Source organism: Lynx rufus, unplaced genomic scaffold (genome assembly GCF_022079265.1).
Source record: "Lynx rufus isolate CCGP_SWC_20201006 ecotype Redwood Valley unplaced genomic scaffold, mLynRuf1.p SCAF_2, whole genome shotgun sequence".
Taxonomy (NCBI): Eukaryota; Metazoa; Chordata; class Mammalia; order Carnivora; family Felidae; genus Lynx; species Lynx rufus.
In genome coordinates this window covers 205,929,909-206,072,745 of record NW_025814834.1, presented here as the reverse complement: position 1 = coordinate 206,072,745, position 142,837 = coordinate 205,929,909, and the positions used below count along the sequence as shown (strand labels likewise).

At 48.0% G+C, this 142,837-nt stretch overlaps 1 protein-coding gene across 2 annotated transcripts; it reads left to right on the top strand.

Annotated features, from left to right (window-relative positions):
- Positions 1-35,134: 35,134 nt before the first annotated feature.
- Positions 35,135-113,119, top strand: ZBTB40 (zinc finger and BTB domain containing 40). Of its 2 annotated transcripts, none has more exons than XM_047083568.1 (18): positions 35,135-35,256; positions 77,146-77,910; positions 78,846-78,979; positions 86,862-87,054; positions 87,663-87,805; positions 92,390-92,582; positions 95,499-95,635; positions 96,050-96,251; positions 96,606-96,739; positions 98,364-98,532; positions 98,851-99,318; positions 100,079-100,285; positions 104,100-104,264; positions 106,819-107,033; positions 108,201-108,363; positions 109,064-109,150; positions 110,570-110,751; positions 112,565-113,119. In XM_047083568.1, the coding sequence occupies exons 2-18, from the start codon at positions 77,214-77,216 to the stop codon at positions 112,757-112,759; spliced, it is 3,684 nt and encodes a 1,227-aa protein (XP_046939524.1). In that variant the 5' UTR covers positions 35,135-35,256; positions 77,146-77,213; the 3' UTR covers positions 112,760-113,119. The 2 variants fall into 2 exon arrangements, with proteins under 2 accessions (XP_046939524.1, XP_046939523.1); XM_047083567.1 differs by having other exon boundaries at positions 110,570-110,787.
- The last annotated feature ends 29,718 nt before the right edge of the window (positions 113,120-142,837 follow it).

The following is a 142,837-nucleotide window of genomic DNA, read 5'->3' as shown; positions in this document are numbered from 1 at the left end:
CGCAGAGCTCTCAGGAGGAAATGAAACGGTGAAGCACCGTGCTCTGCACGGGCCCCGCCACGTAGCCGCAGCTCCACGAGAGCGGGCCGTGATAAGCATGAACATTCTAGACTAGCAGAATTATCATGAGACTGACTGACACAATGGAAGCAAAGTTCTCAGCCCATCGTAAGAGAGCATGATGGTGAAGGATCTGAGTTCTGAAGCCAGAACTTTCCTGGATCCCCCACCTACGAGGGGGGCGAGTTACCTCCCCTCTCCAAGCCTCACTTTCCTGGTCTGTTAAATAGGGGCATTAACCCCCTAGGGATGTGAGGGTGGAGAAAGCAGGTCAAAGTCCTAAAATGTCTCTGGCTTGGGGCGCCTGGCTGGCTCCGTCGGTTGAGCGTCCGACTTCGGCTCAGGTCATGATCTCCCGGTTTGTGGGTTCGAGCCCCGCGTCGGGCTCTGTGCTGACAGCTTGGAGCCTGGAGCCCGCTTCCGATGCTGTGTCTCCTTCTCTCTCTGCCCCTCCCCCACTTGTGCTCTGTCTCTCTCTATCAAAAATAAATAAACGTAAAAAAAAATTTTTTTTTAATGTCTCTGGCAGATGGTAAGTCCTCAACGAAATAAAAAAGCTGGCAATCATGAGCACTTGCTCACTACAATCAGTATCTTTGCAATTTCCTCCAATCACACACAACCTCTTCGACTTCCAATTACACATAAGACGGTCTGAATGAACAGTTTATTAGCCGCCAGGTTGTTTTTCTTTTTTCCAAGATGGTAGGAATAAATCCAAGTCAAATATCACTGTTTTTCAAATTTGGTGAGGATCACAAACCCCTTAAAGTCACTGCAGAGTTCACAGTAACTAACTCTACTATTAGCTGGTAGGTAACCACAGGTTCCCTGCTAAAGGCTGAGTCCTTGACATTCAATATGAATGGTCCGTGTTATTAACAAAGAGCACCTGCCCCTCGCCATACATGTAACAAAAGGCTTTCACATCCATCACACTTTGAGGTGAGGCAGCACCCCCACTTTGCCTTAAGGGGATGCAGAGTCGGAGACATCCCTTGGCAACCAGCATTTGGACCCAATGCCTGTGCACTGGTCTCTCCTTAGATAGCAGTGGGGATAGAGCCTTGTTCTCCTTCACCAGCCTTCCTATCACACTGTGCATTATGAAGCTTATTGAAGGCCCAGAAGGGAGGAGACCTGCCTAAGTCACACAGGGAGAAAATGACTGTGCAGAAGGGTAGCCAGAGCTTCCTGGCTCTGGAGGAGAAGAGCGGAGACCAGATGGGGGTGGAGGCCAAGGAGAGGTCTCGATGCTGGGAGGCTAGGGGAAAGGGGAGGCTGGGAGAGGAGGGAGGCTGGGACTGGAATGATGGAGGCTAGAGGGAAAGAGGGGAGGCTGGGGAGAGGGTGGGGAGAGAAGGGGGAGGGGCCTCTGCCCTCTGCCCAAGGCAATGCTCCTGTTCACAGATGTGTTCCCAGCACCTAGGAGAAGGCCTGGCACATGGAAGGTATTTAATAAATATTTGTTTCAGACCCCGAGGCAAAGGAAAGCCATCTGTTGACCTTTCTGCCCTGGAGCAGAGAACACCACTAGCTGGCCTTGGGGCTCAGGTGAGCTGGGGCTGAGGTGAGCGCTGGGAGCAGGATTCAGGCCTGGCTCAGGGTTGAGTTTTTGGACTGGACCGTGGTTGCAGTGGGTCTGAGGCTAGACCTGGAGTTGGCTGAACCTGAGCTGAGCCTGAGACAGAGCTGACGTCGGGTTGAACTGTGAACAGGGCTGGGTCGAGGGTGCTTACAGAGGCTTAGAGCACCCCGACACGGACAGAGCAGGGTTGTGAGGTGGGTGCTGATGTCCAGCCTGAATTCAAGATGGTTTGGGAGTGGTCCTGGGATTTGGGCTAAGGCTGGTTCTGGGGCTGATCGAGGAAGAGGGCTAGGGCCCCCTTCCTTCCACTGCTCCAGCCCCGTGCCCATCTCCACCAAGCCTGCCCCACACGGGTCCTTCCTGGAGTCCTGCCTGCGGCCCACTAGGGCCCAAGCAAACACCACACCTTGACCTGTGGCCTGTGACGCAGACGCGTAGAAGTGCCCCAGAGGCACCAGGCTGGGCCCCAGCTCCGCTAAGACAGAACATCCTCACAGCTCCGCTGGGCTGGCCAGAAGCAATGGGGCCCTGCCATTTACTGCCTTTTCACAAATAAAATACACCGAGTGAAACTTTTTTAAGGCAACAGTAAATATTTACCAGTGTGTGGCTTCCTCAGCCCCTGATTTATGGGAGACCTGGGCTGTGGGGCAGGATTCCTACCAGGGGCTGCCCCAACCCTGGATCTCATGTGTTAATGGCCTGAGTCAAGTTTCTGCCCTTCAGGGCTTGGCAGGGAGGCACTGATGGGGCCAAGAGCAGTTCGGGACTCTGCCAACTGGGAAGAGGGAGACCCACTCTCCGTGCCTCCCTCCCCACCTCTGCGCATCAGCACAGGCTTTGCAGTCAGGCAAACCTCAGTTGTTGTTTTTTTTTTTTAATTTTTTTTCAACGTTTTTTATTTATTTTGGGGACAGAGAGAGACAGAGCATGAACGGGGGAGGGGCAGAGAGAGAGGGAGACACGGAATCGGAAACAGGCTCCAGGCTCTGAGCCATCAGCCCAGAGCCTGACGCGGGGCTCGAACTCACGGACCGCGAGATCGTGACCTGAGCTGAAGTCGGACGCTTAACCGACTGCGCCACCCAGGCGCCCCCAAACCTCAGTTTTAATGTCAGCTCCGGGACCTACAAATCAGCTACCTCATCCCCCTGAGCCTCAGTTTTCACATCTCTAAAATAGGGATGATCCCTCCCTCATTGAGCTATTGAGTGGATATGCCCAGCTCAGTGTCTGGCCTACAAGAAAGGTTTGCTGTCCCTTCTTTCTTATAGAGGTTGAGGGATTAGGCTCTAGACTCAGACAGACCTGGGGTTAAATCTTGGCTTTCCACTCATTATCTGGGGAGGGGGGCCCTGAGCAGGTCACTTTATCTTTCTGAGCCTCAGTGTCCTCATCTGTAAAATGGGCAAAATGAGAGTATCTACCTCACAGGAACACATTGGTCAGAGCAAATAGCTGCAAAGCAACAGAACCTGACTGTCTCTCGTGAGTGCACAAGGGAATTTATCGGGACCATATTGGGAGCCCACGGATCTATAGCTGACAAACCCCATGCATAGAAAGTAGATGAAAAGCAGGGGATGGTGAAGGGCAGGACAAGAGAGACGGGAACAAGTGGGAGCAGCTCAGATGCAGGCCATTGTATCAGGATGACCGGGACTCCAGTGGTCCCTGGGCCTTCACATCACTTGCTCAGTGCTCATGGCCTAACCTATGTTACACGTCGAGGTTTCCAGAGAGGACAGCATGGCCCCCCACCAATTCCCCAGGAATTATCAGGTGCTCATGAAAGGGAGGTTTGGAGGTAACCACAAAGGTTGAAAACAGGGGTCTTTGAGAACGAAATAAATACACACGGTTCCCCCGTGCCTGACATCAAGTAATGCTCCTTGAGTGACAGCCATCAGCTGTCATGGCAGCCTCTTCCAGCAAGGTCCCTGCCTGCAGAGACTCCTTTGTTAAAGAGGCAATGTGTTTTGCTTTACTTTTTAAAAATTTTTGAGAGACAGAGTGTGAACAGGGGAGGGGCAGAGAGAGAGGGAGACACAGAATCCGAAGCAGGCTCCGAGCTGTCAGCACAGAGCCCGATGCGGGGCTCGAACCCACAAATGCGAGATCATGACCTGAGCCAAAGTTGGACTCTCAACCAACTGAGTCACCCAGGCGTCCCCTTAAAGTGGCAAATATGGACAGAGCTGGGAGTTTGGCTCACGAAGCAATTGTCTACTCCTCAGGCAGCATGACGTGAAGGAAAGAGCACTTGACCAGGAGTCCAACTCTGCTTCTCATCATCCCTCTACCACTAATCAGCAATGCAGTCTTGACAGGCCCTTTACCCTCCCTGAGCCCTCAGTTTCTCAGCTGAAAAACAGCATCAATGCAGCCTGTCCTGGTGGCTCTGTCACCAGAAGTTACGAGGAGCAGATGTGATAACACGTGGGAATATTATTTTAAAATATGTCATGTTCTCAGGGCCGCCTGGGTGGCTCAGTTGGTGGAGCATCCAACTTCAGCTCAGGTCAGGATCTCATGGTTCGTGAGTTCAAGCCCCACGTCAGGCTCACTGCTGTCAGCCTGTCAGTGCCGAGGCTGCTTCAGATCCTCTGTCCCCCTTTCTCTACCCCTCCCCCAGTTGTGCTTTCCAAAAAATAAATACGCAGTAAAAAAATAATAATAATAAAATGTTTAACGTTCTCCAACGACTTTTAAATATTTTGAGCTAATAAATTAACTCACATACCATAAAATTCACCCTGTTAAATCATACACTCCTGGCTGTGCACCCATCGCTGCTAATTCCATGAAATCTCAGCACCCCCAAAAGAAAACTTGTACTCTAGCAGTGCCCGGCAACCACTAATCCACTATGGATTGGCCGATTCTGGACATTTCCCATAAATGGAATCATGCAGCATGTGGCCTTTTGCGTCTGGCTTCTTTCATTTGGCACGTTTTCAAGGTTCATCTGCATTGTGCCATGTGTCGGTCCTTCGTCCCTTTTCATGGCTGAAGACTATTCCATTGAATGGATATACCGCATTTTGTGTACCGATTCATGTAGGGTTATTTTTATTCATGCCCAGTGCAAAGGACTTAGATGTTCTCAGAGGGAGGGAGATCAGCACAGAACCAGCAGGAGGGGCCGCAGCCACATGGGGAGGTGTGTGCAGTCTGAGGACATCAATCTCTGGCCCTGTCTATTCTCAAAGTGCCTGGAGACATTCCAGAAATTCCTCGGATTCCAAGCATGGAGAATTATTGCTACCTAGAATCTGGGCTTTCTATCATCTCTGCCTCAAACCCCAGGTTTCTGTGGGCAGCAGCAAGGATTTCCTGGAGGTGGGGAGACAGCTGACACAGCACTAAACCAGGCACATGGTAAGTCCTCAACAAATACTTGGATGGATAAATGGATTGATAGAGATAAATGGATGGGTGGATGGGTGGATGGATGATGGATGGGTGGATGGATGGATGGATGGATGGATGATGGATGGATGATGGATGGATAGATGAGTGGATAGATGGATGGGTGGATGGATGGATGGATGGATGATGGATGGATGGATGATGGATGGGTGGATGGATGGATGGATGGATGATGGATGGATGGGTGGATGGATAGATGAGTGGATAGATGGATGGGTGGATGGATTGATGACTAGACTGGTGGGTAGAAGTGGCTCTACATCTTGCTAACACCTACTTTACACAGAAGAGAGAGATAAACTTTCTACCTAGAGGGAAATTCTGGCCCAAGGCATTCTTGAACCAAAGGACCTCTCATTTCCCCACCAACTCCCATTCAGGGGTAGGAAGGATTGATTTTCAAACCTTTGGCATTCCAAATTAAAATGATCTAACTGTGCTTGGTACATAGTAGGTGTTTAATACCTTGTTACAGTTAGAGTGAATGAATGAATGACTTACACAAGGGAACAAACCTATTTCCCACCCATTTTATGAATTAGGAAAGTGACGCTCATTTATAAATGGGGCAAGCGGCCTCTAAGGTCACCCAGCAGAACAGGGGCAGAGTGTGGTGTGGAATCTAGGCCAACTGGAAGCCCACCACCACCACTCTTTTCCCCACACCAGGCAGTTTTCTGATGCCTGATCTCAGTGGGGACATGTAAAACAGAGGAGTCGTTTCCAGACCTTGGATTTTGTGCTCTCCTGCCTACAAGAAGGAGATCACCGAACTGACCACATGTCTGTTTGGTGTGTGTTTGAGTGTCTGTGTGTGTGTGCACGTGCATGTGCACATGTACACTCAGGGATGGAAGGGCAAATATGTCTTGCCAGAAGCTTCCACCTTTCCATTGCCCAGCTGTGGCATGTCAGGTGTATGGGACACTTGAGATAAGCTGGCTTTGACACGCTGCAGATGCCTCCCTACCTCCCAGGGAGATTGTGACGGCCACACGTGACAGGTATAATGACATTCAACATCTGGGTAGCAGCTTCTATGAGCTCACGTTGGCTCGGCACGTGGTAAGTCCTCAATGAGCAGTGGCTGCTTTCATTACATAATAACAATCCCTCTGGCCCACGCCTTCTTATCAGCCTTCATACTTTTCAGTGCCACTGGCCTGGGAATCAGGAGGTCTGGTTCTAATTCCAGCTCCCTGTGGGACCATGGATGTCTAACCTCCCTGGGCCTCAGTCTTCTCAGCCTTAGAATGGAATAACCATATCCTTTTCACAGAGACAAGGAGAGAGATGGGCTATGAGGGTACTTTGCATGCTGCAGGTTAAGCAAGGGACTACCATGGGCCGAACCTGGCCCACCACTTGTTTTTGTAAATAAAGTTTTATTGGAACACAGTCACAATAATTCATCTACATATAGAGATATATATAGATATAGATATAGATATAGATATAGATATAGATATATAGTCATATGTATGTGAATTCATTTATATGTATATGAATAGTTGTGACGGAGACTATAAGACCTGCAAAGTCTTAAATATTTACTAGCTGTTCATTTACAGAAAAAGTTGGTTTACTCCTGCTATTGAGCAATTATTCTCAGGTCTTAGCAACATAAACCTCCCCTCTTCCCTGGGAGCTTGTTAAAAGTGCCACTCCCAGGCTCACCCCAAGGTGCCAGTTCAGTAGGTCTGGGGTGAGGCTTGGCTAGCTTCTTTTTAACCAGTGTTCCTGGTGATTCTGATAAAGAAAGGTCCCCAACCCAGATTTTGAAACACACTAGAGTAGACAGGCCTGGGATCAAATCCCTGCTCCTTCACTTCACATCTGTGTGACTGTGGGCAAGTTACCTAACCTCTCTGAGTCTCGGCATCCTCATCTACAAAATGGGGACAACGATGCCTGTCCCTTAGGGGTGCTGGGAAGATTGAGAATCTCTGCGAAGTGCTCAGTTGGGCCTGGGGACTCAGTAATCAACCGTTCTCTCTCTTGCATCCTGGGACATTGTCCCGTGAGCCCTGGGCAAGCCGCATCCCCCGGTTCTTCCAGAACCCTCCTGCAGCCCCACTGCAGCTTCTCATCCTTGCTGGCAGGCCCCGCTTCCCCAGCATCTGGTTAGAGGCAGTGTCAGGTGGCTGTCCTGTTAGAACCTGGAGTCCCCGGGCTGTTTCTGACACTGAAACTGCCTGGGTGTCCAGGCTCCGTGTTTACACATTTGCTCTCATAATATTTGCTTTCTGTGGCCACTATTTGCTCAGGGGCTGACGTCAGATGAAGACAATCGACTCCCCACCAGAGCTTTCAAAGGGCAAGGTCAGCATCTCCCTGTCCCTGTCCACTGTCCCATCCCCTCTCTCCTTATCTGAGTTTTCTAAACTGACCACATTTTGGACCACAAGTGACTTAGCAAAATGTGTTGGTGTAAGACCAGGAGGATAGGCAGATTCTGGTTCTGGTCTGTCACTGGCCTTGGGGCTACCTTGGGGGGCTCTGAGCCCCGCCCTGGGCCTCAGGGGCCTCATCTCTGCCCTGAGAGGTCTGGCTTGTCAGCACCTCGATTGCATGTCTCTGGAGCTTCAAGAACTCCCCCACTTGGAAGATTCCAGAGTTCACCTTGCTGTCGCTCCCCATCTTCACCCCTCCGCTCTTCTTCTTCTACTTTTTTTTTAATGTTTATTCATTTTTGAGAGGGAGAGACAGAGACAGAGCTCGAGCAGGGGAGGGGCAGAGAGAGAGGGAGACACAGAATCCAAAGCAGGTTCCAGGCTCTGAGCCGTCAGCACAGAGCCCGACGTGGGGCTCGAACCCACGAACAGCGAGATCATGACCCGAGCCAAAGTCAGATGCTTAACCAATTGAGCGACCCAGGTACCCCCACCCCTCCACCCTTCTCAAGCAAGGGAAAAGTAGGGAGACAGAACAGAAATTATGGCAAACTAAGCCATACTTTCATTATTCTACAACCGTGCAAATAGCATCATCTTCCTCTCATCAGGACAGACTATTAAAACTGAGAAAAACCACAACCCTGCAATTGGTCCTCCACCACAAGTACCCTGCACCCCAAACATCTTAGGAAGACTGACCGTGGAGCCTAAGTGGGCTTCTCCCACCCACCTGCTCATACCTACTCACACTGGGAGCTAGTCTGTTTCCCAAGGAGGAGGAAGAATCATGTCATCGGAAACCTTGGCCTGAGAGACTTTAGTAAGTTGTACCAAATTCCCCCTCTCCTTGGCATGAGGCGGTGTGGGATCATGTCGTGATGGAAGGGAAGTCTGGGGAGCTAGACCCACTAAGGCTACCCAGTGGCTGGGGGACCCCAGGCAAGCCACATTACCTCTCTGAGCCCGGGCTTTGCCAACTGTGAAATGGACATGATAGTAATTTATACCTCGTGGGGCCTTTGTGAGAATTTAAAGGGCTCCAGGGAAAGTGCCTAAGCCAGTTATTTTTTTTTCTTTTTCGAGAGAGAGAGAGAGAAGCAGGGTTCATCCGAAGCGGGGCTCATGTTCACCCAGTGTGGGACTCGAACTCACAAACCGTGAGATCGTGACCTGCGCCGAAGTCAGATGCTTTGACAACTGAGCCGCGCAGGCACCCAGCCGGTTCTAGGTTCATACTGGGCCCTTTCCAAATGCTCTTCTCCTCCCCAGCAATGAATGGTGAGGGAATGATTCTTTGAGGGTAATACTGTAACAAGAAATACTTACTTTGGCCCTGACGACATCCAAGTCCTTGGAGGAACTCACACATGATCTGTCCTTTATGGCATTTCTTGCAACAAACCCATAGATTTCACTGTCCCCAGTTTACAGCTGCTAAAACTGAGGCTCAAATAGTGAAATAAGTTGCCCCAAACTCACCACGAGTCAGCGGCAGACTGAGGCCCAGGGCTTCGTCCCCTGGTCAGCACTCTCTGCACATCCTTCCACAGAGTCACATCCCACTGGCCCCATATGGCCCGAGTGCACCTTGCTGTGTCCAGAGGCTTCCCAGGTGCTGGCCCCAGGCCTCCCAAATTCTCTCCAGCCTCGAGTGGATGGGTTTGGCCGGTGGAGGGAAGCTCAGCCAGAACTGTGAGGACACAGCGCCCTCCAGTGGCTACTGTGCCGCAATGACAGACACTGAAGTCCGGGGAAGCCTCAATTTCCCAGCAGCTGCAAACCAAGAAGAGGCACAGATCAGAAGCACATTCCAGCTCCTACCCTCGCCAGTCCACCACGTGCCAGGGTCACTGGCTCCTTTACACCCCAAATAATCCCTCCGTCCCAGGCTCTTGGAACCACATCATTTTAATCTGGAAAGAAGCTGAAACACCTCTTAAGCAAACACTCTCTTTGCACAGAGGAGATTGTTGAATCCAGGGTGGAGACATCATGTTCAAGGTCACACAGGGAGTTGGGCAGAGTAGAGACCAGAACCTGGATCTCCTGCCTCCTCCTTCAGCTCCAGCAGGAAGCTCAGGGAGGCTGGACCCAATAATGCTATTGCGTCTGTCCCTGCCCCTGTCCCTCCCCCATCTTTCCCTCTGCCCCCTCCCCCTCACTGGCTCCCAGACACACCAGGTAGAGTGGGACAAGCTAAGGAGTAAGAGTGACATTCGAACATTTGATGGCTGTGTGACCTCGGGCAGGTTACATAACCTTTCTGTGCCCCAGTTTCCTCCTCTTTGAAATGAGAAAAGTAGTAGTACCTATGTCACCGGAATGCTGTGAGGACCAAACAAGGTGTAAAGTAAGACAGGTCGGCAGCACAATACCGGGTACATAGTAACCAGCCCCCAAACATTGTAACCCTTGCTACCAGGATCATTATCTGTTGGGTGCCTTTAATTCACTGGCCCGCAAGCTCTCCCAAGCACAGCTCCCCTCCTCTTCTCACTCCAGGTCCTGTCACCAAACCCCAAAGTGGCAAATGAATCCCCAGCGCCTGAATGTCATGTCTATCCCACGAGAGGAGGTGGCCTGGTCAGGGACTGGAAGGCAGGCACCATGGACACAGCCCTCTAATGGTTCCGTAGGCCCTTCCGGCCCAGGGCGAGCTCGGCCAAGGTGGAGTCTTGGAGAAGGGCTAAAACCCTGGAGGGTTTCTCTGCGGCCAAGAGAACAGGTTGAAAGACAGTGTCAATACCTTCCTGAGTTTCTAGAATTATTCTGAGGGTCCAGTTCTAACCATTGGACACCACCACCCCTTGAAAAATCCCTCCTCGATTTTTCCTCCCCCCCCCCCAGGTTAGGAGCCAGGCAGATGTGGGTTCAAACCCTGGCCCTGCCGCTCACAAGCTGTGTGATCCCGGGAAGAGATCGGACGACTCTGAAGTTTAGTCTCCCCGTCTGTAAAGTGGGGACGACGACGGGATTGTCCAGAGCTGGTTCTTGGGTCTGGAATAGAGTGCACAGCGCCGTCTGGAACGTGGCCCTTTGAGCTGCTTCTTCATCAGCAACTCAACATAAATTCATCATCCGTTTCCCCAACTTCTGCTCTTCCTCCCGGATTCCCTGTTCCGGTAAATGGCAGCATTCCTCCATCCACGGAGGAGCCGTCCCTGTTGTCCCCCCGCCGGGGTCAGCGCCGGAAGTGAGGCGGTCAACCCTGTCGCACCTTGCCCTTGCCCGCCTGCTTCCTCTCCACCCTCTTCCACCCCTGCTCTTGTTCCAGGACTGGGTTATGGCAAATTACTCCCGGCTGCTTTCCTCCTTCCACCGTCCACACTGCTGCGGTGGTGGTTACATCCCCCTCTCGGCACTCACACCCCGGGCTCGGAAACCACAACACCCCCCACCCCTGCAGCGCGGACTCCAAATCGCTGGGCAGAATCAGGACAGCTGAGGCCCCTCCATGCGCTGAGCCCCTTCTCCACCCACCTCCCCAGCATCATCTACTCCCACCCCTGCACTCTTGCTCTGACCGGCACAAAGTGCTCAGGTCCCCCGACGACACCTGTTCCTTTGTGCCTCCAGGCCTCTGCCTGTGGCCGTGGGAGAGCCTCTGCCCCTAAGACCACCCACTGACTGCTTGGCCTCCCCAGCCCCCCCTCATGGAGCTAAGCACCCCGCTTCTGGGCCCCCCCCCGGCCTCTCTCAGACCCCCGTGGTGGCCCTCACACCAAAGTGTGCGTTTGGCCTACTTACCTGACCAGTCGATCCTGGAGGACACGAGGGAGCTTTGGTTGAAACCAAGGCCTCTAGAGTCATGTCCTCTGCTTAGACTTAAGTCCTGGGTCTTTGTGACATTTTACTGAGAGGATGCCTGCTGAATCGTAGGTGTGCAATAAATGGAAGTGATTCTTTTTATTCATATTCCCCCACGAGACTATAAAATCCTGGAGGGCGAGACGCGGGTCTTATTTATTTCTGTATCCCCAGGAACTAGCATGGGATCCGGCCCACAGGAGAAGTTTAATAGCTGGACGACTGGATGTGGCTGAAAGAAGAGGAAGGAAACTCGTAATTAGGCAGAAACACGCAGAGCACTTTACAAAGTGATGCCATTTAATCTTCATGTCACCGTGGAGATAGAATCTATTTCTGTCCCCATTTCAAGGGGGAGGAATCTGGCTCAGGGAGGTGAAGACACCTGCCAGAGTCCCGGAGGGATGATGTTGGGGACAAAGCTGATACTCTAAGTCACTTCTCTCTGGCCACAAACCCCATGCAATTTCCGTCTCTCCTCCACCCTACCTCCTTCAAAGGGGGCAGTTGGGATAACAGCCAGCATCTGGAGGAAGTAATAACTAGCATTTATTTGGAGTTTGCTAAAGATGTCAGGTGTTTCACACTTACAGTTAATTCTCGCAAGAAGGGCGGCTGCTATCACTCACCCCCATTATACAGATGAGGAAACAGGCATAGGGAACAGTAGCTGCTGACAGATACGGGGCTTTTGACTGCCGCATGAGCCATTCTGCCTCCTGGATGCTGGTGGGACCTGATTCAGCACAGACAGAGGAACCTGGTGGGGAGAACCAGGACCTGAAAGCCAGAGGCAAACAGAGGCAAGGAGGTAGAGATGTCTCCAGACGTTCAGGGCTCGGTATTAGGGTGCCCAGGAAATGTCGCTGTTATTACTGCTACTAATAACAAACTCTATTATTACGGATGCTACCTAAGAAGATACCATAAAATCACTTACGTCGTCAGGGCACTTTACAATTTTCAGAGCACTTTTGCATGCACGATTCATTTCTCCTCACCACAGTCCCTCGAGATACGCAAGGCAGAGATCTTTCTCACAACCCCACAAAGCAAATAGCTTCAGAGGAGTTACGTGAATCCTCCCAAGGTCCTATAGCTACTAAGTGGTTTCCCCGGGTTCTGATCTAGGCTCTTCTGACTCCTGATCTGTGCTGTTTCTCGGGCACCTGCAGCTTCCCCAAGAACCTCGAGGTGTAGGTAGTACAGTGTCGCTCAGTAGCCTGATGTGAGTGTTGGAGAGAGAGAGATGGATGGGAAAAGAGGAAGCGGGATCATTAGGGAACTAGGAAGGGAGGTTCTGTCGGGACAGGGAACAAGACGAGGCAAGACAGGCCTCTCTGGGGTTCTCCCCAGGACCCAGCTTCTGCTTGGAACCGCGCGCCAGGCCGGCAACCTAGATGCTGGCACAAGATGGCGCCCTTGGCTAGAGAACCAGCTGCAGTGAGCCCATCAGGGCGGCTGAGGAGGCGGGCCTGTGGTTCCCACCCTGCCTCTGATGAGAAGGGGCATCTCGGTCCATCCGCTGGTGTTTCAGAAGGGCCCTGTCAAGCGTCCTCTTCTGAAATCCTAGGTCTGTCCACTCAAATCCACAGACAACCAAGCCACATAGTTAATCAAAGGTTCACAGTACCACTCAGGGCAACCGAACATGGGCGAATGCAGATTTTAACCACAGTCCAGGCCTCCCAAGGATGTCCCAGGGAAAGGCAAAGTGGGGGGGTTAGGCAGAGATCTTTCTAAAGTTTACCGAGCCCTTCCAATGGGACAGGCACTATGCTAAGTGATTCCTCCGCATGTGAGCTTGTCAGATAGAACACAGGACACCCAGTTAACTTGGAATTCCAGATGAACAAGGAATAATTTATTAGAATGAGTATGTCCCAAATATCGTATGAGACATACCTATACTAAAAAAGTATTTCTTGCTTATCTGGAAATCAAATTGAACTGAACATCCTGTATTTCTACTTGCTAAATCCGGCAAACTTTCTTGTATTACATCATCGTTACAGCCACCAAAGAAGATTTGGAAACTCACTTCTGCTTCAACAGGTCTTATAACTGGGGTTCCAAGAGGTGCAGGAGCCAGCCGATGTTCACAGCAGGTGAGCGGACGGGGCCGCAAGTCGGGTCCGGGTCTGCCCTACTCCTGAATCCACACCCTCGCCAGCCTCCTCTCTAACCATCACGAGGGGCTAAGAGGCTGAAGGCCTCTGTTCTCTCAGCAAATGGCCAGTTCAGACTGGACTCTGGGGGCCCCTGAGTGGCTCAGTCGGTTAAGCGACTGACTCTTGATTTCGACCCAGGTGGTGATCTCACGGTTCGTGAGGTTGAGCCCTGCTTCTGGCTACACATGGACAGCATAGAGCCTGCTTAGCATTCTCTCTCTCCGTCTCTCTCTGCCCCTTCCCTGCTCTGTCTCTCAAAATAAATAAATAAATAAACAAACAAACAAACAAACTTAAAAAAAAAAAAAAAACCTGGACTTTGAAGGCATCAAATGTAAATATCCTCATCATGAGAATAATAGAGTTTCCGGGGCCCCTGGATGGCTCAGTCGGTTGGGCGTCTGACTTCGGCTCAGGTCACGATCTCGAGGTCCGTGAGTTCAAGCCCCGCATCAGGCTCTGGGCTGACAGCTCGGAGCCTGGAGCCTGTTTTGGATTCTGCGTCTCCCTCTCTCTCTGACCCTCCCCTGCTCATGCTCTGTCTCTCTCTGTCTCAAAAATAAATAAATGTTAAAAAAATTTTTTTGAAAAAAGGAATAATAGAGTTTCCACTGTAAAGCAGGAATGGGTCTTATAAATACATCATGCAGCTGAGAAGGAGCTCGGCTTTGGGGTTTTAAGAGGTGGTCTCTGGAAGCCGGTCGTTGGATAAAAGCCCCAGCTCCATTTGTTACTAGCTGTGAGAATTTGGGCACGTTATTTGACCTTTCTGTGCCTTGGTTTCCCCATTAAGAATGTGAAGGAAATACTACCCATGTTGCAGGGTTATTGTAAAGGTTAAATGGGGTGATACAGGGGCACCTGTGTGGCTCAGTCGATTGAGTGTCCCACTTTGACTCAGGTCATGATCTCACAGTTCGGGGGTTTGAGCTCCTCATCGGGCTCTGTGCTGACAGCTCAGAGCCTGGAGCCTGCTTCAGATTCTGTGTCTCCCTCTTTCTCTGTCCCTCCCCTCCTCACGCTCTGTTTCTCTCCCTCTCTCTGTCTCTCAAAAATAAATAAACATTTTAAAACATTTTTTTTTAATGGAGTAATACATGCACAGCACTCAGAACAGTGCCTGGTGCTTGTAAGAGACCAGATTTTTTTTAAGTAGGCTCCATGCCCGATGTGGGGCTTGAACTCACAACCCAGAGGTCAAGGGTCCTTGCGCTCTACTGACTGAGCCAGCCAGGTGCCCCAGGTAAGAGCCCAAAATTATGTATATTAGCTCTGTGTATGCGGTCCAACCACTTAGCTTCTCAAAGGGCAACACGGAAGCCCAGAGAGGGAACTGCCTTGCTCGAGGCCACACAGCAAATGAGTGTCTGAGCAGAGTCTGGATCCCAGGTCTCTGAAGGGAAGTTTGTGGTACCAGCCTCAAAAGAAAAAGAGAGAGGAATCAGCCTCTGTGGCAGACAGAGGCTCAGTTCCTCACCCTCCCGTCCTGGCTTCTCCCATGCCGGGTGGTACAAAGGACTCCTACTTCAAACCGGAACTAAGATCTCCCAGTTCTTTTGCACCAATGCAATATTGTAAATTTATTTCTCCTTTCCCTCCACACTTACTGGGGGCCTGCCTCGTGTCAGGTGCTGTGGTAGGCACACGGGATAAAGCAATTTGGCCTTTGTGCCGCTGTGAATATGAATTCATCCACCACTAGGTAACTGAGGCTGGAAAGGAGGCCAGGTGTCACTGCATCCCCAGAGTCCCCAGAATAAAGGCTGGGGGGGGGGGCTGGCTCAAGGCGGATCTTCAGCAAATCTCCATGTTTCATCTTGGTGTCCTCAATGCAGAAGATGAGTTCTAGTCACTACCAGGCCAGAGAGGTGGGCGGCTATGCACTCTGAAGTCAGGGCAACTCCAGCCCTCGATTGGAGAGCTTCCCCCACTGGCTTTGTGCTCCCTTGGATCTTCCTCTGAAGGTCATTACTACCAAGGTCATTGGCAGCACTGCATCTCTGGGAGGCCAGGGGTATTTGCTGGTTATTGGATGACATTTCTTCCGGCAACCTAAGGGAGCCTCAGTTGTGCGAATGGCAGGAAGTCTGAAATGCCCGCATGGCCGAAATTGTCGATGTCATCCCTGCCCAGCTACTCCCTCCACTGCAGGTGCTCTGCCCTCTTCTCCTGGGAGTTATTCCCCACCCCCCACCTCTACTCCCTAGAAGAAGATGGAGGTGGATTTAAGGGGGGCATAAGTGTTTAGCCACCAGAGCCACCCCAACACCATTCTCATGGACTTGAGGCTGTAAATGGCACCATAACCAGCCAGTTGGTCAAGTCAAAGCTACGGAGACCATCTCTGCCTTCCGTCTGTCCTTCAGCCCCCCTGGGCTTCAGGTCCTAGAGCTATTCCCCTACCAAGCCTCTCTGTCCACTTTCTCCACCACCCCTCACTACCACCCTGGTCAAAGCCACATCACCTCAAGTCTGGGCACTGAGTTAGCCAACCTAGCAGCCTGTCCAACAGCCTCCAATTGTACCCTGTGTGATCTCTTTGCAATTCTACAACTAGAGGGATTGTTCTAAAATTAGAATGTGGTCGGGGCGCCTGGGTGGCTCAGTCGGTTGAGCGCCCGACTTCAGCTCAGGTCATGATCTCGCAGTCTGGGTTCGAGCCCCGCGCCGGGCTCTGCGCTGACTGCCCGGAGCCTGGAGCCTGCTTCAGATTCTGTGTCTCCCTCACTCTCTGCCGCTCCCCCACTCATGCTCTGTCTCTCTATCAAAAAATGAATAAAAAAAGTTAAAAAAAATTTTTAATTAGAATGTGGTCTCCCTGTTTAAGACCCTCCCAGTCATTCATTAATTCAGTCAGTCAGTCAGTCAGTCAGTCAGTCAGTCACTTCTTCAATAACTAGTGTTTGGCCTACCGTGTGCCAAACATTACTGATTATGCCATTAGGAGTACATCAAAACAAAGCCCCTGCCTTCACAGCCCTCATAGCATTTGCCTTCTAGTGCACGAGTGTCAGGAAATACACAACTCAACATGTGATAGGAAGAACAATAAAACGGAGGAGATAGGGAATGATGGAGAGGACGGCCATTTTCTAAGGGCGGTGGGGGAAGGGCCCTCTGAGGACCATTTGAGTAGATACCTGAATGAAGTATCTGGCCAGGCAGAGACATGGAATCTTGGAGAACATGTGAAATACTTGCCCTACTGTACATCAAAACGTGTTACAAAGTGCTAAAAACTGAGAGAGTGGAGTGTGGGTACAAAGACAAAGAGAAACGTAGAATAGAATAGAGAACCCAGAAACACACCCTCACCTGCCTAGAGATTGAATTTATAACAAAAGGGTGGATGATGGTCTTTTTTGATGAATGGCTTGGGGAAAAGTGAATACCTATACAGAAAAAAAATTTATCTCCTTTCATTCCCTCTTCCCCCCCCCACCTAAATCCAAGTGGGTTATAGATCTTAATGTGAAAGACAAAAGAATAAAAATTACAGAAGATAATATAGGAATATTTATTCTCATGACTTAATGGTAGGAAAAAATCAAGCTGTACCCCCTCTGCTGACCAATTGTGTGAACCTGGGGACAGTCCATCACCTCCCTGAGCCTCGGTTTCCTCCTCTGTAAGATGGGGGCAATATCACCCACCTCTGGTTATTGTGAAGCTTTAAAAATGGCAAACACTGTGCTTAAGACAAAGCTTGAGGGGCGCCTGGGTGGTTCCGTCAGTTGAGCGTCTGACTTCGGCTCAGGTCATGATCTCGCGGTCCATGAGTTCAAGCCCCGCATCGGGCTCTGTGCTGACAGCTAGGAGCCTGGAGCCTGCTTCGGATTCTGTGTCTCCCTCTCTCTCTGACCCTCCCCCGTTCATGCTCTGTCTCTCTCTGTCTCAAAAATAAATAAATGGTTAAAAAAAAAAAAAGACAAAGCTTGATGTGGAACTGGATAATATGACCTCCCTCCCATCCTGTAGCTCTTACTCCTCTGTTCATAGGCACACGCTCTCCACAAAGGCATCCCTGAGGCAGGGAAGTCAGGTGGTGGGATTTCATTACCAGAATCTTCCAACCTCCATACACCCTTTTTCGTTTAAAAAAAAAAAATGCACACACACACACACACACACACACACACACACAAAACACACACCAAAGACCCTGGTTCAGATCAGAGCTGATCTATATCTTTCCAGGTGATTCCAGGCCGAAGGTTCCAGACTAAATTTGGAAAAGCACCGTCCTGGAGCACTCAGGCAGAGAGCAAGCCAAAGAGCCCAGGAAAAATAAGAGCTGTCCAAGATGGGTTCTAGGCAAAGTCTAGGTAAAAAGTGCAACAATTTGAGTGCAAAATATCATAGTTGATGAAAAACGATATCCCAAAGGAAACAGTATAAAGTTTTGTGAGTATATAAAACTTCGCAAAAGAGAGATTGGTCATCTTTACAAAACCTAGCTGTTTAGAAAAATGCTTATTAGCTGTACAGCCTGGAGCCAATGACTTAGCCACTCTGTTCCTCTGTTTTCTCATCTGTAAAATGGAAATTCTATCATCAGTATCTATTCATCGCGTTGTCGTAAGGACAAAATTGGCTAATGCATATAAAGTGCTTCAGCATGGCTGCTGGTACATGTCAGCCGTGATTGGGATCATCGACCACACCTTTCAATGAGGATCACGGACCCCTCTGAGACCGACGAAAAATGTGCACATGTACACGCACAACTCAGCACACAATTTCAGAGGTTCATAGAGTCCCTGAAACCAGTCCTCAGTAGTGGGGGAGGGCCACATGGACAGAGCTTGGAAACTTCCAGCTCCAGGTTCAATGAGAGAAGCTGCATGTTCACCTGTCTGACATATCTGGACATTGTATTTCTATATGTGATTTCATTTAAAGAAAGTCTTTTTTTAAAAATATGAAAAATGCCCATCTTTCCCTTCTCATCGTTTAAAATTCTTCGAATGTTTATTTATTTCTGAGAGACAGAAAGAGACAGAGAACGAGTGGGGGAGGGGCAGAGAAAGAGGGAGACACAGAATCTGAGGCGGGTTCCAAGCTCTGAGCTGTCAGCACAGCCCTGACCTGGGGCTCAAACCCATGTAACTTGAGATCATGACCTGAGCCAAAGTCGATGGATCGCTTAACTGACTGAGCCACCCAGGCGCGCCCCCCTCTTATTTTGCAGATGAGGCAACTGAAGGTCAGAGGGGGGAAGATACACAGCCCAGGGTCACAGTAAATTACAGACAGAGTCAGGACTAGAGTCCAAAATCTCTGGTCTCCCGGGTTAGCAGCCCTGCCCTCAGAGAGAAATATAAAAAGGGACCTGGCAGAGGCCTCAATGGGCACAAATGGTCCCACTGGAGTGGGCACAGCTTGGTGGATGAGAACAGAGGTCTGGGAGACAGGCCCGGGTATAATCTTGAATCAGCCACTTATTCACCTTGAGTAAGTTTCTTAACCTCTCTGGCCATCAATTTCCTTGTCTCTAAAATGATGTCGAAATTACTAAGGTGTATCAAAAGTCCTTTCTCGTGAAGGGGCAGTGTCGAGCATAGAATGGAAAAGGCGACTGCGTGTAAACAGTTTGGCATCACTTTCAAATATGTCTTAAAGCCCTTGTGACCCTGCATGTCTGTGTTCCTTCTGTACAAAAGCCTTGAGGGATAAGACGGTTGCTAAATAAACCTGTGAAGTTGAAGGCCAAGGTGTGCTTGATGGGAAAAGAGCATCAGGAGCCCCTGGGGAAGAGGTGGGGGGAGAGCGGGGAGGCCCTGCAGGGGCTCTGCACCTGTTCCACGTAGTTGTGCCCTGGATGCCGCTCTCTGGAAGCCTCCATCTGGCTTTGACAAGATAATTCTGTTGTTTTATTTATTGCTCACGAACTGCATGCTTCCAGGAAAGAAATTTTGGAACACTCTCGTAATATCAACTTCATAGTATTGTTGGGAGGTTTGAAAAAGATGATGGATGTTAACGAGATTCAGTCTGTGCTTAGCACGGAGGAAACTTTTAATACCCGTATACCAATTTTAGAAAGGTGAGGTCGGTGTCATTTGTGAAAGCAGAAACAAAAATTATGAGGCAGGGTCCGCAGAACCCCCAGCACTGAGCACAGGACCTGGCACATGGTAGGAGCTCAATCAATCTTAGGTGAATCATAAAGACAGAGCGGAAAGATTAACAGCAAAGGGAAGAAATGTGGGGGTGCCTGAGTGGCTCAGTCGGTTAAGCATCCGACTTAGGCTCAGGTCACGATCTCCCAGTTTGTGAGTTCAAGCCCCGCGTCGGGCTCTGTGCTGACAGCTGAGAGCCTGGAACCTGCTTCGGATTCTGTGTCTCCCTCTCTCTCCCCTGCTTACACTCAGTCTCCCAATAATAAATAAACATTAAATTTTTTTTTTAAAAAGGGAGAAATGCTTTTTGGGTTAATTATAAAAAAAATATACTGAACTGGAGTATAAGGGAGACATTTTTACAAAACCCTTCAGAAAATTCCTCATTCATGCCGTCCCTGCACATTTAGTGAGCGCTTTCTCTGTTCCAGGCACTTTTCCCAATGGGGGGACAGAGCAGTGAACAAAGGAGATAAGGTCTCTGTTCTCATGGAGCTCACATTCTTGGGAGGGGACATCTAATAAATGAATGAACATATAGTACAATATAATAATAAGTGCCCTGAAGAAACATAAAACAAGAGTAAAAAACCAGGGAGTAACGGAGATGCTGTGATAAACAGGGAAAGCCTCCCCTAAAAAAAAATGACATTTGAGCAGATATGTGAGCGAAGCCATGTGAATATCTGAGGGAAGAGATTGCCACACTTGGAAACAGTTGAAAAGAGAGCAAATGCATTTCATCCAGGACATAGGCCTCATTTTCAATCGACTGAAACAAAATAAAGACTCTTTGTAGTGTCTCGCCTGAAAGTTGAACAGAAACACACTCAACATGAAAGGCAAACCTTTAGTTAATCTGTTTTTGTTGTTATTGAAATCTTAAGTACCTTCTTTATCGCAGATGGCTCGAAACCTGCAGGGAAAGAGATACTTTCGAAACACAATTCCAAATGAAAAACAAAAAACCCCAGCAATGATAATGGCCTCACAAGAAATAACTCGAAATTGTGGGCGCGCTGCTTGATGAGATTAAACAGTTGGAGGCAAATGATGCAAGCCCCAAAGAGGAAAATATTCCTATGAATCATTGCACAAATCCCATGTTGTAGCACATCAGACACAGCGATTTTATGCTTGGGGAATAGTCATCCATTCATTCAAGAAACATTGTGGAGCACTCGGTTATTTGTAAAACTGGGTGTTTTGTGGCTTGAAAGATGAATTGAGCCCAGATCTACACTTAAAGAGCTTTAATCCTGCTCCACGTTGGCACATATTTATTATTTATTTTTATCTATTATTATTTTCTTCTTCAATTTAACTTTTTTCTGTTCATCTTCCATTCCCCCTTCCCCATAGGCACTGTTCTCAGGTTCTCTGTCCATTTTATTTACACTTTTAAATGCATTCACATTTTAGATACATATATATCTATTTACGTAATACAACATACGGTATTATTATGTGTGCATATTTCATGTACACAAGGGCTGTGTTGCTATTTATCTCATTCTGCTTCTTTGAGATCTGTTCATGCCGATTAATGTTGCTATTTATCTCATTCTGCTTCTTTGAGATCTGTTCATGCCGATTAACGTAGACCTAGTCCTTTTCTTTTGACTGTTGCGTCATATTCCATCATTTACACTTATTATATTTCGTGAGTATTTCCTTATTGAAGAACATTGAAGCTAGTTCCAACTCTGTTATTATAAATTAATGCTATATAAACTAATAAACATCCTTGAACATATCCCTTTGTGGGCTTAGGCAAGAATTTCTCTGGGGTTTATACACGAGCCAGGATCTCCAGGGTAAAGTGATGTGCATTTTGTCCATATCACTAAATACCTCCAAATTGCCCTTCAAAATGATTGCACCAATTTTCCTTCTGGTAGTGCCTACAAGTTGAATTTTCCCCACATCTCTGACAGTTTGATAGTATCACATATTTTATCTTTGAATGCAAAGCAGTATCTATTTCTCACTTTATTTTGCATTTCTATGATTATTAAGGTTAAACATCTCTTTATCTGTTTATTAGCCACTTAGATTTCTGAGTTCCTCTTCAGTGAATTGCTTGCTTTTATTTCCACATTTTTATATAGAATTTTTTTTTTTTCTGATTTGGTGGTCTCAGGCACTGACAGTTATATGTATTGAATATATATTCACCCAGGGTTTTTTAAAAAAAATTTTTTAATGTTTATTTATTTTTGAGAGAGAGAGAGAGAGACAGAACATGAGCAGGGAGGGGCAGAGAGAGAGAGATACAGAATCTGAAGCAGGATCCAGGCTCTGAGCTGTCAGCACAGAGCCCTATGCAGGGCTCGGACCCACAAACCGTGAGATTATGACCTGAGCCAAAGTTGTATGCTTAACCGACTGAGCCACCCAGGCACCCAAGTTTTTCAATTGCTGGTTAACTCTGTGGTGTTTTTTTCATTTTCGTTTTATTTTGTTTTGTTTTGTATAGGTATTAGCTATCGTCAATAACTCCTTTTCTTTGTTTATTAAAATAGACAAACTGGGGGTGCCTGGGTGGCTCAGTCAGTTAAGCATCTGACTTGAGCTCAGGTCATGATCTCACAGTTCATGAGTTCAAGCCCCGCGTGGGACTCTGTGCTGATAGCTAGGAGCCTGGAGCCTGATTTGGACTCTGTGTCTCCCTCTCTCTCTCTCTGCCCCTCCCCTGCTCACTCTCTCTCTCTCTCTCTCTCTCTCAAAAATAAACATTAAAAAAAAATTTTTTTTTTAAAGACAAACTGTTTTTTAACTGGATACAAGGCTTTCTGGCATAAACACTATATTTCCCAGCATACCTTGCAAGGTGTGACCATGTGACTAATTTCTGGCCAATAGGATGTAAGAAAAGGTATTATGGGAAATTTGCAGGAGATAGTCTTATGGAGAAACCACTCCCTTCTTTCCTCTTTTTTCCTCACTGGTTGGCATGTTGGGTCATGAGTAGGGAGCCCTGTGCTAAGGATAGGGAAACTACAATAGAAGGACTGGGTCCCTGATGCCTGGCATGGACCACTTATTTCTGGACTGCTTACTTCTCTCAGAGCTGAGCCTTAAATCTAAACGATAGGAGCAAAAGTCTTTCATTTTGAAATAGTCTAATCCTTTGGTTTTCCTCTTTAAAAAAATTCTTACCAATTCCAAAGTCACAATGACATTTGCCTACCTTTTTCTTCTATAGCTTTGCTTTCTCACATTCGGTCTTTAATCCATCTGGAAGTATTTTGACTTTTTTTTTTTTTAAATAGTGTATGATAGGAGTCCAAGTTCACTTTCTTTACATTTTGAATCAATTCTCCCACTACCATATATTAAAATAATTCGTTCTTTCCTTGCTGGGTTGTGATGCCATGTCTCTCATATATCAGCTCCCAATACTACATTAGACAGTAGTGTTAGTGGGACGTATGCTTCTCTGGTTTCCATGTTAGCTAGAAATCGACATTGCTTTCATCAAATATGTTGTGTGTTGTAAGTTTCTAATAGAGAATTTTTAGGAGGTTAAGAAAGCTACTTTAATCACAAATAGATCTCTTTCTTGTATCTATTGAAATACTGTATTTTCTTCTTTAACCTGAAACACCTTGTTAAGAAAGCTACTTTAATCACAAATAGATCTCTTTCTTGTATCTATTGAAATACTGTATTTTCTTCTTTAACCTGAAACACCTTGATAGATTTATCTGTTGTTAAGTCATCCTTACATTTCTAAACTAAATCCCACTTGGGTTTTTTTTGAGTTAGGAATTTTGCATCTGTAACTATAAGTAAAAACAGCTTAAAATTACTGTTCCTATCTTCTATAATATCAAGGTTTAACTAGATTCATAAATTGGTTGCGTGACACCCCCTCTCCCGCCTCCCCCTGCTTCTCTGCGAAAACTTGAATGATGTAGGAACTAGCTGTCCTCTAAAAGTTTGGTAGAATTTACCTGCAAAATGATTCTGGTCTGGTGATTTTTTTTTTTTTTCCTTGGAGGGGTGAGGGGGGTAGGGAGGGGAGGTGTGGGAGAGTCAGGAGGCGTGGCGGAGGGGGAGTGGTAGTGCTTACTAATCACATTTATCAAGAGTGCCTAGCACTTAACAAATAATAAGTATTTGTTGAATGAATGGGTGAATGGATATTTTATACAAATATACACTGTATTTTTCTTGTTGTGCTATTTTGGGCATCTCATATTTTTCCAAGCCCTTACGCATTGTGCTTAAGCTTTCCAAATTTTTTGGCATCAAGTTTTTCATAGCAAGAGCAGACATGTTGACAGCCTCGCCAGCCGTCATCTCCCTTATACCCCCATTTTTCTCCACTTGGTCACATATTTCAAGAGAGCGTAGCCTCCTGCAGCCTTAGAGAGCCATTTGGACAGTGACCCAGATCTGGCCGATGCCAAACACAGTGGTTCGCTGTTCCTTGTCAGCGATTAGCTCAGATGTGAGTATATGATGCAGTGAGGCAGAAAAGTACAGTTCACCCTTGACCAACACGGGTCTGAACCGCACGGGTCCACTTATACAAGGAGTCTTTGCAATACAGTACTGTAAATGTACTCTTCCTTAGGATTTTCCTAATGATACTTTCTTTTCTACGGCTTACTTTTTTGTATAATTCATAAATATACAAAATATGTGCTAATTGACTGTTTATGTTATCAGCAAGGCTTCCCATCAACAGTGGGCTATTAGTAGTTACAATCTGGGGGGTTCAAAGTTATACACAGATTTCTAACTGCACAGGGCTGGCATCCCTAACACCCGCCTTGTCCAAGGGTTAACCGGATATGTAAAGGATGAGGGGCTTTGGGGAAAGATATCTTTCTCTGAGAAATGGGAAGCCTGGAGCTGATGAGCTCTCTTGTGTCTAGGAGGGGAGCTGGTCTGTGGATGAGTCTGCTACACTGAGGATGGAAAAGTAGGATGAAAAGAAGCTTGGCTTTGATGTCTTGATGAAGGTACTGTTCTTCCAGTTCTGGTGCTTTCCTTTCTGGCTTCTATCGTGTGGCGGCGTCCTTATTAGCAGGCACTTCTCTGTCAAAGGTATGCCGGAAACCCAGTGGCAAGTACATACCAGTATCCCGTGGGCTACAGCTATACCCTCTCCAATGAGGTGCAAATCTCAGTTTTGGGGGGGGAGGTGAGGGGCTCTTCCAAGTTTGTTTCTCCCTGAGTACATTCCTCAGCTGAGAGCTGGCAGCAACTCCCCACACCTCTGCTCATGTGGTAGCCACTAGTCCAGTGTGGCTACTTAGATTTAAACATAAATTAATTAGGGGCTCCTGGGTGGCTCAGTCGGTTAAGCGTCCAACTTTGGCTCAGGTCATGATCTCGCAGTTCGTGGGTCTGAGCCCCGTGTCAGGCTCTGTCCTGACAGCTCAGAGCCCGGAGCCTGCCTCAGATTCTGCGTCTCCCTCTCTCTCTGCCCCTCCCCTGCTCATACGCTCTCTCTTTCTCAAAAATAAAGAAACATGAAAAAACAAATTTTTAACATTAATTAAAATGAAATCAAATTAAAAACCCCGTTCCTCAATCACAGTAGCTACATTTCAAGTGTTTAATAGCCACATGTGGCTAATGACTACCATGCTGGGCAGTACAGACAGAACCCACCCAGTATTTCAGACCATTCTGTTGGACTCACGGCTTCAGAGGTCTCTCTATCCCTTTGAGGACTTAATCTCCTTTATCAGTTAATAATTCTTGACATCATATTAGTTAATATTATATGAGTTACATGACTAGCTAATAATTCTTTTTTTTTTAATTTTTTAAATGTTTTATTTGTTTTTGAGACAGAGAGAGACAGAGCATGAACAGGGGAGGGGCAGAGAGAGAGGGAAACACAGAATTCAAAGCAGGTTCCAGGCTCTGAGCTCTCAGCACAGAGCCCGATGCGGGGCTCGAACTCACGAACCGTAAGATCATGACCTGAGCCGAAGTCGGACGCTTTAACCGACTGAGCCACCCAGGCGCCCCTAACAATTCTTTATATTAAAGTTTCTCTGTTCAGATTTCCTTGGTTTCTGTCTCCCTATTGGCCCCTAACTGATACACACTCCATTTTTCATATGTATCTTTTCAATGTTTCTATGCAAATATAAACAAATACAAATATAGATTCTCATCTACACACACACTCATTTACACAAAAATAACAAGCCATACATCCAGGGCAGAGGTCTGACAATACATCCACTGCAGCAGGCCAAATCCAGCCAAATCTGGCCACACCTGTTTAGTTATATATGTCTGAACGCTTTCCTGCTACAATGACAGGTTAGCAAGTTAAGTAGATGCAACACAGATTACATGGCCCGAAAAGCTGAAACCACTTAGCGTCTGACCCTTTACAAAAAAACGCTTGTTGATTGCTGTTCTGTATCTTGCTTTTTCATTTTAGCAATATATTTGGAGTTCTTTCCTTACAAGAATTCTAGAGCTTCCTCACTTTTTTTTTTAAGCTGCATAGTATTCCATTGAATAAATGCATCACAATATACTTAAGCCATTTTGTTTTTGGTTTAAATTCCATTTTCTTCCTATTTCATGAACTATTTCAGTAAGTAACCTTGTATATGTGCCATTTTGTACACAAGCAGGTGCATATATAAAATGAATACCCAGAAGTGAAATTATTGGGTCAAAGGGAAAATGCATTTTAAAATTGCGATTAAGTATTGTTAATCTACATAGGAACTGTACTAATTTATATTCCAACCTACAGTGTATGAGAGTGTCTGTTTACTATCACATGGTCACATTTCCAGAATTTTTTCCAATTTTATGTGTTAAAAAAAGATACTCCAAGGGAGTTTTAATTTGTACTGCTCATATTATGAATGGGTTGAGCATCTTTTCGTGTATTTATAGGCTGTCTGTGTGTCTTCTTGTGTGTGTGTGATATGTCTTTTCACATCTTTGCCCGTTTTTCTAAGATTTTGGAGAGAGTTTTGTTCTTGTTCTTATGAAGAAGCTCTTCATGTATTAGGGAAATTAATCCTTTGTAATATGAGTTGCAAATATATTTTCCCAGGATGTCATTTTTTTTTAAGTTCATGTATTTGTTTTGAAAGAAAAAGAGACGGTGGGGGGGTGGGGAACATGAACAAGGGAGGGGCAGAGAAGATCTGCACTGGGCTCCATGCTGACAGCAGTATGCCCAAAGTGGGGCTCAAACTTACAAACCACGAGATCATGACCTAAGCCAAAGTCGGACACTTAACCAACTGAGCCACCCAGATGCCCTTCCCAGGATGTCATTTATATTTAGACTTTGTTCGTGATCCTTAAATGTGGTTAATCGATCAGTCTTTGTTCGTGATTTTTAAATGTGGTTAAGTTGATCAGTCTTTTCTTATTTGGTTTTTGGATTTTGAGTCAATTAAAAAGAATTTTACCACCTCACAGTTTGAAAGAAATTTGTCCACTTTTTTCTAGTACTTTAATGTGTACAATTTTTTAGCTTCAAATCTTTGATCTATTTTTAGTTACCCTAGCATAAGATGTGAGATATAGATAAAACATCTTTTTCAAATGATTACCCAATTATCCCCACACCATTAATTATAAAATTTACCTTTTCTCTTACACTTTTAGCATATGCTAAATTCCTCTATGTGATTTTGGTCTGTTCCTGGACTTGTTAATTTGTTCTATTGGTTTTGTTTGTCTATTTGTGTGCCCACTATTTTAATTACTGACAGTTTTTTTTTAATTTTTTCAAAATGTTTATTTATTTTTGAGACAATGCAAGAGACAGAGTGCAAACAGCGGAGGGGCAGACAGAGGGAGACGCAGAATCCGAAGCGGGCTCCAGGCTCCGAGCTGTCAGCCCAGAGCCCGACGCAGGGCTCGAACTCACGAACCACGAGATCATGACCTGAGCTGAAGTCGGCCACTTAACTAAATGAGCCACTCAGGCGCCCCAATTGCTGAAACTTTAGAATGTAGTTTAATATCTGGTAGGGCTGGTTCTCCATATTCTTTGTTGTCTATTTTTCCACTTAATTGTTATAATCAGCTTCTTGGCAGGAAAAAAACAAACAACCAAAAAACAACCCAAAGCCCTGTTGGTGTGTTTTGCTGGGAATCAACATTTTTACCATGTTTAGTCTTCTTGCTATTTAGGAAATGGTCTGTCTTTCTGCTCAAGTTTTCTGTTGTGTCCTTCACTAATATTTTAAGTTTATACATTGGTATTTTTATCTTTTGTTGCTATTGTAAATACACTCTTTTCTTCCATTACCTCTTATAACTGGGTTCTGTGTAAAGTTTACACATTAATGTATCAGTCATGGTTCTCCAGAGAAAAAGAACCAATAGCATAGAGATCAAGATAGGGATAGGAATATATAAGAGGAGATTTATTTTGGGAATTGGCCCTCACAATTACAGAGGCTGAGATATGCCATGATATACCATCTGCAAACTGAGGAACCAGGAAGTCTAGTGGTATAATTCAGTCCACGGCCAAAGGCCTGAGAACTGAAGCCGATGGTAGAATTCCCAGTCCAAGGCAGAGGGCCTTTGTCTTCTAGTTGGTTTCTGCATGTTTGTTTCACACATCATCAGCTTACTTACTTTACCACCTTCTCCTCCCTCTCCCTTCCCCCATCCTCTCTAGCTTTCCCTCCCTTCTCTCATTCTTTTTCTTAGAATAGGTTATTCAGGTGATTCTTTGGGGGTTTCCAGATCTATAATCCTATTATCTCTCTTTTCTCTTATCCAATTGTGTTGAGTCATACATCCAAAGTAATCTTAAAAAAAAAAATAATAATAATGGTGATGGTAGCCATCCTTGTTGTTCCTAACTTTTAGCAGAATGCCCCAGGGTTCCCCCCTTTAAGTAGTTGCACTGTGTTAATGGTTTTCCTTTTAAAAAGAAAAATTGATATATTGGATTTCATCAAAATCCAAAGCTTTTGCTCCTTGAATGACACCATCAAAAAAAAAAAAAAAAAAAAAAAAAAAAAAAAAAAAGAAAAGGGAAGCCAGGACTGAAATATTCCCAATACCTATATCTGATAAAGAACTTATATCCTTGTATCCAAAATATGTAGAGAATTTCTATAACTCAATAATAATTTAAAAAAAACAATATGCAAAAGGAAATGAAAATGAAAACCAAAAGCAGATACCCACTTCACAGGCATTACAATGACTACATTTAAAATAACTGACAATAGATGACGAGGAGGTGGATTAATTGGAACTCTCAGCATTGATGTTGGGAACACAGATGTTATAGCCACTTTGGGGAACTCTTTGGTCCCTTCTTATAAAGATAAATAGTTACTATATAATCTGGCCATTCCATTCCTAGGTGTTTGCCTAGGACAAACAAAAACACACACCTACAGAGACTTGTAGACAAATATTCACAGCAGCATTATTCATAATACCCTAAAGCTGGAAACACCCAAGTTAATAGGTGAATGACTATACAAATGGTGGTCTATCAAAACCAAAGGGCCCAGCAATTAAAAGGAATAAAGTATTGATAAACTTAGCAACATGGATGAAGCTCACCTAAGTTATGCTGAGTGAAAGAAGTGAGGCACAAGATACTACATACTATGTAATCTGATTATTTGACATTCTAGAACAGACAAGAGTCACCTATACTGACAGCGAGTTAGATCGGTGGTTGCTGGGGGGCTGCGGCAGGGCAGCTGAACAGGGAAGGGACACAAGGGAACAGTGCACTTTTTCAGGTGATGGAAATGTCTTAAGACTCTGGTTTCTAGTCTGGCATGAAAGAAACTTGGAAATAGCTACTCTGTCCTAACAAATAAAAAGCTGAATAAGTTGAAAAATCAACAATTCTTTTTAGATTCATCAGAGAAGTGAGGTCACAGGGAAAACTGCTGCCCCCCAAGTTGAGAGACAGACAGGTGGACACAGAGAATCCCAACCTACCCGAGCAGAAACCCAGGAACAGAAACCTTGGCGGGAACCAGTGTAGGGGCAGGGAAACCTGAACTATAGTTGACAAAAAGCCAGAGGCTCAGTGTGGACAAGTCTAATTAAGAGTTAAAAACTCCAGAGGGACCAGTCATGGGGGGAGGTTAGTCATATTCGTTTTTGTTACTTTACCTCCTGGAGCTCTACTAGTGAATATGAGAGAAAAATCCCTTGGTGCTTTTGTCAGGGGGAAAGGAAATACCCCATTCCAACCCACTCTAGATGTCCCATACCACTGATATCAAACTGATTCCAGAGTTTATATGGAAAGGCAAAAGACCCAGATTAGACAACCCAATTGTGAAGGAGGAGGACTGACACTACTCAGCTAACGATGGAATATTATTCAGTGATAAAAAGAAATGAGCTATCCAGCCATGAAAAGACATGGTGAAAACTTCAATGCATATTACCAAGTGAAAGAAGCCAATCTGAAAAGGCCACATACTGTCTGATTCCCATTATATGACATCCTGGAAAAGACAAAACTATGGAGATAGTCCAAAAGTGAATGGTCAGTGGTCAGACGGGGGAGGATGAATATGTGGAGCACAGAGGATCTTTAGAGCAGTGAAATTCTCCTGTATGATATGATAATGGTGGATACATGCCCTTCTACATTTGGCCAAACCCACAGAATCCACAACACCACGAGTGAACGGTCATGTAAACTGTGGACTTCAGGTGATAATGATGTGTCAATGTCGGTCCATCAACCGTAACAAATGTATCACTCTGGTGGGGATGCTGGTGGTAGAGAGGAGGCTATGCACTGTGTATAGGCCGGGGAATATTGGACATCTGTGTACTTACCTCTCATTTTTGCTATGAATCTAAAACTGCCCTAAAAAAATAAAAAATGTCCTATATCTTGATACAGTGGTGGTTACACAGGTGTATATATTTGCCCAAACTCCGCTTTAACGGAGTACATTTTCTTTTATGTAAAATGTTCTTGATAAAGTTGACATGAAAAACTAGGCTGGCTTGCACGTGCAGAGTGAAGTAAAGGCTGGAGGATGAGGACGTCACAATAGGTGAGAGGTAAAGGTTGACTGGATTTTGTCCGTGGAAATGGAGAGTATATATTTAGAGGTAAAATCAATAAGACTGGGGGACTGATTGAGCGTGAGCAACAGAAGTGTCAGGGACAACCTCCATGTGTCTGACCCGCAATTGGGCAGAGAATGGTGGGTGGGTTGTCTTCTCTGAGCTAAGGAGCTGAAGAGGAGAAGCAGATTTGGCTGGAAAATCATAGCTTCTGTGGATGGCCCATCTCCATGGAGATGTCAATTTCATTTCGTCATCCTGAATGCAAGAGTGCCTTTTGTTTGGGGGGAAACCAAGGCAAGGGATTCATTCACAGTGTCAGATGTTGGTAGGGCCAGACCCACAGAAGGGCCCCAGATTCCATTGGCCGGGGCAGCCCCTTTGCAGCGAGAAAGTCTCCCTCCTCCACGTCTTCTGTCATGTCGGATGGACGAGCAGGCGGCTGACCTTTCTGAGTCATTCGGCAAATTCCAACAGCTTTCTCATCTGAGACTAGCTGGTCTCCACTGGGCAAGATCTGAAGACCAAGCTTCATTTGGATTTGAGAAAAGGGGAGTGAATTTGAACACTTGAAAAGCCAGGGAAAAAGAAAGCCAAAGCCCAGATACCTACCCTAACAAATAAAAAGCGTATGCCGAGCATCTAGCAAATTTCACTTCTACAAATACCGCCACCGCCTTAGGGAACAGCAGAGACATTTGACCGGGCAGCAGCTGTGCAGAGGGTGCTATTTAAAGACTCAGCTTTTGCAGCCCAAGGACTCTGGGTTTAGGATTTGATTAGGAGGCGGAGAGAAGAGAGCAAAGACTGAGGAAAAGAACCAGATTTGGGGAAAAACATCACCGGGTGGTTGGCTGCTGCTGTGAACCCTGAGTATGTTAAATGAGTTCCTTTTAATAAAATTATGTCTCTCCACCTCTCTCTGAGTAAATTAAATGTGTTAATTCATGGAAAGTGTTTGGAACAGCGTCCAGTGCATAGTGCATACTGGAGGGAAGCTCATCATTATCATTATTACCCCTCCATCTACCCACCTACATATATATGCCAGAGATGGAGAAATGCTCAGCTATAATGATACGTTATTGTTAAGTGCTAGGATTTAGAGTGATTCTGTTTTTAAATCTCTTCTCCATTTCCCCCCCCCCCCCCCGTAATCCTTGAACTCTTTATAACAGACACATATATTTCATAAAACCCTCAAGTCATTCTGAGGGGAAAAAGTGAAGATTCTAGAGTCAGACTTCCTAGGTTTAAACCCCAACTCCATTGCCTAGGAGCTGCGTCACCATCACTGAATCGGTTTTTATTTTATTTTAATTAATTAATTAATTAATTAATTAATTTAAGAGAGAAAGAGAGCATGAGGGGGGAGAGATGAAGAGGGGCAGAGGGAGAGAGACAATCTTAAGCAGGCTCCACTCTCAGTGCAGAGCCCAACACAAGGCTCCTTCCCACGACCCTGAGATCATGACCTGAGCCGAAGTTAAGAGTCGGACGCTCAACCAGCCCAGCCACCCAGGCACACCTGAATCTATTTTCTCTTGAATAATAATAATAATAATAATAATAATAATAATAATAAAGGTAATAATATCACTTACCTCTGCCAGGGGTTAGGAGAATTAAATGAAATATCTAGGTAGAGCTTGGCATTGTACCTGGCAGAGAATGAGAGTGAGGCTATTAGCAGTAGAAGTGGTGAAGGCTGTACTATTTCTTATGGCAGTGACCGTGTTCCACTGACCTCCATGTCCTTGGCATGTGGTAGCCGTTCCAGAAACAGCCGGTAGTTTAGCTGGAGCCACCTCAGGCAGAGCCTGGGAACATTCTCTGTCAAGGTAGAAGAAAGGAGGGAAAAGTTTTCAAGTACCTTCCTCCTTTAGGTTCAAGGATTAGTCCTTCTGGCAACTGGGAAGCACAAGTTATTTCTTCCAAATCCTTCAGGCTCTCTGGAGAGATGAGGTCCTTAGAGGTTCCCGTCATTGTTTTCTTCTTCTCCCATGTGCTGGGCCAGCTATAGGCAAGAAATTCCCCTGAAAATTTCCAATAATGCAAAACCTCAAGTGAACAATTACGGAGAAAACTGTAGCCATGACTGTGTGTGAGGGTGCTGGGGGAGGGTATTCTTTGACATCCTAAAACAATCCTTCAGAGGCAAAAGAGTCCTTCCCATATTTTATAAACACTCTACAATAAACATGCATTCCTTTCATTTTTTAAAAATGTCCATTTATTTTGAGAGAGAGAGGGTGGGGGAAGGGCAGAGAGACAGGGAGAGAGAGAGAGAATCTCAAGCAGTCTCTACACTCAGTGCAGAGCCCGACACAGGGCTTGATCTCATGAACCGTGAGACCACAAACTGCGATGAGATCAAGAGTTGGACACTTAACCAACTTAGCCACCCTGGCACCCCAACATGCATTCCTTTTAAAATAAGAAATCCAAAGTTAAGGAATCCTATTCTTTGTAACCATGGTCCCAGGATTCATGTACCTGGTAGGCACATTTCTCATGTTTTCTCCTAGTGCCTGAAGGATGCAGAGTGTTGTTAAGTGGAACAGTGAGGACAGCCTACTGTTTGAGATGTTTGAACCTCAAGCCATTCACATTTACAAACAGCACATTGCCAATAATGTTGTTTTTGGTTTTTTTTTATTAAAAGAAATCCATTTTGGGGTGCCTGAGTGGCTCAGTTGGTTGAGCGTCCAACTTCGGGTCAGGTCATGATATTGCGGTTTGTGGGTTCAAGGCCCCCACTGAGCTCTGTGCTGACAGCTCAGAGCCTGGAGCCTGCTTCGAATTCTGGGTCTCTCTCTCTATCCCTCCTCTGCTCGCTCGCTCTCTCTGTCTCTCAAAATAAATAAATAAACATTTTTAAAAAATCCATTAATTTGGGGCACCTGGGTGGCTCAGTCGGTTAAGCGTCCGTCTTCAGCTCAGGTCATGATCTCGCGGTCCGTGAGTTCGAGCCCCGCGTAGGGCTCTGTGCTGACAGCTCAGAGCCTGGAGCCTGCTTCGGATTCTGTGTCTCCCTCTCTCTCTGACCCTTCTCCGTTCATGCTCTGTCTCTCTCTGTCTCAAAAATAAGTAAACGTTAAAAAAAATAAAAAATCCATTAATTTGGGAAATATATTTTGAGCACCTACTACGTGCCAAGTACCATTCTAGGTAGTTGTGGTTTGTTTGCTAAATGTGGCAACCCTGTGTATTGGGGGCTCCCATTAAGGGACAATGCAGAGGTGGTGGAAATGAGTGATTAGGGGGCACAACAGCTGTGGTGCGGCTCTAGTGACTACAAGAGTGACTGGATGTCAGCTATAGTAAATCTGACCCTGAACGTGACAGTGACATGAGAGTATAATAGTGAAAGTGACTAATCGGGCAATAACAAGGACAGCTGTGTACCCAGTAGGGGCCTGCTGAATATTGGCTTGACTACGGGGCAGTGAAAGTAGCTGAGTGACAATGACAGTGAAAACAACCGAAAGGGTGACAGCTGGGCACAGAGTCCAATTGCTATACTGTACAGAACTGTTTGAAGTTTGTAGTCCTTGACAGTGGTCGCCTGTGGTCGGACAGTGACAGTAAACAATAATGAACCCAACGACAGCAACAATGCAAGTGACAGTTCTGCCCAGCAGATTGAATTTGTGATTAAAAACGGTGATGGAGTGGGAGTCAGCCTGACAGTGTCAGCTCTCAGAACGACCGAATATTGACACTGTGGATGTAACAGCTGTAACCACAGAGGGAACTCGGCATTGTACTGAGACTGCTGGGTTTGGGTGGCATGACTGGCAGTGACAGAAAAATTGGCTGCGCGTCAGTGACGGAGTGACAGTGTGAGGTTCAGTGGGCCAGCACTGATGTGACTTAATTTGTCTGATACTGTCTGGATCTGACTTAATCTCTTTGGCTGTATGCGGGTGGCAACAGGAGCTCCAACGTGGAACGCTCACTGTGCAACAAAGCGTGTGAAAGAAACTGAGCAGAAGAAAAGCTATGACCACCCCCCCCCCAACACGCACCCTAAATTCCTGAGCGGGAGGAGGGAAAGGCGGGATCAAAACGCCTTCCGGGCACCTCGATTGGCTGATACGACTCTGGTAGCCTATCCCGTCCGAGCGGTGCCAAGACTCTCCACCTATGAGGATGCGTCTGGGGACGCGGCTCAGGTCACGTCTCCGCCTTGCACGTGAACATGTTTTGGAAAAATGTAGAGAAACCTTTTTGTGTCTACTTCTGTGCCATTCTTGAAACAAGATCCCCGCTCTAGTATTGCCCAAGCGAGAGTCCGTGGAACCCCATCAAAACTTTCATAAGAGAGTGTGGGGAGGGGAGGGAGTGGCTAAGGTCATAGGTCAGAGAACAGGCTAACAACCAGTTAGCCCCCGCGCCCTAGCATTGGTGGAGGGCGCGCTCGACGCAGGCCCCGCCCCCCGACACGTGACCACGGCGCGCGGGGCAGGCCGGGCCGCCCCCTCGCCGCTCTACTCCTTACGCGCCGGCCTCAAAATGGCCGCCTTCTGGCGTCTCTGCCGCTGTTGAATGGAGAAAGCTTTATTGTTCCCTTCGGGCAGGAGTGTTCGTGTCCTCTATGGCGCTGTCAATAAAGAACGGCAGTTTGAATCGGTGCTGAACAGGTAACCATAGAAACGGGGCTGGGACTCAGCGTGGAGACCCCTTTAGCTGTTGAGGCCCGAGAGGCGCCCCAAATGAGGGGCGCGCTGAGACCCTTCGGCGTGGCGAACTCCGTGGGGCTCTGCCAAGTCGCAGCCGCCTCCTCTTGCCCCGGACGCGGACCCCCTGGGGAGGCTCCCACCCCGAGCGCAGGCTCGGCTGTAAGTCTCCGGTGGGGAGAGGCCGCGGGGCCCTGTCGGGGTGCACCCGGCTTGGCCCCCGCCTGGGGCCTGCCCTCGCTCGTCACCGCCTGCTCCTCGGCGCGATCCGAGGCCTCCTCGCTGCTGCTTCTCGAGTCTCTCCCCCCTCCTGCCAAGTCTGCGCCAGGCTTCGGCAAACTCCGGCCTGGGGCCAAATCCCCGGTCCCCCACCCCACCCCGTTTTGGTCTGTGGGGGACTAACAGTGGTTTTTACATTTTTAAATGCTTGGGAGGGAAAAAAGAAGACTTGTAATTTACGAAATGTATATGAAATCAGATTTCAGTGTCCCCAAGTGAAATTTTGTTGGAACATAGCCACGTTCATTGTTTCATATCATCTGTGGCTCGTTTCTTGCTACGAGGGCTACGTTGAGTTGTTGCGACAGACATGGCATGGCTTTGAGGGCATGGCCCACAAGGCCAAAAATACCTAAGGTCCGGCCCTTCCCAGAAGTGTGCCAGCCCCTGCCCTAGACACAAGTAGACTGGTCAGCGTTGTCCGGCGATTCTTCTGATCATTTCTCACGGAAAGGGAAACTCGAGTTAAAACTACCCCATGCACCTAAAGCTCTGGGCGTATTGATCTGATCTGTTAATCAATGTGGGAATTGTTTCCCACTGTTTTTAGTAACAGTACCATCCACCCAGCGCCTACAATAAGGTGCTTCGTTTCTATTCATACCCAGCGGTTTTTTGCTAACAACATTTCCTAAGTAAGTATCCATGTTTCCGCTTAAGACAGGAATACCAGATTCTGAGGTTAAGCTTCCTAAGGGTGTGCTAGATTATAGGTCTGGCAGATGGAGCTCATTCCAGGGAGCCCTCTGCTTTGTGACCCGCCTCATACTGCTGGAACTTCTTTGAAGTCTCAACCTGGGGCTCTTTGGTTCTTCCCTGAAATCGTATTCCAAATCTTTGTATGGCTTATGGAGATCTAATTACAACCTCGAAGTGAAGTTTTTCTTAGCTAAATCATCAAATTTCTACCACACCCTACTTTCTAATTTAGATGCATTTCTTTCATGGCAGTAGTTCCCAAACTTAGCTGTTCATCCCTAGTTGAACTAACAAACGATTTCAGAACACCTCTTGCCTGCACGAATGCATTCATGAATCTTTCAGTGTTTTTTTAGCACCTATTATGTACTAAGGATGATTCAAATCCCTGGAAGAAAAGTGGTGGACAAGATCAACAAGCTCTTTGCCCTTTCACAGGATTTAAATTCAGCAGGGTCTTGGACAGATGGTATACCTGTAAACAAAGCTAATTTCAAATACAGCTCTCATAGCATAATAAAGTCACTAGTTTGTATTTATTAAATGATTTCTGCAAAGCACTGTGTGCTCTATTTACATGGAATATCATTCGGCTCTCTCACCAACACTGTGACGAAGGTAGTATTAATAATCCTGTTGTAAAGATGAGAAAATTGAGATTCAGAGCAATGTCCAAGGTTACATAGTTAATGTACGGGGGAGCTGGGTTCTGAACCTCAATTGATCACACCAGTCTGTATTATTCCGTCTGTTAATTACCTTTTCTTGGGAGGCTCTCCAGGGCAGGACCACACCTTACCTATTTTTGTATCAGCTGCTAGCCAGTGCCCACAGCCTGTAGTCTGGTAAGTATTAAATAAACAATTCAGGCCATTTGTTGATCAAATATTTGAGTGCCTGCTATGTACCAGACCCCACTGTGCTGGGCCTTATGATTACCGTGAGCAAGATAGACCTAATGCCTCGTGTCTAAGGCAAATAGTGGCAACTGTGATAAAGGTGATAAAACAGTGCTGACCCAGAGGACCCCTCTTACCGGCCTGGCCCAGCAAGGCGCTTGAGAAAGGTAGTTTAAACCGAACCTGTTTGAGTGACGAGAATCCAGTCCAGGCAAGAAGGGAGAAGGGAGAGAACTGGGAAGGAAGAACTTTTTAGTAGGATCAGAGATTGTGAGGTGGCAAGAATGTGGGGTGTTGGAAGGATTGAAAGAAGTGAGTAGTGGTGTCGTGATTCAGTCCCGTGCTCTGAGTCGCTGGCCCTCAAGCCAGCTTTACTGCTGGGAGAGCTGCGTGCCGTGGGCCGGTTACAGATGGTCTAGTATGTGAAATGCGGATAGTGGTACCTCCTGAAAAGGGTTGTTGTGTGGATTAAACAAGAAAAAGTGTAATAACAGGTTTGCTGTTTCCTTTTTGTTGTTGTTACACATGTTGCTGAATTCCAATCAGAGAAAACCAAATTGGGCCCCAAATGGAAATGTATTTAAAGTGCTAAATAATAACAAAAGTCTAGGATTATGTTACCAACAAAGCTGAGGGTGTGTGTGTATGCTTCTATCTTTGGGGGCGACAGGAACAGCTCTTATTTTTTCTCATTGTGCTTGTTGAGAGAGGAACTCCTCCAAACGAGTTTTAAATTTTTTTCAACCAAATTATACAACTATCTATTCAGAGTACTTTTCATTATTTTAGTGTGTTCCTCCATTGAAGGCATGTGCATTTTCTTAAGGCAGTGTAAGAAAATTACAGGTTTCTTCTAGTTGGTGGTCATTTCAAAGTTTGCAAATGATTTTTGGTTTCCTCTGAAAGTTTTCAAAATAATGTTGCATACTTTAAGCAGGGCATTGGACGCTTTAAAGCAAGTAACAGACTTTTCGAATTGGTAAAAATAGGAAGGTATTTGGGGTCATGAACGTGAAAAATTGCAGAGGCAGTGAGAAATCAAGCAGACGGTGTAAGAGGATCGGCAGTGTCAGGTTTTGCTTTAAACTGCGTCTAGTAACCCGACTGCACGTGTCCTTAGAAGGTGTAATCCAGCCCGGCAAATGGAGCAAGGAACGGGAGGGAGAGTGGCATGTTAATGCAATGTTAAACAATAAGCCCAGCATTAAGTTGCTATTTTAGGTTTGGGTGGGACCTGCACATTTAAAGTGTTGCAGTTTTACTCTGTTATTTGGGTCTGTTGGGTTCCAGTAAAGAGAAGGTGGTAACACTAGTTTTGAAGGATAATATAAAACTGCAGGGAGAGCGAGGGCATACCAATTTGTTTTTCAGTCTATTTTATTTCAGTTCAAAGCCTCATTGCAGACGGGCAGCGCAGGGAAACGAGCCACGCTTTGGCAATACTCAACTGCTTTTGGAGATTGAAGAAGACTGAGTACAACCAAAGTGTGGTTGTTTTTGTGGACTATCTGTCTGCAAAGAAGCTCTGAACTGAAATAAAATAGATTGGAAAACAAATTGGTATGCCCTGTTGCCTCATACTGAGTGTTTACATTACCCTTCTGGAACACTGCCTGTACCAGCACCCTGGAGGAAGGCAGTGACCCCTCAGACGCTTTCAACTCTTCAAGCGAGTGAGCTCTTTGATTTTCACAAGGAAATTGAATTGGAATTTATGGTTTTCTGGATCTCCAATAGGCTGCCTCCGAAAGCCATCATCCCGATAATGTGAAAAAAGCAAGCTGTAACCATGTAGAGGAAAGAATTAAATATTAAGGGCATTTAAATTCGGAGATGAGATTGTCACTGTCTTGAAGTCCTGCAGAGGGTGTGGTGTGTCGTTTGCAGAGACCTTTGCAGTTTTGAGACGTCTGCAGCCCTCAAGGGAGAGAAGGGTAAGGAAAGAACGTCGGCTTTCCTTGTATTTCCCTGATGTTGTTATTTAACTCCAAATCCTCAAATTCATGACACCCAAGTTTTTCCTGTCCTTAGATGAAGTACATACATTCTAGCTGATCCCAGATTGTTAAACTGGGGTCAGTGGTTGAGCTGCGGGGGATTCACGAATCCTTTGAATTTGCCTGCAGATTTGTCTGTCGTTTTGGTGGGGAGTGAGCCCGTTCTTTATTCAGGTCTCGGAGGGATCCTTGACCCTCTAAAGGTGCAGAGCCAACAATGAAACGTCACATGTAATAAAAACCAGTGAACCAAAGTGGTGATGAATCCCGCCTGAAACCAGTTACTTCTTACTGCCGTGTGGTCTTGACTTCAGTTTTGAAAGTATCTTTCCAGGCCTTGTTTCTTCTCTAAAGTGGCCAAGCAGAGTTGGGTGTTCCTGTCTCATAGGGATATTTACCCAGTGAGGTACTTGGAAATGCCTCAGAGATCATCGTCCTTATTTTATAGGAGACTGTTGAAATGGCAGTGCGTTGTCTTGGCAACCTTGGTAGCCATTGCCCTGCTGGTTTCCTCTGACCCGTGAAAGGAACAGTGGTAGGAGCCTAATACTCTGGCTCTAGGAATCCACTTCTTGCTAATGGACGCGGTTCCTCAGGACCACAGGAAAGTAAGGTTAGGAGAGAGAGGAAGAGGAGAGGGATTCACGGAGGCAGAGACCGAGGAGCAAAGGAGGAGGGAGGCTGCCCCTGTATCTGTCCTGGCAGCCCTGTGTATCTATGGAGGGAAAGAAAGAGCTCTTTTTGAGGCCAAACTTCTCTTTCTTATCTAAACTAAGACCTCTGAAAAAGTAATTCGTTGGTGTGGTTTCTGGTTTTATTAGTACTCAAATGGAAAGAAAAGGAAGGAACTGTTTTAAGTCATTTTCTTAGGACATTTTGTAAACGTGGGACCTCAGTAGAAAACTGCCGTGGGCCAGTTTGTTTGGCCCATATAGTGTTTAACAGCGAGTTGCTTACATTTAAAGAGACTTTATGTCTTTCCGGTCCCTGGAGGTATTTGTGTGAGTGACCTCTGTTATCCGCCTGAGAGTCTGATTCTGGGACTCTAGATGTTTTACGAAGTCAGTTTTTATGAAGGAAAGGGCCCGAGAAGGAAGAGGAGATTAGAAACAAAGGATTACTAGCGTTTAAGCCTCCAGATGTTGGTTACGTGACATTTTTTTAAAATATAAAAACAAAGCGAGGGGCACCTGGGTGGCTCAGTCGGTTAAGCATCTGACTTCAGCTCAGGTCATGGTCTCATGGTTCCTGAGTTCTAGCCCTGCGTCAGGCTCTGTGCTGACACCTCAGAGCCTGGAGCCTGGTTCAGATTCTGTGTCTCCCTATTCCCTGCCCCCCCGCCACCCCCCCCCCCCATGCAGTCTGTCTCTCTCCCTCAAAAGTAAACATTAAAAGAAAAAACAAAGTGAACAGTATGTGGTTCTATTTCTGATTTTGAGAAAATACTGCAAGAGGTTATCTGACCTGCTTGTTAGATCTGTTTCTCAGCTTTCTAACACTGCAGCCTGGTTATTGGATCTTCCTTCTTAACTCCTTGTCCCCACCAGCTCTGAAGGATGATGTCAGGGGCTCTGGCAGCAGTGAACTTGCCATTTTTCTTCCACCTGGTACTTACCTTCAGTTCCAAGTCTCTTCGGATGGCACCACAAAGTTGCAAAAGGCAGAAACCTGGGAGTCCCGCATATTCTTCCCCTTCTGTCAGCCTCCCACCCTCCTTCCACTCCCTACCTGCAGTAAGCACGTATTTATTTAGGCTGCAAGTCTACTGATGTCCCCTTTCTCTTTTGGTTTAAAGCTACTGTAATCTCTTGTCCTGGATGACTACAGCAGCCTCCTAGCTGTCCAGCTGGCTTCTTCCTTTGTTCCTCTCTAATCCATTTTGTATACTGACGCCAGTGATCTTTACGAAGCACAGATCACATGTTACTCTGTTACCCCCTTCCTTAAAAGTCCAAGTGGCTTGCTTGCCCTCAGGGTAAATGCAGTTAGTGGCTTGGCCTGTGCTGCCCTCAAGCTCTGGTTGGGTGTGTTCAAATCTCACTTTACTCTCTTCCCTTCCCTCTCACTCTTCTACTTGGGCACTAGCCAGTAACACTCAAATGGGCCACAGAACTTTATCGTTCCCTGGACAAGTGGGTCACACTCTGGGGCTCTGAAGGCTGCTGGATTTTCCTGGCCATGTTACTAACCAGCCCAGTAGTAATGCCACTAACTGCACTGATCATTAGATCACTGAATGTTGTGTGAGTTTTCTGTTGGTTCCCTTGTCCTTAGACTATCTGCTACTTCAAATGTGTTGTCAGATTCTGCCCTGAGGCCAGTTGATGTATTTATTTCTCTGTGTGCTTATGCCACCAATTTGATAAGCTTTATCAACAGGCTCATTTGGTTTAAACTTTAAGAATTGCTTTTAAAGATCTAATTTTGTTTTTTAACTGTGTAAACCATTTATGTGGTTTCAAAATCAAAACTATGTTCATTCACAGTTTTTTTTTTTAATTTTTTTTTTTAACGTTTATTTATTTTTGAGACAGAGAGAGACAGAGCATGAACGGGGGGAGGGGCAGAGAGAGAGGGAGACACAGAATCAGAAACAGGCTCCAGGCTCCGAGCCATCAGCCCAGAGCCTGACGCGGGGCTCGAACTCACGGACCGCGAGATCGTGACCTGGCTGAAGTCGGACGCTTAACCGACTGCGCCACCCAGGCACCCCTCACAGTTTGTTTTTTTTTTTAATAAAAATTTTTTGTATATATTTATTTATTTTTGAGAGACAGAGTGAGACAAAGTGAGAGTGGGGGAGGGGCAGAGAGAGAGGGAGATGCAGGATTGGAAACAGGCTCCAGGCTCCGAGCTGTCAGCACAGAGTCCATCTCGGGACTTGAACCCACGGACCGCGAGATCATGACCTGAGCCGAAGTCGGACACCCAACCGACTGAGCCACCCAGGCGCCCCTCACAGAAGTTTTTATTTGATGCCTGATCCCTCTTCTCTGTTTCTCTGGAGTCTTGCTACCAAAGTTCTGGGGGAGTTTTGCCCATCTGTTAGGTAAGAAATGTTTCACTATAGTTTAAATTTGTTTTCTCCTTTAATGAGATACAGGGTATCTGCCCAAAGTCTGTGCCATAAGTTGCAAAAATATTTTTTTCAATTTGTCATATGCCTCACTTTGCATATGTTGTTTTATTGCTGTACAAAGGTTTTTCATCTTTATATAGTTATATTTATGGGTCTTACAGTGTATTGCTTTAGAATTTGAGTCCCAGGAAGTTTGCCCTGCTTTTAATTCATGGGGAATTTGTTAATGTTTTCTTCCAGTGTATGTATGGTTTCACCCCCTCCCCCCCCCCCTTTTTTTAAACACATCTAAGGCTCCTATCCATTTGGAATTTATCTTGACATTTAGTTTGGTTTGAGGAAGGATCCAATTTTATCTTTTCCCCATTAGCCAGCCAGGTATTCCAACACTACTTATGGAAAGTTCTTATCTTTTCTCCATTGGTTTGAGATCTTGCTTTTACTGGATACTAAGTTCTTGTATACGTTTGGGTTTCTTACTGGATTTTCTGTTACGTTCCATTGGTCTCATCGCCAAGTCATATGCCGTTACAAAACCATCTTAATTTTAGAGGCTTTATAATTTGTTTTAACATCTAGAAGGGCCAGTTTTTTCATATCGCTCTTTTTTAATGTTTTCCTGGCTGCTTTTGCTTGCTTATTCTGCCATATAAACTTTATAATCAGTTTGTCTAGTTTCAGGCAGCAACAACTGGATGGTGTTTCTGTTGAGATTATGTTAAATTTAGCTGAGAGAGAGCTGATATCTTTATGATATTGAGTCTTCTTATCCAAGATCGTGGCCTGTGTTTCCATTTGCTCAAGGCTACTTTTGTGATTTTTCACGAGTGTTATGTTTTTCCCTGTGTACGTTTTGTATGTTTTCCGTTAAGTTTATTAGATTTTCTTAACTTAAAACAAAAAAATTCCTTTTAGAATCTCTCCAGAACTTCTCAGAGGAGTGTACACACCGACATACTCAAAACGTTTTATCATTTCAAACGGTTCATAGGTGTCCCCGTCATCCTGTCCTGTTACTGTCTCCTCCTTTCTTCCTCCGGTTCCCATTCTCAGTATGCAGCTCTGTGTCCTACATACAGCAGGCAGTCAATGCATACTTGTTGAATGAATGAATAAAGCAGGAAGGGGAAGACGAAAGTGGGTGACAGAGTGAGCCTGTAAGACCGATATATGGGAAGATTGTCCTTGTATAGACATCCAGACATTCCTAGTCTACACTCTGCAGCAGTGAATTCACTGGTTCATAGTGTTTTGTTCTCTGTACCCTCATCACAGAACTTTAAAAAATACCATGTTGATAATGATAGTTACCATTGAATACTACAAAGTCCCCGGCACTGGCTACGTATTTTCTGTAATTACTTCTTGTAATCCTCATAGCAACTAGGCAATAGGTATTAGTATCTCCATTGAAATATGGAAGTTTCAAACATACAAAAGTGTGAATAGCTTTATGAACTCCTGTATAGGTGTTACCTCCCTTTTACAGTTGAGGAAACAGGTTTTGAAAGAAAGATTAAGGTGACTCAAGGTTACAAAGTTTAAAATCCGGTTTAGAACCCAGTTCTTTTTAGCTCCCTATTAAGGTTGTTTTTCAAATTTTAAACTCCCAGCTGGCCAGGGAAAAGCAGAAGCAGGGGAGACAGTCAAGAGCCACTCCATTCTAAACTCCAGCTGGTACTTTTACATGAGTCTTCCCTTCTAATTCGTGTCACAAAGATTTCTCTCACTTCTGTTTGCAAACATTAAGTCCTCTTATCTCCCTCTCCCTCCTACTTCTCTTCATGCTCTGCTCTTCGTTGCCTTCTCTTGGTCTAGTTTTATTAGTGCAATTCGCCTTTACTTGATTTTAATTCTAATTTAAATTTTCTTTTATTTTGAGAGAGCGCACGTGCATATGCACACAAGTGGGGGAGCGGCAGAGACACGGAGAGACAGAATCCCAAGCAGGCTCCACGCCATCCGTGCAGAGCCTGATGCGGGGCTCAGACTCATGAACTTTGAGATCATGACCTGAACCGAGAACCAGAGTCGGACGCTTAACTGACTACGCCCCCCAGGCGCCCCCAGTGTTACTTGATTTTTAAAAGCCTGCCTGTGTTTTGAGTCCCCAGCTCCCGGCATGATATTGGGAACGGAGTAGGAACTTACGAATTTAAATCACAGTGAGACTTGCCACTCTTCATTTATCCCATGGGTTTGGTGTGGTAGCTCGTGAATGGTGCTCTGAAGCTGGCTGTCATTGGCTCTGACTGCCCTCCTACGGGCTGCGCACATAGCTGCCATTCTGCTGTCAGCTGCCCTCAGTTCCAGTCAGGTTCAGACCAGAAGGAGACTTCCTAAGGTCAGAGTCCAAGGCAGCAGAATAATTGGCCCCTAGGGTTCTGGATTTTTTTTCTCAGGCAGCGAAGTGTTGAGGATAGAATCTTCCATGTCTTCCTTGGACATTTTTGAGCACATACTGTGGAATCCCATAGGCCCTTTCCCAAAGGTAGAGGCAGTAGAGGAGTTACCCTCTTTTGCATTTTTGTTGTTGTTAGCTCCTCAAGTTAACCCTTTTGTCATACTACCTGGTGGTAAACGAGAGAAAGCTAGAGATGAACATAATTCCCACTTTGAAGACAAAAAGCTTCCAGCATTAGGAGAGGAGAATGGAGTTCATCTGTGAAGTGTGCACAGAGGTGCAGCGAAGGCTGGCCGATGTGTGTGGTCTCCTAGGACAGTGATGGGGGAGGCGGGGGCTCCAGAGTCCTTGCTGCTTCTGCCACTCGACTGCTGAGGTACAAGGAAAGTAGGGTTCCAAGCTGAAAGCGGTCCGTTCTCTTACTGCTGCTGTGCATTCTGTGAGAGCAGGGTTTTGCTGAATTTCTTCTCTATGTAAGGACAAGCCTTAGTTAAGGGCATTTGGCTGAGCTCAGTAAAGAGCTGCTGGATGGACAGGCGCACGCTGTCCACTGAATAGGCTGGGAAATGGGGCCTGGGAGCCCCGCTAGGGCTGCGTGGGCTCCACCTCCCCCAGCAGCACTATCACCAGCTTTGTGGCCTTGGACAGGTTGGGGCCCTTGAGTCTGTGTGTGGTGCCTCGCATAGCACAGAACAAGTAGGCTCTAAATTATTATCTCCTCTTAGTTTAAAAGCACCTTATTTATGTACACTTATGAGCACTGAGTAATATATAGAATTGTTAAATCTCTGTGTTATACTCAGATAACAATGAGTTAACTATCCTGGAATTAAAAACAATCACGCAACAACAAAAACCCCACTTAATTTACTGTGCATCTGCACTGCGTCTGAACAGAGAATTTACCCAAAAAAAGTAGGAGAAGGACTGAGGCATGAAGAGTTCCACTGCTTTTTCAATTCTCACGCATGGGCAATATCCAGGGGTGGAGGTTCTGGCTCTGGAGTCAGACAGTGTGGGTTCATTTACAGACTCTACGCTCACTGGCTTTGTGACGTGGGGCATGCCGTTTACTTTCTTTTTTTCTCAATGCTTTTTTTTAATTTTTTTAATTTTTTTTATTTTTGGGACAGAGAGAGACAGAGCATGAACGGGGGAGGGGCAGAGAGAGAGGGAGACACAGAATCGGAAACAGGCTCCAGGCTCCGAGCCATCGGCCCAGAGCCTGACGCGGGGCTCGAACTCACGGACCGCGAGATCGTGACCTGGCTGAAGTCGGATGCTTAACCGACTGCGCCACCCAGGCGCCCCCCGTTTACTTTCGATAGACCTCTACTTTCTGGAAAGCGGAGTTAGTTAATAATAGTGGCTACCTCACAGGTGGTGCAAAATTTATGTAAGGCTACCATGCAAAGTGATTGGCACAGTGCCTGGGATATGATAAACTTTGCAGTGTTACCTCCTATTGTTAGATCGCTACCTTAACCCTTCCAAACTGTGTCTCTTTCCCTTTCCAAAATGTTTTTCTCATCGCTTTCCATTTAGAGTATGTACCTAAAACACAGGTGACAGGAAGAGTCTCATTTCTGTCATTAGTGAACTGGAAGATCTTAAAACACTTGTCAACGTCTCCGTTTCCTCATCTACAAAATGTGGAGTTGGACCAGGTGATTTCAAAAATTCCTGTATCTCCTGCTAACTTCCAATGAGTTTAAGACTTTGAATTCTCTCAGATTATAGCCCAACACTCTTTGGTATGAGAGGCCTAACCCACCCCATTTTAATCTTGCTTTCCTAGCTGCCTCCCATCCTAGACAGGCTGTTTGAAACCAGCAGCATGGTTGTCTATAAAGTCCATTACTTAAAAAAAAAGAATTATGCAATATTTGACATATAGAAGGTAGATTTGTAACTTATATAAGTAATGAAGCAGAGTGAGTTCCAAAAAGTACATCTGTGGGGGCACCGGGGTGGCTCAAGTCGGTTAAGTGTCCTACTTCGGCTCAGGTCTTGATCTCGCAGTGTGTGAGTTCGAGCCCTGCATCAGACTCTCTTCTGTCGGCGTGGAACCCGCTTGGGATCCTCTGTCCACCCTCCGCCCCTCAAAAATAAATAAACTTTGAAAAAAAAAGTACATCTGTGAACTGATTATCCAACCCTAAGAACTAGAAAACTAAATATTTTGGTAGGTGGGTTTTTATGCTTCCTTCTGACATTTAATGAATGTTTCTCATATTATAGGAAATGTCCTGTACGTGTATTGACTCATATACATGCAGTGGCTTATTAGTGCTTACAGCTCCCCCACTGATAAGCACTAAAACCTCCATTTTACCTGTGAGAAAACTGAGGACTAGAGAGTTAAGTCAGGTGCCTAGAGTCACGCAGTTGGTGAGAGTGGCAGTGCTGTGACCCACCCCCTGGGCGGGCAGGCCGGTCCTAGAGCCTCCAGCCCTTACTGTTAGGCACACGGCCTCTGGAGCCACGAGGCCTGGCTTGGTATCGTGTAGTTGCCTGAGCTCTTTAGTCTTTCCATTAAATGGGTGTCTTTGAATTTGAGCCTTGGTACTGTGTTATACTGTGTGTCCAGATTTCTTACTCCCTGCTGAAGAAAAGCATACTCCTGCAATCAAGTTGGTGAAAACTCGGAACTTACCCACGTCTTCAGGTCACTACAGACTGCTATCAGTACCAGTGACAAAGCCAAGGGCCTTTTTTTTTTTTTTTTTTTAAACATCTAAGAGATTGGATAGGAAAGCATCGGAGTGATGATTGCTTGTTGAGACTCTCCTCTGCCGGCTGGAAGAGTCGCAGTAGGTGGAATGCAGTCACCGTCCCCAGTCACTCGTTAGGCGGTCGTATTGCTCCAGAGATTTTGCATTTGGCCCGCGAAGAGTCATCCTGGGTGAACTCCTGACTCAGAGCAGCGTGGCCGGAAAGGCAGAGGAAAGACAGAAAAGCCTCTCAGAGCCACCTTCCGTTATAATAGCCTTGAAAAAATCACTTGTTTTTATGAGTTCAAAGATAAGAGGACACAAGCAGTTTGTCAGCACTGGACATTTTGATGTTCTAGCTCATTGTATTTTGTAGAATGCCTCAAAAGGAGAGTTTCATTAGACGTTGAGAGAATGTGGAAAAAGAAATTAGTTTAATGTAATGGTTATTATAGGCTTATCAGGAGTCAGATGATGGTAGTTTTGAGATGTGGAAAACAAGCTTTCTTGTGGTTTTTAATCCATTCTGTTTCTACCCCCTTGAGCGACGGGTGGTGGGGTGGTGGAAGGGATGGTGACGATAGTGGCTAGCCGCTAATGAATCTATTGAGCACTTGCTGTGTTCTCCATGCATGATGCCAGTGCTTTAGGTATGTTCACTCTAATCTTCTAACCACCCAGTGAGAGAACCGTTAGTGCCCCTAGAGGCTGTGTCCCTGGCAGGTTAGGTAATTTTCCTAAGATCACACACCTTGGCTTTTTTTTTTTTTTTTAAGTTTATTTATTTATTTTGAGAGAGAAAGAGAGAGAACAGAAGCAGGGGAGAAGCAGAAGGAGAGAGAGAATCACAAGCAGCCTCCACATCATCAGTACACAGCCCGATGTGGGGCTCAAACCCATGAATCACGAAATTGTGACCTGAGCCGAAACCAAGAGTTAGTTGGTCGCTTGATGGACTGAACCACCCTGGTGCCCTGTGAGATCACACACTTTGTGATCGGACCGTCGAGCTTCGCACCAGTAGTCCGGCTCCCGCTCTATCATTTAACCACTAAGCTACACTGCTCTCGCAGCCGTGGGCCCTCTGCCCCAGAAGGTGTGCAGGTGGACAGCGCTGCCTGTCATTTAAGGAGGATACGGTCTCTTTCCCGGTGGGCGGACTCAGGTTCAAACCCCACCCTGGACTTCTGTAAACGCCCTGCAGGCAGAGATTATATCTTCCTTAACTTTGCTTGGAACAGAGCAGGAACTAAATACGTGTTTAATGAACGAACAGCATGTTGGAAATGACACCAGCTTTGAAGCCAGACTGACCTACCTGGGTTTCTGTTTTACAACTTCCTTCTTATAAAAATAGTATGTATTTACTATAAAAAAAATTGAAATGTATGAAGAAGAGGGGCACCTGGGTGGCTCAGTTGGTTAAGCGTCCAACTCTTGATTTCGGCTCGGGTCATGATCTCAGGGTTCGTGGGATCGATCCCCTCATTGGGCTCTGGGCTGAGGGTGGAGCCTGCATGGAATGCTCTGTCTCCCTCTCTCTGCCCCTCCTGCGTTTGCTCTATCTCAAATAAACAAACATTAAAAAAAGTATGAAGAAGAAAATAAGTCCCCCATAATGACACTACCTAGGAACCGACTGTTAGCATTTTGATATATTTTCTGTCTTTTTAAATGCAAATGTGTATATGCATGTACATATATTTTTAAATCAAATTGGAATTATACATACAGTTGCATGCTGGGTTTTTTTTTCCTTTTAGTATGTTGAGAGCATTTCCTCATGTTATTAAAAATCTTCAAGAGCCTAATTTAAAAACATGTATTTAGATATAATTCACATACCGTATAATTTACTGTTTTAAAGTGTACAATTTAAAAGTCTGTGTAACCATCACCACTTTCTAATTCTAGAAGATTTTCATCCCTCCAAAAAAAAAAAAAATCCCAAAACTCCGTACCCATTAGCATTCTCTCCCCAACTCCCCCTCCTCCCAGCTGGCATCCACTAATCCACTGTCTGTCTCTACGAATCTGTCTAATCTGGACAGTTCCTATAAATGGAATCCTACAGTGTGTGGCCTTTTGTGCCTGGCTTCTTTCACAGAACATAATGTTTTCAAGTTTCACCCCTACTGTAACAGTATTCTGTATTCCATTCCTTTTTATGGGTGAATAATATTCCATTGTGTGGATAGACAACATTTTGTTTGTTCATTTATCAGTCGGTGGACGTTTGGGTTTCCAGTTTTGGGCTGTTACGTATAATGTGCCAGTGAACATTGGTGTACAAGTTTTTGTGTGGATGTATGTTTTTATTTTTCTCGGGTTAGATCTAGGGTTGGAATTGCTGGGTCAGGTAGTATCTCTGTTTAACTTTCTGAGGAACTTGCAAACTGTTTTCCACAGTGGCTGCACCGTTTTACGTTCCCACCAGCAACGTATGAGGGTTCCAGTTTCTCTGCCTCCTCAGCAGCCCTTGTACTTTCGGTCTGTGTGTGCTTGTCTTGTTGCAGCATCCTAGTGGGTACGGGGTGGTATCGCGGTGGTTTCCATCTTCATTTCCCTAATGACAGCTGATGCTGAGTATCTTTTCGCGTGCTTATTGGCCATTTTGTATACCTTCTTTTGAGAGATGTTTATTCAAATCCTTTGCTGATTTTAATTGGCTTATTTGTCCTTTTACTGGTGAGTTGTAAGAGTTCTGGATGCTGTACTCTGATATGCTATGTTTATATATTCTGGATGCTGGACCCTTATCAGATAAGTCACTTGAGAGTATTTGTTCCCATTCTGGGGTTATCTTTTCATTTCCGTAATAGTATCCTTTGATACACAAAAGTTTTAAATTTGATCAAGTCCTATTTATTTATTTTTGGTTGCTTGTGCTATAGGTATTCTATAGACAGCCTAATTTTTCATGGCTGCATAATATTTTATAATATGGCTGTAAACCCTATTTACTTAAAAACTTCGTATTGTAGGGGCACTTGGGTGGCTCAGTTGGTTGAGCACCCAACTCTTGATTTTGGTTCAGGTCATGATCCCAGGGTCGTGGGATCCAGCCCTGTGTTGGGCTCTGTGCTGAGCATGGAACCTGCTTGGGATTCATTCTCTCTCTCCCTCCCCCTCCCCCTCTTGTCCTCCCCCCTGCCCTCTCTCCAAAGAAACGAAAAAACAACACACACACACACACACACACACACACACACACACACACACTCCTCCTATTATACATCTACATTTTCAGTTTTTTACTAGGGATGCTATTGTTCTGAGTTCAGTGTACATAAATATTTCATTATATCTCTGATTATTTGTGTATAGATAGATTCCTATAAGTGTCTAAAGGCATACATATTTAAAACAATCTTTTTGTCTTCTGTCATGGGCTTCTCATTCTTTTTTATTTATCTATAATTATACAACTGCCATGTAAACTTTCTGGTAAAACCATTCAGACAGGACACATGACCACCCTTAGCACCCAGATTCTCATGTCTCTCTCCAAAGACACCTTTTAAAAAAAATTTACATCCAGGTTAGTTAGCATATAGTGCAATAATGATTTTAGGAGTAGAATCCAGTGATTCATCCCCTATGTATAACACCCAGTGTTCATCCCAACAAGTGTCTCCTTAATGCCCCTTGCCCATTTAGCCCATCCCCCACCCACAACCCTTCCTGCAACCCTCAATTTGTTCTCTGTATTTAAGAGTCTCTTCTGTTTTGTCCCCCTCCCTGTCTTTATATTATTTTTGCCTCCCTTCCCTTATGTTCATCTGTTTTGTATCTTAATGATCACATGAATGAAGTCATGTGGTATTTGTCTTTCTCTGACTGACTAATTTCACTTAGCATAATACCCTCTAGTTCCATCCACGTAGTTGCAAATGGCAAGATTTCATTCTTTTTGATTGCTGGGTAATACTACATTGTGTGTGTGTGTGTGTGTGTGTGTGTGTGTGTGTGTGTGTACACACACACACACACAGCTTCTTTATCCATTCATCCATCAATAGACATTTGGGCTCTTTCCATACTTCGGCTATTGTTGATAGCGCTGCTGTAAACATGGGGGTGCATGTGTCCCTTCGAAACAGCACACCCGTATCCCGTGGATCAATGCCTAGTCGTGCAATTGCTGGGTCGTAGGGTAGTTCTCTTCTTAATTTTCTGAGGAACCTCCATACTGTTTCCCAGAGCAAAGACGTTTCTTATAGCTCTAGATGAGCAGATTACTTGTCGCATTAGTTCCCTGAAGGATTTTTACCAGTTTATACTTCCATCCGTACCATGTGGGTACCTGTCTCAGTGCTCCCTTCCTTGAGTTATTAATGCAAGTAATATGATAATAGCAGCTAACACTGAGCATCTACTGTTGACAGGAACTTTGCTAAAACACCTCAGATGCGTTGTCTCACTTCATCTTCACAACAAGACTGTAAAGATGTTCAGGCTCACAGTGATTAAAGTGACTTGCCCAAAGTCACTGAGTAAGTGTTTAAGTTAGGCTTTGAACCAGATCAAGAGTGCATGGTCCAAAACTACTTCTTAGGGCACCTGGGTGGCTCAGTTGGTTAAGTGTTCAACTTCTGCCCAGGTCATGATCTCATGGTTCGTGAGTTTGAGCCCCACATCGGGCTCTCTGCTGTCAGCAGAGAGCCTGCTTGGGATCTTCTGTCCCCCCGCACTCCTGCTCTCCCCCACACATGTATGCTCGCTGCTATCTCGCTCTCTCTCTCTCTCTCTCAAAAATAAACATTTAAAAATAAATGAATAAAACTAAAACTACTGCTTCTCAATTAAATATTATCATTGCAAAACTTTTCTAATTTGCCCCAAAATAGTATGGATGTTTTAATGTGCATTTCTTTAATTATTCAGAAGGACCAACTTTTAAAATCAACTTTTTATTTCTTTTGTAAATTGTTTTTCTTTGTCCATCTTTAAAATTTTAAATGTTAGTTTTCTTTATTGATTTGTGTGATCTTTCTATTCTAATATTAACTGTTTTTCATTTCATGTAACATATCATTTATCTTTTAGTTTTATTGATGCTGGGTTTTGGAAGTTTATGTTTTTATGTAATCACATCTGTTGGTTATTTGTGAATTTCTTCTGTTTCCTCTATGCATAAAAAGGTCTTCTCCATCATGATCTCAATTACATATTCATTAAATGTTATCTTTTAAGTATCTTAAATAGTCATGTTAGAAATGTGGTTTTTCTTTTTGTTGTTGTTAAGTCACAGATCCAACTTACAGTCTTACTAGTGACAGTGGATTGGGGAATTTGCAATCATATATTCCCTGAGACACTTTGCGGCAGTTTTCTGGCTTGAGGGTAATTATTTTCTCATTGAAAGAGATATCAGTGGTTGGTACTTAACACTCAAAGAAAAATAGTAAATGTGCTGTATGACAACACCTAGTGCTCGTGACCACCAGTCTGTGAGATACCTAGGAAGCCCTCCCCACGGAACCCCTCACCTGATGTGTATATTTAGGAGTTTGGTGTTTTGGTTCAAGTATTGGCTTGAAAGCCCAGAACTCGGGTCCTGGGTTTGGCCCTGCCATTACCAGGGTACATGATTTGGCAGGTCCCTTAATTTCTGTCAGTCTTTTCATCTATGGAATGATAGCCCTGGATTACATAGTCTCTGAGGATAAATTAAAAAAAAATTTTTTTTTTCAACGTTTTTTTAATTTATTTTTGGGACAGAGAGAGACAGAGCATGAACGGGGGAGGCGCAGAGAGAGAGGGAGACACAGAATCGGAAACAGGCTCCAGGCTCTGAGCCATCAGCCCAGAGCCCGACGCGGGGCTCGAACTCACGGACCGCGAGATCGTGACCTGGCTGAAGTCGGACGCTTAACCGACTGTGCCACCCAGGCGCCCCTCTGAGGATAAATTTTTTAATGTTAATTAGTTTATTTTTGAGAGAGAGAGAGAGAGAGAGAGAGAAGGCACAAGCAGGAGAGGGGCAGAGAGAGAGAAAGGGAGACGCAGAATCTGAAGGAGGCTCCAGGCTCTGTGAACTGTCAAGACAGAGCCCGATGTGGGGCTCAAACCCACTGACCATGGGATCATGACCTTTGAGCTTAACTGACTGAGCCACCCAGGCACCCCTCTAAATTATCTAAGGATAATTTAGAGTTGCACAATTCTCTTGATTTTTATTATCCTTCTGATCAGGAGTCATTTCAGTACATTTGGTATTGATAGATACTTAAAAAAAAAAAGTTTTAATTAGGGACGTGTGGTGGAGTGGCTAGAGGAAGGCAGAGTGACAGAAGTGCAGAGTAGGGAGTAGGTGAGGGACAGAGGGAAAGGGAAGGAGTGAGGACTGAATCAGGGATAGGCCATGTCAGGTGGTTGAGCCAGATAGAAGTTAGAAGGTGGGTAAGTTTGAAGTGAATTGAGAGCTTCATTGGGTGAAGCTTGTTGGAGGAGCCAGTTCTGATCTGATAGATGTTCGGAGCACAGAATGGAAAACCTGTGGGCAGGAGCACCAGGGGCGCACTGCTCACATTCTGAGAGAGACTGAAAAATTAGCCCGTGGTCAGTGCTATTAAATACGTGCTCAGGGTTACCTCAGAGACAAAGCTGAGTCTGGCTCTATCAAAAGAGAAACTGGAGCCACAGAAGGATCCAGGAACTCGGCGATAGAAGGGACAAGACAGTGTCAGTTGGCGGTGCCTGTGTAGTGTACCTTGGCCCTCAGACTCTTACCTGCCCAGTGTGGCGCCAGGCACTTACTCGCATGGCGAAGACAGATGAACCCTGTTTTCATTACGTGTTGGTAGCATACAGTCTCTTCTGATGATACTTGACCTTGCTGCTTGAATCTTTTTCACAGGTGACTGTAAAGAGTAGGCCTATTTCACTAACAAATGAACTAATAAATTTACTTTCTGATTTATATCTCTTCTCTTATATGAGTTTGGACCGTGTTATCCAGCCTTCCGAAGTCCGATGAACTATGAGGCTTTTATAGGATAGGTGGTTTGTATCTGCAAGGTTGACAACCAAACTAGACCTTTTGGTAAATCAAGTTCAAGCCATCAAGGGAATTCTCTTGGCAGCCAGCCAGCCGGCCTGTTCCCATAGCACTCTTTCCAGATACGCATCTCCATCCATCTTTCAGTAGAGACCAGCAAAAGAAACAAGGCACCTCAAATGCAGGTGCTGCTGTCGGGCCAGCTAGCAGCGCATCTCTATCTGTGAGCGGCACCGAGGAATGCTGCTGCTGAGCCCCGAAATGCTGTCAAGGCTAAGGTAGTGATGAAGAACAGAGAGCCAGCACATCTGCATTTGAACTGTACCCAGACTTCTTAGCTGTATGGTCTTGGGCATAGGCTGTTAGACGTTAGTTTCCTCATCTGTACGTTAGGGATAATGTATCTATCTCATAGGATGTTAGGGGAATTGAATGGAAAGTGTATGGACAGTGCTTAGCACGATGCTGGACATTATTGCCATCTTGCAGCAGTCGATGACCTTGCCAAAGGCATTCAAAAGATTCAAGCGTATCAAAAGAGCCGAGACCAGTGGATTGAGAAAAACAGATGTTTTAATCACCTCTTATTCATCCTGTTGATGAGGGAAGGATCCCCGCCCCAGGGTTATGGGGGAGTGCACAACACTGGACTCTGGCAAATGAGACTGACGGAATTTTACTCACGTGTACTCACAGCCCCAGAGGAGGACATACATAGTCTGCTACTCAGGACCATATGGGGTTGCCCTCGGGAGCAGAGTAAACAACCAGGGGCTGTGGGAGGCAGGCTTTGTGGTATCAAGAGGGTGGGGCACCCCCTGGTTTCTGCTAGAGGATGTCATTGGCTTGCTGGAATAATTGGGGGGGGGGTGCTGACAAGGAACTGAAACCCACTACTCAGGGATGAACAGGAACTGAACCTTAGTCTCTTTGATAAGGAGGATTGTTTGGCTCAGGGACCTTATCTACCAGAGCAGAATGGGTAGCAGAATTTGTGCTTGGGCCATTTGAGGCTCTCCTGATTTTACCAGATGTCAGGACAGCACATAATATTGAGTCTCGATTTTAGACTCTGTGTCACAGAAGAGAACACAGGCCTTGAAATGCTGTTTACTACAGTTTTCAGGGGATCTGGGTAGAAGGCTATGGAAGATAAATAGAGTTGTCTGATTTTGTGGGGAAAGATAAATGGCATAGTGGCTAGAAAGGAAGTATCACAGTAACCCATACGGAGTGCCCTAAGCAGAGATCTCTTCATTGTATTCGGTTCAGCATACATTCATCGATTGGCTGTGCCATCCTAGGCCCTCCCAATGCTTAACCAGGTTCAGTTGACCACTCTAGATCAGGGGCAGTTTGACCCCCAGTTACTTTGGCAGCAGCCAGGAAGGCCGCACTAGCTTTGTAGACCAGATCACTGGAATGTGTTCTGTAGGAACTGGAGTTGGTGCCGGGACCATAGATCTATTCACCTCAGGCCTTGTAATTGGAGTCCTCCGTATTTGGTAGGTTGTATTCCTAGAGCAATTATGGTGTCTGTTTTTCTGATTGGAGCCAAAGACAGGTGCAAAAGGGGAGGATTGGAAGATGACTCGAGACTTTTTAAAGATGAAGAGTTGTGGGGCGCCTGGGTGGCTCAGTCGGTTAAGCGGCCGACTTCGGCTCAGGTCATGATCTCGCGGTCCGTGAGTTCGATCCCCACGTTGGGCTCTGTGCTGACAGCTCAGAGCCTGGAGCCTGTTTCAGATTCTGTGTCTCCCTCTCTCTGACCCTCCCCTATTCATGCTCTGTCTCTCCCTGTCTCAAAAATAAATAAATGTTAAAAAAACATTTAAAAAAAAAGATGAAGAGTTGCTTAAAACACAATAATTTGATAGGGAAAAAGTGGAGAACAGGGAGTCTCGTGTATATAGTGCTTTGTTCCTCAGAGTGGGTTCCTGAACCAACAGTATACATATCACCTGGAGCTTATTAGAAATGCAGAATTCAGGCCCCACCCCAGAAATTCAGGATCAGAATCTTCTCTTTGACAGGATCCCAGGTAAGACATCTTTCTGTGGATAGAAGGCAAGAACTTTAGGTCAGGCAGACTGGATTAAAATCTCATTTCCTTTACTGATTTAATGTGTGATCTTGGGCCGGTTCCTTAACCTTTCCACTATCAGGACTTATTGTAAATTGGGTTTAATTATCTTGCTGGATTGTTAGTGTTAAAGGAGGTGACATAAAAAGTGCTCAGAAACATAAGTAAAGTACTTAATTATTAGTAGCTCTTATTAGGGGTTATTTGATAAATAATACCCCTATGTAGTTTGACAGACTATGAAAAGAACGAGCAGGAGGATATCATTAGGGCTAACTCTGTCATGAGACATGAGTTGATAATTGAGAAAAATAGGGTCTCTTGAGCTGGTGGGGCAGTGGATGTGGTTCCTCACTAACCCGTTCCCTCAGGGTGAGACTGTAAGTATGCTTGTTAAGTAGCCAAGAGTTGACAGCTGTGCTTCTTAATGGCTTCTGAGCCCTTGGAAGGGAGAATTATCTGCAGAAGGGGTAGCTAGGTCTTGGCATCCAGCAAGGCCTTCACATTTTAGAGGACAGAACCATGGTTTGAGAATTGAGACCTGCACTCACTTCTTTGCCTCGTTAACTCATGATCCTTAACAAGGCATTTAACATGTCTGAGCCTTAGTCTTCACCTGTAAACGAGATTAAATGGAGTTTGGTATAATTCCCAGTACACAAGCAAGCTAGCATGTCCAGATCATGCTTGCTTTGCGTCTGCCACGTTGCTCACTGGACAGCATTCAAATCCCCGCAGGTGAATTTTATGCCTGACGCAGCCGGCCACTTTGGAATGCTCACTCCTGGCGTTCTTCGGAGCTGTTCAGGCTACTTGGAGTTCCCAGCGACCAGAATGTATCTTAGGAAAGCACACAGGCCATTCGTGTATTGCTATAAGTCTCAAGGACGGGAATAGTTGTGGTAGACTAGCATTTGGAATGGAATGATGATGGTAGTGATACCATTAGAAACAACAATGGCAATACATACAAGGAGACACTACCATGAATCCAGGAGTGCCAAATGCAGAAACCTCCATCCCTCACACTACACATTACTGCCTTTCAGGCCTTCTGTGTAAGAGACAAGACCAAATGACAGCTGCTTTTGAACTTGAGAAATCTGGGCCCGCGAAAAGCTGCAGTCACCCTTCTTTGACCTCACCCATCCACCTTGTATTCTCAGAAATAATTGCTAGTGGTTCTCTTTTAACTTAGCTGATTCCTTAGATACCTTACATTTTAAATCATCTTTTTGTGTGAAGCAAATGCCCCATTTCTTGTCTCTAAATGTGTGATCTTTGCTCTAATTATGTTGAGAGTGCCTGTTATTTCACCTGACTCTGGTTGTTTGTGAGACTAAATAGCCACGGGGTTGAAGCTGACTTGGATCAAAGAGCAACTCAGCCTCTCAGGACCTCAGTTTCCTCCCTTAAAAAGGGAAGAGATTGGACTAAGGTCATTTGGTCATGCGACAAGAGTACGTGATAGATAAAGTAATGAACTTCTGTTTGCTGAAAGCGATGAATAGGGCTCTCCGAGGTCTCTTCCAGCTCTCTGGTTCCAGCAGAGCATAGGCATCAAGGTAGAGGTAAAGATTTTATTCAGGAGAAAGGGTTATCAACAGTGACGGGGCGGGTGTGGGGTGGGGGGGGACTTTAAGCAGATAAGGTTGCATTGAGCCAGACCATAAGAGAGATATCTCAGACCATGAGATAGGTATGCCAAAGGGGAGTGCAGAATTGTTAGGGGAACCAGAATGGAGGACCCTTGATTAAGTCACAGAGTGGCTTTTCTCTCTTGGATATTGGAACACAAATCCAGGCAGAGGTGGGTCCAACGTCTGCTCCAGGGAATTCTATGATACGGGATGTCTAAGGCAACAAACCTATGTAGACAGCCAATATAGAGAATATAGGAGCCTGTTCTTTCTTTCCATTGCTAAACATTTTCCTGATTAGTCCATCCCTCCTGTCACTGGTAAAGCTCTGCTTTAATTGTGTTATTCCTATTTCAGAAGCTCCTCCCTCAAAGCAGGTATAAGTTCCTCTGCTTATTTTCTGGGCTCTCTAACCCTGCATACCCTTGTGCTCCATACTTCTCTTCCACCAGTGCTTTTGGAGACCCACCCTAGCCAGCCTGGGGTCCATAGTAATGATTGATGGCAGCTAGTTACTAGATGTCTTTCCAAAGCCAAGTGCAGTGCCAGTTGCCTGAACACATACACTGTTTCTAGCATACATGCTAAGCGTGCCTCTTCCGGAACTGATCGTGGTTCTTCCTCTGTCTGGAGTTCTTTTCCTTTCACCCTGGCCTGTTGAAATTGTGTCTGCCACGCACCTAACTTGCGTTTACCAGCTCTAGCTCCTTTCCTTTTCCTTGCCGCTCACTGGGATCGGTCTGTTTTGTTTGTTTCCTCTTCTTCCTTTCCTTCTTCTGGTCTGTTATGGATTGAGTCTTTTTAAGAGTTCTGTTTTTAAGCATTCCAGCACGGGGAATGCTTTATTACCAACTCCCTGTGGACAAAGATCTTGTTTTATATTTCATTTGGTTCCCACACAGCACCTAGCAGTGTGCTGAGTAAACAAAAGGCAGATGACCCACAGTTAGTAACTAGATGACACGGGCGTGTGGCGGGCTGAAGACGGACGGGAAGTGAGTGTAGTAAATCGGGGAAGGGGAGGTCCGGTTCCTGACGGACAGAAAAGAGCCTCCGACTGCTCTCTAGCAGTAGCAGCAAAGAAGCCTTTGAGCGCTTTTTTGCTATAAGGACATTGCCAGCAATTGTGGATTTCAGAACATCTACGTTATTAAAAGTAAGCAGTGCATATCGAGAATAAGCCTTTAGTGTTGTTGTATTCTTTCTTGTTCATTGAAGGGATTTTGTGTTTTCTATGAACTATGACTTAGTTCTCACCTTTGCTTTTCCTGGTTTTTCTCATTTCCTTTTAAGTGAAGGAATCCCTTTATTTAAAAAAATTTTTTTAAAATATTTATTGAGAGAGAGCGCACGCGAGCACAAGAGGGGGAGGGGCAGAGAAAGAGGGGAGACACAGAATCCGAAGCAGGCTCCATTCTCCAAGCTGTCAGCACAGAGCCTGACACGGGACCTGAACTCACGAACGGTGAGATCATGACCTGAGCCCAAGTCAGATGCCCAACCGACTGAGCCACCCAGGTGCCCCAAGAATCCCTTTATTTTTAATGTTTACTTATTTTTGAGAGAGAGAGAGAGCGCACACATGTGCAAGTGGGGGAGGGGCAGAGAGAGGGGACAGAGGACCTGAAGTGGTCTCTGCACTGACAGCAGCAAGCCAATGTGGGGCTTTGAAGTCACGAACCATGAGATCATGACCTGAGCTGAAGTCAGACACTCACCAGCTGAGCCACCCACGTGCCCCTAAATCCTTTTTGGAAGTAGACAGAATAAAAATATAAGTGAATGAGTGAATGAATGGATGGATGAATAAGTAAATAAATATTCTTTGTGCTCCTTTTAGAAAGCTGGCCTAGTTTCCACTTTGTGTTGAATTCCCATTTGGGTTTTGGGTCGTTACGTAGCACTCGGTTCAGCCAATTAAGTTTTTTCTAAGTATCTTTATTCTATATCAGCATAGTCTTTTCTTGAGGCTTTAATATTGTTCCTTTGAGGAACAGCCATCTTTCTGGTGCTCTTTTGTTGCTTAAATGTTCTTCCCTTGGGACCTTTGACAATTTTCCCAAGCCCAGCAATTTCAGTAAGTGCTTAATAACATAAATTAGGTTTGCCTCTATCCAAGAATCTACAGGACTTCACTTAAGGGTCCAACATGCAGTGTTCTAACTCTGAAAGATACGCTTTCACAACATCGTATCTAGTGCTGTATTCTCTCTGTTCGGTTTCACATCTTTACAAAGGGAATTAGGGGAAACAGTAAAATACAGTCACCCTCTTGACCCTTGGAACACCCTGACTCTGTTCTCCTTCTCTGCTCTTCCCGTGTTGTTGTTGACTGTTAATTTCGGAGAGGCAGTGGGTTTCTAAGAATGCGGGACCTGAGAGCCAGGCTACCAGAGTTTGGACCTTAGCTCTGCCACACATTAGTGTAAACCCTAGTTAAGTAATGTAACCTCTTTGTGCCAGTTTTTTTTTTTTTTAATCTGTAAAATGTGGATAAGAGTACCTGCTTCATAAATTATTCAAAGAATTAAATGAGTTAATTTATGCACAGTATTTCGAACAATGCCTGGCACATAGTAAGCATTCAGTAAATGCTAGCTACTTCGGTTGTCATTTTTCTACCTTGTTTTTAACCTCTCCTTCCAGTACCCATTTTTAAACAGTCAGTGTGTTTTCGGTATCCTAACACATTTCTTAATTTCTTTTTTATTGAAATATAATTAACAACTGAGCTTAGGTATTAAATTTGAAGAGTTTTGACAAATAGCTATTCTTTAAACACCACCCAAGATGTAGAACATTTCCATTCCCCAGAAAGTTCTTTTGTGTCTCTTTCCGTTCCCTTCCCTACACCATCCCCGCAGCCTCCACACTCCTCATTTTTATCACTGTAAATTAGTTTTACCTGTAATTCTGTTTCCTATAAGTTGAGTCCTATGTATGTACTCTTTTGTGCCTGACTTCTTTGACTTACATAATAGTTCATTTTGTTTTGTTTTAAATGTTTAATTATTTTGAGAGAAAGAGTGCACACACATGGGGGAGGGGCAGAGAGAGACTATTAAGCAGGGTCCCCTCTTAGTGTGGGGCCTGACATAGGGCTCAATCCCACGACTCCGAGATCATGACCTGACAAGAGTCAGATGCTTAACCAACAGAGCCACCCAGATGCTCCTTAACGTAATCGTTGTGAGGTTTATCCATGTTGTTGCATTTATTAGTAGTTTATTCTTTATTGTAAGAAACCTCCGCACTCCCAGGTGGTTGTACTATTTTACACTTCAACCAACAACGTATGAGAGTTTGGTCACTCGGCATCTCCAATATTGGTGTTATTTGTCTTCCTGATTTTAACTTTTCCGTTTTATTTGTTTAGCTGTTTCTTTGCTTGCCACTTGCTATTTTTTCTTGCATTTTATCCCCCCCCACCCCACCTTTTTTGGTTCAGTTTCCTTCTTAAAGTAATTCTTCCGGTGACCGTCTGTATCTGTTTGTTTGAAGATCATTTTATCGTGACCTGGATGTTGAAACTTGATTGTTATTTCCCTTAATATTCAAAAACTGTTACTGCATTTTCCTCTGGCATCTGTTATTAAATGAAAAGTCTGTATCTGTCCAGTTGTCAGTCTTTTGTAAGTAGTGTCTTTTCTCTTGTTGTTGTTGTTTTTTTACAACTTCTTTTTCTCACTGTTGTTAATATTTTGAAGTTTCCATTCTGAAGACTCATGTTTGTCTTTAATTCTAGAAATAGCTCCGCAATGATATCTTCAGATTGCTTCTACATATTCTCCATTGTTTCCATCTGGAACACTTAAAAATGAATTCTTAAGATTTATTTATTTTTGAGAGAGAGCATAAGCTCTGGGTAGGGGCAAAGAAAGAGCCTGTCACCACAGACTCTGTGGTGACAGCAGTGACCCCAGTTTGGGGCTCGAACTCAGGAACTGTGAGATCATGACCTGAGCCAAAGTCGGAGGCTCAACCGACAGAGCCACCCAAGCGCCCCCATCTGGAACACCTATTAGATGCATGCGCTGCCTTCTCATTCTGTCTTCTGTATCCTTTAGCTTCCCTTTCATGTTTCTGTTTTTATAAACTCTGCCATCTTCTGAGTAATTTTCTCAGACTTCTCTTCTTAATTACTAATTTTATCTTTAACTGTATCTAGTCTATTTACTTTATCAATGGATGAATGCAGTGATTTCAGTTTTTATTCCTAGGAGTTCTTTCGGTTCTTTTTCATATCTGATTATCCTTTTTCCATGTTATCTTGTTCCTTGATTATGACTTCTCTTCATTTTGCCTGTTTATTAAAATGAAACACAAGTTATAGCATTTTTCATAGTATTCTATTATTTTTATGATTTTCAGTTCTTGGGGCTGCTATTTGTGCTGGTTATTGCAGTTAATGTCTTTCCTTCTCATGATTCATCTCATGTGACTTTTTAGTTTTATTTTTGCCTTTTGGCGATGGTGTAGGGAGCCTCCTCCTGTGACACTGTAGCATTTCTCTTATCTGGGCAAGGCCCCTCTTGTTTGATTTTATTTTTCTTTCTTACCTTCAACACCTACCGTCATTGCCCTCCCCTGCTACAGGTACCCACTCTAATGTATTGGATAAAATGTCTTTAGCTACATATGTAGCTTTATCTAACATATAGTACTATTTAGATTATGTGTTTTTAGTTCATATAAATGCTTATTATGCTCTAGATCTCGTTCTGGCTGTTAGTTTTTCACTCAACACTGGGTGTCTATCCACGTTCTGTCTGAGTAGCTAGTTGTTGTTTCTTTCTAATGCACTATTTTCCATAGTATGCATCCAGTGCATTTCCTTACTGTCTTTTAGTGATAGACATCTAAATTGCCTCTCATCTCCCTGCTACCCAAACAATGCCCCAGTAATCTTTCTGGCCATGTTTCCTTATGGACCCAGGTAAGAACTCTTCTAGGATATGTATGCAGGAGTATGATTACTGGGTTGCAAGGCATATATGCAGAGAAAATTTCACTAAATATTACCAGAATGTTTTTCCAGAATAGCTGTATCAATTTATATACTCACCAGTGGCACCCTAGATTCAAATTCAAGTTCTACCATGTGTTACTGTGAGACCTTAGAGAAATTACTCAACCTCTCTGGGCCTTAGGCTCTTCATCAGTAAAAGGGGATAATTACAGAATCTGCCTCATCAGGTTGTTGAGAGGACAGAATGAATTAATATATGTAAAGCATATTCCTGAATATAATAAACTCTTCCTGAATATAATAAGCATCAAATAAATGCCAGCTCTTATTACTGCTGTTATAACCACTACAATTACTACTTGTCAGTTAATCAAAAGTAAGCTTTTCCTTCTCTTAATTGCCTGGTTATATCATTTGCTCCTTTTACCCCTACTTGAATTTTAATTTTTTTCCTAAGATTTGCAGGAATTACTTAAATCTCATACTAACTCCTTGTTGACTTTAAACTCTGCAAATATCATCTCCTGATTTACCATTTGTCCATTGTCTGTTAATCATGTTTTTGATAGAAATCTTTACCATCAATGCAGTGAAATTCATCATTACCCCCCCCCCCTTTTTTTTTTTTGGCATTTGGGGCATTACGAAGTTTCCCTACCCCTGCTTCAAAGACACCCTCTGACATTTTCTACTGTTAGCCTTTATAGATTTACCTTTCACATTTGGGTCTTCCTCATATGGTTTGTAATAGTGAGTTCTGTTCTGTGTTTTTCTTCTTCCCTGTGTCTCTGTGCCTTGGGTTGTGAAAGTATTCTGGGTTTTTTCCGCTGCACGTCAAAGACCAGTTTGGATGTTAATTTCTCAGCTCAGGATTCCTGTATGATACAGATTTGCATACCTACACATGCCTCTGTATGGCATAGGCCTACATTTTAGATTTCTTGTGGGTGCCTTTTCCTTTTAAGGCATAGATAATTAACAACTTTTATTGCTGCTTCCCTGAGTCAGTGAGCAGAGATTTTTTTCAGACAGTGTATCAAGGAAGGATAGATATTTGAGTCTCTGGGCTTTACACAAGGGTCTCAGTTTCAACTCACCCACCTTCTACCTGCCTGAAGCTGTATTTCTAGTCTCCATGTGAGGATTAAGGCTTTCTCCTCCAAGCCCAGGGCCTGGATTGGAGTTTGAAACCCCTGTGGGTCACCGTGGTCTCAACATCCACTTACTGTTCCAGCTTTGATTTTGATGTCTCTTTCATTTTAGGTGCTTGGGGATTTCCTTTTTTTTTCTTTTTTTTTTTAAGCTTGACTATATATTTTAAAAGCACTTTTAAAATGTTTTATCCAGCATTTCTGTGTGTATGAAGTGGGAGAAAAGGTCCATTTACACCAGCTCAGTGTGCCATTTTGCCAAAAGTCCGCTCTTTAATTAGTATTCCTATTAATCTCAGTAATTTGCAACTTTCAACATTGCCAGCTTACATTCATTAAGTAGCCCTTGATCACCCTTGAATGTTTTCTGCCTTAACTACCTCCATTCTCCCTTTATTGCAGGTTGATAACTATGTTTTAGTATCTGTATATTGGTAAACCATATAGTTCAGTTCAATTTTTTTTTAACTTTGCTCAGTTGCTTATTCGGCTACAGTTATTCTATTATTTTCTCATCTAGTTGTTGACAAAAATATGAAATAGCTCTGACTACAAGATTCTGTAGTTAATGCTTAAAATACCTCCCTCTGGATCATTGGTAGATCTTTTGTTTTTTAATCTGATGGAAGATGTGGATAATTTCCCTAGAAAAAATTACCAAAAACGACATTAAAAAAAATTTTTTTTTTAATGTTCATTTATTTTTGAGACAGAGACAGAGCATGAACAGGAGAGGGTCAGAGAGAGAGGGAGACACAGAATCCAAAGCAGGCTCCAGGCTCTGAGCTGTCAGCACAGAGCCCGACACGAGGCTCGAACTCACAGACCGTGAGATCATGATCTGAGCCGAAGTCGGAAGCTCAACTGACTGAGCCACCTAAGCGGCCCCCAGAAATGACATTTTAAGTATGTTTTAGTTTTTCCTGAAAATAAAATCTCAGTCACTTATTTCATATTAATAAGAATGTTTAAAAAGATCTAATGTACATCCAGATAAGTCTTTTGATTTACTGAATCCACAAGGCCTATGTTTGCTCTTAGGGGAAAAAAGGCACATTCTGTTGATATAATTCATTTTTTAGAAAAACTTTAGTGCCTGTTTAGTAGTTTATACTTTGTGCTGTCTGCATACTGAATTCTTGTTCTGATTTTATTCTCAGTTATTAAAAGAAGTTAATTTACAAATTTTAAGAACTATCTCCTTTTTATTTTTTTTATTTTTTTTTTTAATTTTTTTTTTCAACGTTTATTTATTTTTGGGACAGAGAGAGACAGAGCATGAACGGGGGAGGGGCAGAGAGAGAGGGAGACACAGAATCGGAAACAGTCTCCAGGCTCTGAGCCATCAGCCCAGAGCCCGACGCGGGGCTCGAACTCACGGACCGCGCGCCACCCAGGCGCCCCATTATCTCCTTTTTAAAAAAAAGTATAGCTCCTACTTTTGCCTCCTTAAAATCTTACAGCATTTGTTTTGTTTTGTTTTGTTTTGTTTTGTTTTGTTTTCCACTAGAAAACCGGAGATACGGATTCCAGTCCTGCCCCTGCGGCTACTAGTGTCACATGTCAGCTCCCAGTCTGCACTTTATTTCTTTAAAAAAAGTATGCATTTTTATAATCCAGATATTAAGACAAATTGTATTCAAACAGTAGGGCTAGATATTCTTTTTTTTTTTTTTTTTTCAACGTTTATTTATTTTTGGGACAGAGAGAGACAGAGCATGAACGGGGGAGGGGCAGAGAGAGAGGGAGACACAGAATCGGAAACAGGCTCCAGGCTCTGAGCCATCCGCCCAGAGCCTGACACGGGGCTCGAACTCACAGACCGCGAGATCGTGACCTGGCTGAAGTCGGACGCTTAACCGACTGCGCCACCCAGGTGCCCCAGGGCTAGATATTCTTAAAGATACTGTGAGTAAGCTAAAAAAAATTCTATGAATTCATGAATGTTCCACAATGTTCAATACCACGGTATATAGATAAGGTTTGGGGTGATGAGAACCGAAAAATTTACATTCGTTTTATGAAGTTTTTTAAATAAATGAACTTTAATTCTTAGAGAAGTTTTAGGTTTACAGCAAGATTGAGAGTACAGAGTACAGTTGAGTTCCCACGTAACCCTGCCTCCCCCGCAGGCTCCCCACTATCTCACAACACAGTGATGCATTTGTTACAATCAGTGAACCTACGTGGACTTACTATCACCCAAAGCCCATAGTTTCATTAGGGTACTCTTTTGGCATTGTCCACTCAGTGGATTTTGACAGATGTATAATACATGAATCTACCATTGTGGTATCATAAAGAATAATTTCACTGCCCTAAAAATCCTCCTTCAACCACTGGCAACCACTGATCTTTTGACTGCCTCAATAGTTTTGCCTTTTCTAGAATTTTGCCTTTTTCTAGAATACAATAGTTGGATTCATACAGTATATAGCCTTTTCAAATTGGCTTCTTTCACTGAGCAATATGCATTTAAGTTTCCTCCATGTCTTTCTATGGCTTGTTCTTCATTTCTTTTTAGTGTAGAATAATGTTCTATTATCAGGATGTGCCACAGTTTATTTATCCATTTACCTACTGAAAGTCATTTTGATTGCTTCCAAGTTTTGGCAGTTCTTAATAGAGCTGCTATAAATATCTGCGTGCACCTTTCTGTGTGGGCAGTTCATTTGGGTAAACACCAGGGAGCACAATTGTTGGATCATATGGTAAGGGTATGCTTCGTTTTCTAAGAAACTGCTAAGCTGTCTTCCAAAGCAGCTGTACTATTTTACATTCTCATTAGCAATAAATAGGAGTTCTTGTTACTATACATCCTCACTGCATTTGGTATTGTCAATGTTGTAGATTTGGGCCATTGTAATAGGTTGCTTTAATTTGCAATTCTCTTATGATGTATATTGAACATTGTTTTCATATTTGCTTCTTATACTTGCTATCTATGTCTCTTTGGTGAGAGGTCTGTTAAGGTTTGGTGCATTTTCTAGTCAGGTTGTGTGTTTTCCTATTGTTGAGTTTTAAGAGTTCTTTGGGTAGTAGTCCTTTAACAGATGTGTCTTTTGCAAATATTTTATTCTAGTCTGTGGCTTGTCTTCTCATTTTTTTGACATTACCTTTCACAGAACAAAAGTGGTTTTTTTTTTATAATTTGAAATCTGGCTTCTCAGTTATTTCTTTTAGGGATCATGCCTTTGGTGTTGCCGCTAAAGAGTCATCACTGTACTCAAGTTCATCTAGGTTTTCTCCTATGTTCTTTTCTTTTCTTATTATTTTGAGAAAGAGAGCGAGCAGGGGAGGGGCAGAGAGAGGGAGGCAGAGAATCCCAAGCGGGCTCAGTGCTGTCAGTGCAGAGTCCGACACAGGGGCTCGATCTCACCACTGTAACATGTGAGCCGAAGCCAAGAGTCCACTTAACCAGCTGAACTACCCAGGTGCCCCTTCTGTGTTGTTTTTTAGTTTCCTAGTTCTACGTTTCACATTTAGATCTGTGATCCATTTTGAGTTAAATTTGTGAAGGCTGTGAGGTCTGTATCTAGATTCATTTTTTTACATGTGGATGTCCAGTTTTTGTAGCACTATTTGTTGAAAATACTATCTTGCCTTGTCTTGTCTTTGCTCCTTTGTCAAAGATCAGTTGACTGTATTTTTGTGGGATGATTTATCTGCTCTTTTCCAATACTGCACTGTCTCAGTTACCGTATCTTTGTAGTAAGCCTTGAAATTGAGTAGCATCAGTCCTCCAGTTTTTGTTACTCTCCTTCAATACCGAGTTGGCTAATCTGCCTCACCAAATAAACTTTAGAAACAGTTTATCAGTATCCACAAAATAACTTGCTGCGATTTTGATTAGGATTGTGTTGCATCTATAGATCAAGTTGGGAAAAAACTGAAATTTTGACAAAACTGAGTCCTCCTATCCATGAACATAGAACATCTCACCGTTTACTTAGTTTTTCTTTGATATCTCATCAGAGTTTTATAGTTTTCCTCATATAACTCTTATACATATTTTGTTAGACTTACTGTTAAATATTTCATTTTTAAAATTTTGTTTTTAGGTCCTAATTAAGTGGTAATGTTTTAACTTCACGTTCTACTTGTTTATTGCTGATATATTGGAAAGTGATTAATGTTCATATATTTACCTTGTATCCTGCAATCTTGCTATAATTGCTTATTAGGGGTTTTTTTGTTGTTGATTTTTTTGCTGGATTTTCTACAGAGACAGCGATCATCTGTAAACAAAGACTGTCTTATTCCTTTCTTCCCAATCTGTAGACTTTTTATGTCCTTTTCTTGTTTTATTAATTAGCTAGAACTTCCAGTACAATGTTGAAAAGCAATGGCGAGAAGGGACACCCTTACCTTGTTCCTGATCTTAGCAAGAACAAGTTTCTCTCCATTAACGATAATGTTAGCTGTTGGTTTTTGTAGATGTTGTTTATCAAATTGAAGAAGTTTCTCTCTATTCCTAACTTGCTGAGAGTTTTTAATCATAAATGCATTTTAGATTTTGTCAAGTGATATGATAATGTGATTTTTCTTCTTTAGCCTGTTGATGTGATGGATTACATTTACTGATTTTCAAATATTGAACCAGCCTTGGATACCTGGGATAAATCCCTCTTGATCATGGTGTATCATTCTTTGTATATATTGTTGGAGTTGATTTGCTAATACTTTGTTGAGGATTTATGTATCTTGGTTCATGAGAGATGTTGGTGTGTGTGTGTGTGTGTGTGTGTGTGTGTTTCCTTCTAATGTCTTTGTCTGGTTTTAGTGTTAGTGTAATGCTGGCTTCATAGAATGAGTTAGGAAGTATTCTCTCTGATTCTGTCTTCTGGAAGAGATGGTAGATATTTGGTGGAATTTTGTCCTTAAATGTCTGGTAGAATTCACCAGTAAACCCATCTGGGGCTGGTGTTTCCAGTATTAATTACTCAATATCTTTAATAGATTTAGGCCTATTCAGATTGTCTCTTTCTTCTTGTGTGAGTTTTGGCAGATTGTATCTTTTAAAGAATTGATCCATTTTGTCAGAGTTATCAAATTTGTGGGCATAAAGTTGCTCATATTTTTTGATTTTCCTTTTATTTTATGTGAAATCTATAGTAATGTCCCCTTTTTCATTTCTGTATGAGTAACTTGTGTTTTTTGTTTTGTTTCCTTTTGTTTTTTGTTTTTTGTTTTTTCCTTAGTCTGGTTAGAGACATACTTATTTTATTGATCTTTTCAAAGAAAGAGTTTTTGGTTTCATTGATTTTTCTTTTTTTTTTTTTTTTTAATTTTTTTTTTCAACGTTTATTTATTTTTGGGACAGAGAGAGACAGAGCATGAACGGGGGAGGGGCAGAGAGAGAGGGAGACACAAAATCGGAAACAGGCTCCAGGCTCTGAGCCATCAGCCCAGAGCCTGACGCGGGGCTCGAACTCCCGGACCGCGAGATTGTGACCTGGCTGAAGTCGGACGCTTAACCGACTGTGCCACCCAGGCGCCCCTCATTGATTTTTCTTTATGCATTTACTCTTTTCAATTTCATTTATTTCTTTGCTAATTTTTTTCTACTGTTTAATTGGATTTACTTTGTTCTTGTTCTATCCCAAGGTGGAGGCTTAAATTATTGGTTTTAGATCTTCTTTTCTGAAAACGCATTCAGTGCTATAGATGTTCTTCTAAGCACTGGTTTTGCTGCATTCTACAAATTTTGATGAGTTGTATTTACATTTTCATTTAGTTTAGGACATATATATTTTTAAATTTCTACATCCAACATGGGGTTTAAACTCATGACCCTGAAGTCAAGAGTCACCTGCTCCATCTACTGAACCAGCCAGGCGCCCCCTAGTTAAATTCCTCTTGTGATTTCTTTCTTGACCGATGTATTATTTAGAAAAATGTGTGTTGTTTGGGGCGCCTGGGTGGCTCAGTCGGTTAAGGGTCCCAACTTCAGCTCAGGTCATGATCTCACAGTTCATGAGTTCAAGCCCCACGTCAGGCTCTGTGCTGACAGCTCAGAGCCTAGAGCCTGCTTCGGATTCTGTGTCTCCCTGTCTCTCTGTTCCTCCCCTGCTCGTACTCTGTCTCTCTCTCTCAAAAATAAATAAAGATTAAAAAATTTTAGAAAAATGTGTGTTGTTTAATCTCCAAGTATTTGGGATTTTCCAGCTATCTCTTTGTCATTGATTTCTAGTTTAATTCTATTGTGGTCTGAGAGCAGAGATTGTATTTCTATTCTTTTTAGTTTGTTAAGGGAGTTTTATGGCCCAGAATTGGTCTAGTTGGGTGAATGTTCATGTGCTCTTGAGAAGAATGTCTAATCTGCTGTCGTTAGATGGAAAGTCTATCAATGCCCATTATACCCCGTTGACTGATAGTACTGTTGACTTCAACCGTGTCCTTACTGAAGTTCTGCCTGCTGGACCTGTCCATTTTTGATAGAGGGATGTTTAAAGTCTCCAACTATAATAGTAGATTTGTCTATTTCTCTTTGCAGTTCTTTCACTTTGCCTTGTTTTGATACTGTGTTGTTAGGCATATGCATGTAAAAGATTATGTCTTTTTGAAGTATTGACCCCTTTTCTATTTTGTAATGCCCCTCTTTATCCCTGATCGTTTTTTTTTTTTTACTTTGAAGTGTATTCTGTCTGAAATTAATATAGCTACTCCTGCTTTTTTTTGATTAGTACTAGCGTGATATATCTTTCTCTGTGGATTTACTTTAAATCTATATGTCTTTATATTTGAAGTGGGTTTCTTACAGATAACATAGAGTTTGGGTCCTGTTTTTCAGTCTATTCTGATATCTGCCTTTTAATAGGTGTATTTAGACCATTGATGTTTGAAGCGATTATTGATATAGTTGATTTATATCTGCCGTATTTGTTAATGTTGTATATATGTTGCCCTTGTTCTGTGTTCCTATTTTTGTCTTCCGAGTTTTTTTCATTCTTTCATGGTTTTTAATTGAGTATTTCACCTGAGTCCGTTTTCACTTCTTTCCTAACATATGGGTTATACTCCTTTTCAGACTTGTTTTAGTGATTGCTCTGTAGTTTGCAGTATACATTTATATCTAATTCAAGTCCACTTTCAAATGACACTATACTATTTCACAGGTACTGCAAGCACCATATATACTAATAAAATAATCCCAATTTTCCCCTCCCATCCCTTGTATCATTGCTGTCATTTATTTGACTTATATATAAGTATATCAAGACATAAACATACATAATCAAATAAATTGCTGTTATTTTGAACAGTTATCAGTTATATCAATTAAGAATTAAGAAATAAATGTTTTATTTTACCTTCACCTATTCATTCTCCAATGCTTTTCATTTCTTTATATAGATTCAGATTTCTGTACTTTATCGTTTTCCTTCTCTCTGAAGAACTTCTTTAACATTCCTTGCAAGGCAGGTCTAATGGCAACCGAGTCTCTCAGTTTTGCTTGTCTGAGAAAGGCTTTATTCCCCCCCTCACTTTTGAAGGGTAATTTTGCAGGGTACAGAATTCTAAGTTGGTTTTTTTCTCTCACACTTCAAATATTTTATTCTACCTTCTTCCTGTTTGCGTGGTTTCTGAGGAGGAATCAGAGGTGATTCTTATCTTTGATCCTCTAGAAGTAGAGTGGTCTTCCTCCCCACCCCCCCCTTTATTTGGAGATTTTTTTTAAAGTATTAATTTTCTGTAGTTTGAATATGATATGCCTAAATGTAACATTTGCTGCTTACCCTGCTTGGTGTTCTCTGAGCACCCTCGACCTGTGGTGTGGTGTCTGACATTGATTTGGGGAAATGCTCAGTCATTATTATTCAAATATTGCTTGTGTTCCTTTTACTTTTGGTTCCATCAAATATCCCCACTGAACATATGTTTTACCTTTTGCAGTTGTCTTGCAGTTCTTAGATACTCTGTCCTGATCTTTTCACTTTGCTTTTCAGTTTGGGACGTTTCTATTGTTATATCAATCCTCAAACTCAGAATTCTTTAAAAATTTTTTTTTATGTTTTATTTATTTTTGAGAGACAGACAGAGTGTGAGTGGGGGAGGAGCAGAGAGACAGGGAGACACAGAATCTGAAGCAGGCTCCAGGCTCTGAGCTGTCAGCACAGAGCCCGACGCGGGGCTTGAACTCACAAACTGTGAGGTCATGACCTGAGCCAAAGTCGGACACTCAACTGACTGAGCCACCCAGGTACCCCCAAACTCAGAGATTCTTTCCTCAGTTTTTTCCAGTTTTCAATGAACATATCAGAGGTATTCCTAATTTCTGTTATGTTTTTGACTTGTAGCATTTTTTTTCATTTTTTCTTATTCCCATCTTTCTTCTATTGTTCATCCTTTCTTGTGTGTTGTCTACTTTTTCCATTAATGCCCTTAGCATATTAATTGTGGTGTTTAAAAATTTTTGGTCAGAGTGGTGTGTAGGTGGCTCAGTTGGTTAAGCATCAAACTCTTGATTTTGGCTCAGGCCACGATCTCACGTTTTTTTTGAGTTTGAGCCCTTCGTTGGGCTCTGCACTGACAGCACGGAGCCTGTTTGGGATTCTCCCCCTCTCTGCCCTCCCCACCCACTCTCAAAATAAATAAATAAACTTAAAAAAAAACCAAACAACCAAACACTTCTTGGTCAGATAACTCCTGACATATTTGAGTGTAGTTCTGATGCTTGTTCAGTCCTTAAAGCTGTAATTTTTGCCTTTCAGTATGTCTTGAAAGTTTTTCTTTTTTCTTTTTTAATTTTTTTAATGTTTTTATTTATTTTTGAGACAGAGAGAGACAGAACATGAGCAGGGGAGGGGCAGAGAGAGAGGGAGACACAGAATCTGAAGCGGGCTCTAGGCTGTCAGCACACAGCCTGACATGGGGCTCGAACTCACGGACTGTGAGATCATGACCTGAGCTGAAGTTGGACGATTAACCAACTGAGCCACCCAGGTGCCCCTTGAAAGTTTTTCTTGAAAGGTAGACATAAAGTACCGGATAAAAGGAATTGTGGTAGGGGTGCCTGGGTGGCTCAGTTGGTTGAGTGTCTGACTTTGGCTTAGGTCATGATCTCACGGTCCGTGGGTTCAAGCCCCGTGTTGGGCTCTGTGCTGTTAGCTCAGAGCCTGGAGCCTGCTTCCGATTCTGTGTCTCCCTGTCTCTCTCTGCCCTTCCTCCATTCACACTCTGTCTCTCAGAAAATGAATAAACGTTAAAAATAAGTAAATAAGTAAATATATGTATGTATATACATGTATATATGTATATGTATATATAAATATATAATGAGTAAGCATTTATATTTATATAAATATAAAAAATACGTGTGTGTGTGTGTGTGTGTGTGTGTGTATATGCACACGTATATATATACGTACATACATACATACAAAGAAAGAAATTGTGGTAAATAAGCCTATAGTTGATGGGATGGTAAGGTGCAGGGGAGGAAGTGTTTTATAGACTGATGATTAGGTCTCAGTGGTTTGGTGAGCCTGTGCCCCTGGTCTGTGAACTTCACCAGTGTTTTTCAGAACCCCCCCCCCAACACACATCTTGGGGCAGGATGGCTAAAAGTGGGGTGAAGTGTATTTTCCTTCCCCCAGTTAGGTATGAATCTGGTAAAATAGTTTCTCCTGAAACTAGGCCTTGTTAAGAACAGAGTGCTCGGGTATATTTAAAAATGGTTAGTTCCCTCCCTTCCTCTGCCTGAAGCAGGAGGAGGTTTTTCTCCTATATTCACCCCTTAGAGCTCCTGCAGGTAGAACTCACAAAATTATGACTTGGTCCCTCTGGAGTTTTTAACTCAGACTTGTCCACCCTGAGCCTGAGGCAGTTTGTCAATTTCATTTTTTTGTTTTGTTCCTGGTGTGGTTCCCACCATGTGTCTGTTGGTGGGTTTCTGTTCTGAGAAGTTGCAGTTCTCCGAATCTGCCTGTCTTTCTCTCCAATTTGGGGGATAGCAGTTTTGCCCTGTGACCTCGGTTCTCTGACAGATCTAAAAAGAGTTGTTGACCTTTCCATTTTTTTTCAGCTTTTTACTTGTTGTCAGGATGGAATGGTGACTTCCTAAGCTCCTTCCATGCCCGACCAGAAACCAGAACTTGGAAATATTTGTGTTTTTATCTGTCAGCTTCAAATGTGGGGAATTAAAGAAATGGTGGTGGACTAGAAGGGGATCATCCACAATCTTGCTAACAAAGGCAACCAGTGTTATTCTGACATTTGTCCCCCCACCCCACCCCCCGGTCAGTGCACTTTCTTTTCCTTATCCGAGTGAGATTATACAGTTTGGCTATGGTCATAAGATCATCAACCCAAAACCGAACTGGATGTCCTCTTCCCTAAACTTTTCTTATGTTGTCTGGATCATCTCAGCACCCACCTTCACGTACCATACCAGGACCTGGGAGCTGTCTCTCTCTTCCCTCGCATCCGCTCAGACTCTTAAATCGTGACGGTTACATTTTCTGAATATTTTTGCTTGTCTCTTTCTCTCTCTTCTCTTGCCACTTTTCCGGGTCAAAGCCTTCATTGATTTATCTGTGAACTCATGCAATAATAGAGCCTGTCTCCAGCATTATCTCCCTCAATTCCGTGCAAATGTCACTTAGATGATACATTTAAGATGCCTCTCTGACCATGCAACTTCCCTACTTAAAGCCTTTGAAACCCTTCAGTGTTCCTCATTCCCTTTCAGGTAAATCCAAGCTCCTAAGCATGGCCCATGTATCTGTGGCCACACCGCCTGCCAGATTTAGCCCCTGATGCTTCCTGTCCAGTATCACTGACATCCTTACAGCTCCCCCTCCTCCCCTTCCTCACCACCGCTGGGGATGTTTTCTTGTCCATGTGCCTCTCGCAGGCTCCCTGCTTCGAGCGCCTGTTGTCTTTCACTGTCTTTCCCTTGTCAGTGCCTACTCATTTATTCAGGCCGGTCAGCTCCTCCTCTAACTGCCTGACCCCCCTGTTCCGAAGCTGGGTTTCTGGGTGCAAATCTCTGCCGTTAGCTTTCCTTCCATTCGTTTCTTCATGCCACCATCTAATCAACAACATCGTGTGAGGCAGAATTTTACGCTCTGGGATATAGCAGACGATTTTAACAAGTTCCTTCCCTAAAGGAGCTTACATTCCAGTGAAGGGAGATACACGATGATGAGTAAAAATATATGTCATAGGTGATAATGCTATGCTGATAAATAGAGTAAGAGGAATGGAATGGAGAAGAGGCTTCTATTTAAAGGACATAGGGAAGCCTTCAGTGGTGATGGGGCCTTAGAGCAGAGACCTGATGGAAGTGAGAGTGAGCCATGCACCCGTGTGGAGACACCTGCAGATGAACATGCTTAGTGTGTTCCGTGATCGGTGAGGAAGGCAGCGTGCTTAAGGTGGAATGAGTGAGGGAGAGCGGGTGGAAGGTGACATCAGAGAGTTAATGCCAACCAGGTTATGAGGAGGAATGTAGGCCATTAGGAGGACTTTGGCTTTTGGCGTTTACTCTGAGACCAGAAGCCCAGGAGGCCTTTGTGCGGAGAAGGGACAGGATGTGGCTGTGTGCTAAGAAGACCCCTCTGACTCCTGGGGGTAGTGCTGGAAAGGGGCAGAGGCATGGAGACGGTTAGAAGGGATCGCTGTCGTAATCCAGATAATAGGGGACGAGGGCTTGGACTGATCAGAGAGAGCCAGTGGAGGCAGCAGGAAGTGATTGGGTTTTGGATATGTGTTGAAGGTAGAGCCAACAGGATTTATAACGGATTCCATACAGAGTAGGAGGAAAAGACGGGAATCGAGGTTGACTTTTGAGTTTTGTCCTGAACAGCTAGAAAGACAAAATTGCTATAAAATGGGAAGGTGGCAGGAGAGTTTTAGATACAAGTTGAAACAACCTATCAGGCCTCCGATTGGAGATGCTGAGTAGGTAGCTGGAGGTGTGCATCTGGACTCCAGAGGACAGGACTGAGCTTGAGATGTCACCCTGCAAGCTGACAGGATAAGGATAAACTGCATAGTCCGGATTTGTTGATATTTCTTTTTATTTATTTATTTATTTTTTTAAACATTTATTCATTTTTGAAAGACAAAGAGAGACAGAGAGCAAATGGGGGAGGGCTAGAGAGAGGAGACACAGAATCCGAAACGGGCTCCAGGCTCCGAGCTGTCAGCACAGAGCCCAACACGGGGCTCGAACTCACTCACGGACCGCGAGATCATGACCTGAGCGGAAGTCGGCCGCTCAACCGACTGAGCCACCCAGGTGCCCCAGGATTTGTTGATATTTCAGAAGTGTGGAATTAGATGGGACAGAAGACAGGAGGAGAGATGACTTGAGTCCTGGAATATTCCAAACGGTAGAGGCCAGTGTGACCCAGAGGACCCAGCAAAGGATGCTGGGTGGTGAGGTCACAGGAGAACCAGAGAGAGCAAGAGCAAGTGAAACAGGTGTTTGCAGCGGGAGGGAGTGATGACCCATGTCCTGTGTTGCACATAGGTCAGATGAGATGAGGACAGCGTATTGAAAGTCCGTTTATGTAACCGTGTGAGCCTTCTTCGTTTGGCTGAGAACTCACCGGAAGCAGGGGCGCGTACCGCTCTGACACGGGTGGTACGCATATGCTGTTGAACAGCTGTTTTCCTCAGGCTGGTTCTCTCACTACCTCTGAGCTCTAGTCTCATCTGTAAAATGGGGAAGGTTTCCATTGAGTCATTGTGAGGATCCCGTGAGAGCTCCCAGATGAAGCGCTAAGCGTGGTCGCTTCCATGTATTAAACGCGTGACGGTTACCGTCATGATTTAGCGTACCTGGCGCAGCGCCCCTCCCTGTTGAGAAATGTTTGTCAAACGCACGAGTGAGTTGCCTGTTTGTCTGACTGTTTCGTTCGTGGCGTCTCCCTTTGTGCTGGTGAGGTATTAACGTGGCGCTTTCTGGGTTTCCCTGGGATGTAGCGCCGATCCGCAGAAAGCGGATTCCGGAAGAAGAGAGGGGGAGACGTCCTCGGGGCAGAGCTGATGCGATGGAGCTCCCCAACTATAGCCGGCAGCTGCTGCAGCAGCTCTACACCCTGTGCAAGGAGCAGCAGTTCTGTGACTGCACCATTTCCATTGGCACCATTTACTTCCGGGCCCACAAGCTCGTCCTGGCCGCGGCCAGCCTCCTGTTCAAAACCCTGCTGGACAACACCGACACCATCTCCATCGACGCGTCTGTGGTGAGCCCCGAGGAGTTTGCCCTCTTGCTGGAAATGATGTACACTGGCAAGCTGCCTGTGGGCAAGCACAACTTCTCCAAAATCATCTCTTTAGCCGACAGCCTGCAGATGTTTGACGTGGCCGTTAGTTGTAAAAACCTTCTGACCGACCTCGTGAGCTGCTCCGTTCAGGGCCAGGTGGCGAGGGATGTCTCCGCACCGTCCTCAGAGTCATTCAGGAAGGAGCCCGAGAAGCCCGAGGGGGAAATCCTTTCCCCTGAGGGTGCCGGAGAGCCCCGTTGTTCCCTGGAGGATTCTGCCCCTCCGGGGGGCCCTGTGAAAGCCGAGACCGAGGAGGCGGTCGATACGGCTGCACAGGAGAGGAGCATGGGTCCTTCCACTGCCCAGGAGATTCCGGGGAATGCAGACGCCCCGGTGGAGACTCCTCGTCCAGCTGAAGTTTGTTCCCCCTCCCCTGCCGGACAAGCCTTTAGTGCGGCGAAGGAGGCGAGCACGGAACCAGGTAACATTCACGTAATAGTTGTTTTGTGATCTGTCCCTCTGTTGTCAGTTACTATGTTCAGTGACTCTTGTGGATTTTTTGTTTCTTTTTTTTAAAGTTTGTTTTGTTTATTTTTAAATTTTTTTTTTCAACGTTTATTTATTTTTGGGACAGAGAGAGACAGAGCATGAACGGGGGAGGGGCAGAGAGAGAGGGAGACACAGAATCGGAAACAGGCTCCAGGCTCTGAGCCATCAGCCCAGAGCCCGACGCGGGGCTCAAACTCACGGACCGCGAGATCGTGACCTGGCTGAAGTCGGACGCTTAACCGACTGCGCCACCCAGGCGCCTCTGTTTATTTTTGAGAGAGAGAGAGAGAGAGAGTGAAGGGGAGGGGCAGAAGGAGACGGAGAGAATCCCAAGTAGGCTCCGGGCTGCCAGTGCATAGTGAACCCGGGGCTCGAATTCAGGAAATGTGAGATCGTGACCTGCGTGAAACCAAGAACCAGACGCTCAACCCACGGAGCCACCCAGGCGCCCCATGAATTCTTTTGTTTCAGTGATGAATTTACTGAAGACCACTGCTAGATAGGCACCCAAAATCCAATCCAGTCCCACAAAAAATCTGAAGCAAAACTCCTCCTGGGGCATTCTTCTTTTAAAAGTGTTTCTGTTTTTGAGTGTTGGAAGTCTGAAGATGAACTACAGAGCAGAAAAGCAATACTGAAATAGTGATGTATCAGTTTTGATGTCTACCCATTATTCTAACCAGGATGAGGCTGGCACAAAGGAAGAAGCTGTAGGAGACACTGTTCTTTGTTACCCATAACTGATGTGTCAGGTGTCAGTTATAGATGTAGTATATGCCCTAAAGGTCATCAGCTTAAACTTTTAAAAATCACTTCAAATAATGAATCACTGATTTTTTTTTTTATTATGTTTTGTTTTGTACTCAGAGTATGAGAGGAAACGCCGTCAGCTGAATTTTCTTCTAGAAAATGAAAGTGTCTTCTCTGATGCACTCTTGGTTACCCAGGATGTTTTAAAAAGACTAGAAGAATGTTCAGAAATTAAAGGTGCACAGGAGGAGGTAGGTCCTGTGAGTTTTGTTTGTTTGCTGGTGTAGACAGCCTTCCATATGGGGCAGAACAATGAAAATGCAAAATACCTCAGGTCTCAATTTTTTCAAACTTAAATTTTTTTGACATTTAGTCTCTAAAGAGCCGTCTTGCAACAGTACTAGGCAATGTGCTTTCAAATCCTGAATCCCAGCTTTCAACCAGTTTTGATCCAGGATGCTTAACTGATCATACCATTTCCTCCTGATTAATCAAGGGTAAAATGAAGCAGAGGGTAGTCATGGATAACCCCAAATCAAGATCAGATGATAAAAACCAAAGCAGAACAACAAGAAATACTCAAAACGTGGCACGTCAAGGATTTAATACAAACCTTACATGGTAAACTGTAGTCAGTGTTTAGGAATACAGTAGCCATTTTCAGACACAAAACAGTCATGGTGAACATTTATTGAGTACTTAATATGCTACACTTGGGACACATGTTATCACATTTAATTCTGACAGAAATCACCAGGGTGGATTTTACTCTTTTCTAGCCCTATTCTATGGAAGAGAAAACTGTCTCAAGGAGGTAATATAACGTGGCCAAGGTCACAGAGCTCGTAGGACTGAGCAGTAATTCAGACCAAACCACTTTGACTTTAGAGCTAGCTGTTCCTTTGCACACTGGGTTTTGCTGCCAATAGGGTAAAAATGATACACGTTTGTCATGTATGTATAAATGTTTAAGAATTGCCCGACAGAAAACTGCCCAGTGGCTTATCATGCTCTTTTTCTTAGCTGACCTTTTCTCCTTTTCAGTATCTTGGTAAGACGCATCCCCACCTGTGGGCTTCCCACTACCTGATTCCTCAGATCTTGAACCTACAGGATTGATTCCACGGCCACTTTAGAACTCCTCGTGCTTCTCTCTTCACCCAGCCGTGCCTCCCGTGCTGAGAGGGGCTGGCACAGCCAGCGGGCACTGTGCCTGCAGGCTCATCTGAGGGGTGGAGTGGGGTGGGGGAGGCCTCCCATGTTGCTGTTAGTTACCATAATCCAAGCAGTGAATGTCTTCTACTATTCAAGTATTTCCCCGATTCATAGCAAGTTACTTTAAAAAAAAAAAAAAAAAATTCAAGGTCAAGTATTTATTTTGACCGTGGTTAATCAGTAGTTGGCTGTAAATTATTTTCTTGAGAGAGAAGCTTTTTATACGACTGGGTTAACCCTGATGACTCTGGTAGGGAGGTTACAGGTTGGTATCTTGGTACAAATCCTTGGTATTCTTTGTACCGATTATGTTGAAGGACATTATGATTTTATATTTTTGCACTTGGATGTTCTCTTAACTGTTCGGTGTATCATTTTTGTCACTAGTTTGTTACCTTGATAGCTTATAGACACATCTCTTCATTTGTTCTCTTAGGACTTCCTCTCCACTTAATTTTGGTTATGGAGGAGCAAGAGCATCCCTTAGACCAGCAACACCCAAATTTTTAATGTTGCCTGTGGACGGACTTGCTCGAACTGTGTGTTAAGCATTTTTTTCTAACACTGGTACCTAAAATGTGCGGCAAATAACAAATGCTCAAGAAATTTTTGCTGTACATGGTTTCATTCAACATTTTTTCCCCTCCTGATTCTTGTCCTAATCTTTTGATGGCAGTAACATTAATAATACTTTGAAAGAACACTGATTCACTGTTGGGGATCATTATAGGCTTATGTTATTTTTTCGCAATTTTAGAGATGAGAGTAAGAGCTCTACAAATCACTTGGTGGCTGTATTTAAAACGGAATCTGTTATAGTCCATAATAAACCTTTCAGTTACAGAAAGAAAAAGAAAAACGGCTAAAGAGCATCAGATTAAATTAACATATAGAGTTGGTGAAGTGCTGCTTTGTACTTAGGCCCTGTACTTCTGTCTCACTTTTTTAATGTTTGTTTATTTTTGAGAGATAGAGAGTGTGAGTGGGGGAGGGGCAGAGAGAGAGGGAGACACAGAATCCGAAGCAGGCTCCAGGCTCTGAGCTGTCAGCACAGAGCCCGACGCAGGGCTCGAACCCGCAAACCAGAGATCATGACCTGAGCCGAAGCCGGACGCTTAACCGACTGAGCCACCCAGGTGCCCCATCTGTCACTTTTTAACTTCCCTTTAGACAGGTTTATTAAGGATTGACATACAGCAAGATGTATGTATTTAAAGTGTGCAGTTTGATAAGTTTTAAAACCTGAAACCATCACCACAAGCAAGATATTGAACATATCCATCACCCTTAAATTTACTTATGCCCTTGGTAATCCCTTCTCCCTTCTCCCCCCGCTCCCCCCTTTCAACTTACCCATCCCTGGGTGATAGTGACCTGCTTTCTCTCTGTAAGTGAATTTGTATTTTCTAGAGTATTATATACAAATGGAGTCATATAGTCAATATATATTTTTTGGTCTGGCTTCTTGCATTCAGTATAATTCTTCTGGGGTCTATCCATGTCATTGTATGTTTATTCCTTTTTTATGCCCGAGCAGAGTTCCAGTGTGGATGTACAATTATTTTATTCAGCTCTCCCGTTTGCTAGTGTTGTGCTCTCAAACAACTTAATCTCTATAAACGTTAATTTCTTAATTTGTAAAACAGGAATGTTATCACCTACATTACAGGATCGTTGTCAAATTAATAAAGATTATTGATGTAAAACTCACACTAAAATGTCAGGCACATAGAAAGAGCTCAGTTGGTGGCGACTGCTGTTGTTTGTTTTTACATCAACTCTATTTTTAGGCCTAGTTGACTTTGAAACGCGTTTTTTACTTAATGCCTTATAATATCCTCGTTCCATGGTCGTTTTCTCTGACACATGAGATGGATCGCTGTTTCTTTAAGCTTAATTTGCAAGTCATGCTTTCAAATAGGTACCATTACCCGCCTGGAAGTACCTTCCCGAACTGCAGGTGTAGCGTCTTGTACAAAGCCATCGGTCTCTAGGACAATGGGTTCAGTGTATATAAAAATTATCTGGTGTACTTGTTAAAACTTACACCTCCAAACCTCATTTCCAGAGGGTCTGATTCTTAGGTTGTGGTAGAGTTTAGGGAATCTACGTCTTTAACAGTCTCCCCGTTTTGCTGCTTTGGTATCTGTAGACCACATTTCTCAGAAGCACTGTCAGAGAAGTTCATGGCTCACACAATTCTTCATGTATGATGGCAGATGTCACAGTGTGCTGCTGCCTCTCAGTGATTTGAGGGGCCACCAAGCAACATTGTTCCCAAGTGTTACTCTTTGCTTACCCCTGATTCAGCAAATATTTACTGAGCAGCTGGTAAGTGCCAGGCATTGAGCTGGTTGCTAGGAAAAGAAAAGGAAATAAGACTGGATCCCTATCCTTATAGCAAAGAAGTCCTGCCACACATGTAATTATTTTTTTGGAAGTCCCCAAACTATGGGAATCCCCAGAAGGCCTCAGTATTGAAAGCATCTGCAAACTGTTCACTTGAAACATCAGTCTGCATTTCAGCTACAATCGTAAAGGTTGGGAGCTTGTTTGTTATTTTTCTGTTTAAACATTTTTAGCTCCCAAGGAGCTTTGAATGCTTTTTGTTGTTGTTATTTGGTTAATCAGCATAACATTAAGAAGACAGCTTAACATTAAAAATAATCTGTGCTTGGATGTGTAATTTTGAGGCTTGTTAAGGCTTGTGAGCATTCTGTTGAGATGGACCAGCCTGTTCCTTTTCTGAAACACAGATATAGGGTGTGCACCTGGCCTGGACTGGGTTTCAGGAAGACACCATCAACTAGTGTCCTGGTTATTCTCTTTCCTGAGATATATGATGAAAGGTGGCAAAGCCATTCCCCGAGCGGTGATTGCGGCAACATGAGAGGAGGCCGGGCTGCTTGGGTTGTGTGCAACCAAAGCCAAAACTGATTAAGGAGAAATCTCTTGGGTGCTGGGATGGGAAAGTGGCTTCTGCCTGTCTTTATCTCAGTGTAATATTGCTGCCCATTAGAAAAAGCAGATCCTGACCTTAACAGGCTTTCTGGCTGAGCTGAGCAAAACCTCTGTTTAAAGGCAGGCTCATATTTTTTTTCAGCTGTAATGCAGGAACTTTTAATTGTCTTTTTTCTTTATTCCTAGCCACGTCCCTGCTTTTAATTAGTTGTGTATACAGCAGAGTGAATCTATGACTAGAATAAGGAGATAACTTCTACTATTGATTTCCTTGCTGTTTGATCCACTTTTCTCCTAAAGTTCTAGAAAGACTCCCAAAGCTTAAGATCTAGTAGCATTTTTTTCTCCTTCAACTTTGTTTCAAAGGCAAACAAGTCTCCCATGTGAATGTGATGTTTTCAAACATGTCACTACTTTGGAGGTTTGTCAAGAAGTGCAGGTCTGTGTCTTGTGGACTGTGTTCACTGACATTGTAGGGTGACCCTGTTGAGAAGTTAATAGGATTCATTTTAAAGGCCTATGAGAAATGAAAATAAGTTGTTGTTTTTCCAAAGCTTCTCTCTGCAAATTAAGTCTAAGATATGCAGCCATAGGTAGAAGGGCTATTGGTTTTATGGCAAGGGAATTTCATGCAGTTAAACAAGTATTTATTAAGCACCTACTGTGTACCAGTCTATATACAAATCGTCGGTACCAGGAGGAATGCTACAGATGGTCAAGATATGACCCAGGGTTCAAAGTGATGTTGATTCTAGTAAGTCCAGTACAATGCAGTGTAAGCGGATTTGGTTATACTCAAAATCTGGGAGTTGGAACTATGAAAAGGGTTCCAGGTCAATGGAATCAGCTCAGTGTTTCCTCCAGGGAACTCTACTTCCTGGCCATGCAGCCTTGGGCAGGTTACCTCACCTCTTTGACTCATTTAGGTAGTTGTAGAAGTAATGCCCCCTAGGACTGATGTGAGGGGTTAAGGAGACGCATATATGCACAGTGTCTGGGATGGTGTTGAGCTCGTGTGGTCTGTATCATTAGTGCCATCATCTGGCTCGGCATTCAAGGGAGGAGTGAGTGAACAAGAATACAGCATAGCTCAAACAGACCCAAAGGCAGTAGGCAGACAGTTGGGAAAAATAAGTAAATTCAATTAAAACACCTTCGTACAAGGCAAAGATTAAATTTTTAAAAGGAAACTGTCCCATCTTTAAATCTACTGACCTGTAATTCGTTCATAAATCGAAGTACTCTGTGAATACATGTGTGACCATAAATTGATATGAATTTATTGAAGTACCGTTAACTCTAAGAATCCAAGGAATTCCAAGTGTATGGTTAAAGAGCAAAACTTGGTTTTCGGTTCATCTCTCAGAGTTCTGGTACTCGATCGCCATAAGTGAACCTCAGTCTGCCGCAATATGTGACGCCCTCTGTTCAGGCAGATACGCTATTTCAGAAAAGGGCTCACCGCACGGCGGAGCCCCAGGCAGCTTCGGAGGCTGATGGAGTAACAGTTAAAATGCTGGCTCTGGTGCCAGGTCCCCAGTAGGTTCTGGAAGAAAGAGCAAAGAGCAGGGCTGTCCAGGCAACTGACTGCTCCCTCCTGGCCCTTTCATCAGCCCACCCCTGCTCATCTTCCCAGATGGTCACACCCTAGCGTCACTGCTGAGCAATGAAGTTAACAAATGTTTTAATTTCACTGCTGAGCAGTTCTGCCGAGGAGGAGACAGCAGAGAGGATAATGAGAAGCACATCAGATGCCACCATTGATGAAAGCTTTTCTTCCCCACCGGCTCATGTGATAATGCCCGACAAATTGGATACTGGAGAGAGGTAGATTCGGGATATTCAGAGAGCTTCGGGTGAAAGAACGCTGGCTTCGGATAGAAGAGGACGGCTAAATGCTGTATCGGTTAAGATGCATTGAAGAAAGAGTGGAAGGAAAGTGAAAATGAAGAGGGAGAAAACCGTTAGTTACTAAGGGCATTAGCACTGACTGGGTCTGTGTTAGTTATTTGTTGCCCTGTAACAGATTAACATTTAGCAGTTTAAAAGAGCACACATTTATGACCTCGCCGTTTCTGTTGGTCAGGAATCTAGGCATGCCTAGCCGAGCCCCTGGCTCAAGGTGCCTAGGAGGTCTGTGTCAGGGTGCATCAGCCAAGGCCGCAGACAGCCCCTGCCTGGGCTGGGTTGGAGTGGGGGTGGGGAGTGTCTCGTTCTAAGTACACCCACGTGACTGTTGGCAGGGTTCTGAAGACTGACTTCCAAGCCCGCTCACTGAGTGTTGGCCGGAGACATAGTTCCCTCCACGTGGGCCTCTCCATAGGGCAGCTCACAAAACGGTAGCCTGCCTCGAGAGCCAAGACGGACCACGCCCACATAGACGAGAAGGAAGTCCTAGTAGCTTCGCCTCAGAAGTGCCATCCCGTGACTCCTGCCATATTCTTTTCCTTAGAAGCATATCATCAGTCTCAGCCTGAGGGCACGAATACCTGGTGACGGGGATATTGCGATCCTCTTAGAGGCTGCCTACCTCCCACTGCCATCAGGGAAAAGGCATTCTCTGAAGAGGTTTTAGGTGGACCAACAAAGGTACAGAAGCCTGAATGAATGTGACTGAAGGGGATTAAGCATTCAACTGAGTTGGTATCTCGTTTGTCTATTGTTTTTAAAATAGAGACAAGATGAGTGACTTCAGGTTCTTGGAAGTTACTTAATTCACTTAATATGGATTCCTAAACTGGGTTTTATCTGAATTTACTTTTGTACCTGACTAAAAATCCTAGGAACCAAGTTTAACTTGGCTTTCTACAGCCATTCTGTGATCAGAAAGCAAGCTCAAGCAAAACCAAGAAACACAAAGCCTAACTCGTTCCTAATTCCTGTTTATTTGGGAGGAGGAGAAAAGGATAAAAATCTCTCTCAACAAAAATTTTAAACCTGTAATTACTACCAGAATTGATAAGAACTATCTAGATGAATTTTGCAAGTGTAGATTTTCATGAGATCCTTTCATGTTGTCTGTGTGTGTAGAAAACCATAACTTTTTGCTTTCTTGTGCAGAAACTCTTCTTTTGTAGTATCGACACTAAAAATGATCAAAGGTAGGTTGTAGTTTTGCCAACTGGAAATACAAAGGCTATGCACGTGAAATTAACTTTCGGTTCCTTATTTTTAAAAGTAAACCCATTATTGCTAAAATAGAAATATTAACCCTTCTTTCCAGTTGGCCTTCCTCCCGCTAATTTTGTTTTATTTCACCACCAGAGTTGCTGATATTTTAGTACTCCAGGGTTAGAAGAGTCCAGATGGTGGCATTTGGTGCCAAGACCTCTGGAGGATAAGGCATTTCTGGGGGAAATTGTGTGGCTCTAGACTTAAACGGAAAGCTTCGGATTAGAGAGCTAGCTTTCAGGGTGATCTGCCTAGAGGTGATATAAAAAGTATGTGTGTGAGAGCTTTTCCAAAGGGAGAGCATAATGGAAGAAAAAGGACAGAGTTGAGACCAGTTTTTGGTACTGCTGATAGGTAGAGATTTGGAAGGAAAGCCAGTGAGGAAGGCTGAGAAGGAGGGGTCAGAAAGGCTGGTGCTTCTCCACACCAAATGCTTCAGGGTTACAAAGTCAGAGGAGCCCGGGGCCCCTGGGTGGCATCCTACTCTTGATTTTGGTTCGGATCACAATCCCAGAGTCATTGGATCAAGCCCCGTGTCGGGCTCTGTGCTGAGCATGGAGCCTGCTTAAGATTAATTTTCTCCCCACACCCCTCTCTCCTCCCCCTTCCTCTCTCCCCGTCTCCCCCACTCAGTGTTGTCTCATGCAAGGGACACAGAAATGCCATATACCGCAGAAAGGCCAAACAGGCAGGGATCAAACTGGTTAGGGCCTCACTCTCCAAATCCAAAGAGCACGGGGTTCTTGTGGCCGGCTGATCTCTCTTGTTGGTTACTTGTGTTCACAGACTATAATGGGGTGTCTTGAGGGTGAAGAAGGACGTTCAGCATTCCAGAGAATCCTGGATAAAGTAAGAGATGAGAGCCTGGATGTTCAGACTGTTGTGTCTCTGTTGAGGCTATACCAAGATTCCAATCCTGCAGTAAAGGCAGCGTTGTTACACAGAAAGCCAGAAGACGTACAAGCAGCACAGCCAGAAGGTAGGAGAAAACCCTGTCCACCCAAGTGGCTTGAGTTTTATTCTGGGAAGATGCTGTCAAGTTTGCTCCAGTGGCTTAGTTGCCATGAAGTGATTTTCCACATCAATTCTGCCTGTAATTCCAGAAGCTGCCTGTTAAATGTATACAACCTAAACTTGAGCCTCCATTTCTATCCCCTAGTTAACTAGTCCGACACCTTGAAGTTGGAGCAGACGGTCCGTGTTCTCCTGCCCTTCAAAAAGCCACACATCCCAGTCAGTGTTCTGACTGCCCAGGTCACGTGAACTGGTTTGCCAGCAGCACTTGCCGCTGAAGTTTCTCTCGCTTGGGTTAGGTACAAAGCAGTGGCCTTGCCAACCAGAAGTTAACCTCTGGCTGGCTCTGCAGCTTTGTGTTTCGACAGATAAATGAAACATTTTTCCTTTCATAGAGTTTAAACAGAATAATAAAGTATTTTCCTCTCCAGAAAGAGATTCTGCATTCGGGTGCTCAAAATAGGCTGAGAATCACTTTCCTATTCCGTTAGATCTCTCTTGACAAACCATGCTGTCATTTTCTTCAAATTGACTAGCTTCTCTGGTGTGTGTCTCTAACTCTTTCTCCCCCAGGGAGCACAGAGGAGGGAAAGACCTTGTCTGCTCTGTTACTGGAACACAAAGAGGACCTGATCCTGTGTGTCACACAGCTGAGACCCATCCTGGAGTTCCTGGAAACAGCCAAGGAGGAATTCCTAACTGGCGCTGAGAGAAGGGTAACCGTGTCAAGCATTTCTTCCTCCCTCCTGAATCTGCGTAGCACAGTTTTTAACCTCTCTGTGGCACGTAGCATTTTCTCCCTTGCAGTGTTTCTATGCCCGCTGCATAGAAAGCACCCTGAGGTTCACGTTCTTGATCCGCGTCTCTTTGTACCCCCTGCAGCAGCTTGCTGAGGGCCTCGCACGTCATGGCGTACAATTAAACGCTTAGATGTGTGGGTGGGTGCGCAGTCCTGCTCCGACTCGGTGAGTTTTTAATATAAAAGTTGCCTCAAAGGTCAAAACGTCCAGGCACATTTGTAATTATTATGACACTTTTCTTCTTTATAGAAAGGGTACACTGTTCATCGGTAGAAAAAAGTGGGGAAACCAGCAAAAACAAAAGAATTCAAATCTGTCACCGTCTCGCACTCCACGGTGACCACTGCTGGCATTTTGGAGCACGTGTCCCTACGTATTCTCGTTTGAATCACCCAGAGACAGGCTTAGTAGCCTGGATAACCTGGTGTTTCTACTTACTGTACTGCGACTACACTTCGTCCCTGTAAGCTGGATTTTGGTAGCTGCATTGTATTCTGTTTAATGGACACACCATAATTCATTAGTTGTTTGTTGCGGCAGATCTGTTTCCGATTTTTTTTGCCATGATAAATGAGGTGGCAGAGAACATCCTTGCATACACATCTTTGCATACCTCTCAAATTCTTTCCTTCGAGTAATTTCTTTTTTTAAATTTTTTTTTTTCCAACGTTTTTTTTTTTTTTTTTTTTTTTTTTTTATTTTTGGGACAGAGAGAGACAGAGCATGAACGGGGGAGGGGCAGAGAGAGAGGGAGTCACAGAGTCGGAAACAGGCTCCAGGCTCTGAGCCATCAGCCCAGAGCCCGACGCGGGGCTCGAACTCACGGACCGCGAGATCGTGACCTGGCTGAAGTCGGACGCTTAACCGACTGCGCCACCCAGGCGCCCGTGTAATTTCTAAGAAGTAAGATTTTGGAACAGAGAGTGTCAAAATGTTCAGGTGTTTGCTCTCTTTTGCCAAATTGCCCTTCAGAAAGGTTGTGCCAATTTACTCTCCCACCAGCCAGCTACTAAAATCCTCATAAAACTGCTAGCATGACTTCTCAAGTCAACTAGATAACTGTATTTGTTGGTGTTATTGATTTCAACTTTGTGCTAAAAATAGTTTTATATCTGGAAGGAAGGAATAGGGACAGAGCACTTCTGTGGCATCAGTTCTTAAAACTATGGGAAGTGGCTTGTATGTTGGGGAGAGAAAATGTTTAGAAAGTAGTGGTAGAATGGCTGAGCACTGGATTAGTAGTGAAGACTAGCTCCTACCTAGATTCTCTGTTTTCAGTGATCTGAAACTGGAGTTTTTTCATACAAAATGGGAGCAATCTATAATCTCAAAATTATGTTCTATAAATTATGTTTCCAAAATTACAACTCCTTTGAATTTCTTAGAGAAAGACAATATACAAAATAAGGTTAAACCTCTGGTTTCTCCTGAGACTTAAAATTAAATGTAATTTCAGGCACTCAGTTTAAGTAAGTTGCTGATAGCTCGAGAAGTACCTGATTCCCTGTTTAGGGATTTCATTCGATTACTCATTCAGACCTTTTCGTTATTAGCTGGATTGAATGTGTCCTTTGAACTGTTTCATTATCTCGGTGAAATAGCATTTATAGGAAGAGCCCAAACGGAGCCCCATTCCCTGCACCAAGACAGACCATGCTATCGTTTTCTTCTGTCACTTTCAGTTTACTTGACAGAAAGGACTGAAGGAGAAGAACTTAAATTAGTTCTAAATCGCAAAAACACTTCTTAGAATCGCGGTTCTACCAGAGCTTCATTAAGCTACTTCTTCTCATGAAAATTGAAGCAAAATAATAAAGCAGGAGCGTAGAGGTGAATGTTGATTCGAATCGCCGCCGTGTTTTGACATGGTGTGGAGCGTTCACTCAGCCCTTTTAGAACTTTTCCCTGTTACGGGGTGATGCTAATCAAGGCACCGTGGCCCTTATCTATCCATACCCTGGGTCCTGTAAGAAATGGTGAATAGAAATGTCTTTACTTCAGGATTGAAAACAGTCACAAGGAGGGTAACCCTACAGTTGTCTTTAACTTACTGCTTACTGTGTGCTGAGGACCTTTGAAACATTCCTCAATTCTGCCCTCGCAGCAATTCCATGCCGTCACGGATGTTACTCTAATTTTAGAGATGACGAAACAGGAGCCACCTGGGTGGCTCAGTCGGTTGAGCACCCGATTTAGGCTCAGGTCGCGATCTCACGGTTCGTGAGTTCTAGACCCGCATTGGGCTCGCTGCTGTCACACAGAGCCTGCTTCGGATTCTCTATTTCCCTCTCTCTGCCCCTCCCCCACTTGCGCTTTCTCAAAGATAAATAAACATTTAAAAAGATAATAAAATAAAGGTGAAGAAACAGATACTTGAGAAGGTTAGGCAGCTCACCCCAAGACACAGCTGCTGGGTGCCAGTCCTGGAACTCAGGAACTCTAAGCAAAGCACAGTTCTCTTAACCACTGGGCATAGTGCTTCCTAATAATACCAATAGCCACTATCGTTTAAAGATCACATGTGTCCCAGAAGTTATGTCAGGCTCTACAAATAGCGACTTCACTTTATAGACTCCTAATAACCGCTGTGCAAGGGCTGTTGTTATTCTCTTCTTCCACAGATAGGAAGATAAGGTTCAAAGAATTAAATAACTCACCCAGGGTCACACAGGCAATAAATTTTATGACTGGGGTTCCTACTAGGCCTGTCTGGCTTTAAAGCCTGTACCCACTCTTGACAGTTTCTGGCTGCCTCATTATGTATCAGAGAATTACTTAGGAACTAAGACATAGCAGTGAAATCAGTATGGGTTTTAGATAGAGACACTTTCACTTTAAATTATGATTCATTTAGTAGAAATCTAGTACATATTAGACATTAAACAAAGAGAATGACTGTGTTCTGTACTGACGAGGAACATGACCGCTTAATTTATAATGTATGCACTCCTTTCGTATGTATATAGGTGTTCCTTTCATATACGTGAAACCAACTTGGTTTTATAACTACATTTACTTTTATTTTTTTTATTTTTTTTATTTTTTATTTTTTTCAACGTTTATTTATTTTTGGGACAGAGAGAGACAGAGCATGAACGGGGGAGGGGCAGAGAGAGAAGGAGACACAGAATCGGAAACAGGCTCCAGGCTCTGAGCCATCAGCCCAGAGCCCGACGCGGGGCTCTAACTCACAGACTGCGAGATCGTGACCTGGCTGAAGTCGGACGCTTAACCGACTGCGCCACCCAGGCGCCCCTACATTTACTTTTAAATGGGAGTTAATTTGACAATGGCATCCTCTGGCATGCAACTGTGACTGACCTGCTCCACTGTTTCTCCTGAAAGCTAGCATTTTCCCAAAGGAAAGCTCAAAATTTGGTTACTGGGAATCTGTAGATTACATGTGTTGAAATAATCTCCCACATTATCTATCAGTTCCAGAAGAGCCTGGTTCCACATAGTGAGTCGTAGTCCATTAGGACTATTTTAATAGGAAAACAGCTGTAAAATAACAGTCATCTGTTTTACTTTTCAACCTTTTGCTGGAACCCCGTGTCCTTTTGACTCGGTAAATCCTCTAGCACACCGAGGAAGAAAAGGGGGCAGAGGTGGGGGCTGACGACTGGAGCTGATTTATGTGCAGAGCTGATAAGAGAGATCGAGACTGCAGAATCCACGAGAAAAACCATCCAGAAGTGCACTTTAAATTTTTTTTTTTTTTTAACGTTTATTTATTCTTGAGACAGAGAGAGACAGAGCATGAACGGGGGAGGGTCAGAGAGAGAAGGAGACACAGAATCGGAAGCAGGCTCCAGGCTCCGAGCCATCAGCCCAGAGCCTGACGCGGGGCTCGAACTCACAGACCACGAGATCGTGACCCAGGCTGAAGTCGGACGCTCAACCGACTGAGCCACCCAGGCGCCCCCAGAAGTGCACTTTAAATCCATCATTTCGGAGGCCACAGACTAACGTGTAACTTATCTGGGCATTCAAATTGCTATGCCAATAAAGTAAAAGGAAGTAAAATAATGGGATTGCTCTGAAATTGCAGCCTCTTACCATGGTCATGTACTGTACTGAACAGAGGCTGAAAACCACTGTAACTGTACTCATTAATTTCCAGTCTGTTTCTCAGTGTCTGTGTCTGTGTCTGAACAAATCAGATCTGAAGAACAACGTGAGAGGTAAGCTACGTGCTCTGCCATATAGGCCTCGTGCAGGAATCTTCTCACAAAATGCAAACCATTGGGGGACAAAGAATGTACACAGACCTGCGTTTGAGAAGGAAGGATGCTCACAGAGCTATTTGTTTGGAGAATGCTCGGGATTTGTACTGACACAACACAAAGAAGAGACTGTGGGAACAGTGGCACTAGAGACGGCAGAGGAGGACCGGGGACAGGCTCCTCGTCCTCCCATTTTGCTGGGCTTGCCAGCGGTGTGTTAGATGCACTGCGAATCGCTAGTAACCAGTGTCTGCCTGATTGCTTGCCGCTGCAGGTGATCCTGAATTGCTGCGAGGGCGGGACCCCCAAGGAGACCATAGAAAAGCTGCTGCACAAAATGTCTGAAGACAAGACTCTGACTGCAGAGAGTTTGGTAAAACTCCTTCAGGCTGTGAAACCGACGTCCCCAAACTTGGGCCTTCTGCTGGAGAATTTGCAGAAATTAGCCACTTCGCCAAGCACCACAGGTATTAGTTAATTGTCGGCTCTCTGGACTGGAACCTCTCCCAGAAAATTAGAGCTTAAACACCCTTTTGGCTCCATGCTGGGGAGATGAGATAATGGTAAGAGATGCCCTCGTGAAACAGAAACTAGCTGTCAGAGATCAGTGATCCTCCATAGTTCTGGAGTGAAGATCTGGAATCTGAGAATTGCTCTTCTCCATCACGTTTCCCTCATGATGTTCCTGTGTTCGGGGTTTGTTAAGGTGTGGTTTCTCCAGGGTTGCCTCACATGGCACCCGTGAATGCCTGAGGAGCAGACGGGCTCACAGAGCGCATGGTTTTGACAAGCTGTGTTGATAAATACGAGCAGCAAAGACTCAGATCTTGATTTTCCCACTCCCGTTTGAGTGCTGTTTGGCTCTGGCAGTCCCCCGGATTAACCTTAAGCCCCTCATGTACCTTCTGTCTGGGGGAAGTGAGTCCGTGTCCCAGCCCTTAGGATAATGGGCCAAGTCTAGCCAGTTCTCCCCTGTCCCAGAGCACTTGAAACTGACAGGGCTTTCAGAGAAAGGGTAGTTGGGAAATGAGAGAACTTTTTTCTAGCTTACAGAAATAATGAATACTTATAGACTTGAACAATTTAAAAAATAAAGAAGAAAACAACCTCGGACCCTACCACTTGATTATTTTAGTGTTAAGACATTGACCTATTTTGTCACGTTATTTTTACAATGTTGAGATATTCTATCATATTTTATAATTTTATCATTTCCTCCAGTGTACCATAAGCATTCTCCCCCACTTTTCAAAAAACTCCCTGTAACCCTATTTTTTGAAGGCTGTGTAGTTTTCCATCATAAGGGTGTATATATCATGTATTACTCATGCCCTGTTAGGGTTACGTGTAGCGTAATGGTTGGGGCTATCAAGACTACCTGGGTTCATGGGGCACCTGGGTGGCTCAGTTGATTAAGCTTCTGACTCTTGATTTTGGCTCAGGTCATGATTGCACGGTTCGTGGGATTGAGCCCCACGTTGGGCTCTGCGCTGGCAGCACAGAGCCTGCTCGGGATTCTCTGTCTGCCTCTCCCCTGCCCATGCTCACTTTCTCTCAAAATGAATTTAAAAAATAAATAAATAAACTTAAAAAAAAAAAAAAAAGACTACCTGAGTTTGTTATCCTGACTTACTTTGTAGCTGTGTGACCCTGAGCCAATGATTTAACTTCTCTGAACCTCATTTTCTCCTCTCTCAGATGGGGGTAAGAATGGTACCCATTGGGGCGCCTGGGTGGCGCAGTCGGTTGAGCGTCCGACTTCAGCCAGGTCACGATCTCGCGGTCCATGAGTTCGAGCCCCGCGTCAGGCTCTGGGCTGATGGCTCAGAGCCTGGAGCCTGTTTCCGATTCTGTGTCTCCCTCTCTCTCTGCCCGTCCCCCATTCATGCTCTGTCTCTCTCTGTCCCAAAAATTAATAAACGTTGAAAAAAAAAAAATTAAAAAAAAAAAAAAAAAAAGAATGGTACCCATTACATTAATTTTTGTGGCCACTGTGAGATAATATATGTACAGTACTTAGCACGTCTATTAGCACATCATAGACATTCAGTAAATGAGTGATATTTATGATATTAGCACATCATAGACACTCAATAAATATTAAGTGTTCTGTTCAGCATCATCACAAATTATATAGTGACAGATACTTTTGTACACAGACTTTTTCCCTTCAGAGCATTTCTTTTTTTAATTTTTTTTTTAAATTTTTTTTTTTTTCTTTCAACGTTTATTTATTTTTGGGACAGAGAGAGACAGAGCATGAACGGGGGAGGGGCAGAGAGAGAGGGAGACACAGAATCGGAAACAGGCTCCAGGCTCTGAGCCATCAGCCCAGAGCCTGACGCGGGGCTCGAACTCACGGACCGCGAGATCGTGACCTGGCTGAAGTCGGACGCTTAACCGACTGCGCCACCCAGGCGCCCCTCTTTTTTTAATTTTTATTTTTTATTGTTTTTTAGAGAAAGAAAGTGCATACGTGCATGAATGGGGGGAAGGGCAGAGGGAGAGGGAGAGAGAGAATCTTAAGCAGGCTCCACATTTCAGCACAGAGCCTGATGTGGGGCTCGATCCCGTGACCCTAGGATCATGACCTGAGCTGAAATCAAGAGTCAACCCACTAAGCTTAACTCACTGAGCCACCCAGGTGCCTCCCCACCTCCCTTTTTTAAAGTGTTTTGAATTTTTTTTTTTTTAAGATTTTATTTTTAAGTAATCTCTGCACCCAACCTGTAGCTTGAACTCACAGTCCCAAGATCTAGAGTCTGGTGTTCTACCGACTGAGCCAGCCAGGCACCCCCTTCTTACGGCATGATTCCCAGAAGTGGAGTTACTGGGCCAAAGAGGAGAATATTTGTAAAGCTAAAGGAAATGCCTGATGGCTTTTAGTTTTCTTTTAAATTAAATATAACCGTTTAAGAGAGAGTTACAGATTGGCTCAAAGGGCATATACCCGAAACTTAAGTATAGCTTCACTACCACAGTCTTGAGTCACGCCTGCTAGTGCTTTGGATTGCCGCATGGATCCTTAACCTCAGGCCCGAGGAGTAACACCCCTTAAATCTGTACCTCTGGATCTCTCTTACAAGTGCGCCTTCTAATTACCCCCCTGTGGAGCGATCACTAGCTTCTGCCACTGAGCGCTGACTTTTAAAGCATTAGTGGTTTCGCGACCCTGAAGCACCAAGTGCTTAAGGGTAGACCAAAGGAGATCTGAACACATGTGTATGAGGCCCCAAGCTGGGAGCCAAATTTGCCTTCTAGAGGAGACAGAGCGCTGACATTTCAGCTCTCTTCCTCTGTCAGCTCCCCTAACCTTGTGTAGGAGAAACCTGGAGGGGTGTTTCGTTGTCACAAACATTATTGTTTTGCTAATATCCCTGCAGTCCAGGCAAGCCCTGATGATTATGGGACTGAGCTGTTGAGACGGTATCACGAAAACCTTTTGGAGATTTTCACAGACAACCAGACATTACTAAAAATGATCCCACACATGAAGGGTTTAGCCCCTGGAGAGAGAGAGGTAAGAGAAAGAGAAGGGGGGAGGGAGGGAGGGAGGGTGGGTAAAATGAGAGAAGGAAAAAAGATGAACATATATGCATACTTTAAAAATATATTTATATTACATAAATATACACACAGCCATATTGAGAAATGCTAAGGAGTCAGTAGAGGAGAAAGAAAACAAGATGATTTAATTTCTAGGGCACAGCGATAAGTTGGAAGTTGTAACTTCTGCAGTAATAAGAAAGGCATTCAGAAGGAAGTGTGAAGAACTTGGTCTTGTATAAAAGTCTCTCAGGTTGGGAGGTGAAGAATGTTGAAAAGCCCCTCCCCAGAAATACGTCCACTGTAACCCAGGACCCCGACTTGCAGCTTTGCCACTTGTCTGGTGGCTAGAAAGTCCCTCACTGTATTTTTGTGCCACATTTTGAAGGTCATGGAGAAGCTTGTGAAACAGGACTCTGGCTCGGGTGGTTTCAGTTCTCTGATGTCAGCAGTTCTAGAAAAGCAGACTGTCTCTGCAACAGCCATTTGGCAACTGCTGCTGGTGGCTCAGGAGACAAAGACCTGCCCGTTGAACCTGCTCATGGAGGAAATACGAAGGGAGCCTGGTGCCGATGCTTTCTTCCGGGCAGGTAGGCTACCTGATCTCTGTCCTAGCTTTGCCCCTGGTAGAGATTATCGTCAGCCTTGCCAGAAACTAGAAAGAGCTCTCTGTGGTCATCCTCCACATCCCCACCATTGGAAGTAAGGACTGGAAATTTTGTTCAAGGACATGGGGGGTTGTGAACCTTTGAAAATATGCAGAAATCTAAGCTGATATTAGTTATACTGTAATTGCAGTGATGTTTGCCATTTTCCCCACTCCCAGCCCCAGGAAGAAGATCAGTGAAGTGTATTCTCACTATGAAGAGTGGAGCTGAGAAGGAGTGAAGGAAAAATGGTGTTCATAGTTCCAGTCATGAGTTTTTAATCCTCCTTTCTTTCAGCGACCAACCCAGAAAGTGCGGCCTTAGAAGCCATGCTAAGGCATCGCAGACTGATCCTAGAGGCCATCCAACAAGGGACTGGACTCAAGTGCTTTACCGCAGAGGAGGAGCAGCTGGCAGAGGCTGTGAAGGAGGTGCGAGGGGGCTGGGGGGTGGGGGGGGAATGACAAACATTTTTCCAGAGAATTCTACCAGGCCTGGGATGCTCTTGTTCCTAAGGGTGACACCAAATTCCGCAGAGTGCCTGTTGCCTGCTGAGCCAACCCTTCGCGGCACCTCTTTGTTTTTTTATTCTCCCAACTCTGTGTGGCAGGTGATGTCATCCACATTTTATAGATAGGGGAACCCGGGCTCCAGAGGGTTCCGTAGCATGTCTGGGATGCTCTGGCTGGTCAGAGTTGAAACCAGGATTTGAACCCAGGCTCATGTGACTCAAACCTAGCTGTATTTCATTTGTCTAAACTTAGGTAAACTCAAAGGGAACCATGAGACTATTCCCCAACACGTTCTAAGACGCAACTGCTTTCAAAGGGAGGAAAGTAAAATTGGTCTTATTACATACTCTGTTCTGGCGTCTAGGAAGAGCCAAGATAAACATAGATAGAACAAAGCTTTTGCCCATATGGGGTAGCAAATAGCGCCAGCTCATTTTCTGTAAGGCTTCTCGGTGTGGCCCGCATCCCAGAAAAACCAGGTGGGGACTGGGGGGGGATTCATGGCTGTCCAGCCCAGGATCGTGTGCTTCTCCAGGGGGGAAGAATTCTAAAGGGACTGAAATTCAACTACAGGTTCACCTGTAGTGCTTTTTAATCCAAGTAGGCGTGGATGGTGTGCAGAAGGGCTGGTTTCTAGCTCTGTCCACACAGGTGACAGCCCCACCTTGGCCTGACTCTCAGATGTGACGAAGGTGGTGCGTATTTCTTCGGGGCTTCAGAGGAAAGACGTACCACTAGGCTCTCTCCAACTCGCCTCGTGCTTCAGGAATGGGGCTCCTGCAGTTGATGAGTTTGAGCCTCGCTAATGAGTCTCAGGCCTGCCTCCAGGGACATCAGGTTTATTTAGATAGGCTTGAAAAGAGCAGAAATAAAATGTCTTCCCGAACGAAAATTCCATTTGGCCATCTGTGGATGGTTTTAGCTTTATTTTCTCAGTGTACTGACTCTTTCTGCTGATAGCTGTAACATTCTGAAAGAGGATGGCTTTGAAATCATATTCTTGGCCTCTTTAAAGCCCCTATTTGAACCTTCTTTAAAAAGCTGAGTTTTTTCATGAAAGAAAATGTTTAAAAGGGTACATCTAAGTGTCTAAAAATGTGAGGCCACTGATCATGCAGAATCACTTCCAGACGTTGAGACAATTATATATTATGAAAAATGATCTTGATCTTCAAGACAGAACCACCAGCTACCAAATCCTACAGCTTTCCAAGCTTTTAATATTAAGATCTAGAAAAGTTCTTTTGGAGACTCCTGGTTTCTGAGAAGATATTTCTCATAGAAAATGCTTAATGCTTCCTTGCTTGTGCCTTCTTTGTATTTGCACATTTGTCTTGACATCTGTATCTTTTTTTTTTTTTTAATTTTGCCAATTTCCCTGTTCTTGGGGAAAAGAGGGTTCTCCACATTTATCACAAGAAATGTAAACTTGTTACAGAGAGAGCAGTGCCTTCCTGAAATCAGCTTTTTTCCCTTAAGTTGAAAGCCATGGAGAAAACTGCTGATACTAACCACAAACCTTTGTCTCCTGGTATTCATTTAGATTCTGAGCATTTCCCCTGAGACAGCCAGCCCTGAAGCTTCCCTGAAAGCAGTGCTGAGCAGAGCCACGGAAAAATCTGTCGCGGCCGTTGAAATATGTTCCCTCCTGTGCAGTGTCCACAGATCTTTCCCAGGCCTGCAGCCTGTCATGCATGAGTTGGCATACACTGGTAAGGAACAGAGTGGGGTGGGGGTCCTGTCAGGCCCGCGGGTGGTTTCCCTGTTAGAGAGAAGAGGCAGTAGTTTGCACAAGAGTTCATCCATTGCTGCCCTACTCCTTCTGTATGCTCTCGGTACCTGGAGGAGTCCTAGGCTACGTGTGAAGCGATGCTCTTTACATGTATCGGCGAGTCAGGATGACAAGGGTATCACTTCAGAGTCTGAGGAGGGTCTCAAGTAGTCTCCAGTGTATCCTAAGAAGAAAAGTTGGGAAGCAAAGTAGAAACACAGGAGAATTTCCAGAGCCATGTGATTTCTCTTACATGCAGGCTTCCTTACTCAGGAAGGTGGAGAGGAGGAAAGGTGGAAAGTGAGCAGTAAATTTCCCCGCGCAGCCAACGACAGAACAGATGAGAAGGTAGCCGAGCCGGCGGAGGAAGGCTGCCGGTCTGGGAAGCAGAGCAGTCAAGGGGAGACCGGCTCCTTGCCAGAGCCACAAGCGAAAAACACGTCTGCCTCCCCCGACCCTGCCAAGAAGAGCTTCGTCTGTAAGGCCTGTGACAAAAGCTTCCATTTCTACTGCCGTCTGAAGGTGCACATGAAGCGCTGCCGGGTGGCCAAGAGCAAACAGGTGCAGTGTAAGGAGTGCAGTGAGACCAAGGAGTCTAAGAAGGAGCTGGAAAAACATCAGCTGGAGGCCCACGGTGGAGGAGGAGAGCCCGATGCCCCGAAGAAGAAGAAGAAGAGGCTTCCAGTGACATGTGACCTTTGTGGGAGAGAATTTGCCCACGCCTCAGGTACTTTGAGGCGGGCGAGGTAACTTAAGAGGGTGGTAATTCTGGACATCACAGTGTGGATTCCAGGCCTTGTGTCTCGTATGCAGTGAGGGCCGTGGACCGGCCTGGGGAACGGAGCGGGTTCCTACAGACGCAGGGTCATGTTTTGAGAAGAGCATGAGCTTTGGCGTCAGCTCTCTTAACTTCCCCACCTGTTAAGTAGGCGCCCTGATAGCACCCGTTTTTTTGAATTGTTGTCAAGATTTAAGATAATACAGTTACACACCCGACGTGCAGTGCCTACGACAGAGTTAGGACTTCGTGAACTGTGGCCATTATTATTCAGAATAACAGCCAGCTATTTAACACTCGACTCTTAGGTTTCCATGCTTTTACTTGTTTCTCGATAATAAGTAAGTCACAGAAGCCGTGGGGTGTATAGCCAAAATTGTTTACCCTTGTCCCAGATGTCGGGGAAACCTAATGAAACGTAAAGTGAGTTTTTGTTCCTCTGTGGCAGGTCCTATTTAAGAGAAAGAGGGGATGGGAAAGATAAACCCAGAACACTTCGTGCCTGAACCAAACGGGTGGGACCGAGGTGACCTCTGGAGTGCTGGGCGGTGGGTGGGTGAGCAGCATGGCTGTGTGAGGTCGGAGGGAGCGTGGCCTGCTGTCCTGTGGTTCGTGCTGGGCTTCCTCTCGGGGCCCGGTCTCAGACAGTGCTCTCGTGTCCTCCTGCTGGCTTCATCACGCTGCTTACTGGTGTCCCTCTGGTCCCTAGGCATGCAGTACCACAAACTGACAGAGCACTTTGATGAGAAGCCTTTCTCCTGTGAAGAGTGTGGGGCAAAGTTTGCGGCCAATTCTACCCTGAAGAACCACCTTCGCCTTCACACTGGGGACCGCCCGTTCATGTGCAAGCACTGCCTCATGACCTTTACCCAGGCCTCTGCCCTGGCCTACCACACCAAGAAGAAGCACTCGGAAGGCAAGGCGTGGAGAATTTCTTCATTTTCCCCGCCAACTTTAACTGTATGAATTGCCTAAAAACCCGTGGATCTAGGCATGATAAAGATCTCAGGTAGCTTACAAACAGCGACCGTGCAGCCTGTGGGCACACGGATGACCAGAAGTACATAGGTGCACAGGTGTGCAAAATGCTCCGGTGAGAGTTTGTGAAGAGAGGCTGGCTCACCTGGGCTGGTGACTTCATAGTTGGAATCTGCATAAAGCCAGGGGTTCCTTGGGCTTCGAGGTGGAATTCAAGCTTGAGAAGAACCTTGGTTTAGCACCTGCTGTGGCGCTCACAGTGGCAGGGGCTGAGTGATGAAGCTGGACGTCCTGTGCTCACAGAGCTGACGGTCTAGGGTGTGTCTGGGAAAGAGACAGGTGCCGTTGGAACAGGGAGTAACAACACTACCAGGGAGATGGAGGAATGAGGGAGGGGTTTCTAGTCCAGTCAGAGGGGAGGTGTGTTGTCAGAGAAGGCTTCTCGGGAGATTCTCTGCATCGTTGCGCACATTTCTGTGGAAGTGACGGTCCCACCGTCCTCTCACCCGGACTGCGGGAATAGCCACCCAACTGGCGTCCTGGCTCTCCCCTTCTCCCTGGACTGTGTTCTCGGTCCACAGGCCCCAGGGATCCTTTCAAAACTAAACCATATCCTCCCCCTTCTCTGCTCAAAACCTGTGTGCGAAGCCTGTTCGCCTCGCTTGGTGGAAAATCTGAAGGCCTTACGATAGCCTGCCAGGCTCCGTGTGACCAGGTCCCCTGGGACCTCTCCCCTGCCCACACCCTGTTCTCTCCGCTATACCTGCCGTGGGCCCTGCATTCTTGTCCTTCCCGCTGCTTGGAATGCTTTTCATCCCTCCCCACCTCCTTCGGCTTTTTATTCTCACTTCTTCCCGGCTCTTTATTCTCACTTCTTCCCGTGAGTCCTTTCCTGACTGCCCCGTGTGAAATCTCAGCCCCAGCCCCCGTTCCCCTGCGTGGCTTGTCTCCACAGTACTAGTCACCGGCTATCTTATCTGCTTCATTAATTTACTGTGTTTTTAGTGAGTCTCCTCCTGTCAGAATGCCAGCTCCCTGAGGGTAGGGCTGTTAGTCTTTCCCCCCACCACTGCGTATTATTGGAACTTAGAATAGTACTTAGCAAGAGTAGATAGACACTCAGTAAACACTTACTGACTGAATGACTTTCCTGAGCACGATTCCAGGTAGCAGGGGCAGAGTCACTATACACAGCCTGCTCTCGTGGAGTTTACATCCCACTGGGTAAGAGAGACCATGAACAAAGTTGTAATATACAGTCAGGTAGTAGTACTTGCCCTGACGAGAAGTAAAGCAGGGTGAGCAACAGGAGGGCGGCAGGGCTGGGGTGGGGCGCCCTCTGTGTCGCCAGAGAAGGCCTCAATGAAATGAGGTTTGTGTGGAAACCCGAGTGAAGTGAGAGCCGGAACCGGTGGCAGATCTAGAAAAGCCTCGCAGGCGCAGAACCCCCTCTCCAAGTGGGGATGAGCCTTGCCTGTTTGAGAGACCACAGGAAACTAGAAGGGGCCAAAGCAGCGTAAACGAGACAAGAGGGTGAGAGGTAAGGCCGGAGAGGTTGCCAGAGGCCAGGTCTCGTAAGGGTCTTGTTTTGTTTTGTTTTCTAAGTTGTTTTTTTTTAAGTTTATTTGTCTATTCTGAGAGAGAGAGAGAACACGTGTGTGCACACACATGAGTAGGGGAGGGGCAAGAGAGAGGGAAAATGGAGACCCCCCCTCCCACCGGGCAGGCTCTGCACTGTCAACATAGAGCCTGATGTGGGGCTCGAACTCACGAACTGCAAGATCACGACCTGAGCTAAAACCAAGGGTCGGACGCTTAACCAACTGAGCCACCCAGGTGCCTGTAAGGGTCTTGTAAGTCAAGGTCGGGACTGGTTGTTATGCGGAAAGTGCTAGTTTCTATTGCTGCTGTAACAAATTACCACACACAGTGGCTTAAAACAATGCAAACGTATTATCTTGCCGTTTTAGAGGTAAGGGGGCCAAAAGAAGTTTTAACGAGCATAGAGTCCAAATTTGGCAGGTGTGTTCTTTCTGGAGGCTCGGGGCAGAACTCGTTCCTTGTTTTCCCAGCTTCTAGAGGTTGTCTGCCTTCCCCAGCTCGTGGCTGTGGCGCTGCAACCTCTGTGTCCCTCATCCCGCCTCCTCCTCTGACCCTCCTTGCTCCCTCTTCCAAGGACCCTGGTGATTATGTTGGGCCTGCTGGTATAATCCAGGATAATCCTGTCATCTGAAGATCCTTAACTTAATCATATCTGCAAAGCCCCCTTTGTCATGTGAGGGGACACATTCCCAAGTTTCAGGGGCTAGGACGCGGACGTCCTTGAGGGCCATGATTCTACAGCAGGAAGCCATAGGACAGTCGTGAGCAGAAGATCCCTAGGATGTGACTTAGGGGTTTTGGAGTTAATTCTGGCGACTCCAGCCTGTCAGCTGTAATAGGGCAAGAGTGTGCCCAGGGAGGCGAGGTGGGCCAGTCATCTGGTATGGAGGTGATGAGGCGCTCAGCTGGAGCTGTGCTAGGAGCGGTTGTAAAACGTTCATGTTTGAGAATGCATTGTTGACACAGAAGTACAGGACCCACGCTGGGCTGGGTGCCGACGTGAGGGGGGAGTTTAGGGCAGCCTGGAGTTTCTGGCTTGAGCAACTGAGTACTAGATGGTGCTGCCGTTCACTGTGGTGAGGAAACTGGAGCGCGTGGGGGTGGGGGGTGCTGGGGTTGCTGGGGTTGCTGGGGACAGGGAATTGGGAGCTGTGTCTGCAGTATTGGTTAGACCTCCAGGCGGAGAAGGAGGGTGATGGGCGGTTGGATGTGCAGGTCCGCAGTTCTGGGGAAAGCTGGGAGCCGGAGACAAAAACGTGCGCATCGTCAGGGTACAGATGGCATCTGAGCTCCGAGATAAGGTTCTCTACAAAGTGTGAATAAGGAAGGCCAAGGGCTGAGTCCTGGGCTTCTTAATAATTCCACTCTTGATTGAAGAAACCCTTTTTTCCCTAACGAATCTTATTTCAAAGCCCAACATGTGAACAATGAAAATGGCATTGATTGCTCTCGTTGAAGCAGGCCCTAGGGTTTGGGGGACCTGGACCCTTGCCTCACTGATTTCTCCACTTCTCTGTTGGCCCATAATGGACATTGGAGGCACAGCTGGTCGAGTGGCTTACAGATGCCAGCGTCCGAGCCTTGCTCTGTACCTGTATTTTCTAACAGTCTTTGGCAGTCTGGTCATTGTATTCTCATAATGTGCGTGAGGAAATAGAGAAGCCAAATGATTTATAATAACTTTATAGCAAGTCAGCGGGAGAAGGCTTCCATTCTCTGAGTCCCCGTCTGTCACCTTTACGTGAAGTCACAATTCTGCACTGTGGCTGTGGCAAGGGATCCAGACCCTGGGCGTGAGGATGTACCTGGGCATGAGAATTTCTGGGCGTGAGGATGTATCTGTTTCCTGGGTGTGGAATGAGCTCTTCCATACTTGGGGTGGCCTGGTTAGCAGATGGGTGGTCTGTGTGATGAGAACTCTGTCCTCATTCCTCAGGGGAGAGAGACCACACTGTGCCATCAACTGTGTGTGTGCTGCCGTCTGATAGAGGGGCTCAGACCTCTCACCCGGTGTGTTGCAAATTGCTTGTGGTTTAATGTCCTCTCCCAGATCATATTCCCCACCACGTGCCTTGCAGTGTGAGCTTGTTTTAGGAATGCCGTAAATGTTTGGTGCTGTTTCTAATGGGTAAACTCGTGTATGTTTCTAGGGAAAATGTATGCCTGCCAGTATTGTGATGCTGTGTTCGCCCAGTCCATTGAGCTGTCCCGCCACGTGAGGACCCACACCGGGGACAAGCCATATGTCTGCAGGGACTGTGGCAAGGGCTTCCGGCAAGCCAATGGCCTGTCCATCCACCTGCACACCTTTCACAGTACGTACCGAGATTGTGGAGTGGATGTCAGGCTCTGGCTCTGAGAGGGCTCGTAGCAATCATGACAGAAAGTGACACTCCACCAGAGCCAGCCCCGTTTGCTGCCTTCCCCTCCCCTATTCTCCTGCAAAACCGAGTCCCTTGTTCCTATTCCAAGAAAAATCCCATTTTAATGTGTCATCGTGTAACGTCCAGGCTGTTTCCTTGTCTTCCTTTTTAGCCCACCTGGTACTGCTTGGCTGACAAAGGCAAATTATGCTTGAAGGAGATCCTTGATAACAGGCTGCAGAGCACCAGAATATTCCCATTAGTCCACCGAGCTTCTCTTTCCACGCCCCCTCCCGCCCCCACTCATCTCATAGCCCTACCCGCCTTCCCCATAGGAGCGGCCGGACGCTGTCTGAGCTCACGCACACCGTTGTACGTGGTCCCTGCTCACACCGCCCTGAAAGCCTTCTGCCCCGCGTTCTCTCTCCAGGGCTCCCCTGGCCACTTGGTCAGTGGGGTCTGCCCCCATTTTTGTCCCCTTCTACTGGCACTGATGCAAAGACGTGCTACTGTTCGACACACACATAGGAAGGTAAATAAAACTCCGTCCTCATTCTGGCCTCGGGAGATGGCCAGTGTGGTGTGTGGCTGGCCACATTGCGTCTTCTCCAGCAGCAGGCGTGTGATCAACACCGTGTCCCCGGGAGTTAGGAGGAGCTTGGGCTCTGAAATCACACGGGCCTGGACTTGAATCTTGACCCTGCCGTTTTCTTCCTTGAGACCTTAAGCAGATTTCTTTACCTTTCTAAGCCTCCCGTACCCCTTCTGTACATGAGAGAAAGTGATGCCGCCACCTTGGGTCGCTGTGAGAGTTAGGGAGGTATCCCGTGTAAAGCGTGACACAGAAATGCTCACTAAACGCCAGATGTTATTACTGGATGAAAGCAGCCCTCCCAGATGCCATTTGTCACCGTCAAAGCCGGTCTCTCTAGCACGTCATGCACCCTGCATACCCTTCTCCCTTCTCCCCTCCCCTCCCCACCTCTGTTTCCCTTCTCCCCTCTCCTCTCCCCTCCCCGCCTCTGTTTCCCACACACCAGTTTCTAGCTGTCGGCAAACACAGGGCCTCACAAACATGTACTTAATGTCGACCCATGCAAATCTGTTATCTGCCAGCTGGCAAAGGACATTGTTGGGGCTCCTCTGTGCCCAGCCCGGGGCTGGACACTGTGGACGATGCAGGAGGCATACACAGGGCTGCCCCCTTCCCCCGAGGTGTTCCTGGGTCCCCACGTCCAGCTCGTGAGGCTCCCAGATGAGTGAGATCTGGCTTGGATCTAGTGCCATCATCTTATGTCCTTTCAGCCTTTTTGAATGCCGTGCTCCTCTGGTCTCCTTTTTCCTGGTAGCATTACCGGGGAGAGGGGTGAGGGCGGGACCGGTCAATTGTCAGGACGCAGAGGACCCCAAAGACTTCTGGGTGTTAGGAAGCGTCCCCGGTGGCAGGCCAGCATCCAGGCCCCTCTCCTGAACTGTTCCTGACCTGTGTCACAGGCCCGCATCGTGGCTTGCGGAGAACCGCTTCAGAGCGCCCTGACAGCAGCGTAAACTGAGATTTCAAGAGCTCATGTCCACAGGGAAACTAGTTGATGACACCGAGTGCTGCTGCGCGTCCAGATTCTTGAATTAATCTGACTCGGTGCACGTGTAGGATTGGCTCGTGGGCAAAGGATTAAAACATTCTGCTTTCTGTTGCTTTCAGAAAAAATAAACTGAAGTTTCCTGCCAAAGGGACAGCACACGTTTCCTGCATCGGTGCTGGTTCTTGTTTGTGAGGCCTCACTGCAGGGTTGGCATGTCCAGTTAAGCAGGTGGCTCGGAGCAGGGCCACGGGAATGAGAGCTGGGAGTGTCACCCAGTTCAGCCATTCCCACTCGTGTCACTGCGCAGGCAGTCTGTAAGCCTTGCTTTTCCTAATCTCTAAAACAGGATGATAATAGATCCCACTCGTAGGATTATTGGAAGGACAAAGGGAGTTAATATGTGTAAGGCACTTAAAACATGCCTGTCGCATGGCACTCATTAAACATTGAAAATGTTTTTTTTCTTGAGTCTAAGGCGAGGAGCGAGGAAGCCTTCTTCCTGTCAGTCATGTGCTGACAATTAAGGAGATAGCATGCTCCGGGGAGTTTGCTGGAAATCTCTGTAGAAAACGAGAAAACTCAGAAATGCCCACCGCGAGCAGGGAAAGAGCAAGGGCACTACTCCGTGCAAAGTACTTACGCGGAATTTAACTTGTAGGGTATAACGTGAGAAATCGGGATGAACCGCTTGATGCCGCAGAGGTGGTTAGTACAGAGGCCTCGGGGGAGTCCCTCCTCCCGGGACGAAGGTAGGGGGCAGTCAGGTGACCACCGCACTCGCAGCTGGTCCTCAGAGTCTGCGGCCGTGCCTGACGTCTGAACGGAGTCTGGCACCTGGAGCTGCACACGGCCCGCGTCTCACTGACTGCTGCCTGTCCTATCTTTTCCCCTCCGTCTCTTCTCACGATGGCCCGTGGCACCAGACATAGAAGATCCCTACGACTGCAAGAAATGCCGGATGAGCTTCCCCACCCTGCAGGACCATCGCAAGCACATCCACGAGGTCCACTCCAAGGAGTACCACCCCTGCCCCACGTGCGGGAAGATCTTCAGCGCCCCTTCCATGCTGGAGCGGCACATGGTGACCCACGTCGGGGGGAAGCCCTTCAGCTGCGGGATCTGCAACAAGGCCTACCAGGTGACCTCAGGCTCTGCCAGGAGCGCCTCCCCCTGTCCCCAGGCTGCCCTCCCCTCGATCTGCTGGGAGCCCTGGAGACGCTGATGTGGCTGCTTCCCGTGAAGGATGCAGCTTGTAATTACTCAGACTCTCTAGGGTGATCTGGTCAGAGTAATGCCGTCGGGAGCTTTAATTGCCGAGAATTCCTACACCTCTCCTTTCAGGTCTCAGCCTTGTCACGAACTGAATGCTGCTTTTCCCTGCGGACACTCACACTCTGTGGAACCCATTGACCCTGTGTGTCAAGGGATGTGAGAGTGACGATGGCTGCGTAACACTGCCTGGAACTCCCTGATCTAGCACAATTACTGGGTGGTGGTGGTTGTGTAACTCCCAGGGAAGGGGGTCTGCTTTTTCACCTTCGAATTTGGTATATGATTGAAGGGAAACCCCATATGGAACTAAAAAGAAACCACATACAAGAAACTCCACTCTAAAACTACAGAGAAAACAGTGGTTCTTGTGACAACTGTAAGATTCGGGTATACGGAGAGAAGCACAGCAGCTAATTTCAGCTCAACAGAAATGGGGCGCTAACTTTGTGCCGAGCTGGTGCTGTGACGTCAGGGTTACCGAGCTGGGTAAGGCCTGGGCGTGGCCTCTAGGAGAGCGGAACTGTAGGCACAGTGTCTCGGGGCTGTTCTGGAGCCCAGAAAGGAGTAGCAGTTGCTTATGGAGCAGGGACGACAAATGCTCCTGCTCCAGGAGGGTCTCTGCTGCTTCCCTGGGCCTCTGGGAGGCAGTGGGATACAGCCCCCACACTCCAGGTGGAAGGCCAGGGTTTGAATCCTGGCCCTGCTCTGTACTGAATCATATGACGTTGGGCAAATCATTTAGCCCCTCTGTGCCTCAGCTTCCACCTCGCTAGAGAGGTCTGGCCCCTCTCTCATAGGCTTGTTGTGAGGGGTGAAAAGTTTCTGAAGGGCCGGGCTGAGCCCTGCCCCATAGTAGCCTCTTGGCAAATACACGGGTGCCTTGTTCCCCAGCCTTTCCGCTCACGTGGGCTCTCAGTGTGACAGGTAAGAGTGTGGGTCTAGACCCATAAGCTCATTTGTCTCACGAGGGCCTGGTGAACTCTCCAGCTTGTTGGAACGTTCCAAGACTTAACATGTGCCGTATTCCTTGCAGCAATTGTCTGGTTTGTGGTACCACAACCGGACCCACCACCCTGATGTGTTTGCCGCTCAGAATCATCGATCTTCCAAATTTTCATCGCTCCAGTGCGGCTCCTGTGACAAGACCTTTTCCAACACCGTTGAACACAAGAAGCACATCAAAGCAGAGCATGCAGGTGAAGTTCGGGTGCCTGTAGATGGGGTGGGAGCTGACGGGTAGAGTGGCTAGATGACAGCATCCTGAGCTCTGTCCACAACCCCAACTTCCGGGGCTGTGGTGTGGTGTGGCAACTGCCTTCGTTCTGTCCCAGCACACCACCGCACTGGCCCGTCGGTAACGGTAAGCATCAGCTTGAGTGGCGGTGGTTCTCAAACCCAGAGGCCTGGAGCACCGTAAGCTCCTACGGGCCCCTGAGCGACAATGGTTCATCATGGTACCCGGGAAGTGGCGGATGGGCTTGGGTGGACTCCTGACTCCGGCACTGATCGGCTGCATGACCTCGGCCGGTGACCGCTCTCTTCTGAGCCAGATTCCTTCTCTTCAGAAAGTTCTTAATACCTACCTCGCGGGTCAGCCTGCGGGGTAATCACTGCGGGCTTGAAGCATCTCCTGTGTGCGAGGCGCACGCTGAGCTCTGGTGGGTGCCTTCTCCTTCCCCTCTCACGGCAGCCCTGCTTTCCTCCGGGCGGCCCGTTCTGATCTGGTGCTCTTTACACTAGACTGCACTAACAGGTCGTAGGCACGAGGTTCCCGGCCCCGGGGAGATGCTGGCTAAGTGTTCGCCGTCACCGCCACCCCCAGCCCTGTGCCTCTCCAGCCCGAGAGGGCCGTCTTCTTGTTCGTTCCCAGCACCTCTTTCCTTGTGTGCCCCGCAGATACGAAGTTCCACGAGTGTGACCAGTGTAAGGAGCTCTTCCCCACACCGGCTTTGCTGCAGGTTCATATCAAGTGCCAGCATTCAGGTCAGTGCCCCTTCCACGATGTTCCTGGGCCCCGCCGCCCCGGGGATGCTCTTCTCCGCCGTCCACGGCTGTGCAGTGTGCGGTCCGGGACCCTTAACGTGTGCCTCAGTTTCCTCATCTATTAAACGGGGACAATCGTAATGCCTCCTTCCTCACGGCGTAACTGCAAACTGAATGTGTTTGTACCCAGAGAACACGGGAGGCACGACCCCGGTGAGCATCCCTCAAGCGCCACTGTGATTATCATAGTCAGGGCTGTGTCTCATCAAACCTGAAATGCTAGTTTTTTAAAAAAATTTTTTTTTTCAACATTTATTTATTTTTGGGACAGAGAGAGACAGAGCATGAACGGGGGAGGGGCAGAGAGAGAGGGAGACACAGAATCGGAAACAGGCTCCAGGCTCTGAGCCATCAGCCCAGAGCCCGACGCGGGGCTCGAACTCGCGGACCGTGAGATTGTGACCTGGCTGAAGTCGGACGCTTAACCGACTGCGCCACCCAGGCGCCCCTTGAAATGCTAGTTTTTAATGAGCCATTAAGAAAGAAACACTGCTACCAATTAAACTATACTTAGTTGTCACTTAGAATTTTCAGGCCATTCTCAGTGCCGTTTGGGACTTAATGTGACGTAGGCTGTACCTACTCCTGTGTGTGCACGTCGGGAGGAACGTAGACAGAAATCACGGTGAGCAGCCGCTTCTCAGAGTAGCTCTCAGTTTGACCGCCAGGGTGTGTGTCGTCGTGCGTGATGTCTGCTCCGCACCAGCAGCACTGGGGACGGACACACGCAGGCCGTGGGTGTTGGTCCCCTGAGCGTTAGGGAAAACTAGCCCCCTTTGTCCTGCTCTGGGGAGGTAGCTGAGCGTCCACCGCTTACCGCGTCCCTCCTCAGCCATTTGGTTCCTGTGAGCTAGCAACGTGCGCTGCTCCCGTCTTGGGGGTTTCCTTCGAAGCCCTGGACGCACACTCCGCAGGGCTTGGTGCCACCACCTTAGACGTCCGTCCCCGTGCAGCCGTTGGTAATTGTACGTTGCCCGCCGCCTGGCCTGCGGTAGTCGTGAGATGCCGTTGGCTCCGCGTCAGGGATGTTAAAATGTGCCTCTGGGACCTGATGAAGTGTAGTATCAGCAGCACCCTTACCTGCAGTTAAGTGAAGAATGGGCTTCAGCAGAGGCACTTGGAGCCTGAATCTGGTGCTGTGCTGCAGAGCCTGTCACCTGCGTGGGGCCCATTCCTGTATCTTTCACGTTGCGTTGCTTTTCCTAAAGAGGATCCCCCAAAGCTACAAGCTTCAGGCCCCTCAGAACCTACATCTGCGTCTGCACCTTGATCCCCGCCGCGCGGCCTCTCCCCTGTCCCTGCTCTTCCTTCTCTCAGTCGTTCCACCCCCAGCCCGTCCTTTGTGTCCCCCTCTTCCAGGGTCGCAGCCGTTCAGGTGCTTGTACTGTGCGGCTACTTTCCGCTTCCCGGGAGCACTGCAACACCACGTCACCACGGAGCACTTCAAGCAGTCAGAGAGCACCTTCCCCTGTGAGCTCTGCGGGGAGCTCTTCACCTCGCAGGCCCAGCTTGATGGCCACTTGGAATCTGAACACCCAAAGGTGACGGGCTCTGAGACTCAAGCAGCAGCCTCACAGGTGGGGCAGGTGATGCTGGGGCCTTCAGATACGAGGGTGCTAACACGGGGTTCCTAAGGCTTCTCTAGAGGCAGCTCTGTCACGCCACCCGGCCTTTCTCTCGGGCTCCAGAGGGTCCCATGAGTAATTATATTCACGACCAAGAGGGCCTTGTAGAAGAGTCTCTCTGGACCTCTTAACCAAACAAAACAGAAAATTCTAGTCTCCTGGCGAACACATGCAGATGGCCCCTGGGTAGAGGGATCCTGGAACGAGAATTTCCACAAGCACAACAAGCTTGGTTTCTCCTCATTCACACACTCCCCATCTTCTGCAAAACACCCTGGGGTACGGCAGGAGCTGCGGGAGGCCTCAGAGAAGAGGGGGTGAGCTCTCTGTCGGGACCCCTGCCGTTGAAGCCTGAGACCAACCACCTTCAGGGCCAGAGACACCTTCGAAACACATTGGGTGTGTCAGGGCCATTCACCTTTCCCGGGGGGAAGCTCGCCTCTTCTGATGTTTCAAAACTAAGCTTGCTCCAGCCCCTGTCTGTGTCCCTGGTCCTCTTCCTGCTCCTCCTGTCTTCTCCAGCGAGGGTGGGTAGAGGAGGAAAAGAAACCCAGTTCTGTCGATCGTCTGTGGGTGGACTGGAACGGAAGCGTTAACTGCTTGAACGTCCTGCTGTCCGGCCCCACAGATGAGTCCTTTGTGAGCCATGTTCTTACGGGCCTCTGTGCGAGCAGAGAGCGAGGCAGGTGGGCAGGCTCCAGGGAAATCCCTGCTGCTGTGTCACCCAGGATGGCTCTGCTTTGATCTTTTTTATATATTAGGATTCTTGGTAAGTTATGATGTCTTATGAAGAGGGGGAAGAAAAAGGTTTCTGATGCTAAAGAATAAGGAGAAACAGTTTGAAAACTGCCATCCCGGGTGATTTTTTATTAGACCTCAGAATTAGTCCCCTCACCCCCACAGCACAGACAGGTGACTGAGCTTGGCCTCCCCCCCTCTGCCCCCTCAGGTCTAGCGCTCTGCTCCTCACTCCGGGCTGATTCTCAAGGGCCAGGGCGGCTGTGCCCACTACGGGCTCTCTGGTTTCAGAGTATCAGGGGGCACCAAGCTGTCCCGAGCTCCACAGGCCACGAGCATCAGCGTGGAGGTCCGGGTGGGAAATGGGTGTTTCGCCACAGACTGGCTCTCCCTGGGATGGGAAGGCCGTCTGGAACAGGTGACCCGGATTTGGAAGAAGTCCGTGTGGCCTTGGAGGAGGGCTGCCAGCCTGGGGAGCCACACGAAGGAGCTGACGGAAGTCACATTTCCTCCACTCGTCCCTGCTCCCGAGTTCTGTAGCCGCACAGCCTCCAAGGAAGGCCCTTTGCCTGAGGGCCAGAGACACCGCCTTTGGCAAGCCAAGGCTTCCGATAAGTCTTTCCGTTTCTGTGGTCAAGCCTGAGACCGGCCACCTTCAGTAGCATTCCTTTCAGTGGCGCTCCCCAAAACCCAGTGTAAGAAGCTGAGCCCCTGTTCACCGGTGGGTAATCATAGAGTCCGGGCACCCTGAGATGGCGTACTGAGCTAAATTATAGCAATTTAGCACACGGAGTTATTTAAATTGTTTGCCTGCCTTCTCTTTTGCATCGCTGCTGTGTTAGACTTGCCTCTTCCCATTAGGCACATGTAATTGCTCTCCTCAGGTGAAAACATAAATATCATCATTACAGCATGAGACGAAAACCACGTGAATTCTGGGGAGCCCACTGTGGACACTGCCCAGAGCGGTCTCGCGGTCTTTCCCTTTCAGGTGATCCAAACCCCAGAGCCGGCGGCCCCGACGGAGCAGGTGATCACCTTGGAGGAGACCCAGCTTGCTGGGTCACAGGTGTTTGTGACCTTGCCGGATTCACAGACATCTCAGACCAGCTCTGAGCTTGTGGCGGTGACCGTGGAGGATTTGCTAGACGGTACCGTGACCCTCATCTGTGGCGAGGCCAAGTGAGCGGCTGCCCATCTGGGGGAGGGCCCTGCGTTTGCCGCAGAGAGAACGCTCCGCAGCTTTGCCCTTTGCCCTCCGCCCCCGGCTGGCCCGAGTAGTGGGCATCTTAGCCTCCACCAACCGGAACACTCTCACTTCGGTCTCATGGAACCAACAGTGTTGGAGTCATCGGCACCGACACCGCTGCCCTTCAGAGGGGACGGGCCTACTGCAGTGGCCTCTGTGATGAGCAGTGGGACGGGAGCTGGTGGCCAGGGCACCAGAGAGGGGCTGTGTGCCGGCAGCCTTCCCCGCAGAATGGCAGGTGCCTGTGGGACGGCGGTCACGTATCGGGGGCAGCCTTCCCTGTGCAGAATGGCAGGGGTGTTGGGGACGGCGGCCCACAGATGGGGGCTTCCGGTGCCTTCTGGCCGTCTAAAAATGAGAGCAAAGCACAACGGACCATCCAGAGACCCCCAGGCCGGTGCACACTGGCCTCTTCCTCACCCTGTCGTCCTCCCATCTGCCCCGGAGGCCCAGCCCACTCCCGGTGGATGGGGAGCGGCGTGTTAACGCGGGAAGGCCTCGCTTCCATGCCGAGTCCCACCTCGTCAGGACCGTCAGCCCTTCCCCAGACGAGGCCTTGCCGGGTTTCTGCGGGAAGCAGTCAGTGTGGGGCCGTCCCGCCGCAAAGACAATCCCTGCCTTTCCAGGATGTTTTCCGTGGTGTTCTGTACCTGAAGGCTGGTTCCCGCAGCCTTCCCGCATTCCCCTCACCCCTATTTCCAGTCAGAGCGGGAAATGCCTACGTGGCCCGCAAGCCTGGCTCCCTCACTCTGGAGCTGGTGTTACGGCCAATGAACCGGTGCCGGGCCGGGTGCGGTGGTGCCCGTGGTTGCCCCTGGCTCTTCCTCCGGCCACGCTCCCCCTGCCTTGCGAGGGGCCTGTCGTCCGACTCTCCAGGCTGCCGCTGTTACCACAGGGTCGTGAGCCTTTGGAGTCTGAATTTCACCAAGTTTTTTATGTGCGGTTCCTAAAATATAATCTGATAATTAATGGTTTGTGGAATCCATTATGAAGTGCAATTAGATGGATGTAGGTTCCCGCCGTTTGGAGGGAATGACTAGCATTTGTCTTCCTTTCCTCGATGCCGGGAGGTCGCAGTCTGCTAGTGCAGTGTTTACACAGCAGGCAGGGCTCCCTGCCACGGCGAGGGGCTTGACCCCCGCGGAGCTAGTGCCCAGTTGCGTCGGCCCCCCGCAAGCCCACGCCTCCTTGCCGAGCACATTTCGCGTCACCCCGTACAAGCAGGGGCAGGGGGTCAATTTGGGACCCGGTGAGGACTTCACCGCCTCCGCGCCCCGCTGGAAGGGCGGAAGGCGGAGCCTTGCCGCTGACCAGGGCGTTCGCTGCGGCCATCTGGCCGAGCGCGGGCGGTGAGCTCCAGCGCAGGCCTGTGCACACCAGGCAGCTAACTGCTCCTGCCTCCACTCGTGTCCTCGTTTTGATATGCAAGTCACTTGAGCTTGTCGGCTCAGGGATCTTCCCATTGTGGAGTAAATGAAGTTTTCAAAGGCAAGTCCTCAAAAGCCAAAACCTGACCAGAAGATGGTGCTCAAACCCTTAAGACGTGGCCTCCACGTGAAGCCCTCACCGCTCCTGCCACGGCGGTCTCTTCTGAAGGTTCTTCGGTCCTGTGAGCTGTCAGACCGGGAGAGCTCTCGATCTGCAGCTGGCAGAGTGGCACCGAATCGCCCCTTGGGACCAGACGAAACCCTCCGGGAGACAATGGATTGGCCCGTGCCTACAGGGCCACGGGGGCCAGCCCGGCGGATGAGAGTGCCGCTCCTCGTGAGCCTCGGCGGTGGCTGGGGATTGCAGCGCCGTCAGAATCCCTTCTAGTCGAAAAACAAATAGAAACTTAATTGCTAAGGGCCTGTAGGGAGAAGTGATTTTTCTTTTTAAAAAAGTCTCCTGATGAAGGAAAGCTGAAGTTTTTAAACCAAGTTCCAGATCTTTTCAAGTACCGAGAAATCCTTTCTCAGGTCTCCGGTGGAGCCCCACATTGTGGCACGGCCACACATTTCCTCCAGAATCGCCAGACCCGCAGCTCACTGGCCGGGAGCAAACAGAGGGGTCGGACCTGTGCTCGGTGCGCGCCTGCCCCGTGGCCCGTTCGGCAGGAGGCACGGACCCTGTGCCGCTTCTAGTCGACAGTGAGGAAAGGTGCGTCCTGAGTTCAGTCATTGCTCCGAGCGGACCTCTGCAGGGCACTGCGTGGCGGTGATTTTACAGTGTCCCTCCCCAGAGATGCCTAAGCGTGGATTTTAATTGTAGGAAGACTTTTTCTAGCTCTGCTGTTTTTGTTCTTTCCTCCCACTGCTGCCCAAGAGACCTTCTGAATGTCTGCCACAGAGGACATTGTCATTGTGCTCTCCTCGGTCCCCGTCACTTGCTTTCTTACGGCAGAGGTGTCTGCCAGGGGTGCCAGGGGTGCGCCCTGCTGGCCTCCAGGCTGAACCCTGGCGCATTTGCGGTGGAGTGGAGGAGCCTGTGGGCTTCCCGGCTACGTTCGGTAGGACCGCAGACTTTCTCTGCTTCCAGAAGCCGGTGAGGAGTGGAAAGGCAGTCAGATTCCAAGCTGGAGTCTGCTTCTGTGGGAATAATGGGGATCATTTATGGAACGGGATTTGCCATCCCAGGTAAGTGAGACGACAAATAGGAGATTCAAGAGCAAGGGTTGCCCGAGGAAGATGGGACTGTCCCAAGTACCTGAGCAGCACCTGGGGCCGGCAGGGCAGCAGAGGGGCTGAGGCAAAGAGCCTGTCTCTTCTGTCTCAGAAGCTTTGTGTTTAGAAGCCTTTGAGCCCGGCGAGTGCCAGGGTCTATGCCGTGAATCCTGGGTTCCGTGATGAATCCTGGTGATCCGTCCAGGGCTTCTGTGCGGAAACACTGACCCTCCTCTCCCACCAACCACGGGCGTTGGCCACATGCCCCAGGGAAGAGCTCTGATGGTCAGGTGCTGAGGGACAAAATGAGGTCCAGTCCGACAGGGCGAATGGGTTGGGGGGGTGGGGGGTGGGGGAGGTGGCCTACTCTGTTCATGGTTTTCAATAAATCAGGTGTACTCTCAGAATCGAGAAAGATGAGATGGGCCCTAAGAGTTTCTCACTGCAGGTGATGTCGCGGTCTCCACAGGCTGATGACATATTAATGAGATGGGAGGGCTGTGCCTTTAAATCTCAATGTGCCTGAGATCTATGAATTGCCTAAGGGATGGAAGAAACTGGTAACCTCGCATAGAACGGTTGTAGGGGACAAGCAGCATTTCTATTAAATCGGGAGTGGAAAGCTGGACAGTGACAGAGAAATTGCTGGGATGTTTTAATTATTCCTCCCAAAGAAAGAGCGGCAGCCTCAGCCCTGCTCCGCTTGGTCCAGTGTATCCCAGGGTCCCTTGAGTTGTAGGGAAGAAATGGGATGAACAGTAAGATTTGTGGGTCGAAGAGGGTATCGGAAGCAAGTTGATGATGATTGTTTTGTTGTCATGGGAAACCTTGGGGCTGGTAGGACTTGGGCCAAAGGCTCAAAGCACGGCCAGAACTCAGAAACTTCCTGCGCATACAGCTGTGCCTCTAAGGACGAGGGAAGCCGCCTGTGTTCTGGGGATCACGTTGAAAAAAATTATTTCCTGGGCTTATTCACATTGCGTCCCAACCGTGGAAATGTTCGTCGTTTCTCTTCCCAAGGCCAGCCACACCTCCCACCACGGTCAGGACAACTAGCCAGCACCTGGTGCTGTGTAAATTAGATTACAAACCATTATTTTCATTTAACTTGCACTATTCTGTATAAATAAAATACGTACTTTGAACATCTTGTGCTGCCTGAGTTTCAAATGGACTGTGATGTTACAGGCCTGTTTCCTCTTTGGTTCTGGCCAGCTGTCAGATGGGCACCGGCTTGATAGGCTTGGTGTCCTCGGGGCTCTTGTGCCTTCAGGCCACACGAGCACGGCCTGGCCTGCGGGGGGGGGGGGGGGGGGGCGGGGTGCGGACGGATGCCGTCCTGTCACGTGGATGCCGTCCTGTCACGTGGAGGCTCTTTCCGAAGCCCTCTTCCCAGGGAGCAAGTGTGCTGCAGTGTTTCAGAGATGGGCGTAGGTGCGCCACCTGGGTATGTCCGAGCTGTGCCACTTTCTGACTGTGTGACCTTGGGGGAGACACCCTCTCAGCCTCCCCCCTCCCCACTCCCATCTATAATGGGGGATACTGCCGCACAGAACTGTAGGGAGGTTCCAGGTCTGACTTTAATGAGCTTAGCGTTGAGATGGTAATTGTTCGCGAAGTCTTTCACGTGAAGGTCAGCCGGTGCCTGCGATGGCTGGCACTGAGGCGGGTGTCCATTCCTGCACCTTCATGTTTCTCTTCTCCCTCCCTCCCCCTGCCTCCCTCCCTCTCTCTCTCTCTCTCTCTCTCTCTCTGAACCCTTGGGGAACCTTCTAACACCCACCACTTTTCATTTATCTCTTGAATCTCAACTGCCCCAAAGCACAAAGTGCTGAGCGGATGAGTATAAAATAAGCAGAAACCTTTTGTGGTAAATAGCTGAAAATGTCACGTTGCTGGCAGCCAACGAGGAAACCGAGAGGCCGCACACGGGCAGGATGTACCTCATTTCTGCAGGAAGAATCAGCGTGAAAGGCAAGGGGAGGCGCGTTCTATCCAGAGGTCCTCTAAGGTCAGGTCAGCCCTGAGGCTGGGGAAAGGCGGGCAGGCAGGGTGGCTCTGTGCTCACGTCTCCTGGGACAGTCCTGGAGTGGCTCGAATGGATCCCTGTCCAGAGCCCACAGGGCCTTTATGAAGGAGTGCCCTGCCTAAGCGGTCTTTGGCGAGAGGCTGGAGGCCTCTGTTGTAAGCAATAATCCTTACAGGGTGCTGGGTGGCTCTGGATAATGGTAACATACCCCGGGGTTCCAGCCACGAAGGTGAATGTGTGCAGAGGTGGGAAATGGGCCGAGTGATCCCTTGACAATCCAGTTATCTCCGCCCTGGGCCTGGGGGCTGCTGTAGGAGGCTAAGCAGCACAGTGGGAAGGGCATGGACTGACTAGACGAATGACCTTGGGCAAGGCCTTCCTAAACTTCTACCAGCATATAGATGCTTTGGAAATGATGTTTGCAACACATTTAAAGAGCCTGAGGGGAGAGGGCAGAGAAGGGCAAGAAGGAGTATGTCCAACACATCCTTAAGGTAGAGGGCCTGGAATAGAGTGCCGGGGTGCCCAAGACCAAGGTAAGACCCCTCTCTGGGCCATACCGTGTAATCCTGGGGCCTCTGTCCCAGACCCGAGTGAATGGGGATTCGAGGGGGACAGGACATCCCAAGTGGAGCAGGGACTGTCGGAGCCCCTCAGCAGCACGGCCGAGGACTCTTGTCTGAGCACAGGTGGGGGCAGCACCCAGTGAGAACCAGGGAGTTGGAACACGGAGTATGTAATGATGTCTGGTCTTCCCACCCTGCCTCTGGAGTGTTCCTGTTCATTGTTTCTCTTACCCTCCACGCTTGTGCTCAGGGACGTGTTTGGGTGTAAAGAGAAATGTAGCTTCTGGCTGCCTCTGTGTGAACTTGTCCTAGACCAAAGGGCTTCACCCTCCACTGAGAAATACTCCAGTACCCAAGGCTTCACCTAGAACAGAGGGTCTAGGACATGGGCATAGAAACCAGGTTCGGGGGTGCCTGGCTGGCTTGGTCGGTACAACACGCAACTCTCGACCTCAGGGTTGTGAGTTCGAGCCCCATGTTGGGTGTAGAGATTACTTAAAAATAAAACCTTTAAAAACCCACAACGAGGTTTATTTCTTCTTGTGAACGTTCTTTAGGCTTTATTCTTGTGCCCCGGTGCCATCTTCTGCCCTGTCAGTCAGCGCGTGCCCACTGAGACACCTGCGTCTGTTTGCACACTTAGCGCACCAGACGGTGCACTCAAGTGCTTGGTAGATGCTGCTTGTCTGGCTTGCCCTCGTGCCCCTCAGGGAGAAACCCCCTCCCACATCTCCCCCCTGCCAGCGAGGCTGTTCCCCAGGCCACCTGAGGGCTGGTCTATCAGAACATCCTCCTTCCTTTGTCCTCCGAGGAGAGATTAGCAGAAGGCTCAGAGCAGCTAGCCAGGCCCAGAGCTCCCCAGCTGCTCTGATCAAACACCACTCCTGCCACTCTCCTCGCACTGGTTCCCCCAGCGTAGGCCAGAAACAGCTGATCAAACACATCAGGACAAGGTCAGTCCAGGGACCCATAGCCCCCTCCAGGGAAGATTTCACAGACCTGCCGTCAGGAGGGTCTGATAAAAATGGGCAGGGGGTGGGAAGAGGGCCCACGGGGCTGGCGCACGACCGAACAGCTTTTCATTCCTTTTAAGGTCGGAACCTCTGTGCTCGACACAGGGTCCAGACCGAAGCCAGCGCTTGCAGAGAGGCCGGGGCTGGAGCTGCCTGTGAGCCCAGGGAGCGGAGGTAAGACGGGGAACAGGGCGGCTGTGCACGCGCACGCCATGGGCTGAGACATGTCAGACAGGAGCGAGGGTGGGTTTGGGAGTATGGGGTTATCAGGTTGTCACAGGGTGACTTAAGATCCTCCCTCACTAAAACGTGACCCCTTCAAGGGCAAGAACCAAAACATCATCGTTTCTGTTAACACACAGAGACGCACACGTGCACACAGTTAACCAGGCACCTCTGGTGCCTGATGGCAAAAGGTCTGTTCTCCCTGGAGTTCTGGGCTCTCTGAGGTCCTATTGTGGCGTCCGTCCCACGCCAGATGCTGTAGAGGTCGGGTCGTGCTGGGGCCCGATAGTCATGTTGCCCAAACAAAGATTATTTATGAGAAACGAGAACCAAAAGTATCCATGCCGGTCCAGACCGAGACCTAAAGGACCTATAAATGCTGTGTTTGTCTCTCTCTCTCTCTCTCTCTCTCTCTCTCTGTTTTCTTTTACATAGGAGTGGTTAATATTTTTTCGAAATATTCTCCTAACAATCCCTGTTAAGTGCTTACTGTTTGTAAGCGCTTGGGACACAGAGCTTTGTGTAATTTTACTTCCCCGGCGCTGTGACGTCGCTGCTGTTATCCTGTGTTACAGGTGAGGAAACCAACACCAGAGAAGTCACTTAATGAGTGACAGACCTGGTGAGCAGGGGTTCGAACACAGGCACTCTGACTCCAGAGCTTTTTCTTACGTGGACGCTGTATCCAAGCATTTCTCGCCTGGGACGCCTGGCTGGCTCCGTCGGCAGAGCGTGTGACTCTTGACCCTCAGCGTTGCGAGTTCGAGCCCCACGTTGGGTGTAGAGATTACTTCAAAATAAAACCTTAAAAAAAAAAAGAAATTGCCAAGCATTTCTTACTTAATACCTAGTCGGCCAGAAAATATCTAGTCAGCTATACTACCAGTCCCTGACAGCCCGGCCTGCCGTACCCGGACTGTTGTCAGAGGACCTAGCGAGGCTCCCTGCCCGCTGTCTCCTTTCCCTTCCCTTCCCCCCATCCCTCCCGAGATGGCCAGTCAGGCCTAAACCTCCGCTTTTATCCGCTAGAAATGTGGTGTCATGCCCTTTGCCTTGGCTTTGGGACTAGCTGGTCTGTGGCCAAGGGCCCACCCCGGCTTCACCAGCCCTCAGTCAATACTTGCCACCTCAGTCCAGGCTCACTCCAGTCCCTGGAGCGTGGAAGGACAGTCACCTGACCAGCCTGAGCCCCGCAGGAGCAGCAGAGGCCTACACAGCCTGGCACAGGTATGCGAGGGTGGTTCCTGGACCCACACAGCTCTGGGAAGCATGTTGGCCTCTCTGACTTCCCCACCTCTCCCCTAATCCTGGGCTCCTAAAAGATAAATGTTTTCCAGAACAGCAGCCAAAGTTATTGGAAAGTATTTCATTAGGACACTGTATGAAATGTGGTTCAGAGCCACCCTTCCGAGCTATTCAGATCTAAATTCAATACCCTGCTGTGTCGCTTGTTAGATGTGTGACCCTGGGTATTAGCTTCTCTTTACCTTGATTCTTCTTTCTTGGTTTTTTTTTTTTTTTTTTTTTTTTTTGTCTGTAAATGGAGGTAATAAAAACTCTTAGGGTAATTGTGGAGATTAAAGGTAACACATATAACGCTTTGGTATAGGTTATTGCATGTAGAAAGTGCTCAATAAAAAAATACCACTCGTGGGGTGCCCAGGTGGCTTAGTCAGTTAAACATCCATCCGACTCTTGATTTCAGCTCAGGTTGTGATCTCATGGTTCATGAGTTCGAGCCCCACATCAGCGCAGAGCCTACTTGAGATTCTTTCTTTCCTTCTCTCTCTGCCTGCTTCTCTCTCTCTCTTTCTCTTTCTCAAAGATAAATAAACTTAAAAAAAATGCCACTCATGCTAACAGGGGCCCCAGAGCTCTGGAGTGGTCCCTGCCCCGATGCAGAGACCCCACTGGTACTTCTGAAGCTCAGGCAAGGTGGGCTTCTGGGTGGGGGAGGAAGAGGGAAGAGAGGGCAAGCTGGACAGAGTGTCCGGAAGGCAGGGCCTCCTCAGCCGCCTCTCTGTGCCCCATTCCCCTGGAGTCGTGCGTGGCCGGGGCTCAGGAAACACCTGAGTGACTAGGTGAGCAGCAAAACCAGAAGCAGAGCTGGGGTCTGGGTGCCCGGGAGCCACGCTCCTGCTGCTGCTTCCTGCTGCACCGCGAGCCGCCTGGAGCTACAGCCTGCAGCCCAGGGGCGTGCCACCAACCGCAGGCCGACTTCTCAGCTCGGAGCACACCCCGAGGTCCTGGCCCTGTGGCCTCTTGTTCTGGCATCAGCAGAACAGGGTGTCTTGGTCCGTTTGGTGCCTCCAGTTCTGTCCCCCGCGGGTGTGCCGGCTTGGAGCAGCGGGAGGGCTCCCGGCCGGTGGAGCGGGACTCGGGCAGGCGGAGCGCAGCGAGGAGACCAGGTGGCAAACGCCTGGCCCGGCGTGGCCTCCCTAGTGTTTGGCCTCCCTGCACGGGTAACAGCAGGCCCATAAGGCCCTACTCTTCGTGGCGCTCTGCCGTCCTCGGGTCGTTATCCGGCCTCACAGCAACACGGAAGGTTAAGTCTCGTCGTCGTTACTCCTTTTGCAGCGAAGGAGCTCAGACGCGGCCTCCTCTCTGGGCTCCGGCGTCCTCGGCTGGTCAGAGGTGGAGTTGCCGTCCAGGTGTCTGGCACCAGACGTGGGCTTTTCCCGCTCCACTGGGCTGCTGTCCCTTTTGTCACTGTGGCCCCCATACTTCAGAGCATTTGGAATCATTTGCTTGCTCGGCTCTGGCAGCAGTGCTCTGGGGCTAAAAGAGCATGAATCGTTATTTTGCAAATGAGGAAATTGAGGCTCCGGAGGCGACCTCACCTGGTCACCCAGTAAGTCCGCAGCAGGACGGCGATCCGAGCAGCCCGACCCAGCATTACATGCACTTTGCAGGGAAAGGCACTGCTCAGTCCTCGCGGCCGGGGCGGGCTGAGCACTTCCATTCGTTGCCCTCTGCCTCGGGCCGGGCCGTGTGCGCGTCGTCCCCAGCGCAGACATCGCATCCCGTTCGGGTCACCAGATGAGCCCTGCCCGGTAGGATTCCCTGTGATGAGGGAAGCGGTCTGCTCTGCACTGCCTGGTGTGGGAGTCATTGGTCAGATGTGGCTTTGAGCCCCTGAGATGTGGCTAGTGTGACCGAGAAACCGAATTTTCTATTTTAATTTATTTCTTAAACATATTTACTTATTTTGAGAGAGAGAGAGAGCACGTGCCTGTGAGCAGGGGAGGGGCAGAGAGAGAATCCCAAGCAGGCTCCGTGCGGGGCTCGATCTCACAACGAACGGTGAGATCACGATCTGAGCTGAAATCAGGAGTCTGACGCCTAACTGACTGAGCCACGCCGGCACCCCTACATTTTAAATAGTTGTATGTGGCTAGTGGCTGTCGTGCTCAGTGAGAGACATTCAGGAAGCGGCTAAACCCAAATTCAAGCCCAAGTCTGTCCCCAAAGCCTGTGACATTTCCACTGGTGCCCAGTGCCAGGAGGGACAGGCACTTGAGCGGTGGACGGTGTCAGCGAGGTCAGGAGTGCCTCCTTTTGTTCACTAAGGGTGTCCCTCGCCGTATGCGCCTAAGGCTCGCACCATCCCCGTTCTGTCCCCTCCTCCACCGTCATTCGAGTCAGCGTCGATACCAGGAGCTCTCCCTGCCCCGTCGGGGATGCTGATTCTCTAGTGACATTACTTTTAGCCCATTTTGCAGGTGGGTACATTGGAGCTCAACAGGGTGGAGGAGTTTGAGGTCAGCCAGCTTTTGCCGGAAGGGTCACCCTGGTGTAAACACAAAGTCCAGACCAGAGCTAAACAAATGAGAAGTTGTCACAGGGGCAGCCAGGAAACCCTCCGCCTGCCCCATCTTTGAGAGGACACGGTTACACTGAGCGTGCTGCCCTGGGCACCAGCCGATGTCCACATAGAGTGAGCTGTGGGGGCCAGGCACACTCTCGGAGGGCAGGCTCACCTTCCTGTGTCGGTGGCATTGTGATAGCTACCGCAGTAGAAGGTACTTGCCTCAAACATTTAAAAAAATTTTTTTATTTAATGTTTATTTTTGAGAGAGACAGAGTGTGAGTTGGGGGAGGGGCAGAGAGAGGGATTCACAGAATCTGAAGCAGGTTCCAGGCTCTGAGCTGGCAGCACAGAACCCCCCATGGGGCTCAAACTCACAAACCGCAAGATCGTGACCTGAGCTGAAGTCGGACGCTTAACCGACTGAGCCACCCAGGTGCCCCTCAATTAAACAGTTTTTTAAAGCATACCATAAAGTTACACGTGACTTTTGTTTATCTTGGAACTAACAAGATTTGTGGCAACGTGTCAGCATGTATGTAGAACAGAAGTCCTAGGAAAACTGGATGCATCATCACCCACGAGCCGCAGGCCCCACCCTGGTGACTGGACCAGACGGCCTCTAAGGGCCCCAGTCTAGCAGTCTGTGGTTCCTTGCACAGCTCTGGTAGTGGGGCAGTCCGGGTTCCGGGCATCGCTCTGCAACCTGCACCTGTGCGACTTCTCCCTGGGCCTCGGTTTCCTCATCTGTGCCGGTGCTGCCCCTGCAGTGTTGTGAGCACCGAACCCGGCCTGGGGCAAGCACGCAGCGAAGTACCTCGTAACCACTCGTGGGGAACAGACGTGGGAGGAACTCCTGTCCTCAATGGGAGGGGAAACCTGTCCTCTTTGGGCCAAAATGCTGGCGCAAGTGCTGAGAGTGGCACCAATGGGAGCCTCCTGCGGCAGCTTCCGTCCAGGGCAGCCCTGCCTCCCCTCACCTCAGGGAGGGCTGGGGCCTTGGAGACCATGCCCCCCAGGAGCTGGCAGGGACGGGCGACAAAACCATCTAGGCCTAGGAAGAGGGAAGCTTTCCAGAGCTGGGGGGAGGCGCTGCCCCAGGAGGAGAGTGGGACACAGGAACAGTGGCCAAGCCATCCCTCGAGCCCTGGTCTGAAGCCAGCCCAGAGCTCAGGGACTGAGAGTCAGACGGTCACATGCCAACCCGAGTGCTCTGGCTTTGGGCAGGCCATGTAGCCTCTCTAAGCCCTATTTTCCTTGCCTGTGAAATGGGGAGGGTACCAGTACTTGTCCGTCCCTCGGGATTATAAAGTAATACCCATGAAGACCCCCGTGCGGTGCCGGCAGAGAAGGGACTCGGTAGGTGGCTGTGATTAGCTCCCCTGGGCCTGAGCCTGGAAAGGGCAGCGGTTGCAGGAGACTCTGCTTTGTCATGTGGACTCTAGTGCCCACAGGGCAATGGCGAGGAGGGCGTCCACGTGAGGCGTTCGGCCCTGACCTTGCAGACGTCGTGGCCCTGGCACTAACAGGGGGAGTCTGGGCCCAAGGCCCAGAGTCTTGCAGGGTTTGCCAGCCTGGCCGGGTGAAGAAGCCCGGAACCCTGCGTTTGTGTGGGCGTCCTCACCCCGCCACTCAGCAGGCCCGAGGAGCTAGGATTCCCTGGGTACCGTGGGCTGCCCCCTATTTCCTGGCCAGAAGCCTCCCCATGAGCCTTTCCAGGAGCTCAGGTCCAGGCTTCCAGGGGGCAGGGGGAGGTGACAGGGGTTCAGGGTCCCCCGTGTGGGGCCACGTGTACCCCCAGCCAAGCACACATACACAGGGCCAGACTTACCTCCTGGCCGTCCTCTTCCCCACCCCCACCTGCGTCCTCTGCCAGATCTTCCCACCCTCCTTCTCCCCGTCCTTCAAGGCCCATCCCAAATATCCCCCACTCCACAAAGTTGCCCCCGGTCACACCAGCCACAGTGCCTTCCGGACGCATCTGATACCTTCTGCAGCCCACGATTCTGAGCATGTGGTAATCTCTGTTCATTTTTTTTATTGCCTTTTTTGTGTGTGCTAAAGTACAGCAAAAGAATTTACCATTTTAGCCATTTTTCAGGGCAAAATTCTACGGCATTGAATACATTCACGTTGTTGCGCAACTGTCACCACCATCCATTTCCAGAACATTCTCAGCACTGAAACTCTACCCGCTAGACATTTTCAGCACCCCCCAAAGAAGCCCCAAGTCTGCTAGCTTCACTCCAGCCCCCCTCCTCCCAGGCCCCGGACACCTCTCTGTGCCTCCTGTCTATGAATTAGTCTGTGTTTCTCACAGAAATGGATTGTGTGGTATCGGTCTGTGTTCGTGTCTTAACCCTCCACAGAGCCCTGGGCCTCTACTGAGTGACTGAGTAAAAAGAGCAGGTAAAGAGGCCAAAGAACAAAGATCATGCCATGCCAGAGGCTTCCTGAGACAGGCATGGTCCCTCCACACTGCTCTCCCGTCCCTAAGCCAGAATTCCTTCCTTCCTTCCTCCCTCCCTTCCTCCCTTCCTTCCTTCCTTCCTTCCTTCCTTCCTTCCTTCCTTCCAACAGGCATCAATTGAGCACTTACTAAGGGCTAGACAGTGTTCTAAGTGCTACAGACACCACAGTGAGCAAAAGAGAATAAAACCCCTGCTCTCATGGAGCTCATATTTTAGTATGGGAGACAGACAATAATTGAAGTATATAGTATGCTAAATAATGCTAAGCGTCACGGAGAGTGTTGGCAACATCAGGCAAATGTAGTTTCAGAGAGGGAGGCCAGGAAAAGCCACCTCACTTAACAAGTGTCTTCAGGAAAGATCTGATGGCTTTGAGGGATTGGCTGTGTGTCTGGGGGAAACACCCCGCCCCCCAGCAGGGCCAGTGCAAGGGCCCTGAGGCAGGAGTACACGTGGCCTGTCTGAGGAGTATGGAGGAGGTGATGTGGCTAGAGCAGAGTGGGCAAGGGCAGTGGGGGAGTAGTGGGAGATAAAGCTAGAAAAATAATTGGGGTCTGGAGTATGTAGGGCGTTCTGGGTGATGTCAAGGATCTGGTTGGTGGTGGCTTTGGGTGCGGTGCTGCGGTTGTGGGTAGAGAGTAAGTATGGGGAGAAGGGTGAGTGCTGGGAGATTGCTTTGGGGCTGTTGCCATATCTCATCACAGCAGAGTTGCTCGAAACTTGAAAATGAAAATGAGGCTAGGACCTAAGTAAGTTTCTGAGCGGCTTGTCAGCCAGGCAAGGGGAGATACGGCAGCCTGACCAGGGTGGTGGTGGAGAGGGGTCAGATGCTGACAGCAGAGCCAGTGGAATCTGCTGATGGACCGGACGTGGGGTCTCAGGGGAAAAGAGAGACCCCCCCCCCAAGGGTGACTCATGAGATTTCTGTGTGCTGCGATGGGGAGAACCACGAGAAGGCAGGTCCCAGAGGGAAGACGGCGGGTTGACTTCGAGGCATGCTCGGTCTGAGGTGTCTGTGAAATGCCCGAGTAGAGATGGAAAGGAGGCAGGGGAAGCAAGAGTCTGCAGTCAGGAGAGTTAGAGGTCACTCTGTCCGGCATTCCTGTTTTGTTTCTGGAGGCCTACCTGGCACCTGACATCACCAGAGCTTTCCAGAGGCCTGGGCTGCAGCTGGGACTCTCACCTCCTCAGTGCGGGGAGGAGACTGGGCATCAGTCTGACCTTCCTTTGTCCATCAGTCTGTCCATCCATTCATCCACCCACCATGCCCTGCACATCTTGGTCCCATTGATGGCCCAAGAACGAGTCCCCTCAACAGACTCACAAGCTGGTTACAAACTCTCACCCCTGGGCCTCCACATTCCTTCTTTGGCATCTGTCTCTCCATCGGTAAAATTAGCTTGGACCAGACAACCTTCAAGAGACTCACCAACTCAGACCTCCCAGTACCCCAGCGAGGCCGGCTTGCCCTTGCCCTCCTCTGAGCTGGGCCCCCACGGCTCAGGCGGTGCTCCCTGCTCCCAGAACACCCATCAGAACAGCAAATGCGCCCTGACGTTCATTTTGCCCTCTTCATGTTTCACCCGGAAGTGATTAAGTGTTGAAGCAATCCAGTCAACCTAGCCAGGGTGGCTTACCGTCCACAGGACTCAGAGGTGACTTGAGTTAAAGCTTGCATGCTTGAGAGGGCTGGCAGTTGACTGTGGGAGGGTGACAAAATCATACTCTCTACGTAAACTGCAGACACGTGTAGAGTGCATACACAGGCATGCAGTGTTATCTGTAGTATTTGATTCCATAGGGGTGGAGATTAGGGGAGAAAATGTCTTACAAGGCTCCTTGGGGAACAATACTGAATAGGAGAGTAAGAAACACCAGGTTAAGGGAGGGAGGGAGTGTCAGGGTTTAGAGCACACACTCATTTGACCACACGATAATAGAGAGCTCAGTTCTGGTGCTGGGGACAGAGGTGACCAAGCAAAAGGACACTGCCCTTAAGCCCACAATCTAGTAAGGGGCAGACGAAGAAAATAGGCAATCATCATACCCGATGACAAGGGCCATGCCAGGGGCAGGGAGTGGAGGTGGGGCCCTAGCATCAGGAAGGTTCCAGAGACTAGGCCAAACGGGACTTCAGCAGGTGGATAAGACAGTTCTGGGCAAGGCCAGCCCATCAGATCCTGTCTAGGGGCAGAGAATGCAGATGCCTACGTAGAGTGATTCCTTTGGGTAGGTGGGGGTGCGGAATGGGTTTAGGGGAGACTGAGAAGATCTTTCTGTCATGTCCTCAGCTTAGAATAATGCTGTGCTACTGGCTGATGCTTGGAATCTCCCCATTAGAGCTTCATCCCTCAACTCGAGATATTGCTTTGGATGACACCTGACATGGTGGAAAGAATTCTAGACCATGTGCCCAAATAGGACTGGAGTCCTGGTCCCAGCTGTGCCCCTGATGTGCTGAGTGAGTATCCTTGGGCAGGCCACCACCTCCCTCCAGTCTCAGCTTTCCTGTCTCTAAAATGGGAGATAACACAGTCCCTTCCCCCTTCCTCTTCACACAGTGTTCACCAAGTGGGAGGCACACAGACGCCATGGGTCATGGCTTCTAGATATGTGAGCTTACACACACACACACACACACACGCACACACACACACACACACACACACACACACACACACGAAGATTCCTCCCCATCTCCCCATTTTATAGGTGAGGGACTGAAGCACAAAGTCATTTGTCCAAGGTCACACAGATAGTAAGTGGAAGAGCCGGGTGGGTTCAAACCCACTGGCTGAAAGGCATGGGTGGGGTGAGAAGACACAGGTAGGGGTGGGTTTAGGAAAGCAGATGCATGGGCCCTAACAGGTCCTCTGTGCTCAGCTTTCCCGTGGGTGGCCCTGGCTGTCCATCCAAGAGCCACAATCTCTAACTGTCCTTGGGGCCACCTCCAAGTGGAGGCCACACTGAGGAGGTGGGATGGGGGGCAGCCGGAGGAGGCCCTGGAGACCCGAAGCCAGAAAAGGGAAGGCCCAAGGGGCCCTAAAGCTGTCTTCACAGACCTTTCAACTGTCAGAGGGATCCGACTTCGCGGTGCCCTGGCTCCACCCGCAACAGCACCTGAGAGAAAGTCCTGGAGGCTCAGTCAGCCAGGCAGGGCCCTCGGAGACCTGGCCTCTGCCAGCCTCCCCAGCCTCCGTTACTCACCATTCCCTCGTTTGTCACTCTCTGGTTATCAAACTGCCAATGGCCCCTGCCACCCACTCTGCCCAGCCCCACCTCTGGGGCAAGAAGGAGGAGTCCCTCCCCGCTCCCCGAACCTGGGTCAGAATGCCCATCTGTCCTCTGTGGTTCGGCTGAACCTTCTCCTTTCCCTGTTCCTGGGACCCGCGGCTGTCGCCCGGCCAGCTCGGCATCAGTGGGTGGAATGAGAGCCTCAGGGCCCCTCTCCAGGAGCCAGTGCAGCCTTGCGGGTGTCCCCCATTATCCAGGTGAAGAAACGGGGTCTTGGAGAAGTAAAGGAACTTGCCCAGAATCACGCAGCTGCTGGGAGGTGGGGCTGGGACTGTCACAGCCTCTCGGCTGTGCTGGGAGAGCCCTCCTGGGGGACGGGGGCGGGGGGGGCTAGGGAGGTGGGGGGCTGTGAGGTCAGCAGCCTTTGTAGACCTCTCCAACACCGGGATTCTCGGATCGTGTTGATAGGAACAACAGCTCAGAGGCCTCCTTCCCGGAGAGCCGTCCCTGTCCACGCTGCCGAGATCAGCCCCATGCCACCGTCCACCTTCCACCCGCCTTTGGTGTTTCACAGCACTTATCACGATCGAAACTTTGATCAAGTGCCCACTGGCCTCTCTCCTCACCTGCATCATAAGCACCGCAGGGGTGGGGACCTGCCTTGTTCGCTGTGGGATCCCCAGGGCCCCGGACAATGCAGGTGCCCCACCATTGTTCCCGTGTGTTGGCAGGGGCTGAGCACCGCCCGGCTGTCGTCCGCTCATCCTCCCAGCGATCCTTTGAGGTAGGAGTCAGACACTTTCCAGATGAAGAATTGGGGCCCCAGAGAGGTTAAGTGGCTGGCTCAGGGTCATGGATAATGGCAGAGCCGGTGGCCAGGTTCGTCCGATTCCAAAGCCTGCACTCTTAGACACCAGGCCACAAACGAGAAAGCTGGCACCCAGAGAGGCTAATGGTGTGGCCCGAGGTCACCCAGCCGGCTTCGGTCTGGGACGCGGGCTTTGTTCTTCACACAGCCCTCTGCTGGGTCCGCTGAGGGTGTTAGTCGAGGGACGGGTCATGTTTTCAGGGCGCCCCTGCTGCCTTTTATTAAGCAGGTAAAGACTACAGCCTTCATAATTGCTCATGGGTCAGCTTTTCCTTTTTCCCGCTTTTTAAGCGAGGACACTCCTTCAGTGGTGACAGTGGCATCGTCGCTTCTCTGGCCTCCATCCTTGGGGAGGGCCCGGACCCCAGGTAGGGACCCTGCGACTGCCCAGCAGGAGCCTGTCCAAGCTGCTCACCCTCCTTGCCGGTGTTGGAACGGTCAAGAACTATGCCGACGAACTGGTGGTCTGTCGATGCCAGTGTTTGTCTCCCCAGCTCTGCCCCTGAGACCTAAGCATGAATCTTCTAGATGCCCCTTTGTGGCTGTGTGACCTGGAGCAAGTCCTTTTCCTTCTGGGCCTCAGTCTCCCCGTTAATAAAACGGAGGTTCAGAGTCTTGGATGTCTAGACGTTCTAGAACAGTGCAGTCCCATAGAAAGATAATATGAGCCACGTAGACTTTTACATTTCCTAATAGCCACATTAAAGAGAGAAACAAACAGGTTAGGGGTGCCTGGGTGGTCAGTTAAGCATCCCACTTCAGCTCAGGTCATGATCTCATGGTTTGTCAGTTCGAGCCCCGTGTCGGGCTCTGTGCTGACAGCTGGGGAGCCTGGAGCCTGCTTCGGATTCTGTGTCTCCCTCGCTCGCTCTCTGCCCCTCCCCCACTGGCGCTCTGTCTCTCTCTGCCTCTTAAAAATAAGTTTCAAATGTTAAAAAAATTTTTTTAGAGAAACAGCTGAGACTAATATATTTTACTTAACCAATGCATCCAAACTATTTTCATTTTAACATGTAACTGATACAAAAATACTCATGAGATAGTTTATATTTTTTTCATAATAAGTGATCTCAATTCAGGCCACCTACATTCTAAGTGCTCAATAGCCACACGCGGCCAGAGGCTGCTTAGCACAGTGGTTTGGACAGTGCCGGGCTGGAACTCCCATCTGGTCCTGCGCCTGAGCTTTCCCTCCTGGACACCCAGGAGCACTCTGGTCCCCTCGGGGACTGTGGGCTGCCTCTCCCTCGTAGTCCCTCCCCACCCTGGACTGCAGCCGCAGGGGCTCTGAGGCTGGTGGAGACCTGTGGAGCTGCCTGGAAGCTTGGAAGGAGAAGGTGGAGGGGCGCTGCCTGCCTCTCCCCCCAGGAGGAGCGACGTCGCGGGGAAAGTAGACCTCGGAACCCAGGGTCCCTGCGCTTGGATGGGTGTCCCCCGGCTGAGAATCATCTGAGCCAGCGCTGGACTAAACCCTTTGCTTGATTATCTGATCTCACCACCCAAGGACCCCACGGGACGTGTGCTGTTCTCTCCTGGGTTTCCGCAGAGGAGGAACCTGCAGTTCAGAGAGATGGACTGACCTTTCCCTTGCTCCCAGATCCCTCTTTCATTCTGTGCCTCCCTTTCCTCTCTCCTTCCCAATGCTGTGTGTGTGTGTGTATGTGTGTGTTGGGGGCGGCGGTGAGTGTGTGCCCACATGTGTATGTGCACACGTGTGTCCGTGTGGGCAGTGCACATGTGTCGGGGAGGGCTCCATGGGAAATGAGCCCCATCCGGCCCACAGCCTTAGGATAGGGCCCCAAAGGCCCACGTTGCAGGGCCCGGGTGCAGGTGGAAGGCAGTTCTGAGCGGCCTCAGTGGAAGCGCCCCTCACCCCTGGAACAGCCCCACCAGCTAGGATGGGAGGGGCTTCTGGGGGGGGGCTGGGGGACAGACTCACTGCCCCCCACCCTGTCTAGATCCCCCTGCAACCCCTGTGGGCCTGGCACTGAGCTCGCTTAGCAAATGGGGGTTGGCCGAGGGCATCTTTCGCAGGGTCTCCTCACCACCCCCATCCTTCTCAGTTTGCCCCTCTCCCTCCTCCCTTCCCTGTCTTTCCCTGCCCTCTGCTGTCTTCCTGTGTCCCCATCTCCACCTCCGTGCTCGGGCTCCTCCACCTCTCCTCCACTGTCGGTCTGGTCTCTCTTGCTCCTTCAGTCCGGATGTTGGCCATCAGTTTGTCTTCCTCCCCCCTTTCTCTTGCCTCTTCCCCTCTGGGTTTCATCTCCCCACCTCCCGCCTCTGTTGTTCTCCGAGGCCCTCCTCCCCCCAGGCCCCCCAACCTCCCCCCGTTTGGACTCCCTTTCTCTCCTCCGAAGCCTCCTGCTTCTCTGTGCTCCCGTCTCTGCTCTCGGGTCCCCTCCCTCGCCCGCCCTCTCCCTGTCACTCGCGTGTGCCTCCCCTCCCTGAGCTCCAGTGGGGCCCCAGCTCCTCTCAGCCTGCCGTCTCTCTCCTCCTCGGGAAGGCAGGCGGCTGCGGCAGCCAGCGGAGGCCCCACTGGATGACAGCCGAGCCAAGCATTCCTCGGAGCTGTCACCGAGGAAATCACACACCCGCGCCTGAAATTCAAATTAGAGTTTTGCTGAAGCTGCTAAAATTCCTCAAATACTCTCTTTGAAGTCCCCTAGCAAAATGGCCATTGCTGTTAAAATGAGATGGTGGCCAGAGGGTGTGGACGGGGCCACCACGCCAGGGACTGGGAGTGGGCTCCCCACACGCCCTGCCTTCAGTGGTCACCCCCGGGGGCTCCCTCAGAGTACGCTCACTGGGTCAGCCACCAGCCTCACCAGGCCACCAGCCTCTGCCCATGGGGTGCCAGCGAGCCCCAAGCTGCTGGGAACCAGGAGCTAAGGGTCAGGGAGGAGGCCCCGGGCAGAGGGCTGAGTGTGGGCTCCCCACAGACCCCGCTTTGGGGTCCTTGTCTCTCTGCTGCTCCCTGGGTGACCCAGGGAAGGCGACCACCACCCTAGGCCCGCTCTGCAAGCCCAGATGAGAGTTTGTACACACAGGGTGTGAGGGTGAAGTGAGCGGTCACTTGTGTGGCACCTGCACACACAGTAAGGGGTCACCGTCTCTGTGGCGGTAACAGCAGCCCGCACGGGTGCTGGCAGTGGTCACCACGGGCACGGCAAATACTTCCGCGTCCGGCATCGTTCTAAGCTGTGTCTATGGTAACTCGGTTCATCCTCAGGACCCCGTGTGGGGAAGCTACTATTGTCCCCATTTTACAGATGAGGACAGGGGGCCAGAGAGGTTAAGTGGCTTGCTCACAGCCCCTCCCCACCCACCGTCTCCACCCCGCCCCCCCCCCCCCCGCCCTCTACACACTCTACAGCGTGCCCTACCCCAGGGTCCAGACTTCTGTCCTGAGCCTGCCTCTTGCCAACCGCCTGCACTTACATTTCCCCTGGCAACCTTCTGCCCGCCCCCGTGTCCGTCCCTTCTGGCGGACGTGGCTTTTGCCGAACGAGGGCCCGTCGCCATTCTCTCCGCTGGCCCGGAGCCATCACACCTTCCAGCATGGCCTGCCTGCTTTCCCACCATGACCTGTCCCCCACCTGCCTGACATTTTCCACCGCAGATAATACTCTGCAGTTAGGTCTTGTCACAAGCTACCATCAGGCAAGGATGGGCAGCTTTCCGTGCAAGAACTTTCAAATAAAAGTCCTTGGCACCCTGCTTCCTGTGATCTATAACAAGTGACCCCTGGGAAGGTCGACAATAAGTGAGACAGACGGCAGATGGGGCCCTGAGGCCCTGGCCAGCCGGAGAGAGGGGCCGGCCCTGGAAGGAAATGGTGCCCGGGAGAGAGCGGCTGGCTTTTTTTTGCGCCGGCCCTGTGCCCGGCACTTAAGGACGGTCCCCGGCCGAGACTGACTGCAGCCCTGGGCTCTCCGGAACGGGCAGCCCAGGAAGGCATCTGGGCCCCGGAAACGGCCACGTGTGGCAGGCCCTCAGGTGCTTACACAGCCAGGTGGGCTTTACAGTCACGAGGTGGGAACCAGAGACCTGCCAGCCCGAGCCGCTCTTGGGTCATTGATTCTTTCAGCAAGGCCGTGTCGATGCCCACGTGTGCCGGGGCCAGCCATGGGGGCGACCCCACGCCCGCCTTCTCACACTCCCAGGCGCCTGGAGAGACACGGCCCAGCCAGCAAGGACGCGCTGCTGTGATCAGCTCTGTGATGGCAGAAGTTCGGGAGGCCGAGCTTCCCGAAGACGCACCCAAGCCAGACGTGGGGAACCAGGGAGGGCTTTCTGGAGACCAGAAGTTTGGGCAGGCCGAGGCTGAGCTCACCAGGCAAACGGGCAGGGCAGAGGAGTATGCTGGCCGCGGCAGAGGGGGGAGACTGCAAGTTCCGAGCGGTTGTTTCTCTGAGTGAGGAAGTGGGGGTGGCGAGACCCTTGCCTGGAGAGGCAAGCGAGAGCCAGGAACAGAATTCTCGTGGTGGGGAACTGACACAGAAGAGGTTCCCAGATGCTTCCTGAAAATTCGCCCTTTTGGGATTTGGTGGCGACATTCAGACCAACCGTCCCTCCTGTTCCACGTGCCTGTGCTAAGTTCTGTGTGAAGAATGATTGCCCACAGAGGAAGCAGCCCCGACGGAGCCTCCTCAGCCCCGAGGGGCCTGGGGCCGCCATTCCCGGCCAGGCTGCAGGAGCCACGGGTTCGATGCTCCAATGACCGGGGCGGGACGGGGACTCTGCAGATAAGGAAACTGATGCCAAACAGGGGGAGGCCAACCAAGGTCACGCAGAGGAGTTAGTGGCAAGGCCAGAACTCAGAGCCCAGGCCCCCCAGCCAGAGCTTTCAACTCAACCGCGGGGAGGTCTCAGACCAAGGTGCCAGGTCTCGGGAATTCTCCTTGATGGTTGGTGCTGCCGAACGTACCCCGTCGGCACCTCCCTCCCGTGCCTGCTGTGTGCCCGGCCCCGCACTGCACATTCGGAGGCTGTGCCGTGGGGCCAGAGAAGGCATGGATATTAAACAGCAGCTGACCCACATCGAAGCCTCCGGGAAGGATGCGGGGGGTGGGTGAGCGCGGTGCAAACACAAAGTGCCGTCTGGAAGAGGAGGCTGCCTCGAGGGAAGCCGGCCTGGGCCTCCACCCGGACCCCGGTCTCCCCATCCTTCGGCCAAGGGGACCACTGGAACCATTTCCCGAGGTCCCCTATCCTCCCCTTCTGTGGTGCTCACCGAGACCATGTGTGCACGCACGCGTTTGCACGCTGTGTGCACGGCCCGCATGTGCCGGAGCTGCCGACAAGTGCCCCAGGTGTATTTCAGGGGCCGTTAAAGCTCCGTGTTTAATGGCGGGAGCCACAGTGGTCACGGCTGTCATCGGGGATTTCACGGGCTCGTTTACATCTTTAGCTTCTTCCTTCCGAGACGACTTCATCATCCCCAGCCCCCACCGCCCCCCCAGCCCCTCAGCAGTGGTAGGGAGAGGAGGTGGGGCCAGAGTGCTAAGCTCCGTGTTGGGGGGGGAACAGGCTGACGGAACAAGCCCAAGCTCAGACTGAGGGCCGGGGGCAGGGCTTCAGGCAGGATCCAGGGTCAGAAATGCTTATTCTCCCCACCCCAACCCCAACCCCAGCCACCACACGGCCCCGCAAGCTGGAGAGGGGTGGGGGGCGGGGCTGAGGTCCGGTCGGAAATGCAAGGACGAGGACGGAATTATTGCGTCTGCAGCAGGCAGGGTCCAGGAGCCCAGAGGTCAGGACTGGGTGGGGTCAGGAGCTCCAGGAGTCTGCTGAGGGGCTGAGGGGCCAGGAGGGCCAGAGAGGAGAGGCTATGGATTCCTGGCTGCCCTGGGAGCCTCAGCTCCTCCCTGCCCCGGCCGACCCCCACCTCCAGCCGCCATGGAAAGCTGCTCACAACTGTCAGGGCCCAGAGGCCTACGGCTGCTGGGGTTGGGGGTGGGGGGGCTGGTCCCTGCCAAAGTCCGGCTGAACAGGGCTGACCTCCAGCCAGAACTGGGCAACAGCCCCCAGAAGCTGAGATACCGAGGGCGGGTGGGATCCGGCATCGAGTGTGGACAGTCAGGACCCTTGAACTCTTGACTCACTTCAGCCACTTCCCTGCTGGTGCCTTCGAGCAATCACTCCCCCTCCAAGTCTTTGTTTCTTTCTTTATAAAGGGGGTACACATAAGGCACCCCAGTTTGGTGGGTGAGATGGACACACGGGCATTTACCATGCTCTGGGCGGAGCCGGAGGGAGCGAGGCAATGTGGGCACTTAGCACTTGCCCTGCAGGCGTGGGAGTCTACTGCAGCAAGCTGTCAGGATGAACACAGTGACAGTGACCAGGATGACAAGGGATAAGTGCCGAGGACCTGCCCCCCCGCCCCCCAACCCGGGCTGCAGGGTTTCAGGTCAAGGAAGACCTCAAGGAGGAGGTGAGTCCAAGCTGAGACTTGAGGGAGAAGTAGACTTTAGGCCCCATGGGGGTGAAGGAGTTGCATGTGCAAAGGTCCGGAGCAGAGAGAGAAGAGTAGGAGATGGAGCCCCAGAGAGAAGCAGAAGCCAGACCCAGTCCGTCAAGGGCTCTGCGTTGCAGGCCAAGGAGCTAAGCCTTCTGCTGGGGCAGTGGGGCCGCTGCAGGCAGGTGAGCAGGGGCATGTGGTGTTCCAGAAGGATTACCCTGGCAGTGGGCGGGAGCAGGATTGGAGGTGGGGCACCTGGAGGCAGGGGGCTGTGGGCAGGAGTGGGGGAGGGGGTGGAGTTGAAGAGGGGCCAGATGCAATGAAAGGTTGGTGGGAGCTGGGACCGGGCTGGTGGCTGGGTGATTTCTGGGGCTTCTCAGGAGGAGGCCCTGCCCGGAGGCCAGGGGCTGGATCACTGTGTCCAGCCCCAGGGCCAGGCTGCCTCCACCTCATCAGCACTCCCTCCACAGCCCGGGAGGCTGTCACCAGGAGCCCCAGGAAACATCCCCTCGGAGAGGCGCCTGATGGATCTGTCACCACAGTGCCATCCCGCCCAGCCGGCCCCTCACACTCGCGGGGTAATCTGCTTCCACCGGGAACATTGTCCTTCAGCCTCCCCCAGCTCCCAGCTCCGAGCAGGGAGGGCGGGGCTCGCAGGACGGAGAAGCTTTCTTCCCCGAACAAATGACCTTGGGCCAGAACGGGAACAGCTTGGCTAGAATTCAAACAGCCTGGGCCCCCAGCAGCCCGGGGCTCTCAGCCCCTCTTCCACTTGTATCCCAGGGAGTAAATCTGCTTTGGGGACCGTTCCAAATCAAACTAGACCCTTGGGAGCTCCTTTCTAGGTGACCCCAAGCCACTGAGTGTCTCCAGCTTCCAAGTTACGCTCTGTCTCCTTCCCAAGAAACCTGCCCCCAGGGGGTTGTCTGGCCGAGAGCGGGACACATACCCAGGTTTGAGGGTCAGATACCTTTGGGTTCACATCTCAGTTTGGCTGCCTCCTGGCTGGGTGACCTTGGACAGCTTGCTCTCCGGCTCTGAGTCTTTTGGGGGCCTAATGTAAGAGGCCCTGGAGCGGGGTTACTGGAGAGGGGAACTACAAACCATCCAGCCCACCGTGGACGCCTCACAAGTGACGGCCCCTTCCGGCTGATTATTTCCTCCTGCCCTGCTGGGGAGCAGGACACAGGCTCCCCTACGGTGCCTCGCCCCAAGGCGTGAACAAACCCATAGCCCGGCCCTTTCTCCATGTTCTGGGTGCTCTCACGAGGTGGTCTCATGTAGGGCACTGGGCTTGGACCCCAGAAATTGGGTTCTGATCCCACATTTGCTGCTGGCTGTGTGACATTGGGGAAGTCAGCTGCCCTCTCTGGGCCTGTGACTATTCTCCTCCTCCCTCCCACATGCACACCATCACCCTGCTGTTTAGCATTCCTCCCTTAGCTTCTAGGAGTTCTTACCCACCGCCAGGAAATGGCCTATTCTGGACCTGTCTGTGCCATCAGACTAGCAGTTTCCGGAGAGCAGTGGACATGTCCTCCGCTCCCAGCAGCCCCGGATCCTGCCCCAACACTGCCCGGCCTCACAAAACATGCACGGAAGGAACGAGATGGAGACAGGACAGGGGTTCTTTGGCCATGTGACAGAGGAGCACGTGGGCCCCAGAGGTGGGGGAGGGCGATTTGCCCACATGGAGTGCGGGGGGGGGGGGGCAGCCATCGGTTAGCAGGGGCCAGCTCAGTGACCAAGACGGCCTCGTGTAGGGCCAGGGTTTCCCCTGGGCTGCGGTGACTAGTGACGATAATAGTGGTGGGCCGGGAAAGGCGGCAGGGACCTCGCCGTGGTCATGACCCCGGCCCTGGCTCCTGTCATCAGACCTGCCCAGGCAGCCACTGCCCTCCCAGCACACCCTCTGCCTCAGCAGCTTTAATGAAAATCAGACATAGATCTTTAGAGCTGCTTAGCATTTCAATACCTTCAATAATGGGTATTACCAAGTCACCCTCCTAAAACTCTGCTCTGGAGAGGTGCCATCACCACCCACCCACCCACCCCTGCACTCACACCCACATAAACCCCGGCCTCCCCATCCACAAGTCACTGTCACCCAGGCTCTCTCTCTCACACACTGTGTGCTCGCACGCTCCCTCCCTCCCTCTCCCTCCCTCTCTCCCGCAAATACCCGAAAACACAGAGAGCTGCTCCCCATCTGTCAGAATGCTGATGTGGGCTCATCTCCTCCCGACAAGGCAGAATGATGATAAGGTTATTTTTTAATATCAGGGATATTAATACTCCTCTTTCTGATAATAAGCCGTGGCCTGATCCCTCCTGCTCCCTGAGGGAGGTCTTGGGTTGGGGGCAGTTGAGGCGGGGGAGGGAGGTTGGGAGGGGTGTCAAAAGGCTGAGATGCAGGAGGGCCCCCTGGGTGCCAGGCACCCTTTCAACGTTCACGATACAAGGGCGGGCGGTGGCGTCTCCATTGGACAGGGCGGGGCCTGAAGCTCAAAGAGGGGGAGTGGCTTCTCGAAGCCCACAGAGCACACAGCAAGGGTCAGGCCCGGGATTCCAGCAGGTCTGACTCCAGAGCTCAAGCTCTTTGCCGCCTCCCAACACATTTAGAGACTTTCCCTCAACTGCTGCCAGGAGCCCATTATCCTGAGGCTCCACAGGGAGGGTCCCCGCTCCACCCCATCGTCCAGCTGAGAGGTCAGGCCCAGTTTGGCCCTGGCCCCGGGCCTGGCTGGGTAATCCAGCCTTCTGACAGGGGCCGAGGCCCTGTAGACACCAGACGTGGCAGAACTTCCCTGTCCCATCCCCTGTGGTGGCCTAACGGTGGCCTCTCCTCGGGGCCATGAGCTCCTTTTACCTTCCCCCAAAAGTCTGGGGGAAGGGTCAGCACACCCACCCGGTGACCCACAGATCAGTAGCCCCCGTGGTATCTGCTCCCTCCCTATGACCGACCCCAAGTTCCGAACTTTCCCTTCATCTGAACAGCCACCGCTCTGCGCCCTCCCACTGCCTCACGACTAAGCGTGTGGGCTCTGGAAGCACAGATCTGGGTTCGAATCCTGAGCCTGCCACTTAGTGGCTGTGGCCCCTTGGACAAATATGTCACCTCGCCTGCTCCCAATATAAAGTACAGATAATAACAGAACTTACTTCAAAGGGCTGTTGTTTAGCTTAACAAGCAGAGTGAATATTGCGACATATCATCCTAGATGTTGGGAGCCCTTAGAGACCTTCCCCCAAGCTGAGCAGCGCCCCAGAGAGGTCGTGAGATTTGCCTAAAGTCACACAGGCAGTTAGTGGCAAAGAGACTCTAGCTCCAGTTCCAGGCCTCACAAAGGGAGCCAGGGATGAGGCAAAACGTCCTTCTAGAAGGCTGCCCGTGTGCCAGGTGTCAAAGGCTTGGTGCCCAGCAAGGGCAGAGGGAGTCCCCGCTCTCATAAGAAGGTGGTTTGAATCAAGGAATCACATACGTGCAGGCAGAATTCCAGACTGAGCCAAGGGTGCTGATGGAGATAGGCAAGGTTCTCTGGGAGCTGACCTGGGGCAGGGGTCCGGTGTGGCTCCCTGAGGACAAACAGGAGTTATGGAGGTAGGACAATGTTCCAGAAGACGGAACTGAGGATGAAGTCTGTGTGTGGGAAGGGGCACGGCACATTCAAGAAAGCACCGAGAGGGAAGAGGAAGTGTTGGAAAGGTGCCAGGGTCCAGACCACCTGAACTGGGCCTTGTAGGGTGTGATAAAGATTTGGGTCTTTGTCCAGAGAGAAGAGGGGAAGGCTCTAGAAAGGCTCTCATCAGCGGCGGGGAAGGAGCGGGGGGGGGGGGGGTGACTGAAGGGACCCAGGGAAGGGGCACAGAGGCCAGTCGCCCTGGTGAGAGGTGATGGGGGCTCAGAGGCTCACAGGCTGGTGGCCGTGGCAGGTGGCAACATATGTTTTGGTGGTAAAACCCAAGGGTTTGGGACGTCCTGGGTACTCGGCCGATGGAGAAGGAGGTACAAGACCAACTTCAGGTTCCTGACTTGTACAGCTGGGTAGACGGTTGGATGAGGGCCAGGCACGTGGCAGAGAGCCGTGGGGCGTGAGTCTGGGGCAGGTGGAGTTTGAGGGGTGGCGGAGGTGACACGAGATGAGGAGAGACTGAAAGAGAAAGCAGTGGAGTCCACAGAAGACACAACTCCTTCAAGAAGTTTACTGGGGGGGGAGGGGGCATCTGGCTGGCTCAGTTGGTGAAGCATCCGACTCCTGATTTCAGCTCAAGTTACGATCTCAAGGTTCGTGAGTTCAAGCCCCGCATTGGGCTCTGCGCTGACGGTGAGGCACCTGCTTGGGATCTTCTCCCTCTCCCTCTCTTTCTCTCTGCCCCTCCCTCACTCATGTTTTCTCCGTCTGTCTCTCTCTCTGTCTCTCTCTCCAAATAATTAAACTTAAAAAAAAAAATGGGGGCGCCTGGGTGGCGCAGTCGGTTAAGCGTCCGACTTCAGCCAGGTCACGATCTCGCGGTCCCTGAGTTCGAGCCCCGCGTCAGGCTCTGGGCTGATGGCTCGGAGCCTGGAGCCTGTTTCCGATTCTGTGTCTCCCTCTCTCTCTGCCCCTCCCCCGTTCATGCTCTGTCTCTCTCTGTCCCAAAAATAAATAAACGTTGAAAAAAAAAATTAAAAAAAAAAAAATGAAGTTTCCTGGGAGGGGGAGGAGAGAGGGAGATAGCCCAGGTCAGGGGAATGAGGCACAAGGGGATGGCATGGTTTGATTTTCCAGGACAGGAAGGACTTGTGCACAAGGAGTTAGCAGCCCAGAGCTCGGAGGCCCATCCCGGTGTCGTCTTCCTTCCACCGCGTTCTGCTGCTGCCTGTGGCTCCAAACGGTGGAAGTGATTGATTATGTGGAAACAGGAGGAAGCAATTAGTCTGTGCATGCCCGGCCATTAATAAGCCTCTTAGGTATTTATAACAACACTTCATTTACCCTCCAACCTGAGAACAAATATCCTGAGAACAGCCAGAAATAGCTATGGACACCGATCTCAGTCTTTACTAACAGGGAGGTCCCTCACTTAGAGCCCACTGAGTCTTACTTTACACACAATTCTAATAAGCGTTCATTTTTTCTTAGTCCACACTAGGGGCAGCAACTCAGGAGACAGGTGGGAACTGGCAGGGGCAGGAGCCCCTGCGGCAGAGGGAAAGCTGGCCAGGAAGGACACGGAACCCTCTAGCAGAGAAGCCCCGGGTGCATGCAGTGAACAGGGCCCGCAGGTCCCCCACCCGTGGTCCTGAAGGCACCTCTGTCTTACGCTGTCTTACGCTGTCCCACCACCAGTGGCTTGAGCTAACTCATCTCAAAGTCCCTTTCCCACATCAATATGCAATGATCCTTTGTTCACAGTGACGATTCTGAGCCACCGAGCAAGGGCTAAATTACATGCGGTATTTTCTGCTTAAAAGAGGACTCTTTTTTTTTTTTTTGAAATGTTTTAAATTGTAAATTTTATTTTAAGTTTTGGTGCCTACAGTTTCTGAAATGCTCCCTTATGTGGAGAGGGATTTTGTAATTGCCTGTTTAATTATCTGCCTCCCCGTTAGGCTGACGCTCTGTGAGAAGGAGGGCCACGTCTGCGTGGTTCACCGTCTTAATCCCAGCACCTTGCACGGCGCCCCAGGAGGGGCTCGAGACGGAGTTGTTGAATTAGCGAATGGATTAGTAAATTAATATCGCATAGCAGGCAACATTCACTCAACAAACATTATCACCTTTAACTTGGCCTATTTCTTTTCTTTCCTTTCTTTCTTTTCTTTCTCTTCTCACTTTGGTCACACGGCTACTAGAAAAGAAAAGCGAAAAAAGGTGGCACACACGACCTTTCCATCTGCTGGGGTTGTCTTAGGCATTCCTGCCCTGGCTCTAGAGGCAGAGGACAAAGCGTCAACACGCTCCCCGCGGTCCGGGTGACTCTTCCCTATGTAACGGAAGGAACTTCCTCACGCGTGTCCCGGTGCCCGTCTCCCCTCCAGCCTGTGAGCACTTCCTGGGCAGGGCCGTATCTCCAGTGGGCCACCAGCACGTTCCCTTCGTACCCATTAGAAACGGTAGAGCCCTTCATGCCCATTACAAATGCCCATTAGGGGCGCCTGGGTGGCGCAGTCGGTTAAGCGTCCGACTTCAGCCAGGTCACGATCTCGCGGTCCGTGAGTTCGAGCCCCGCGTCGGGCTCTGGGCTGACGGCTCAGAGCCTGGAGCCTGTTTCCGATTCTGTGTCTCCCTCTCTCTCTGCCCCTCCCCTGTTCATGCTCTGTCTCTCTCTGTCCCCAAAATAAAATAAACGTTGAAAAAAAATTAAAAAAAAAAAAAAGAAATGCCCATTAGAAGAAAATGGTAGAGGGGGCACGTTACAGATGGGAACACGGAGGCCCCAAGTGAGGAAGCAACAGGGGCCTCATGCTAGGAATCCGGCTCTTCCTAAGATCTCAGAGGCTCCACCCTCCAGCCAGTCCCCTCACAGAGTAAACCCAGGGAGAGTGAGAAGGGGCCGTGGGGTGGGCTTCTCATCAGGAGTCTGAGGGAGACGGTCTGGGGGCAACAGGATGTCCGGGGTGGGGGGTTAGGGTGGGGTTTAACCACTATCCACTACCCCTACCCCAACACTCACACCCACCCACCTCCTGCTAGAGCATCCCTCCTACCTACG

What these genes read in the sequence shown, in the direction of transcription:
- ZBTB40 (XM_047083567.1), top strand. Translation starts at nt 77,214, where the DNA reads ATGGAGCTCCCCAACTATAGCCGGCAGCTGCTGCAGCAGCTCTACACC. An exon ending in CGATGCTTTCTTCCGGGCAG is followed by an intron (nt 96,252 to 96,605) that starts GTAGGCTACCTG and finishes CCTTTCTTTCAG; the next exon opens with CGACCAACCCAGAAAGTGCG. An exon ending in GCATGAGTTGGCATACACTG is followed by an intron (nt 98,533 to 98,850) that starts GTAAGGAACAGA and finishes TCTTACATGCAG; the next exon opens with GCTTCCTTACTCAGGAAGGT.